At 45.9% G+C, this 135,383-nt stretch overlaps 18 protein-coding genes and 2 long non-coding RNA genes across 27 annotated transcripts in view; 10 read left to right on the top strand and 10 right to left on the bottom strand.

Moving 5' to 3' along the window:
- Positions 1-4,164: 4,164 nt before the first annotated feature.
- On the bottom strand, positions 4,165-8,912 carry LOC101763813 (2,3-bisphosphoglycerate-independent phosphoglycerate mutase). The gene is made up of 10 exons (XM_004970316.4): positions 8,762-8,912; positions 8,231-8,404; positions 7,554-7,681; positions 6,886-7,036; positions 6,578-6,781; positions 6,071-6,495; positions 5,181-5,373; positions 5,014-5,109; positions 4,719-4,874; positions 4,165-4,619 (listed from the first exon to the last, which is right to left on the bottom strand). Exons 2-10 carry the CDS (start codon positions 8,390-8,392, stop codon positions 4,455-4,457), a joined length of 1,680 nt encoding a protein of 559 aa, XP_004970373.1. The 5' UTR covers positions 8,393-8,404; positions 8,762-8,912; the 3' UTR covers positions 4,165-4,454.
- A 2,208-nt stretch (positions 8,913-11,120) lies between these two features.
- Positions 11,121-12,322, bottom strand: LOC101763405 (protein LURP-one-related 8). The gene has a single exon (XM_004970315.3). The coding sequence runs from the start codon at positions 12,119-12,121 to the stop codon at positions 11,531-11,533; it is 591 nt and encodes a 196-aa protein (XP_004970372.1). The 5' UTR covers positions 12,122-12,322; the 3' UTR covers positions 11,121-11,530.
- A 5,089-nt stretch (positions 12,323-17,411) lies between these two features.
- LOC101766822 (cation/H(+) antiporter 15) lies at positions 17,412-20,296 on the bottom strand. Its single transcript, XM_004972173.1, has 4 exons — positions 20,033-20,296; positions 18,948-19,946; positions 18,457-18,868; positions 17,412-18,364 (listed from the first exon to the last, which is right to left on the bottom strand). The coding sequence occupies exons 1-4, from the start codon at positions 20,294-20,296 to the stop codon at positions 17,412-17,414; spliced, it is 2,628 nt and encodes an 875-aa protein (XP_004972230.1).
- A 1,494-nt stretch (positions 20,297-21,790) lies between these two features.
- LOC101763002 (transmembrane protein 56-B) lies at positions 21,791-26,392 on the top strand. The gene is made up of 9 exons (XM_004970314.3): positions 21,791-21,995; positions 22,089-22,253; positions 23,614-23,702; positions 23,811-23,949; positions 24,160-24,234; positions 24,333-24,454; positions 24,537-24,612; positions 25,224-25,283; positions 25,996-26,392. Exons 2-9 carry the CDS (start codon positions 22,176-22,178, stop codon positions 26,149-26,151), a joined length of 795 nt encoding a protein of 264 aa, XP_004970371.1. The 5' UTR covers positions 21,791-21,995; positions 22,089-22,175; the 3' UTR covers positions 26,152-26,392.
- Positions 26,393-28,066: 1,674 nt separating this feature from the next.
- Positions 28,067-31,943, top strand: LOC101762594 (calcium uniporter protein 6, mitochondrial). Its single transcript, XM_004970313.3, has 2 exons — positions 28,067-29,315; positions 31,156-31,943. The coding sequence occupies exons 1-2, from the start codon at positions 28,881-28,883 to the stop codon at positions 31,633-31,635; spliced, it is 915 nt and encodes a 304-aa protein (XP_004970370.1). The 5' UTR covers positions 28,067-28,880; the 3' UTR covers positions 31,636-31,943.
- Positions 31,944-35,040: 3,097 nt separating this feature from the next.
- Positions 35,041-37,561, bottom strand: LOC101762191 (L-ascorbate oxidase homolog). Its single transcript, XM_004970312.3, has 3 exons — positions 37,102-37,561; positions 35,911-37,014; positions 35,041-35,832 (listed from the first exon to the last, which is right to left on the bottom strand). Exons 1-3 carry the CDS (start codon positions 37,365-37,367, stop codon positions 35,529-35,531), a joined length of 1,674 nt encoding a protein of 557 aa, XP_004970369.1. The 5' UTR covers positions 37,368-37,561; the 3' UTR covers positions 35,041-35,528.
- An 832-nt stretch (positions 37,562-38,393) lies between these two features.
- LOC101766404 (probable leucine-rich repeat receptor-like protein kinase At5g49770) lies at positions 38,394-45,375 on the bottom strand. The gene is made up of 17 exons (XM_022826735.1): positions 45,291-45,375; positions 44,722-44,845; positions 44,567-44,638; positions 43,900-43,974; positions 43,730-43,801; positions 43,445-43,606; positions 43,266-43,337; positions 43,111-43,182; positions 42,964-43,035; positions 42,792-42,860; positions 42,238-42,372; positions 41,673-42,151; positions 41,417-41,572; positions 39,610-39,749; positions 39,292-39,511; positions 38,966-39,198; positions 38,394-38,891 (listed from the first exon to the last, which is right to left on the bottom strand). The coding sequence occupies exons 1-17, from the start codon at positions 45,373-45,375 to the stop codon at positions 38,394-38,396; spliced, it is 2,736 nt and encodes a 911-aa protein (XP_022682470.1).
- Positions 45,376-46,741: 1,366 nt separating this feature from the next.
- Positions 46,742-52,762, bottom strand: LOC101761780 (probable leucine-rich repeat receptor-like protein kinase At5g49770). The gene is made up of 19 exons (XM_004970311.3): positions 52,084-52,762; positions 51,171-51,291; positions 51,030-51,101; positions 50,778-50,852; positions 50,589-50,660; positions 50,352-50,501; positions 50,186-50,260; positions 50,027-50,098; positions 49,876-49,947; positions 49,723-49,791; positions 49,578-49,652; positions 49,430-49,501; positions 49,196-49,327; positions 48,635-49,104; positions 48,395-48,553; positions 48,113-48,252; positions 47,808-48,027; positions 47,476-47,711; positions 46,742-47,384 (listed from the first exon to the last, which is right to left on the bottom strand). Exons 1-19 carry the CDS (start codon positions 52,157-52,159, stop codon positions 46,887-46,889), a joined length of 2,856 nt encoding a protein of 951 aa, XP_004970368.1. The 5' UTR covers positions 52,160-52,762; the 3' UTR covers positions 46,742-46,886.
- LOC101765997 lies at positions 52,690-53,777 on the top strand. The gene is made up of 3 exons (XR_001164036.2): positions 52,690-52,831; positions 52,986-53,068; positions 53,173-53,777. It is a non-coding gene; the product is annotated as an uncharacterized LOC101765997 (long non-coding RNA).
- A 1,813-nt stretch (positions 53,778-55,590) lies between these two features.
- On the top strand, positions 55,591-60,183 carry LOC111257382. Its single transcript, XR_002677784.1, has 2 exons — positions 55,591-59,803; positions 60,126-60,183. It is a non-coding gene; the product is annotated as an uncharacterized LOC111257382 (long non-coding RNA).
- Positions 60,184-66,863: 6,680 nt separating this feature from the next.
- On the top strand, positions 66,864-84,228 carry LOC101760577 (protein MOR1). Of its 2 annotated transcripts, none has more exons than XM_004970309.4 (53): positions 66,864-67,286; positions 67,441-67,546; positions 67,636-67,759; positions 68,488-68,567; positions 68,653-68,830; positions 68,914-68,978; positions 70,207-70,289; positions 70,390-70,475; positions 70,560-70,673; positions 70,916-71,035; positions 71,214-71,316; positions 71,557-71,693; positions 71,780-71,845; positions 71,944-72,058; positions 72,153-72,193; positions 72,428-72,499; positions 72,582-72,686; positions 73,278-73,383; positions 74,151-74,263; positions 74,342-74,429; positions 75,292-75,392; positions 75,609-75,716; positions 75,789-75,894; positions 75,969-76,048; positions 76,136-76,285; positions 76,386-76,461; positions 76,566-76,690; positions 76,776-77,036; positions 77,111-77,185; positions 77,274-77,355; positions 77,448-77,569; positions 78,026-78,118; positions 78,214-78,291; positions 79,295-79,390; positions 79,475-79,576; positions 79,680-79,781; positions 79,884-80,066; positions 80,145-80,256; positions 80,572-80,648; positions 80,756-80,835; positions 80,909-80,974; positions 81,059-81,185; positions 81,366-81,485; positions 81,583-81,660; positions 81,745-81,903; positions 81,978-82,136; positions 82,205-82,302; positions 82,380-82,536; positions 82,627-82,743; positions 82,840-82,935; positions 83,120-83,191; positions 83,279-83,516; positions 83,616-84,228. In XM_004970309.4, the coding sequence occupies exons 1-53, from the start codon at positions 67,124-67,126 to the stop codon at positions 83,858-83,860; spliced, it is 6,006 nt and encodes a 2,001-aa protein (XP_004970366.1). In that variant the 5' UTR covers positions 66,864-67,123; the 3' UTR covers positions 83,861-84,228. The 2 variants fall into 2 exon arrangements, with proteins under 2 accessions (XP_004970366.1, XP_004970367.1); XM_004970310.3 differs by having other exon boundaries at positions 67,124-67,286; positions 83,619-84,228.
- Positions 84,229-90,700: 6,472 nt separating this feature from the next.
- Positions 90,701-92,382, top strand: LOC101759759 (NAC domain-containing protein 68). The gene is made up of 3 exons (XM_004970305.2): positions 90,701-91,081; positions 91,285-91,568; positions 91,692-92,382. Exons 1-3 carry the CDS (start codon positions 90,880-90,882, stop codon positions 92,109-92,111), a joined length of 906 nt encoding a protein of 301 aa, XP_004970362.1. The 5' UTR covers positions 90,701-90,879; the 3' UTR covers positions 92,112-92,382.
- Positions 92,383-92,792: 410 nt separating this feature from the next.
- Positions 92,793-95,894, bottom strand: LOC101760173 (pentatricopeptide repeat-containing protein At5g15010, mitochondrial). The gene is made up of 2 exons (XM_004970306.4): positions 93,579-95,894; positions 92,793-93,200 (listed from the first exon to the last, which is right to left on the bottom strand). Exon 1 carries the CDS (start codon positions 95,854-95,856, stop codon positions 94,303-94,305), a length of 1,554 nt encoding a protein of 517 aa, XP_004970363.1. The 5' UTR covers positions 95,857-95,894; the 3' UTR covers positions 92,793-93,200; positions 93,579-94,302.
- Positions 95,895-95,984: 90 nt separating this feature from the next.
- Positions 95,985-99,483, top strand: LOC101765585 (pentatricopeptide repeat-containing protein At1g09220, mitochondrial). Of its 4 annotated transcripts, XM_022826851.1 has the most exons (5): positions 95,985-97,428; positions 97,749-97,945; positions 98,112-98,499; positions 98,648-98,736; positions 98,824-99,483. In XM_022826851.1, exons 1-2 carry the CDS (start codon positions 96,017-96,019, stop codon positions 97,762-97,764), a joined length of 1,428 nt encoding a protein of 475 aa, XP_022682586.1. In that variant the 5' UTR covers positions 95,985-96,016; the 3' UTR covers positions 97,765-97,945; positions 98,112-98,499; positions 98,648-98,736; positions 98,824-99,483. The 4 variants fall into 4 exon arrangements, with proteins under 4 accessions (XP_022682586.1, XP_022682585.1, XP_022682584.1 ...); XM_022826850.1 differs by having other exon boundaries at positions 98,648-99,483; XM_022826849.1 differs by having other exon boundaries at positions 98,112-98,736.
- A 226-nt stretch (positions 99,484-99,709) lies between these two features.
- LOC101759354 (60S ribosomal protein L24) lies at positions 99,710-102,093 on the bottom strand. Its single transcript, XM_004970304.4, has 6 exons — positions 101,968-102,093; positions 101,299-101,344; positions 101,036-101,111; positions 100,849-100,950; positions 100,303-100,451; positions 99,710-100,095 (listed from the first exon to the last, which is right to left on the bottom strand). The coding sequence occupies exons 2-6, from the start codon at positions 101,307-101,309 to the stop codon at positions 99,945-99,947; spliced, it is 489 nt and encodes a 162-aa protein (XP_004970361.1). The 5' UTR covers positions 101,310-101,344; positions 101,968-102,093; the 3' UTR covers positions 99,710-99,944.
- An 876-nt stretch (positions 102,094-102,969) lies between these two features.
- Positions 102,970-107,232, bottom strand: LOC101758955 (zinc finger protein VAR3, chloroplastic). Its single transcript, XM_004970303.2, has 5 exons — positions 106,700-107,232; positions 106,493-106,610; positions 105,814-106,064; positions 105,411-105,509; positions 102,970-105,326 (listed from the first exon to the last, which is right to left on the bottom strand). Exons 1-5 carry the CDS (start codon positions 107,086-107,088, stop codon positions 103,337-103,339), a joined length of 2,847 nt encoding a protein of 948 aa, XP_004970360.1. The 5' UTR covers positions 107,089-107,232; the 3' UTR covers positions 102,970-103,336.
- A 2,988-nt stretch (positions 107,233-110,220) lies between these two features.
- Positions 110,221-112,006, top strand: LOC101758274. 2 transcript variants are annotated; one of them, XM_004970302.3, is made up of 3 exons: positions 110,221-110,544; positions 110,661-110,722; positions 111,477-112,006. In XM_004970302.3, exons 1-3 carry the CDS (start codon positions 110,445-110,447, stop codon positions 111,588-111,590), a joined length of 276 nt encoding a protein of 91 aa, XP_004970359.1. In that variant the 5' UTR covers positions 110,221-110,444; the 3' UTR covers positions 111,591-112,006. The 2 variants fall into 2 exon arrangements, with proteins under 2 accessions (XP_004970359.1, XP_004970358.1); XM_004970301.3 differs by having other exon boundaries at positions 110,226-110,544; positions 111,474-112,006.
- A 6,672-nt stretch (positions 112,007-118,678) lies between these two features.
- LOC101757854 (uncharacterized protein At5g19025) lies at positions 118,679-119,772 on the top strand. Its single transcript, XM_004970300.3, has one exon. The coding sequence runs from the start codon at positions 118,884-118,886 to the stop codon at positions 119,541-119,543; it is 660 nt and encodes a 219-aa protein (XP_004970357.1). The 5' UTR covers positions 118,679-118,883; the 3' UTR covers positions 119,544-119,772.
- A 3,043-nt stretch (positions 119,773-122,815) lies between these two features.
- Positions 122,816-127,145, bottom strand: LOC101757458 (biotin synthase, mitochondrial). Its single transcript, XM_004970299.4, has 7 exons — positions 126,814-127,145; positions 126,292-126,503; positions 124,560-124,739; positions 124,259-124,365; positions 123,770-123,975; positions 123,490-123,629; positions 122,816-123,306 (listed from the first exon to the last, which is right to left on the bottom strand). Exons 2-7 carry the CDS (start codon positions 126,499-126,501, stop codon positions 122,998-123,000), a joined length of 1,152 nt encoding a protein of 383 aa, XP_004970356.1. The 5' UTR covers positions 126,502-126,503; positions 126,814-127,145; the 3' UTR covers positions 122,816-122,997.
- Positions 127,146-129,738: 2,593 nt separating this feature from the next.
- The window catches only part of LOC101755708 (transcription initiation factor TFIID subunit 4b), a 6,883-nt gene continuing 1,238 nt past the window's right edge, over positions 129,739-135,383 (top strand). The window contains exons 1-10 of one of the 3 annotated variants that reach the window (XM_012846432.2): positions 129,739-130,149; positions 130,471-130,973; positions 132,016-132,111; positions 132,264-132,941; positions 133,783-133,892; positions 133,992-134,082; positions 134,623-134,758; positions 134,849-134,904; positions 134,971-135,027; positions 135,111-135,254. In XM_012846432.2, the coding sequence (XP_012701886.1) occupies positions 130,497-130,973; positions 132,016-132,111; positions 132,264-132,941; positions 133,783-133,892; positions 133,992-134,082; positions 134,623-134,758; positions 134,849-134,904; positions 134,971-135,027; positions 135,111-135,254 (1,845 nt within the window). In that variant the 5' untranslated portion in view covers positions 129,739-130,149; positions 130,471-130,496. The other 2 variants (XM_004970296.3, XM_012846433.3) reach the window with 2 other exon arrangements.

The raw sequence follows: 135,383 nt of genomic DNA, 5'->3' as shown, positions 1-135,383 counted from the left end.
TATATAAAGAACATGATAATCTGAAACTTCCCAACTGAACATCATCGCTGACTGACCAAATTCGTTACTGAATCATAAACCATGAATGTGAGGCCTGTGTCTTTGAAGCAAGATCGCTACACATCATTGTTGGCTGAAACCAGTCAATCAACAGAGTCTAGCACAAGGGAAAAAATGCAATGAGTAATAACCTGGTGAGCAACAAAACATCATCAGAAAAGGAAGAAAAGGAAAAGGAGTGGATGAAACTCTTAGCAGAACAATATAAACTCTTAGCGGATGATACTCTTAGTCAGTGTACTTCCATCATGGTCGACATGTTCAGTACATAAGCATTTCCAAGTTCTGATTTTATCGGTCTAACTCGTATTTCACTCACATAAGGGGATTTTTTTACCAAGCAAAAGCAGCAAAAGACCATGAGCCTTATTATTACGACCAACAGATATAAGTTTGACTATCGACAAAATGGGGCATTTGAAAGGAAGACAGTATGGTTAAGACATTATTTCCCTCAGAATGAGCAATATGCATTAGTGAGCTCCCAACCAAACCATAACAAACTACAACTCTACTTGAGACTGACTAAAATTCAAAAAGTTTTATGCTTTTCTTCTATACTGTAAAGATCATCACAAAGAGTCCAGCTCTTGTTCACCAAAATTATACAGCTTTGAGTAGAAATTTTCATTTATATACACCACATCTGGTTGAGGATGAACCATACACAATATTTGATGGAGTGAAATGAAATTAAATTTTGCAAGGCTAGAGAAAACTTATTATCAGTTCAAGCTTTTTTTACCTCTTTCACATGCTACCTTTTTCATCTCCCACGTCCATCTGAATCATAAAAAAAAGCAAACAAAGGTACGTGTGAAATAGGTACGACTGTATCCAATGTAAAAATTTTAAGATAAATGTACAGATAAGAAATCAGGAAAAAAATAATATAACTTCAAGAAACCAGCAACTCACATGCAATCATCCTATCACAGCTAAAACAAGAGCTATCAGTACATCATTCCTACATATATAACCAGTTAACACTAAATTTGTTACCTCAGGAACCACCTATCCAGCAACAACTGTTTGTGACACATGAACTCACTACTGACAGCATCACACTGCATGTAAAAATAAAGATCTAGGAGGGAAACAGGAAAAAACATGGCAACTTAATTGGTAGAAAATACAGTCACAAACCAGATACGACAGCAGCCTGAAATCTAAATGTCAGATAGTATAGAATGCGTGTTAGAAACATCACCAGGCAACTTAATTGGCAGCACAGCATTGCCTTCTGTTCATTGACGGTCACTCTGGTGCCATAATTCTTGCAATTTCAGGAAATACCCTGCATTCAATAGAGTAAATTCAAAGAATTATGATGGACCAGGTGCACAGCCTCATAGTGGATGCTAATCCTGCATCCAGTAATCAAGCTCTCCGCTTTGCCTCATCTGAGCTGTGACCTGCAAGCAGCGACGGTACATTAAGTTAGTCATGAGCTCAGTTGCAAATGGTTCTTTGTCAGTGTTTGCAACCAAACAAAAGGGAAGGGGCCTGGGGATCACGTACGGGCCTTGGGGACGTCGAGGTGGCGGAGGCACATGCGGATTTGTTGGCCGGGCAACTCCAATAACAAATTAAGTGACAGATCAAACAAATACAACCTTGTATAGTAGATCAAAGAATCAAATTCATGAAGCTATATTCCAAAAGTTAGAACATGCTTACTTGACATGCTTCATAATGACTGTTCTAGTTCAGTGTTGCCACATATTTGCATTCAACCTGGCCATACCAATCATGCATGTACCTGGAATTGGTATAAAATGGAATATAAAAAGGAATTTTAAGATAGTTGCAATTCTGTGTTCCTTGAATCAGATTAGCACAACAGAAAAGCTTAATGCGCAGAAAACAACTATTTATGGACAACCAAGAAAATATTTCGTGTGCGCGGGAGAGGGATCTAAATGCCTTCTCCTCTTTTATTTTTTGTCTTTTGGAACTATACGGCCATGTAACCTGTACACACACATATATCCTCTCAAATTCATCAGTAGGGTCCTCCCCTGTTGCTTCAATAAAAAAAAAGACCTCAGACCCCTACAATTCAACCGGTTAGCGTAGACATCAAAATTCCATTTTGTCATTCTAGCAAATTTAATTAATTAAACCTCCTAAGCTTAATGTGCAGCAAACCATTGGCGAATTTTTGTTGCATAAGACAACTGAAGATTACTAAAGCATATATAAAATACAAGTTGCAAGCACCCCATCCATTTTGGAATACATCAGGTAGCATGCATTCATGGAAGAGAGAAAGAAAGCTCTCAAAAAATACCTAGCAATAATCCATTAATGCTTGTTGGAATAAAATAAAAATGAGAGAAATCTGGACCTGACTTGTCAATGTCAAAGACCACTACAAAGGCCATGTTCTACAGCACGTTATTATCAACAATGCATGCCAGATCTAGGAACAAAAGGCAGCTCACAAACAAGGCCATTAACTGGATGAATAAGAATTGACAGTGGATACTAAAGCTAGCAATTTCTGCCAGTACACTCGAATGATCAAATCTAGTGTAGAAATCACAGGGCAACACAGATCACAGGTTCACATGAGCATTTAATCAAATAGATGGTGATTAGAAAAGCAGCGTCAAGGTATGTTTGTGTGTGTGAGTAAGAGAGAGAGACAAAGAAACCTTGCGTTTGTGGCTCCTGCCTATGCAGGGATTGAAGGGAGCAAGATCCTCTCCATCCACGATTCCACCCTCATGGGTGCAGCTGGCAGCTAGGCACCCTCGCCTTACCGGATCAAGTCGCTGCCATTGCGTCCTCTGTGAAATCTATCAGAGGCGCACTAGGCAGGAAACGCTGGCCCTGATCCTTGGGCTCGAGCATGATACGTGTTAATAGATTGAATGATCAGAAGAGCCCTGACCGTAGCTTACATAAATAGGACCGGTGGTCAGGAGATATACGAGACTAACAAACTACAACAGCTTTATCCCTAGCGCAACATCTCCTGGCTCTATCCAAATCCAATTCAGTTACAACTCATGTTACAAACCATGTTTATATCTAACATCCTCCACGGGAACGTGCGCCGGAGCCACCAAAGCATCCGTCTCCTCTGCCCTGGGACGGGGCCGCCGCTGCCGCGTCAGTGCGTCCCAGGTCCTCCGCACGCCGTCGGGGTTACCCTTTGATGCGGACCCTCAACCGCCGGGGTGACCATCGGGCAGGCGAGATCGAGGCGGCGGCGGCGGAGGGGCGACATCGAGGCAGAGGTTGCAGTGGCGTTGGTGAGATGTGGTGCGGCCTGACGAGCCCCGAGTTGGGCGAGGGGAGCGAGGGCACGGCGGAGGGCAACGCGCCGCCGGCGGGATGGAAGGCGGGTCCGATTGAATCAGAGGTCGGTATGGAGCGAGGGCAAGCGGATTTGAGGAGACGGCGCGCGCGGTGGGATCGAGGATGTGGAGGAGTGGCAGGACATCGCATCCACTCGCAACCCGTCGTCCGCAGCCGCCTTCAGCCTTTGGCCGTCGCTCTCGGTCGCGGATGCGGTCTCCGGTGCGGTGAGTGTCCGTCGCAAACATGAGCTGCATGAGCAGTTTACCGGAGCTGTTGGCAGCAGCAGCGCATTCAGCGACACCAGCGCATCTTTTTAAATGACTGGGCCTGGACCTGATGACTTTATGGGCTGGATGTGCAGGCTAATAGAGACACCATCCATGATGTAACAACAGAGCTAGGCCCGGGCCGTGGTAGGCTGGAAAACTTGTAACGGCAACAGAGCTACTACAAACCCATGGTACCATAGAACTGCAACTTTTCGTCTAGTGTACGTGCCGAAATAGTTGTAGTTTGGTAGGTGTTGGGTCAAACTAGTTCTAGTCCTATCACCTATGGAACCTCTGCAAACGAAACACCATCCAAGAAGAGATCTAAACTGTCAGAACCATGGAATGGTCAAGGTTTCGTCTGAAGAAGTCTACAGTCGAGTGGTGTTCAAGGTTTCGTGCAAACTTTGGGAATTATCCTCATATCGTGACATTTTAGTTGCCATGAATCTTAGAATTGAAAACTGAAATCTGCTGGTGTAGAACAGGTGAGCTGTAGTACATTCCAGGCTCCAGGGCATCATTGCATGAGGCCGAAAGGAAAGTTAAGTAAAACGAGTCACGTCTCACAGACAGCGGGGCACAGTTTGCTGCCTCACATATATGATACATAGTAGAATAAAAATGGTTATCAAACTGCCAAAAAAGCCAGCTTAGGAGATAACAACTAGGTGCAAGTCAAAATGCGTTTCTCTCAATGTTTCTCGAGTTTGAGCAGCGTGCTTGCAAACATAAATTATTCAATGACATGGCCATCACCGATCCATTCTCAAAACTATAGCAACAAAATTGGACATTACGATTGACCAATATTTAGTTGTCAGCAACTTCAATGAGGGTTGTCTCGTAGTCAGCAGGGGCCTCAAAGCCATGGAGGTTCATCACAGTGGCGGCAACGTTAGCAAGCCCAGGGGTCTGGATGTCAGTCCGGAACTTCACTCCAGGGTGCAGACCAGGACCTCCAATGGCGACAGGGACCTGAAGTATAACAGAGGCATTAAAAATCCAGGCAATCAACATATAACTCAGGTGGGCAGGGAGACTATCAAAGGCCTACGGTCCTGGCATTGGACTTACCGGCTGAAGGGTGTGTGAGGTGAGAATTTGGATACCACCACTCTTGTCGAGCAGCGGCTTGCCAGCTTTGTTCCTTTTCACCATGTCCTCTGCATTTCCATGATCAGCAGTGACAAGGTAAATACCACCAACTTGCTCCACAGCATCCAAAATCATCTGTTAAAAAGAACAGTGGTTAAACTAGGCAAAGGCGAATAAAACGTGCAATATAAATAAGGTGAACTGTGCAATGCACGCACATGATAATGAGGACATAAAGACAGCATGTAAGTAAACATTAAATGATCGTTCTCACCTTAACAGCTTCATCAGCTGCCTTGCAAGCAACAACAGTGGCCTCAATATCACCAGTGTGACCCACCATGTCACCATTTGGCAGGTTGACACGTACCTGTAACAGCAATACACTAAGCAATGGGGAAATTGGAAGACTTGTCCATTACTAATTTCAGAATCATTTACCTGGTCAAACTTTCCACTAAGGAGAGCATCCCTGGCTTTCTCTGCGATTTCAAGCGCCTTCATCTTGGGTGCAACATTGAATGTAATACCGCTGTCACTAGGAATTTCTACATACTCTTCCTTAGTTTCATCAAAGTATCCTGAACGGTTACCGTTCCAGAAAAATGTGACATGACCGAACTTCACTGTCTCACTGTTACACACAAATCAATGTTACCAGATAAGCAAAAGAATATTAAAATGTACTCTTGTAAGATCGAGAGCAATATTAAACTCAAACCAAACCAAAAATAGCATTATGCAGCTCTAATACAGAAGATTAACAGTTTAGGAGGCCAAACTTAGCACAAGAACACCAAACTACGATCTTTGTATAAATAATTTGAATATCATCATCCTATAAATGTCAAACAAATAAGCAGCTATCTGCCCCAAGATAACAAAGACTGACTAACTTGCTTAAATGTCCGTTTAGCCTGTTAAAATGCCAGAGTGGCTAGCCATTCCTATTTAAACAGACATTTAGCCTGATAATTGGCTAGCGTTTAGGTGAACACTGCCTCTAAGGGACCACACACATAGTTTCTTGCATATCATGCCTCCATTTTAGACAAATTGTCATTCAATATTTTAAAGCTTGATCAGAGATTGAGCATGCAACTTTACAAGAAGAAACTCGAAAGGGCAGAAGATAGAGGGATAAAATGTAGTAGAAGGCAATGGGTTGCAATGAACCCTCATTATAAAATAGGTTGCAATGAATGCTGTCAAAAGCTATAAACAAGTATTTGTACAACAGAGATAACTCTGAAAAAAGAATGATTCAAAATCAAAGTTCACAAAAAGTAGTTTAATATCAAGAGAAAGATTGACAAACAGGTGGTACTTGCCTGCAAGCAAAGGTGCGGATGCCATTCTTCACCAAGTATTCACCAGATGTCCTCTCTATCTCTGGTGGAGAAACAAGGTAACGGTTTGGAAGCTTCAACTCACCATCATACTGAAGCATCCCAGCATACCGGATTTTTGGGACACGGACACGATCAAATTTGTCAAAATCTGCATACTCAAGTGCTTTTGCAAGCATAACCATGCGATCAGCACGGAAGTTGATAGTGACAACTGCATCACCATCCAATACAGGCCCAACAGCTTTGCCGCTGTCATCAACTATCACAAATGGGGGCAAATACTGATCATTAGCTTTAGGCTCTGCCCTCAGTGTTTTCACTGCTTCAAGTGCACTTTTGAATTTGTAGGGTGCTTCTCCAAGCACCTGGGCATCCCACCCACGTTTAACCACAGTCCAGTCATTCTGGAAAGTATTAAACAAAATAGAATTGTAAGCCAAAGTAGACAACAAACATTGATGGTTCAATAAGATGAAAAGTGTTTACCTCATAGCGGTCCATGGTAACATACATCCGTCCACCACCAGATGCAATCTGGGCATCGATACCCTTCCCTCGAAGCTGTGAAAGATCATTCTCTAGGGTCTCTACAAAACCAACACTGCTGCCATCCAAAACATCACGCCCATCGGTAAGAATGTGAACACGAATTCTTTTTGCTCCCCTCTCACTGGCACCTTTTAGAAGTAACTGAATAGAGCAAAAAAAAAAAAGAATAAATCTTGTGGCATAGATGGCACGCAAAGGCATTTCTGTAACTTAAACAACCATAAATCAAGGAAAGCTTAGCAAACCTGCAGTTGGTCAAGACGGGAGTGGACACCACCATCACTCAACAGCCCAATAAGGTGAAGGGTACCATTTTCAAAAGATTCTTTGATGTAGTTGAAACCATCTCCTTCATAAATTTTTCCAGAGGCAAGAGCTTTGTCTACAAGCTTAGCGCTATATAGACAAGAAAAAAAAGCAGCAGTTAGTTAGATCAGAGACTGTCAAGGACTTAATTGTTATATTTGACATGTATATAAAAGAAAAAAGATAGAACAATAAGCTCAATTTCTTGATTGCTTTGTATGAATACAAATGTAGAACAGAAGAGTACACAACACAAGCAAAAGAAAGCACAAACCAGCACATAAAAGAGATCTAGTTAGAAGTTGCTCAAAGCAAAAATAATAATAAAATTGTTGATATAGCAATGAAAGTCATAATCAATGAGTTACTGGCTCTATTCTGGTTAAGGTGTGGAAGATGGTAAACTCTGTCCTGTTCACACTCATGCTACACATATTTTGTATCTTATGGACATAAGATTATTTGCTGGCATTCGGCAATTATATCACTCGTTGAGACTTGGCCTGTAGCCAAAATGAAGTTTGTGATCATTCATGTACCATCGCTATATCCAAACAATGCATTAGTTACGACCATATTTCCAAAAATTAATAAGAAACTAACATACCCTTGGGCGAAAATGCGACCAGCTCCAAGAGCATTGTGGCCAACTTCACTGTTGCCCATGTCATCATCAGATGGGAGACCCACAGCGGTTCCATGAGCCTTCACTAGCCTCCACTTCTCTGGAGCACCCTGATATTATTGCACAAAAGGGTCATGAGCATTGTATACCAACAAATCAAATTATGCAGACAGCACAACGTTTCATCTAAGAGTTGTCTAAAGAAACAAGCAGGTTTCATGCAACACCAAGTCATTTTCTGTTGAAACAGAGGCAGTGATCAAACAAGCAATTGAACGGATACGTATTTGTAAAGCATCAGTAACCTTAGTGCATCACCATTTTCAGGTAGTTCTACTACATGAAACTCAGCATTAAGTATTGGATCCAGATGCATGGACCAAGTGGAAAAGGCATGTCAGCTATGAATCTTATCCGCACAATCGATCTGGATTCTGAATGGCCACTACACATCAATGTGACCTTATCACAGTGAAAAGTATAAAAAATCACATTTGATCCATTAAACTCAACTGAACCAATGCAAATTCTTAGAGCTAGGCTTGTAAGTACTAACGTGATCAATCCAACTGCCGACAACACAACAGCACAACCATGATATTGAAGATACAGTGCACACAATGAAGCAGCCGGAAAGGTGCAAAGAAAGGCATACATACATTCTTGAGCGAATCCATGACGGGCGTCTGAGCGACATGGATGCAATTGTACTGGTCGGCGTCGGCCTCGCCCCATCCATCCAGCACGACGACGGCTACAGGCTTCCCCTTGGGGAGCTTCGGGTGGTCCGGCAGCGTCCACGAAATTCCTGAGCTCGCCATCACCAACGAAACCTACCAAATCACACACCGCACCATACAGTCAGCAACAGGCTAGACGCGCAGCAAATCCGCAGCATAACCAGACAGATCTGCACCTGGTTTCAGAATCCGCCACACGGCGTCGCTACAACAAATCAGATCGGAACACGTAATCTAAATATCTAATTCATTTATTTGCATGGTAAATTGAGAGCAGGCGACCAGCGCGGTCGTTCACAATCGGGCTTAAGCAACCAGATCTCTCGTTCCAATTCCAAATAGAAAAAAGCGAAGCAAATCAGATGCAAAGGATTGGTCGATCTGACGAATAAACATCGAGAAATCGAAGGCACGTTAATGGGGAAGGGGGGAACCTGAGATTGTTCTCACCTTTTCGCTCCTGCTTTTGCCTTGCCTGACAAGAAGAACCCTTGGCGAGCAATGGGACGATGGAACTGAGGATGCGATGCCGCGGCGATATTAATAAGGAGAGACGACGGCGAAAGGGAGGGGGGGGGGGGGGGGCGAATAAAAAATGATAATTACAATATTTAATGATAAGTGCTTCGACCTAATTCGGCGATTTTAGAATTGGACGGCCGGATCGGCGCTCTGCGGGAATGCGTGGAGTCATCGGACGGCTGGTGTGCGTAATTAAAAGAGTGGGATTATTTATTTATATTCTACGTACAACTGGTACAGGGAAGGAAAAGATCAACTTTTCGTTCAAGTTAGAAAAATGGGCTCCGCCGGGTTTGTGGATCCAGACGGCGGAGATCCTCCAGTTTTCTATTCTGCCCCTGGTATTGGACGGTCACGATGGTGGGCGGCTATCGCTTGGCCCATGTGGGGCCCACTTTTTTTATCAGGGCTTGGGCAACGGAACAGTAGTGTCCACCTCATCCCAAAGACCCAAACGGCCGCGATTTTGTCCCCTCCCGGGGGCAGCGACTCCTTCAGTAGTGACCTTACAACGTGAGGTGAGAATCAGGGTGAGGCATCATTGGTGGGAAAATCCTGATTCGAGCTGCAGCTCGAATAGATGACTCAGGGTTGGAATTGGATATTCCCCGAAGGTGCTGTATCCATTTCGTGCTGCAACTCCCAAGAGGTGCTGTTTAGGCGTGAGTGTACGTTCAGTGACAGTAACCCAAGCATGTAGCAGAACACCCTGTGCGTGTTTTTTTAACTTAAACTTGAAAGCAGAACACCCTGTGAGCATTGGAATTCTCAGTCATCTGGTATCTGGATACAGCCGCACAGGATTCATCTTCCTCAAATGTGCCGTTTCATGCCGAAGGGCGAAGGCTGAACTGCCAATAGAGAGGTTTGAACGGCAAGCTACGGGAAGAAACGACATGTTCGCTTCAGTTTATTCAGCCGGCTTATCAGCCATCAAACAGTGTTTTTCTCTCACAACAAATTAGCCGTTTCAGCTTTTCAGCCGGCTTATAAGCTGAAGCGAACAGACCCAAAGTCTAGGACCGGTCGGCGGAACTTTGTTCCGGTGATCCGGTCGCTCTCGCTCGGCCGCCGACGGTCAATCTCGAGGGGCTGGTAGCAGAGGCGAACCGGATCCTGGTGACCCCAAGGGCCGCCGAAACAGCAACCGTCGATTGCCTGAGTAGCTGAGTGTTTGACGCACGCAGGACGACGGACACATGCAGACCACCATGTTCTTGGCGACTTTGGGACCGTGGACCCGTGGTCGTCGTTCTCGAAGCTTCAGGCAGGCGAGTGTTTCAGGTTTCAATTGAAAAAGAAAACCTCAAAGTCCAAAAAAATAAATAAATCATGATTTGGATGCGGGCCTTGCCCTGGCCTTTCCTTGCTGGGCCAGTTTTAGATTACTCGGGCTTCCCTGTGAAAACGAATGTGTTGGGCCTAATACGATGCTATGTTCTGGGCTTCTGGCATGCGGACCCAGGAATTCACTGGGCCTAAAGTTATTCAATTGGAATTTATTTACACTGTAAGCTTCGCACGCACCCATCATTATTTCTGGCCCAATACATTATAAATATGAACCAGCCTGCTCTCCCATGGTTCATGCTGTGTTTCAGTGTTGGCGTTCTGCGATTTCTGAAGTCCTCCAACAAAAGTCTGATACCATCAACTCTTAGGACTTATCTATTTGCAAAAAAAAAAATCCTAGGACTTAACCGAGTGATCAGAACATGACATACCATACCAGACCTAACCTCTCTAGATCTCTCTCTGCTATAACCTGCCAGTGGAACTGAACACTAGACAGTGGACACTGATGAAAGCAAGAACTCTGACAAGAGATACAAAAGAACACGGTCTCCATCTCTGCAGATTGCAGATACGGGGTGCGTATCTGTGTATATTTCGGCGTCCGTCGTCGTCCGGCACGCCTCGTCATCCTTGGCTGGACTGACTGGCCACCTGGTATCTGGAAAGCAGCGAGGCGCCAACCTGCCTGCCTTTTGCAGCTCTGAACTTCCGGAACCCCCAGGCCCCAGGTGTGTGCATCTCTCCGGTCTCCACGATGGCAGGGTCCCCGGGCGAGCAACGACGCGATTGTCCTCTCTCGCCAGCCCACATGCAAAAGCGAACAAAATTGTTGCCGCACAAGTGTGAGATTCTCCATGTCCGTATTTGCTTTGCCGCCGGAGCGGACGACGACGCAGGACGCTGTCAGGGTTGCTTTTGGCTTCGACAACCTGACGTGCCCAAAAATAGCTCTCGAGTGGATCAAGACGCAAGCGTCGAAGAAGATAGTAGAAGTGCACAAGGGACAAGATTTCACGTTCAGAAAATCGGATACATCAGCTCAAAAAAGGAAAATCGGATATGCAGCAGTGGAACCAGAAAAAGAAAAGTTTTCTAGTAGTCTTTTTTGCCCCCCTTTTCTCGGTATACATATTTACATCTCCATCCCTCTTTACAAGACTCACGGATTTTGGTTGGATCGGACAACCAAAGAGAATCGAGAGGGATTTCATGTGATGTGGAGTAAAAGAAAAATCTCAATCGGCCTGACCAGGGTGCTGTGGCAGGCAAGAACAGAGTTTGCTCTCATGCCCGGGATGCCAGGCAGATCAATCGAATTATCAGCATCTAACGATACTTCACAACCCCAAGATCAGGGGCAAAAATCTGTCTAGAGTACTGAACAAGCAAAACAGGAGGAATCTACGAGGACCAGCTCCTGAGGAGCGACGGCCTCCCAAACATCTGGTCGAGCGCCACCACCACGGCCATGGCGAGCGACACGTCGACGCCAGGCTGCACCACCAGCCGGAACACGTCCGTGCCGACGGCCTCCTTGGGCTGCACCTCGGCGACGGCCCGGCGCTCGCCGTCGTACACCACGCAGCGCCGCCGCCCGTAGGACCCCTCCACCTCGAAGGGCGCCCCGGCGGCGCACTGCGGCGCCACGCGCGCCATGGACTTGCCGCCGCCGCCGCGCTTGACGGCGTACACGGGCCGCCGCGCCTCCTCGCCCGCGAAGATGAGCCACTGCTCGCCAGACAGGCTGAGGCGCTTGCGGCGCACGGTGAAGGCCGGGCGGCCGGCGGGGTCCATGAGCACGACCTCGGCCTCGGCGTCGTCGTAGCTGTCGACGCGGTAGGCGAGGTCGCCCTTGGCGTCGAACACCGTGAACCCCCTGCAGTTGAACAGCAGCGACTTGCGCCACACCGTCAGCGACGTCGGCTCCTCCTCGCCCGCCGCCGCGGCTCTCTCGGCCGGCGACGGCAGCACGTTGGGGTGGACCTTCGCCATCGCGCGCGCGCTGGCTGGCTAGCTGTTTGTAGCTCGGCGATCGATCAACCTCCGGATCGGAGAGCAGATCAAGACACGGAAGCTAGGAAAGGATCGGAGCTGGAGTCTCTCAGGTGGTTGCTGAGTATCGGTCAGGCTTAGCTAGCTATAGGCAGCTAGGTCTTGGTGGCTCTGAGGCTGGTAGAGGGGTAGGACGGAGAGGCTGGTATATATACAGCGGCAAGCCAACAAGCAAAGGCATGTTCCCCCTGACGTGCGTGGGCCACGGTGACGACATGGGATGCCGGCGAAGAGCTCGGATCAGGCTCAACTCATAACGGCCTCCCCCGAATTATGGCCTCCCGCCGCTTTAGCCAAAGCAACACCGGGTGCGTGCATGATTCGCGTACCCTGCCGCGCGGATCCATAACAATCTTGGGTAGGGCACACGAGCAACTGTGCAGCTTAAAACGACGCGACATCCAAAAGAATTCTAAATTTCTGTGGACGCGAGATCGAGCGCAACGATTCGGAACAGTTCGAGATCGATCTATCCGATCGAACGGAATTCTGGCCAATCATCCGAAACGTTTCCTGCGTGCCAAATGTGCGGTAGATTACGTCGATCGATCGATCGACCAGGAGTTGTTTTTTTGGCTTGCAGTTTATCTTCGGCGGCGATAATGCACCTGCATGCGATTACGCAGCGAACGTGGACGCGGCACCGGCTCGATTTGGACGCTAATGATTCATTATGCTCGGGAGATTGCGGTTGCGCCATAGAAATTAAGAAATCGATTGGACTGGATAGCTCCGCGCTGGGGGGTCGGGGACACGCGGCGGCCGGCCAGGACTTGGGCGGGGCGGGTAGAAGTTGGCTAGTACGACTGCAGAGAGGGAGAGGCAGCGCGCGCGTAGCGCGTTTGGAGCGAGGCGGCTGGCTGATGGGGACGCTCCCCTTTTAGTTAAATTCTTCCTTGACCGCCTGATGAAATGGCTGATGGAGACGCGCAGGTGATAATGCAGCTAGCTCCGAGCCCAACGCAACCTACTAGCAGCTCGCGTGTGGTCGGCTGAATTCTATGGAAAATGATTTACTGTTTTAGGATTATTATTATTATTATTATTATTATTGTTGCAGTATAAGATTTGAACACATTGGTGTTGATTCCTACCGGGATCAGAGCGAGCGCGGTGAGTAAATGTGATAGCAAATCTGGATAACGATGCTACTACCATGCATCCAATGATATACTACCAAGTTGAGCGGGTGTTTTCTATATGTGGTATGGCTGTGGACGAGGATCGGAGTACCGAACATTAGTTTCGGCTGCATCCGGCCGGGACGTCGCTGACCATCTTAGCTTTGCTGCAGCCGGCCTACGTGGGAGCAGGTTTATTAAGTATTTAATTTTACACTATTCTTTACTTCATTATCCTGATTTTTTTTTGATTCGAGGGAAATTAAACTAAACAAAGTCTTCAGCTAGGTTTGGAGCCATCTGCACGTACGCTATTGGCTGGTTGCGTTCGTGATAAACTTAGTTAGGCTGCATTGTCTTCATACCAATTATGAGATACTCTTGTCATTAGGCTAGATGAAGGTGTAAACAATGCTAGGCTTACGTGATCGAAACATGTTCAGCGCAACTAAGCGACACGTGGAGGCGAGGGATTGGAGCAGAGGGGGCGGGGATGATGTTATTCGATTTACAAGCTGAAAGTAGAAAATGATTGTTTTCATCGGTCAACAAGACCACGTCCAGGGACAGGATTTCCGCAATTATATTGTTCTGCCAGTATTCTAGGATATCTTCCTCCACACCTGGCTCTGAAGCCTCAACATGTGGTTTACATACCGAGCGATGTCATTCTCATTACTCCCTGATACTGATAATTATTCCCTTTTACTCTGGTGCGAGCAATGAGATGATATAATTTCCCTGTGGTACGGAACTATGGATTGACCCACATGCTATAGCTTTTCTTATTGACTTGCTTCAATTCGTGCCCCTCCAAGCATGCAGTAGATTTAGTTAAATTTGTTTAATTTAAACCATGATTTTGACGTGTATGCAACAGATGGACTCAGAGTTCTTGTATGTACTGTTAGGAAACAGGGGTAAGCCCCCCGTGCTGATTTTATGTTTAAATAATTTTAAAGAAATTACGAAGGAAGAAAAGATTTCACAATAATCGTGCTAACACGTAGCGTCTAGTCATTGCAAGAGGAGGGGACTACCAAGTACCAAACTGTGCCATCATCAGTAGGTACACGACGTATACTGACGTGCCACCCACCCATCGAAAGGTGTAGCGATCCTCTGCTGGTAGCTAGGATGCTCGACGACGGAGATGAGCGACGGCGTTGGTATAGATCTCGGTTCGTGCCCACAGCTAGCTAGCACAATGATTTTGTCCACAATTCCAGGCCTAATCAATCGAATTATAAGGGCCATATGATGTAAGAGGTGTGTTGGAAGAATCTAATCAAATATTTCAACTTTAATTTCAAGATATCAAGGCTGGTGCAAGAGAGTTGAAAATAAAATTGTCTATTTGTTTTTTTTCGTGGCAGACAATTATTGACCTTACAAAAAAATTGTAGCTAACAAACTATCCGTGCTTTTTCACATAATATTTATTTTCCATCTCTGCAGTCTCACTTCCACATCAGCAGATCATATAAATGATATATGTTATGCAAAAGTTGTATATAAAGTGCACATATACGTCATTATACTAGCTGATTGTTTAGATAATTTAGTTGTTTGATCTATGCGAGTGATGTGCAAACCTAAGCCACTAAGGCTTTTTTCCCCCTACAATCGAGAATTTCACTTTGCTATACTTGTGAGCTGAGAGCTTGAAACATGCTATGGTTCTTGCAGAAGGAAGTTAAAGCTAAGCATATTGCAAGCCAATAGTATTATTCCTCATTTTGTCCTTAAAAAAACATGCATGCACCACCTTCTAGATTTTATATCCTTTATCATATCAATGCCACCACATGCCCTACCAAAGATCGTCCTGCTTTGAAACAGATGTTTGCTTAAGCTTAAGGAGACACACCCACCCACTAAACCTTGGCTCTTTAAGCACAGAGTCAATTCCTAAAATAGTACACGGCTACCATGGCGCACGCTACGTTACAAAAATCATCCCTTGCTGCCCACTACCGATGCATGTAGACCCTGTGCTCGAGTATCGGTAGCACACCAGTGTCGTCCCCTTTCAAGGCCTTTAACCTTTTTCGAAAGATGCCCATAGTTTTCAATCTCGCGCCTACGATGATCACTCTCGGTACGTCCATCATCCCCCGTTCCCCCATGTTGAGCTTTTGTTCAGGAGTCAGGACCAATGCAGGCGCCCTCCCCGCCAGGGCACGCAGGACCATAGCCATGTACCCGACACCATGATGACTCGAAGCTGCAAGCCCCCAAGGCGCCACGAGGTCGCTCTCGATCGTCCTCTCTCGCATAGGGTTGCCGAACCGTCGTCCGTGGCTTCGAAGCTGACATGGGGGGACACGGGGATTAATACGCACAGCTTAAAATCGCATCATCGCCACTAATCATGGTGTCCTCCTCCTGTCTGGCAGGCCGCCCCTCTCGCCAAAGGCCCTAATCAAGTGCCCACCAGTGGTGCTAGCTGCCTCCGATCCGCGCGGACAACCAGGCAGGTGGTGTCCCCAGCGGCTCGGCCTCCGCCCCGACACCGTCGCTCTCCGCGACCCAACCCAACCGAGCGCGGCGTGGAGTTGCATGGAGAGAGAGGACGGACGGACCACCCGCCGTTCGGCTGGGCGGTCGCACATTGCGCTGCTCCCCCTCGTTTTTGAAATGGCCGGGTGGGGACTGTAGCCTGCGTGCCGCAACGATCGCCATGTAGCCGCGGGGGGCTGGGGCGGCGGCTACAGTGTCCAGCTCGGGCCGATCGGTGATGGGGTGCTAGAGGGACACTGGAACAGTGGCACGCCCGTGATCGCAGGGCACTCGGCTTCGGCCGCGTAGCTGCCCTGCGCATCACACACAGCGCAGGCTGCTTGGTGGCTTGGTGCCTGGTGCAGTGGTGCTGGCCCCAGCTGGGTCAGCTCGGGGAGGAGAGGGACAAGCCATGTGGGAGCCGGGGCAATCATGCGACCGCCGGGGGCCAGGGGGTTGGCGATCCAAGAAAGATTGCGGTTAGTGACGCCGCAGAGATGGATAGGAGCGGAGCATCTCATGTTGGGATCAGTATTTTTCATTTCAGGACTGTGGTGGTAGCAGCTAGGGACGTGTAGCGCTTTTGTGAGATCTTTTGTTGTTAGTTTTATACGTACTGATGCTTTCGTTGGGACGTGCGGGCGTAATATCAGGGTTAAGCTTGAGGGGCTCGATAAAAGAAAAAAGTTATAAAGCTCTAGTGTTACCGAGGTGACTTTACTTGAGGGCCAGCGGTGGAGCCCGCCATGAACCCTAGACGATTCTTTTTCTTCCTCCCTCTTCCTCTTCCTCCTTCCTCCTCAAAAATAGAGGGTAGACTCAAGGGAGGCTTGAGCCTCCTGACCCACCGCTGGCTCTGCCACTGTTGATGGCTCGATGCCCTTTGAAATGGACAGATAAAAAGGTGACTTCCAGTATGGGCATGCTATTGGATCTTGCGGAGTTTGGTTCAACTACGAAATTAAAGGATTATAGAAAGCTCGTGACGCGCAGTGTGAGACTGTTTTACATCATAAACCATGCATAGCAGCAAACACAAATTAAGAATGCGTCATTCAATGTACTACAGAATTGCTGATAAAAAAAAACTGTGTGTTTGAGCATGACAGACAGACAGCAGTCTTGTGGAGGAACGTCAGGGACAAATTAAAGACGTTGTTGGGCTCCCAAGCTTCCAGCCTAACAAAATAGCCCAACGTATAATGGGCCAACAAGTGAGCAGGCCATCTCATCGGGCCGGCCCAAAATTTAAATTGCTCCATTTTCCCTCTCCAGTCTCCACAAATGCTGAAATGCTACATCTCTATCTCGATCTATTCGAGTAATTTCCTTTGCTACGTGAGGAATTCTATGACATCTTGAGTGGATCAATTCATGACCTTACGGTCGAACTTCTGTAGACAAAAGTTAGCAACGTATAACCCGAGTGATTCATGCGGTTCAGAGCTAGTTGATCACTGTCGGAACTGAGAGATACAACCCTCCTGAATAAAACGATCGAAAATACAGCAGTATACACTACACAAACAAATAAAACCTCCTGAATCAAAACGGTGAAGGACCTAGCTGCATGCCTTAAAAAAGCTAGGAACGTACAACAATCCTCCTCAGAAGCCTACGGTGCCAGCAGAGCCAGACCACCTACTATTTGCTGCCGACGCCGCGCTCGTACGGTACGCCGCGGACGCCGCCGCCGCCGGCCGCTGGTTGGCGTTGCTCAGGTACTGGCGCACCGGGTCGCTGCTCGCCGCCGGCGCGGGGACCGGGGCGGGCGCCCCGGCCACCACGTACTGCTGCACCACCAGCAACGACACCGCCATGGAGAAGTCGGACGAGACCAGCATGTCCCCGATGGGCCCCAGCTCCGGGTTCTCCATCCAGTCCTCGAGCGCCGCCGTCATCGGCGACCCGGCCTGGCCGGGGCGCCGGCCCACGATGTAGAGCTCGTGAAGGTTGTTGTCCATGCTCCGGATGGCGGCCACGGTCTCCTCGCTGTTGGCCACCATCTTGGTGGAGTAGGAGATGGCCTCGTTGCCGTGGTTGCGCGTCCGGAACTCGTTGAGGTAGTCCTCGTCCATTTCCAGCTCGCTCTTGCCCTCCGTGCTGATGGTGATGTGGCGCGAGTCCGCGTCGGCCGGCGACGGGCGGTAGGACGAGCCGGAGACGGAGGGCGTCCTGTAGTCGGGAGGGAGGAACCGCACGATGGTGAGGGTGACGCCTGGGTGCTCGACCATCCTCCACGCGTAGGCGAGCGCCTCGCGGTCGTCGGGCCCGCCGAAGAAGAAGAGCGCGACGTGGTGCTCGGTGGCCATCCGCGCCGCGGCGGCGCTGAGGCCGCGGTCGACAAGGATGGCGACGGAGCACGGGGAGGTGGAGAGGAGGCTTTCGTTGAAGCCGCGGACGTGCGCGTTGATCGGCTCCATGCCGCCGTCCACAGTCTGCTGCTTGTGGAACGGGACCACGATGAGCGACACGTGCTTGTCCTCGGCGAGCACGGCCACGTCCTCGTGCATCGTCTGGTACGGCGACACCGCCGCGAGCGTCTGGATGGACACACCTCCTGTGGCACACAAGCAAAATGCTCTGCGTCAGTATATAACCAAAATTTCCCTTTTTTGATGATCCTTGTGAAGAAAATTGTACTGCAGTGACCTGTGTGTCTCTCGTAGTTCTCGAAGGCGTTGAATATGTGCTCCGTCACGGGCGGCAGGGAGGAACCCGTGCCGCTCCGGCTCTGCTTGGACGCGGAGGCCGCCGCGGCGGCAAGCATGTTGGAGGCGCGGCCCGTGAGCTCCACGAGGTGGAGCGCGTAGATGAAGATCGGGGAGCGCTTGTTCGGGTTCGAGAGCTCCAGCAGAGAGAGCACGGACGGCACGTTGCGGGTGGTGTGCACGCAGGCCAGCATCCGGAGCTCGCTGTCGTGCCTGATGCGCTGAAGGTTCCGCCGCTTGTATCCGACGAGGCGCCTCGACGGCCGGTACACGCCCGTCACCACCGGCGTCACCAGCGTCGTCATCGCCACCGACACCAGCACCATCACTGCAAACGACTCGTCATCCAGCACCTACAACACAACATACTTGGCGCGTATCAGAATGAAATCACATTCGTTATGGTGGTACCCAATCAGTAACGTGTTGAACCTCTTTGTCTCTTCCAATGTTGAGCACGATCATCTCCACGAGCCCCCTGGTGTTCATGAGGAAGCCGAGGGCGATGCCCTCGCGGAACGGCATGGTGTAGAGCGCGGCGATGATGATGGTGCCCATGATCTTGGCGAAGCTGGCCATGACGAAGACGAGCACGAGCAGGCCGACGGTGATGGGGTCGCCTATCTTCCTGACGTTGGTGCGCAGGCCGCTGATGGCGAAGAAGAGCGGCAGGAGCAGGCCGGTGACGAAGTCCTCGATCTTCTCGATGAGCACCACGCCGAGCGGGCCGGTGGGGATGACCAGCCCGTAGACGAAGGCGCCGAAGACGGAGTGTATGCCGATGGCGTCGGTGCAGACGCCGGCGAGCATGACGCCGGTGAGGATGAGGGAGACCTGCATGTCGCTGACGGCCTCGCCCTCGGGTGTGCGGCGGATGAGCCACCACATGCCGGGGCGCACGGCGTAGAAGCAGAAGAGCACGAAGAGCACCCCGCAGAGGAGCACCCACAGGGAGGAGAGCGCGGCGCTGTTCACCTCCGAGATGGCGATGGCGAGCGCGAGCAGGATCCACGCGCACATGTCGTTGACGATGGCGGCGGACATGGCGATCCGGCCGAGCTCGGTGCCGAGCAGCTTGATCTCGGCGAGGATGCGGGCAAGCACGGGGAACGCCGTTACGGAGAGCGCGACGCCGAGGAAGAGCAGGAAGGAGGTCTGGTGCACGTTCCGGGACACCTGGTGCCGGAAGATGAAGGACGTGGCGATGCCCATGCAGAACGGCAGCGCCATCCCCGCGATGGCGACGAACAGCGCCTTCTTCCCGGAGCGCCGGATCACGTCAATGTCCATCTCCAGGCCGACCAGGAAGAGGAAGTAGAGCAGGCCCAGGTGCGCCACCGTCTCCAGCGTCAGCAGGCTGCGCTGCGGGAACACCATGGTCGCCCACGTCTCGATCTGCCCCATCACTGATGGGCCCAGAAGCACGCCGGCCTGCGCGCAACAGACATGAATCCATGCACCGGGGGTGTATTTTTACGTATACGAGAAGCGAGCAGAGATCGATGACGCGCGCGTACGAGGATCTCAGCGATGACGCGGGGCTGGCGGAAGGGCCTGAGGACGAGGACGAGGACGCGCGTGGTGACGACGATGATGGCCGTCTGGAGGATGAAGAGCGGGAGCGAGAACTCGAGTGGGTTGAACCCCTGCCAGATGCCGTTGGTGGTGATCATCATCGGCGAGTAGCACACCACGTTGCTCGACGCCTTCGGCTGCGTCACGTTGCGGATCTGCGCCGTGACGTTCGTCGGAAGACCGTCGGAGATCGGCATGGCGTCCATCTTGGCGCATGGCACGGCGAGCGCCGCCCTCTCTCGCGATCACCGGAACGCGGCCCTCCCTCCTCGCCGGCTCGCGTGCTCTCTGCTTCGCCACGCGAGTTGCGTTTCAGGGGGGCGGTGGCAGCGAGACAGGCGATGCTTGCTTGACCGCTCGAGGCGTGCGTGGACGCTACCGGACGGTGGGGGGAATGGGTCAAACGGCAGAAACAGATGGAGGACGGATCGCTCGCGACGCTGTATCGTCGTTTGATTGGCTGCCCGGGGACTTTGGAGAAGAGCGCCGAAGCGTGCGTGTCTGCTTGCGATTGGTCGGCACCCAAGTGAGCTGCATGGCAGGAAGCAGTGAAGCACCAGAGTTAGTGGGCCAGAGATGTAGTACACGGCCCGCTATCACCAGCAGAATCTGCGAGATGAGCACGGGACGCCTGGGCCACATCCAGGTTTCATTTCAGGAATCTGTCCTTTGTGGCCCAGCTTAGCAGAACTACAGGACTTCGTTCGTCTAGTCCGTAACGTAACCTGTGATCGCGAGATTCTGTTGACCTGTTCTTGTCGAGCCGCGCGGAGAGAAGACAAACAACGCGGTTGGGGTCGGAATGTGCAACGTCCCGCTCGCTCTTTAATTGGGCGACTTCAGATTTCCGTCGGCATCAGCGCAGGCGTGGCTTATTGATGAGGAGAGCGACCGGGAGGGGAAAGAGATCGGCGGGTATCATACAGCTGATGGCAGACGCAAACCTGGAGAACCATCCGCTCGTGACAGGAACTGAGAACCGCTGCTGCAGGACGTACAGGCTAATCACGATAGCATTTCTTGCTTTCGCGAGGAAGGAAAACTGATCGTAGAGTAGCGTGACAACCAACCCTCCTAGACTCCTAGGACGATACTACTGATACGCGGAAATTATTAGTGAGTGCTCCGTTCTCTCGGTAATCATCGAGATCACAAGGACGGAATGAATGAACGGGCGATAATTCACGGACCGGGACACCCGGGAATGGGCATCAAACTGGACCTCACGACGGGGAATGGGAAAGAACTTATTTCCAATCAGCTGATATGTTTCGCCATATATGCGCCTGCTCGGAACGATCGCATGAGACTGCCACACTGGCTGGCACGGTTTCGTGTCACATGCAGACATGCTTCATGCAGGCACGCATTCATCGCTCCTTGGTCCCCGACGCCTCATGTGTCCAGCCAGATCTCATGTGAGGCTGGCTGGAAAATCACGTAACGAACCGCCGCCTCGTGGTCAGGAAACTGATCGTACGGCACGGCGTGCACCGTTCCTCCGTGGACACAAGACACTACACCACCGATCCAGGAAGGCTTGGATCATGGAACCTTCTTGTTGTTGTTTTTTTTTGTTTGTTTTCCCATCGCACCCGTGCAACCAACCCAACCTGATCGGCTGGCGGTCGGTGTCCCGTCCACGCGATGACGTTATTTGCCTCGTCTCCTCGCGGTCGCGGAGTCGTGGTTCTCCCAGGTCCCAGCCAGCCGAGCTAGCCGAGCACCTCGCCCTCGTCCCCTCGTGCGGGGAACCCACCCCCGCTTTTAAAACCGGAGGCTCCCTCCACGCTCGAGCGAGGCCGAGCTGCAAAGAAAACCCCGAAGCAGAGAGAGGAGCGCATCGCACGGGCAAGCGGCGGCAACGAGTACGCGGCGAGTCCCGGCCCAATCTGTCCTATCCAGGTACCGATCCTCGAAGCTTATCAGCAGCTCTGCTTCCTGAGCCTCTGTCTAGCTTAGATAAGGAAGATTGAAAAGACGAGTCCGGGAGTGCAGGGTTCCTGGAGTGGGTTCGGTGCACAATCCAGGAGCTTGTTCTTCGCCTCCCCTGTTCTTTGGTGGATCGGAGCGGATAGAGGAGGGATGGACGCGAATTTCGGTCCACAGGAGCGGATTCTGTGGCCGGCGTCGGTTCTTGCCGGCATCGTCATGTGCGGCGCTGTAAGCTCTCCTCGCTTAGCCTTGGCCCCTTCCTCTTTCATAGTTTTTTTTCTCTCTTAGCTGAATTTCAAACTCGCAGCTCTTAAGGTTTGTTTACTCAGCCTCGTCAATTTGCGAGATTATTGGTTGTGCCTGCTGCTCTTGTGTTATCTGGGGTGCCCAAACCCATCTCTCTCTCTCTCTCTCTCTCTCTCTCTCTCTCTCTCTCTCTCTCTCTCTCTCTCTCTCTCTCTCTCTCTCTCTCTCTCTCTCTCTCTCTCTCTCTCTCTCTCTCGGTAGGTGAACAGAAAGATCAGCGGCATTCTCTTTTTTGGGTAAAAGGTCAATGCAGGTCGTATCAGCGCTGGTCAATGATGCATCTAGTGATCTAGGTGCCAGTCGCCTTCTTCTACAATGCCGGACGGGTAGCTGTAGGCGCAATACAAGTCTGTGGACAATATTACGTTGAATAGTTTTCTAGAAGAGTTATTTCGGCGTTTTACACAGGATGAGAAGCTTCGGTGAAAACTTTGTATTTATACTTTAGTGCACAATTGTGCTATTATATTGGATTCCTATTTACTTTTAAGTGAGCCGTTAGTATCAGTGTAAGTCTCGTTGGCAGCAGCTTTGATGTCGACCTTACTGTGTTTGGGTAGCATTGCAGTTTCCAGGTTCTTTTTCCTTTTGTTTGTCGTGTTCTATGTTGGCGCGCAGAAAAGTATTTCTTTTCTTTTTTTTAAAAAAAAGGAGGGTGTCAAGAAAAAAAACATTTTTGGTAACAAGTGTTATCAACTATCAATATTATACAAACTTGTAACAATTATATTTGCAAGGTAGTAAATTTCTTAAATAGACAAATACTTCAATGTGAGATTGCTTGTGGATGCGTAGCACATATCTCTCATGGTGTTTATTGATTTAGTTATTCAAAAGATAAGCAAATTCCTCTGAAAAAATAATAAAGTTTCATATGCTTTGTTGGGATTTACAAAATAAAAAAAAACTTGATAAAGTTCCAGGAGGCAACTAAACTCCCTGTAATCAGCAAAGCTTTGCATACCTAAGGTCATTGCATTTGCACTTCATTGTTAAAATTACGCGCTACTTTTTAAAAATTACTGGGTGGTACAATTTGACACCAAAGGGGTATGGAAAAATAAAATAAAATTGCCGCCGGTTACACGTACAAGGGAGTATGGCCTAGGTCACATCCCACATAACAATGTTGGTTATTTTTGCTCTTATTTTGTCAATACTATCTTTGAAGTGAAAACGCTGCTCTACTTCTGAGTACCCAGCTTAAACAAGAGTGCTGTTTGAAGCTATCGAATCAAATAGTTCTTGTAATACTTTATTACACTGACCATTGTCCTTATAGGTATATGAGATGACCCGCAAGGTTAGCTCTCGGTGCTTCAAAGGCTACAGTAGGTTAAGTCACATGCAAAAGGTTGAGTGGAACAATAGGTATGATATTCAGGGACACAACTTTTGTTCTTTTATCTATTACTATTATTATTATTGCTGTTGGCTTTAGTTTATTTGTTCTGATTACATGATACCACCTTTTGGTAGGGGTTTCTCTACGTTCCATGCATTGGTTGCTGCTGCCATTTCTTTTTACTTGGTCATGGTCTCTGATCTCTTTAATGAAGATGTCAATAATGGCATAATAATTGATAGAAAATCATGGTTATCTGATGCCATGTTTGGGGTAAGCTGTGCCTTCAACTTCATTTCCCTATGTCTGCAGACATTCGACTTGTTAAATTGTTACAAGAAATATCTTAAGAACTGTTTTATTTCTTTAGTATGCTCTGCTTCTTTCCTCCATGACCCACTGGCATACAGATGATAACTATTGTTGCGTGTAGCGTGCATATTTGTAGAACACATTGCATTGACCTCCTATATAACTCTACAGGTCTCAATTGGTTACTTTTTGACAGACTTGACGATGATCCTATGGTATTTTCCTTCTTTAGGTGGAAAGGAGTATGTAAGTATCACTCTGTAGCACACCTTCTGTCTTAATGGAATTACCCTGTTGTGATTTCCTCTAGGTCAGGAGTTATTTTTTCAACATTGATGTTTCAGCTCTTGCATCATGGACTTTCCATGTATGCAATTGGTCTTGCTTTGTTGAGTGGCAAAGCACACATGTACATACTCATGGTCCTCTTCACCGAAGTCACCACTCCATTTGTGAATCTCAGATGGTAATGTCCTTTATTATTAATCGTGCTCAGTAAGAACTGAGACTAGCATTCATTTTTTCTAAAATTGTAATGATCTGTGCAGGTATCTGGATGTTGCTGGCCAGAAGACTTGTAACCTTTACTTATACAACGGCGTGACTCTATTTGTTGGATGGCTGGTATGGCAGCTATGCTCATGATTCATCACCCATTTTGTACAATAGTTTTAGTTAAACCAGTTTTCTATACAGTCTAACAGTCATAGTGCCTATAACTCAGGAAGGTTTCTCTAAATGTTAGAGCATTGTATACTTACGTTCCCTGTCAGCTGTGGTTACTGTTTTTACTATTTCTGCTGTCTACACACACAACATAGCTCACGAAAATAGCCCTGTCAATTCCATGTTTTCCTTGGAGAGTTTTGATCGCGTTTGGTGAAAATAATTTTTTAATAACTTTGTGTTTTCCTTTCTCGTGGACAGAGGCATTTATATGCTTTTTATTATTACAAATCAAATGTAAATGTCAAATGTGTTCTGTAGGAGCAGCTGCAGCTTCCTTGCTATGCTTCTGAATTGTTTTGAAACTGTGATAGCTGGGGTACATCTATCATTGATGACTTGGATTTGAAACTATTAAGGGAAATGATCTAGGAATTTTTGTGATCCAATACAAAATTATATTTGGATGCCGACTCCCCCTTTCCAAACAAAGCCTAAACAATTTCTTTAAATGTTAGTTTTTGCTCCATTGAATATAAACTATTAATGCATCTTTTGTTGGCTTACAGGTTGCTCGGATAATATTATTCGTGTATCTGTTCACCCATATGTATTTGCACTACGATCAGGTATCTATGGCATTACCATTTTTTTTCTGAGGCACACTATACTTACAACTTACAAGTTAGCCAGGGCAGCATTTTAAAGCCATTTATCCATTGAATGTAAAATTTTAGACCTAGACTTGTGATATTAGTATTTCTTTATTAAATTTAAAGTTCGTTCCACAGTATGCTATAACAAAACAATCCGATGAATCTGCAAAATCTTCAACAAAAAAGGTGGAAAAGAAACACTGAAATACGAGGAACTGTAATTATGTAGGATTCCGATTCAGACGGTTTGACCTATGCCACTGAAAATGTTTGCAGTTATAAAACTGTCTGTACAGAACAGGTCATCAATGATGGCATGCCACAGAAGAAACGTGCAAACCTATTGTTGATATAATCTTCTATTGCTATGTAGAACTTTTGTTATCCAGTGACAGGAAGTTAGTTTGTTGTTACAATGGCGTTCGGTGCACTCATGACAAAAAAAGTGTGGATTTCCATTGTCCTCAGCCATTTTATTGGTGTTTTCTTAAACAGAAAAGGCAAAAATGTGTTATACTCTCTCCGTTCCAAATTGGATGTCGTCTTGGCTTGAATCTAGAAAAACCAAAATGACCCAATTTGAAATGGAGGAAGTATATTTAACATATAAAGTGCAAAAACGAAACTGTATATGAAAACTGACGCTCCTTTTCATCTTTGTGTGATGCTTCTGCCGTCCTGCCAGGCGAGATCCATCTTCACCTTAGGATTCTACAGCTTGGTGGCAGTGCCATCGACGGTATCAGTGATGAACGTGTTTTGGTTCTGGAAGATACTCAAGGGAATGGTGAAAACCATGTCCAGGAGGAGGAAGCACAGTGAAAACGGGAAAACAGATTAGAAGGAAGCATCTTCTAACTTTATTCGTATAAATTATCTCTCTCTCTCTAGATCTACAGTTAATTCTTCTCTGTACTTACACAAGGGTACTTGTGGTCACTATTATTTCACAGCTGTAATTATTTTGCGGTAAGTGATTAGCTTGTATTCAAAGTCTGCATCCTGCAACTCTGAATTCTTGCAACAATTCCATGCTCATCACCACATGGACTAGTGTATACGAAGTAGTATTATTTTGGCCACTCATTCCTTGGGGCTTGATTTCAATCTCCAGGGTGAAGATCTTGAGACTTTGGTCGGCACTGTTGACGAGCACGTGCAGTTTGTGGGAACGAACGTAAACAAATGGTCCATTAGTTTCTCTTTGGAATTAACAAATCTGACGTACTACTCATTCCATATTGCAGGTCGTTTTGATTTTTCTAAATTCATAGATATTATTATGCATCTAGACATACACTATATCTAGATGCATAATAATATTTATGTACTAAAAATTAAAACCCTCTACAATTTAGAATTGAGGGAGTAGGTCTCAGAAAAGGTAATTGCCAAACAAAGAATCCGAGAATCTCAGAAAAGGTGATTAGCAGCCGGTCCGTCGGTGACCCACTGCCCCCGCGCCCGCCGGTAGAAATGGCAGCGGGGCTGTGGTCCAGTGGGTTTCTAGTTCGAGCCCTGGCAACGAGGCAGGCGAGCAGCAGCAACCTTCCGCTTCGGGGTACTGCTCTGCTCAGCTGCCTGATCGCTTGGGCGCGTCGCATCAGGTTGCTCTGTTCGTGCTTGCGCGACAGGCGCCGCGTCCACGACGTGTCGACCACGGGGCGCGGTGGGCTCAAGCGCGTCCGGGTCGGCGTCTGTTGCCGCCCCACCGTGCCGTGTCCTCGTTCATTCTCGACACTGGAAGAATAAAATCAGAAGAACAAGAACAAGGTTCGTCCTTTTTGATTTTGGTTAACCTTTTTCCTCCTAGGTAAGGAAAGCCTCTGAACCTGGCCGACGGATCTCCCTTTCGTTTTCGTTTGTTTTGTCCTCCACCAGGAGCGTGTCTGCGTCTGCGTCCCCTGGGTTTTCTTCAGTGTGTACGCAAATTCCAGTTACTCTGCCGCGAACTCTGAAAAGGTACCACGCGGCACTGCCGCGCTTCTTCTGTAGAATCGGATGCTCGGGCTAGTTCCCCAGTTGATCTAGCAGGATGACATATTGTGCTGAGTACGGATTTTTTTTTAAAAAACTTCAAAATTATTTTAAATACTATTATTTTATAATATATCATCTCTTGCTGCAAAGTCAATATTGTACTAAGATCTGTGAAGTATTAAATGTGCAATAGAATTTGATTTATTATTAACCAAATTTTCACGTTTCGTCAAATTATATAAATCATATACCGAGATAAAAAAAAAGAAGAGGAGACAGGAGGCGTTTGACTTTTGAGGCCTTCCTAGTCTTGTAGACTTGATGGTAAAATAAAATGAGGGGCTTAGAAGAAATTTGCGTAAAATTCAATGGCAGATTATATAGTTTTCTTTCCATTTCAATATAAATCCGAATTTGTTGCTACAGCTACCTAAACCGTCTTGTTTATACACCAGCGCTTTCCATTATTTCTTAATAACAGGACTCCGTATCTGTTCGGGCATGAAGTGTCCATAAAAGGAGGTGACCGTTTTTGCTTATTTTCATTTTTTAACAATAGAACTATCTCTAAAATGAACTTGTACTTAGGTAAGTGAATATATTCTTTTTTAACAATGAATGTTCCATAAAATATTAACAACGTTTAAATTGGGTAAGTGAAAATATTCATTTTCAAAATAGGAAGTATCGAATAGGCAAGTGATCTTCTTTGCAACAAAAAAGAATTCTCCAAAAATTATATGGTAATGACTTTATACCAACCAGCTATAATTTTGCTCATCTCGACAGCCGCCTTCATCTGAGTTATCTCCACCAGCGCCCGTCGTCTTCAACCTTAGGAGCAGAGCTTTGGGAGAGGAGGGCGAGGGCAGCCATGACGGGAGGTGGGCAAAGCGGCTGGCGGTGGAGGGCGGTGGCCTTATGGATTTCCGCGACCCGTTGGAGGAGGTGAGTTGAGGGCGGCTAAAGCGAGCCGATGAGGGTGTCGACCGCCGGATAGTGGAGGACCTCTGGTGGGCGGGGTAGGTGGTGGGGTGAGAAATTGAATTGGTTGGTGGCGGTGGGAGGATGGCAGCTCGGTCGGCGGTGGAAGCACCCGGCGAGGGAGGTGCTCTAGCAGATCTCGCTTGAATGGCGAGGAAGAAGAACTGCCACGGGCAGCCGACAGGCAAGTGGTCTTTCGTCAAACGTGATGATGATAGGCCCAGGCAAGCAGCTTCCGAAAACCAACATGCTACATGCTCTTCCCTCTTTTGTGCACAGGGAAGGCGGAACCCACCCAGAAGCACAGTGCGCAGGCAGTACCTGCCATCAGCCAAGGCGGACGAAAAAGGAAAGAAGGGCCCTCCTCTCCAAAAATAAGCCCAACGCGAACGCGGCCTCCCCTTCCCGGCTTCCCCTGCCTCCGCTCCTCTCGCCGTCTTCGCCTCCGCTTCCCCCTTCACTTCTCCATACTTCGCGCTCCGCCTTCCTCCCGCTTTGACAACCTCCACCCCTCTTATCTCTCCCTCGCCTCCCTCCCACCCACCACACGCAGCATCTGAGAAAAGAGAGAGCGAGAGAGAGGCCGAGAGGCACCGACACGACCCGATGTCAATGTGGCGCGTGTCCCGCTCCCTCCTCCGCGCCGCCTCCGCCTCGGCGGCCGGGCGCGGGGCCGCTGCCGGCGCTCCCCGCCGGTGGGCCCCGCCGCCGCCGTGCGCGCTCGAGCGCTGCTGGCCCCGCCGCGGCTTCGCGTCACTCCCGGGGGCCGCGGCGGCGGCGGAGGAGGCGGCGCCGAGGAGGGACGGGGAGGAGGAGGTGACGGCGGCGGAGGCGCGGAGGCTGATGCGGCTGGCCAACGTCGAGGCGCTCAAGCGGCGGCTCGGGGACGGGGAGGTGATCCCGTACGCGGACCTGCTGCGCGCGTGCCAGGACGCCGGCGCGGCCAGGACGCGCGCCGAGGCCGCCGCGCTCGCGGGCGCGCTCGACGAGGCCGGCGTCGTGCTGCTCTTCCGCGACAGGGTCTACCTCCAGCCCGACAAGGTAAGCTCGCATTGCCGCAATCTCCTCCGGTCCTCCCCCTCCCTCCTCCTTTCATGACCCTCTATAATATTCTCGCTCGCGGCCTCGGTTCGCTGGGTTCGTGCCTTCGCGGCTCGGTTCCCCCGGCCGGCGGTTCCTCAAGGGTTCCCGCCGGCCGCCGTTCTACCCGTGCTCCTCGCCGCCGGTGATCGGTTTGTTTGTTCGGTCGCGGTTAACTTAGTCGTATGACCCACCGGCCAGTCCATGCCGACCTCGGGACCTATCCCGGAAGGCATTTTTATTTTTCGATGCAACCAAGGAGCGCATTGAAGAATTTGTTCGACCAATCGGAAATTTTGCCCGGCGAAGCATTCCGCCGAGCATGGTGCTCACGGAGTCAAGGCTCAGGGCGTGGGCGCGGTGAGCAGCTCAAGTACAGATCCGTGAATTCATAGGTAGATGGTGGCCTGTGGGGTTTGGTCAGCTTCCTCGAAGTACAAGCGATGGTTAATGTTTACATCACCTACAAATTGTACCGATGGTCCATAGATTCACTCGTTCAAATTGCGTCTGCCCTTCGACGTATACATCCATAGTGCGGTAACTTTTCAAACAAAAAAATAAAAGATTCATAGTGCAGTTTGTGCTGAACTTGCTGATCGGGACTGTTTAGACTAGAATTGAATTGGCCTTTGAGAATTGAAGATATACGCGGGCTCGTGGCCGTACTGTTTAGACTAGAAGCCATCCACTTGCATGTGGCACTTTCTAGGGTGAAAGGTGATCAGTATGCTTGTGGACGCGGCGGCCCCTAGGTGGTGGTGGGGACTGGTGGCTCACGTCGTGCCCCTCTCGGGTGCTCACACCGGCGGACCGGCCACACCAGTGCAAAAAGTCATCTGGTTTTCTTCCATAGGGAGGAATTCATCTGCTTGTAAAAGCATCGAATGGTGCCTCTACTTTTTCTACTTTTATTCGATCTGCTCCCTCATACAGGATGGGCCATATGCCCTGGAGAGGCTAGTATGTGAGTGTGTCCCTTTGCACTGCCTCTATCTTTGTTTCTGTTATCTCGTGTAGGATGGGCCGAGTGGCTTGTGGCACATGATGCACTGTCCATTGTCTAGACTGCTTGTTTTGTATATTAAGCTACCACCTACCAGTCTGCTGTGCATAAAGTTTGTTGTGTGATAGAAATTCAATAGTGGGGATCTCGGTGATGAAGGAAAGCTATTTGCTTGACAGTTGATTGCTTTCACAATGTTTTGTCCTATGTTTCTTTCTTGTTTAATGCTTAAAGTAATCTCAAGCCTCTTTGTGTCACGTGATGTGCAATTTGATGCCTTGGGGCAAGGTGAACTAAGGGGCAGATAAGCAAACTTTAACTATCATTCCTCATTCAGGTTGATGGTGCTGGATGTAAATTAGCAATTGTCTACTGAATATTTGGAACAAAAGCATGAAGTTTCACATAAAGGATCTTCTAGTATACTCTTAAATCATTTTTACTTTCCATTGCCTTGCACATTTTGTGTTTGAAATGTATACACGCTCTTGCATATTTCTTGCACATTATTTTGTTATTTTTAAGTTCATCCTTTTAGGATCAGACACATTGTAGGTTGATTTTGAGGATATTGCCAATCAATTTCTCATTGACAGTGATACATGGTGTAGCAAACTGAAACACAAATTAGGACTATGGCATATCCACATATGCTGAAATTCCTACCTTTAAATTTCTCAATTGATTCTTATCAATATAGGTTTGGATTGTTGTCTTGTGGTCTTACATAAGCAGTTACCTAACACTAGCAGATACTTACCATTAGCAGATGCTAATTCCTCTTGTTTTATACAGATTGTGGATCTTGTAAGGAAAGCTATGCCCCTTGCACTGACACCTGAGAATGATCCGGGGAAGGAAGAGCTCAAACAGCTCCAGGCTCAACTTGAAGACATCAACAAGCTCGCGCACAAGCAAGTCCGGCGCATCCTCTGGTCTGGCCTGGGTTTCCTGATCACCCAGGTCGGCCTCTTCTTCAGGCTCACGTTCTGGGAGTTCTCCTGGGACGTCATGGAGCCCATCACGTTCTTCACGACCACGACGGGCCTGGTTGTGGGGTATGCCTACTTCCTCATCACGTCAAGGGACCCGACGTACCGTGACTTCATGGAGAGGATGTTCGAGTCTCGGCAGAAGAAGCTGATCCAGAGGCAGAACTTCAACCTTGACAGGTACCTGGAACTCCAGAGGCGCTGCAAGGATCCCCTAGAGAAGGTGTGCGGCACGTCCAACCCTGACATGGCTCATCTCCATGAGCTATCCATCCACAAATGACAAAACAATTCACCATTGCTTCATTACTTCTTTCATTCTCTGGGAGCGATGATCGCTTCTAGCAAAAGTAACCGGTGTTTCTTGCACTTGTGAGATAGACCTACTTCCTCTGCCTGGGACCTTTTTCCACGGTCCCCTCCTATGCAGATGTGTAGGTCAGCTTAATCCCTTTTTAGCGATGCTGAAGCACAAGCACCTGATAGTTGAAAGGCAAGCTCATCTGTATGACCAGAAGCTTACCCGCTACCGACTCTGCTAATATACTGTCTCACTGTGACTTATTAGCTCTTACCTTTGGTGGTAAATCATCTCTGCTGAATGTGTACTGTGTGTACCGCCCGCTGGAAATTTACCGGGCCATCGCATCCGCTCTCCGCCTCTCCCAGTATTTGACGGTGCAGTTGGTTTGCCATAATAATGACGCTGGTTAGGGCCTTGTATTTGAAACACGTGCCTTTAGAAATGTACTTCGAAACGAGTCTGAGGGATGATCAAGCTACTAGTGCGTACAGATGCCGTGATGCTAGCTGTCCTCACATGGCCTGAAATTTTGGTGGTGGCATCTGACCGCGAGCCGCAATGTCCACGAGCCGCAAAAGGCCGCAACCAGGATTAGACCGTATGCACATAACATTCTTCCTCTCCCAATCAAAGCTGGTAAAGAGTAAATACCCCGGAGTTCACTGAACTCGGCTCCTGAAACCTGATCAACCAAGGCGGCTGGAGTCGGACTATCTGACAGAGGATCCGCTCCGGCATTCAGCTATTGGCTGGACAGGGACTCCAATTGCCGGGTCCATTGGTATCCTCATCGTGCCTGTAGTCAAAGATACTGATGCCGCCGCCGGTGACCAAGCCGAGCAGCGACCAGAGGGACGTTTGCGCGCGTCGGGAGCCGCGATTCCCTGCTCTGCGGTTTGAGACCTGTGTGAATACCGCCGGAGAACGGAGAGGCGCCGTTTACGACCAAAGGCCCCAACTCAGTCACCAAAGAATCTCCGGTTGGTTTGGGCCAACTGGAGACTGGAGCAGTGGACCACCGCCAATCCTATCTGGCCTTAGAAGAGGAGGCTGGCAGGGGCGGAGGCCTAGTGGAGGTGGCGGGTTGGCCGTGGCGGAGGCGAGGCGGCGCCCATCCAGTGGGCAGTGGCCCGTGGCGGGGGTGAGTAGCGCCGCCGGATTAGGAAGGGCGGGCCGGAGGGGGCAGCGGTGGTTGGTGGGCGGGCGGCGCTCGCTGTGGCGGCCGGGAAGCCTAGGGAAGAAGAAGGTGGCTATTCGGTGGAAGGGGCTGGCGGCGAGGGTGAGGAGGAGTGCCACCGGGCGGGTTGGAGGGGGCAGCGGTGGGTTGTGGCCGGGCGGCGGAGGAAGGGGCGGGCGGTGGAGTCTCGCGGGGAAGAAGAGGAAGCGGTGGGGAAGGAGGCGGCGGTTGTGGGCTTAATGGCCCTCTAATCCATCCTCCCTATCTGGCACACGAAAGCCAGATAGGAGCCTCCGTGGACCACTGGGGACGGATACGCTGATGGGCTGATGGCCTAACCAATTTTACCATGCAATGTTTTTTCCCCACCAAAATATAATCATTTTCTATTTAAAACGAGAGAAATACATGTCAATTAAAAACAAAAATACGGCCTAAAAAAACAAAACAAAAATACGCAATTGCTTATTTTAAGCCCCAACCGGTCTTACCAGATTTTGATCTCAACCAAATCAAAGACGTAACCAAAATTTTATTCACTTTAAGGCTAACAATACCTACCTGTATCTATGACATATTGACATTGCCATCCATGGGTTAATTTTGCATGGCAACATCCCGTTGTTCTTCGTTGTATACTCCCCTCAAATATATCCAACATTTTATATTTACTCTCTTCACTGTTGTTTTGGTTTTATTAGATTTATAGACTTTGTTATGCATTTAGATATACCACATATCTACATGTATAATAATATCTATACATCTAGAAAAGTCAAAACAACCTATAATTTGGAACGGATGGAGTATTATATATGATTAGCCGATAAGGACAGATTAGGAGGCTGAGCAAACTACGCTAAAACAAACTAAACCATAGCTCATATGACCATATATACGTACCAATATATATACAAGCTTATAGGGAAAAAATTACAAAGCATAAATCTGAGCGCTATGCTATGCGATGGCCACACCAATAAGACGCGCTGCTCAGCTGCTCCTACAACGAAGGTTAGCCGCCTAGAAACCTACTGCCACGCGATGGCGCCACTGACTACGCTGTTTGTGCAAACATTACTGTGGGCTTGGGAATTGAACAAAGAGATGTGGGCCTCGTGGGCTGTATATATGACCAAAATACTATTTCGTTTCTCCATCTTGAAGTCAGAACACCCCAACTTGAGCCTGGTTACTCTCTACTCTGCCCTCTGCAAAGCTTCTTCTTCAACCTCTACCGAGCTCTCCTCGTGACCTCTGCACAGCCCCCCTTGGATCTGCCACTGGTAATGATGAATTCAATAGTTCATGCATAGATCCGATGCGTTTGGAGAAAAATAGTTTAAAACCTGTTAAACTGGCAAGTGGGCAGTTCCCGTCCTACCGTTTTGGAACGCAAGCTGACATTATTATTCGTAGTATGTCGTTGTAATACTTTATCTATCTAACGCCCAGCTGGTTTTGTTAAAAAAAAAGGGAAAAAAATAATCAAGTTTCAGATGGGGAACGCAAACTTGCCGAATCTTTGGCAGTAGTCAGAAGTCCCGCTCAGTGTGTCTAAAATCAACATATCTTTCGATTCTACCTTAGGCAAGGAACTGAAAGATGAAAGATGGTAGATGGCGTGTGGAGCAACGTCGACTACAAGGTGCATCTCATTTTTAGGTGATTGAAGTATAGTGAGTGTGACATTCTAGCCTGCTTCCTATGCTCAACCTCTTAAATCCAAAGCCTGAAGACCAGAAACCTAATAAGCTTGTCAGGGGGCACATGGAGTGACATCAACCATAAGGTGTATCATTTTAGGGTGATTATATTGAAGTACACTGGGTGGGTGTGACATTCTAGCCTGTTGCCCAGGCCATTGACATCTCTTTACGCTGTAAAACCTCTTAAATACAATTTTGAAGCCCTTAGCTTGCCGAAATTGCTAGGGAGCGGTATAGATTGAAAGGTTCAGACGATCAAAGTACAGTGAGCATGGTATTCTAAACAATATAGGTAAAGTGCTAAAACTATCACAAAAACTACATGTTTTTACTGCATTACCGCTATAGCTAGCGTGCTAATGAATAAAAAGACTAGAAATGCATGAACTCATATGGTAAAACTACATTCTTTTTAGGAAAACACAAAACTAGTAGAGATTTAACGTCATCGCAATATCTCATGAATGCTCCTCTTGTTATCAGCCGGAAGTCATACTGTGATTACAATCTATTGAATAGCATTGATCCATATATATCAACTTACAAAGTTAAGTTTGGAAACGAAAGAGAAACACATCAAAAAAATTGAATCAGGCGACATATGCATGTACATATACATGATAAAGAATAGTTTTGCGTGAGGGACTTATTAATTGGACAGACTCATATATATCATCATCATATACTTAAACAGCTTTACTCCCTACAATGTTTCGAGAGGGCTTCTCGAGCTGGTATTGCATGCATCCGCAGCTGGCCAACAATCTTTAATTTCTCCTCGCCACTTTCCATCCGGGCCCCTGATGATCTCAGTAGTGCCCACATGAAGTCTTGAGCCCCTTCGGTTATTCCTCGGAAGCGAAAATGAACCGGACGAGAAGAACAAACGTGCAGTGGTGGACAAAAAGGGAAACGGGAAATGCCTCTTTTCCGGCCTCTTGCTGATCCTTTTGTGTACCGTACGTGGCGGGGGCCATCGTGATGATCTATGCGGGGAGATAGGACGGCGGCATGGGCAGGCCGACGACCTTGCCGCAGCGGAGGCTCGTCTCCGGCATGTTGTACTCGTCCCTGAGCGACCGCGCCGGCGAGGTGACGCTCACGTACAGCTGCTCCCCGAGGTAGTGCCTCTCCCAGAGGTTGGACCGGATGTTCCACATGCCCGCGTTGTCGAACGTCAACATCACCGCCGTCCACGACCTCGGGTACACCTGGATCGTGTGCCGGCTCACCGTGTCCAGCAGGTTGTACGTCTTCCGGGACGCCGGCGACCATGTGCCCGGTCCCATGCTGCACGCGGTGTTGATGAGATGGGAGCCTTACTACTTACCCGCCGGCCAAGATATATATAAAGATATATGTACTTACCCGGCGGCGAAGAAGGCGTAGCCGTTGATGTGGAAGGTGTCGATGCTCTTCTCGGGGTTCTCGAAGACCACCTCGATGAAGGTGCGGAACTCGGCGCTGATGACGTTGGGTGCCATCTTGATGGGGGTGCCCGCGGCGGGCGGCACGTCGCCCATGATGTTGTACTGGAACACCCCGTCGGTGGCGTTGAAGTACTCGGCGAGCTTGAGGGGGGTCTCGGTGTCGACGTGCGAGACGCCGTTGAGCGCGTACCGCTCCTTGCCGTCGACCTTGCCCTTGCTGGTGGCGAGCTTGATGGTGCGGGTGATGTTGATCTGGCCGTAGTGGTACGACCCCTGAGGGTTGGGCCGCGCCGCGCTCGCCGTCAGGTTCCAGCGGAAGGACCTCCACTGGTTGATGGACCACGCCCACCCGCTGGGGGCCTCCGGCAGCTGCGACGGCGGCGGGGTGTTGGAGCCCTTGTAGCGGATCACGGCGGTGATGGTGCTCACCTCCTTGATGAACCGGGTGGACGCAACCAGGAGGTAGTCGCCGGGAGCCTGGTCGGCGGTGACGAGGAAGGACAGGCACTGGCCGATGTGGAGGTCGAGGGAGTCGTAGGTGTTCTGCACGGTGTGGGAGCCCTCCATCTCGACGAGCTTGAGGATGTGCTTCTGGATGCGCACGTTGAAGGAGGCCTTGATGCCGAGGTTGCAGACGCGGAAGCGGTAGGTCTTGCCGGCCTCCATGTTGTACATGGGCGGGTTGGACGCGTCCTTCTCGTTCTTGCCGTTGATGACCAGGCCCGCGGGGCGGCCGATCCCCTTGCCGGAGTCGAGGTTCTTGGCCAGGACGGTGTGGTCCTTGGTGTACCAGTCGCTGACGAGGACCGGGAAGTCGTCGGCCGGGGTGTCGAAGGGGACGGGAATCAGGTCACGGCTGTGCACGGTGATGAGCCCGTACCCGCCCGCCGCGCGCTGCATGCCGATGCTAGGGAAGTAGTAGAAGCTGCCGATCTGGTCCTTGGGCTGCCAGTGGTACGTGAAGTTGGTGTTGGGCTGGATCGGGCACATGGTGCCCGGCAAACCGTCCTGCCACGAGTTCTTCCTCTGCTGGATCCCGTGCCTGCAGCAAATCCACCGATCCGGCCATGAATGAACAATAATGAAACAAGACGAGATCAATCGATCGATTGAGACACTGCACGCGTACCAGTGGAACAGGAGCGGCTGGTCGAGCATGTTGAAGACATTTACGATGATGTTGTTGTTGGAGGTGCAGTTGATGGTAGGCCCCGGGAACATGTCGTTGATGAGGATCACCTTCTGCGGCGTCCCCATGATGTTCCTGGTCCCGTACGTCACCTTCCACTCGAAGAAGTGGTAGGGGTCCTCCGCGCGCGCCCCGGCGACGAGCGCCACCAGCACGAGCAGCGCGGCGGCGGAGGCGCCGCGCATCGTCATCGCCGGCCACACCATCCCTCGCCGGGATCGATGAGTGCTGCCGCGGGAGGTCAGGTGGTGGTGTGCTGTCGATCCGGCCGGTGGCGGGGGCGGGCAGAGCGAGTGGGTACAGGGAGCCGGGAGGCGACGGCTTATATGGGTCCGCCGGCCATTGGAAGGAGCGGTGCGCGCGCTGTCTGTGGCGCGGTGGTTTGCCCGCAACGGCAAAGGCCCCGCCCGTCTTCCCCGCGCGTCCGCTCGCTCCGCCACCGCCGATCTGGCTGCCTCCCCACCGGACGTTCTTTCTCTTCTTGACCCGTTCTTGCATGATGACGACACGGTGTGCGGTTCGCTGGTTTGGTCTGGCCGCCGTCTTGTGGACATCACGTGGGCCGTAGGCCGTCTACTCAGCCCGGTCATTTGCTTTGCTGGGTCGTCCAGCACACAAACAGTTTCGTTCGGCCCGAGCAAGAGAGAGAATGCACACGGACCAGCTATTAGAAGCAGCCCGGCCCAGAGAACACGCACGGCCGCTCTCTCTGACTCTTGAGGGAGGGAAAGACGGAGGCGGGCGGAAGGGGAAGCGGACGGAGGCGAAGGAGAAGGCGGCAACACCGTAGGCGAAGGCGGGCGGGATAAGACTTGGGAGGGAGAGGCGAGGCTGCAGAAGCGCGAGCGAGCGCGCGGCTCTCTCCGCCACCGCCGGCCACGTCTCCGGCGCATCCATTGGAGGTTTGCTTGCATTTCCTCTCCCTCTCCGTCCTCGCCCATATTAGCCAACGGTTTCGAATTCGAGCGAACCCCACAGGTCGTACTGGTAATTGCTACTAGCAGTTTCAGAGGCTTCGGCCGATGCGTTTGCTGATGCTTTGTTAATGCGCAAGAGGTGATTTCACTTTCCACCCTGGGTTCACCAGATGCTAATCTAGTTATGGTTCTGAAAATTTCTGCGTAATAGCAGCTCGCAATCCTTAGGAAAATCGTGTACAATCCTTAGTAAAGTAGAGTGTGAATGACACGACAAAATGATCAGGGAAAAGGCAGCAAATCGAGCAGTCTCCTCTACGGTTCGCTATGTTTAAGCTCAGGGTGGGGTGGTTCTCCAGCTATGCTGCCGCTGCTGTTGGAGCGGGCCGTGACTACCGGTCCGCTGTACAGGTGCGAGTCCGAGGCAGTCCCCGCGCGCTCAAACTCCACGGCGGATGAGCTGCCCGAGCTCAGCCCCTCGCCGTGCAGCATCGCCTCGATCTCCTTCACAACTGAGTTCATGGTGGGCCGCCTCGAGGCCGACTCGTCCACACACTCCATTGCCAGCTGCACGAACCTCCTGAACCCCGTAGTATGTGCGGCGTCATGGATGGCTGGGTCCACAATGCCTTGCAGGCCATAGTAGTCTTGGTCGTTGGGGTCCATGGCCATCCTGAATTCTCGGACAATGTACCTGCCCTTTGATATGGGCAGCCTGCCACTCAGTATCTCTAGCATGACAACGCCAAAGCTGTACACGTCGCTCTTCTCCGAGAGCTGCTGTGTCATGTAGTACTCTGGGTCCAAATAGCCCTATATGCAAACGACCATCAACGACAGGATTAACTAATTGAATTACGCAAAGCATTATTAAGCAGATAACCTACCAGTGTTCCTTTGACTTGGGTGGAAACGTGGCCCTTCTCAGTGTCTGAGACTAGCTTTGACAGACCAAAATCAGCAACCTTTGCTTTAAAGTTGTCATCCAAAAGGATATTTGTGGACTTGACATCTCTGTGGATAATAGGTGGATTGGCAAGCTCATGAAGATATGCTAGTCCTCTGGCTGATCCTAGAGCAATCCTGAGCCTTTTCTTCCAATCCAGGTAAATTCCTCTTGCTGCATAACAAGTATATTTCTTATACTAAAACATGGAAGGGAAAGGAAATAACATAACACTTCTAGATTTGCAACTAGATTCTGTGTACATACCTTGTAAGTTCTGTCTTAATGTCCCATTAGAAACATATTCATATACCAGCATCTGCTCCCCTTGTTCATAGCAAAATCCTATCAGACTTACCAGGTTCTTGTGATGGACTCTGGATAGCAGCTCTATCTCATTTTTGAACTCAAACGAACCTTGCTTTGATCCATACTCTGCTCGTTTTATTGCCACACCTGTTCCATCTGCTAGTATTCCCTTGTAAACCTTTCACATGCAGAGGTGAATCACTATTATAGCTATCTGTGCAGAAGCCCTTAAAGGAATGCTGATAGGTGATACTTTCCATACGTATAGCTGTTTACCTTTCCATAACCTCCTGATCCGATTTCATTATTTTCTTCAAAATTGTTGGTGCAAGTCTTTAGTTCATCAAAAGAAAAAAACCTTGCTCCTTTCAGCTGTGGAGCACCTCCGCTGTCTTTTTGAGCAATTCCCCATGAAGCTAAAATTTGAATATGCATGAGGTAAATAATCAGCAAAGTTATATCTAGCTATAGTTCCATTTTAGGGGCAATACAGTAGGAGAAACCCCTAGTGTGGTAAATACATTAATAAAAGTATTGAGTAAAATATATAGGCGGTCCCTGAACTTGTCATGGGGTGTCATATAAGTCCCTAAACTCTCAAAATGTGTTTTCAGGTCCATAAACTTGTCTCAAGACGCCATCCGAGTCCCTAAACTCTCAAAACACATTGTCAAGGCCCCTAACTTGTCTCAGTGTGTCATTCGAGTCCTTAAACTCTCAAACTGCATTTTAAGATTCCCCAATCAAGTGCCAAGCAACACATTCGTGATCACTAGCATAAGGTGGTTTTGAAGACAACGAGCAAGAAGGAAGCATTGCCATCAGTGATAAGTGACAAGTTTTAAGATTTGAAAATGTATTTTGAGAGTTTAAGGATCCGGATGAAACCCGAGGACAAGTTTGGGGGCCTAAATATGCACTTTGATAGTTTAGGGACTCAGATGACACCTTGAGATAAGTTTGGGGATCTGGAAATGCATTTTGAGAGTTTAGTGACCCGGATGACACCACAAGACAAGTTCAGGGACCGCCCGTGTATTTTACTCAAAGTAAAATAATAAAAAGATTGTACAAGAAGCAAGTGTCGAGACCAAGGAAACAAAAACTGTAAGCTATGGTACATTTTATCTAGGTTATTACTGCTTGCACGTGTTTGATCACTATATTTTTGTAGTTAGACAAATTTTCTATAACAGTTTGTAAGCTTTGAAAGGTTGGGTACGTAACAATAGGAATGGAAAATGAGGGGGATTGGTTTGACATCTTGACCTAATTAGTACACATAACCTTAAAAAAAACTTGACCTGCGGGTAAGACAGCCCCCAGGCATTTTTGCTAAGAAGAGAAGACCTTCTCATGCAAGTCGAGAAAACCTCCGAACCTCTACCCCACCCTTACACAGCGGCACCGGTGCCCGTGTGAGACAACCAACGACCTGGGCTGGGCCTTAGACCTGTGCTTTGGTGTGGGACAGATGAGGGGATTTTTTAACCCCATCCTAAAATTTGCTCCCACGGGGAGTCAAATCCAGGAGTGCAGAGCCACCTAACCAACTCAGCTAGAGGCACGTTCGCTAGTACACATAACCTCTGTCAATTCTGTAGTATATTTCTACCATATCTCTAGATTAGCCTATTAGGCTATCATATAGTTAACTATCTTGAATCCTGATTAATTACAGCTAGATAATATACACAAGTTTTATATGAAGTAAAGTTGTATTTGTTGTACAATTCTAGCAGCAATAAGCTGCACTTGTAATAGATCTGGAAGTCTGCAATAGCTGTAGCAAATTATTGGCACTGTATACTGTTACAGTCAGTTTTTATCAAATATATTGCATGTAAATTCCCTTTTTTCTCTTGATCAATAAGAGAACTGTAGTTTTTCCCCTTATTTATTAGTTGTATACTTTTACTGGGGTGCCTTTCTCACTAGTTTCTATAGATTTATCGATTAAATAAAGCATTTTAAAAAGGCACGACCGTGAACACACCCCAATAATGTCATGTTTTTCTTCTTAAAAAGTACCCGGCAGCTTTTAGGGCTGTATAGTTGTCAATGATATTCTTTGGAACCTCACCGAAAGGATTTGTTCGTCCTGATAATTCCTTTGTCCTTCTCTTTTGTAATAAAGAAAATATTGCCCAAGAAGTTAGGGCAGTCAGAACAAGACCACATGCTACTGCAATTCCAGCAACAGCGCCTGTACTTATTTGTGATTTTCCACTGTCAGCTGCTCCTGAGACAAGATAGCCCAAAGTATTTCATACATAACTATACTTACATAAACTCATAAAGACATAGTTTTACATGATTATATTTGATTATTTGAATACCTGCAAAGTGGACATATGGATCTGCGACGAAGTAATAAGGTCCAAAACCTTGTGGTGGCTTGTAAGTTTGATTGCTAAGATCAAAGCCTATCCTTGTTACTTCTGATAGGTTGAAGGATGTTCCGGTCGATGGAAACATTCTCACTTTAACTTGGAGGTAATCATCACTAGTGAATAGGACATCAGAAAGGAAAACTGAACCAGGGCGCAGTCCCAGCTCTGTCCAGAGGCTAGTCTCCAGTTGCTGAAAGTGCTCATTGTTTGTCAAGTCTGCAAACAACGGTGACCTGAAGAGAATCGCACCCATGTAGGGGTAGGCACAGCCACAATTCGCAGGGTCTAGGCTTTGATCACTGGAACATGAAGTTGAGCCGCATTTGGTTACACTAGTGACATATGGTATTATGCTATCTTGCTGAATGCTGCAAAAGTGGCTACCGGAGAATTCGGCATCCAAGCACACAGGATTCCCCACAAGTCTGTCGATAGAGGAAGAGGCAATTCTAGTGAGTAAATGGAAAAGAGAAGCAACACTTCTTTGGTTTTGGAGCATGCAAGTACTCACACTAGTGTTCTGTTGTAGCTTTGTGTTATATTGGCTGCAACTATACGATTGTTTTGGAGATTGACTCTCTGCAGTTGTTGGCTGATGTTACCAGTCATGCCAAGTGTCCCGTTGAAGTCATTATTGCTTAGTATACTGTCTGATCAGTGGTAAAAGCAAGGAAACATGAGAAAGTAATATACTTATTAAGATTCATCTTGTTATATGTTGCCAGAAAATTACACTTGCTGCAGTTCGGGCAAGGTAAAGATCCTGTTGGGAACCTGGCCATACAATCTTCCAGAAGCCATCACTCTGCATATGAGGGTTTTAAGGTAACATGGCCACTGAAGGAGAAAATATAGTGCTGACATACACGAGATGATCAAACAGTGCATGTCTTAAACTCACACTGAAGTAAGTGTTGTCAGTGTCGGCAACCAGGCTGGTAGGACAGACGGATCAAATTGATTGTTGCTTAAATCGCTGGGCGTGAAAAGAAGCATTCATCAGGACTTGTCAGTGTTTTATATCAGAATACAGTGTAGAGAAAGAAAGCAAGAGCAAGAACTTACATGGCACTAAGTTTTGTCAGGGTACTGAGATCTGGAATTGCTCCACGCAGCTGGTTGTCTGCAAAATTCCTGCACAAGATAGTTATTTAAATCAAATGCTCTAGAATCTGATCACTCTGGTAAATGTCTTACTCATTTGACCGTGAGAGTTCAAAAATCACACAGCACTTACAGTCCATTTAGGTTGACAAGGTTGCTGATGTTGGTCGGAACTGCTCCTGTGAATCTGTTCTTATCTAATCGGCTGATGAAGATGCAAAGGAAACAACATTATTGCTGAGAACATAGTTGGAAAGAAGAGAAATGCCAAGATACTTACAGAATCTGGAGGCTGGTGATGCTACCAAGTTCAGCAGGAATAGAACCAAACAATTGATTGTTGTCAAATAATCTGATGAAAGTAAACAAAGTGGTCAGTACAATACTATACCATGTCTATAGAGCTGCTATCAGTAGGAATCAGCATCATCTTACATGTGTTCGAGTTCCATGCTAGGGCTGAAGAGGCCGTTGAGAGTACCAGTTAATTGGTTTTTATTGAAATGGCTGTGAATTGATTGGAACAGAGTATCAGTGTGGTAGGAAAGCGAGTAAAAGCGCGCATACTGATAATCCATTCTTGGTTTTTGGGAACAAATGTTATAGGAGCTTACAAATGTTTGGTGTGCGTAAGTAGGTCAAGTCCTGGAGAAGTGGTTGATGAAATTGGAATGGGACCAGAAAGCTGATTTTCTGCCAAATCTAGCCAGAAGAGGTTGGTGAGTAGGCCAATTGAAGCAGGAATTCTGCCTGTAAAGTTGTTTGAATTCAGGGCCCTGCAGAGTGTATTTCATCGATAGTTCATTTCACCAGTATAGCCCAGGAAGCAGCAGAGCGACGGCAAGAATATGGAGTTGTGAATTGTGATTAAGATTTCCTATCAATTTTAAAGCTCTTACAGGAATGAGAGCTGCACCAAGTTTCCTAATTCTTGGGGAATGCCTCCTGTGAAGCTGCAGCCAACCAAGATTCTGAATATCACAATGCATTGGGTCAGCTTCATGGATTCGTGGAGTGTTATATGACTGATTATGAAATATAAGAATTTGCCCTTAGGGTAAGGGTGTACAGTGTCGTAAGCTGCTTGAGGTTGCCAATCGAAGTGGGCAGTGGACCACTAAGACCACTGTTGGAGGAGAGGTCCCTGCATGCACCATAACATATGAGTGAAAATGTGAAATACAATTTCTTGTGGATGTAAATTAGCAAGTGCCTTTTTCTATGCTACACGTCGCTTGACACCTGGAGGTGTTCACACTATAAACTGAAATATTTTTATTTGTAACTATTTAGTGCACACATGTAATCCGTGTTACTGTTGAATTAGGAAAGTTGCCATAAACTCTAGACGTATGCATAGGGTGGAAGTATGGCAGGAATCAGTTTCTTGAATGTCTTTAATATGCATTGAATACTAGGCTTGGCTGGAATAGACTAACTTCCAGTTTCAAGTCCAATGTCAGCCACCCAATATTTGCCACCCAGGCTTCTCATATCGGGAAGCCAAAATCTTTCTGTATATAGCTTAAGCTTGCTGTAATGCTTTCTAGTATAGATACATATAATTACTTCCCAATACACGAAAACAAAGTAATCATGAGCTGATGATGTGTTTTTCTCAGGTAATCAAATTCTGAGCAGAATCCTCTTATATGTCTTATCAATTGAAACCAGAAAATATGGTCTTACTAATGATAGTCTATAAAACTTCAAATACTTGTGCGGAAATGACTCACAGGTAAACAAGCTCACTGAGCTGGCCTATACTGTTGCTTAATGTGCCTTGAAGGTTGATGCTTGATAGCCTCCTGGAAACATGGATTTCGATTTCGTTTTCGATTAGATTAAGTGTGAAAGTTAAACTAGTAAAACATTATTAGTTGGTACTCACATTGATGTGACTCGCCCATTATTGCACGTAATCCCATCCCATTGTGCACCACAGGGATCATTTGATGCTTTCCAACTTGATGGGAAGTTTTGCCACCCTCTCATTAGAGACTGAAGCGCAGCCACTGACAATTTGTATCCGTGTTATTATTAATCAAGAAGTTATATTGCACTGAATTGAGTTATGTGCTCATTTGCATGGTTCCATGCTGCCATCACTTTCTCTTATTGTTAGCTGCCTTTGGTTTACTTCTTACATAAGATAAAATTGGAAAGGTCACAAACTTGAGAAATAAAGAAGAGAGTCATTTGATATGGTGCTTATGTTAGCAATATTTCACTGGATATATACTTTAAAGATAAAGGCATGCTAAAACATGAAACTTTTTCTTTGGGGAGAATAATATTGTTTCTTGAACACTAAGTGTGGCATATAAAAGGTTTTTCATTGAACGCATTTGTGTGTCTTGTCACCTTCAAGATACTTAAGCTATAACTTTGCAAGTAATCTAGTCTAAGAACTAGGAAGTAAGAAGAGGGAGTTTCAGAAACCAGGTTCACTATAATTACCATCTTGAGGATCTGTATCACAAAATCCTGCACGAAGACTGGCCGAAAACATGACCAGCAGCAGAGGAATGGACAGTGCCTTCATTCTGAGAGCTAAAAGCACAAGAACTGCAGGGTACCACACAGCTGCTGTGAATACTTCTTCTCAAGAAGCCAAAGGGTGGAGCTTTCTAGGGTGAACAACTGAACACCAAAGCCTTGCTGTTTTAATGAATGTTCCCTTGAGTAGGAACAGGTCAGCACAATCTGCCCTTGCTTGCATATTCCTCATGAAACTTGCACCAGCTGCAAATTTGTTGTCAAACTGGAGAGTAAGCCAAGGATATGGAAAAGCATGTAAAACAACAGAGTTGCATAAGGATTACTGACTCTTCCATGGATCCCTAAATGGCCTGTTGTCTGAGAACTAAGATATAAGTTTGTGTTGGTCTTAGGTGGCTTGGTGCAAGTCACAATGCTGTCCAAAGAACATGTTTCTTTAAACTTTTGAATTTGGATGTGCTTGTGACAACTGGTGTCAGGTTGTAACTTAATGTGGCTGGGATAAAGTATTGTTTTTATCATTTCATGGTAATTTTTCATGTCAAGTAGTTGATGTTCTTTTCATTGATCCAGTGTATGATGGGGAGGACTGAAATAACAATGTCAATGCTTTGGAAGATCTGATAATGACATAGTTACTTCCATTGTTTGTGCAAGGTACTCCTTGTTTTACCCACGTCTTACTTCAAATTTATTTAGTAATTTTTTTTGTATCATTAGCTTTTGAGCATGCATACCTTTGAGTTAATTATCTAATGCCCCCAACTGGTGGCAGATGGGACTCAATTAAATGCAGTGGACACTATTCGTAACACTTGTCCCTGCTATTTCCAAACCAGAAGTGCAGCAAACATGCATTACAGCATAGACAAAGTAATGACTGTGAGTTATCTTCATTACTGGTACTATAATCAAAAGAAATTCATTTATGCATACATGGGTAATGCCTCTCCTCGACCATTTCATTGTCAACAAAAAGGCAATTCTCAGTTATAATATTTTCCCTCATTAGCCCTTTGATGTATTCAGATATTGCCTGCCATTGACTAGAACTTCATGGCCTCTCTCCGGTAGTATCTTGGACTTCTAGTTATTATTCCTTGATCCAATCGGCAGATCAGAGGTCGTTAAATTGTTCAAGAAGTGTAGCTTGTTTGTAACCTTGCGAATTGATACTGTCTAGTGCAGGATTGTTTACATAACTAATGGATTTACATCTGATAACTATATGAATCGCGATATACACTGGGAGAAACAATTCAGCTTACATGAGAATGTTTATATTGGCATGTAGAAAAGAGATATTTGTTTTGCAACATGCTATTATTTTATTTAGTTCTAGTTGCCGATGTAAAGGAGTACAAGGGTATGAATGATATTATAAACAGATCATTCACTACTGTTTCATCTTAAGCAAATCATTTGCCACAGTATTTCTATAATATTCATGCATTGATTTATCAACAGACAGGGAAGGTGAATATTGTATGATACATCACTTATGTCCATTTCACTTGGACTATGCGCCAAAAACAATTGAGTAGAGACTGATATCTACTTTGGTTCAACAGCTGAGAACGAATATACACTGTTGTAATCAAAGGTGTTGCTACTACTTTCATCATTCATAGGCAAATGTTCTGCATAAGGATCTTGCCCCTTTGCATTTCCAAATTGTTCAGGTGATAGAGATGCTGAGATTAACAATTGTGCCCCCTCATTCTGTATGATGATCTCAAGTTCCTTCACAACATCATTCATTGTTGGGCGGTCCACAGCAGATTCTTCTACACATTCCATAGCCAACTGCACGAATCTCCTGAAGCCAATTAATTTAGCTGAATCCCGGATTTTTGGATCGATTAGGCCCTTCAAGCCATAGTATTCTTGATCATACTGATCTATTGCCGTCCTGATCTCACGGACAATGTACCTGCCTTTCTCTATGGGCTGCCTGGCAGTCATTAGTTCTAGCAGAACAACTCCAAAGCTGTATACGTCACTCTTCTCAGAGAGCTGTTGTGTCATGTAATATTCAGGATCCAAATAGCCCTACCAATAATGCAAAAGAGGAATCAGCAAAAGTTTTCTTTCTCCAAAAAGAAATCGTGCCCATAGAATATCCAAAATACATATTACATACCAGTGTTCCCTTTACTTGCGTAGAAACGTGACCCTTTTGTGTGTCAGATACTAGCTTTGAAAGACCAAAATCAGCAACCTTTGCATTGAGACTTTCATCCAAAAGTATATTGGTTGATTTGATATCTCTGTGTATGATTGGTGGATCAGCAAGTTCGTGGAGATATGCTAGACCTTTTGCTGAGCCAATGGCAATTCTGAGGCGCTTCTTCCAATCCAAGTTTACTCCTCCTTTACCTGCGGTCAAGTCATGGTTATATCCTATGTTATTGCGAAGGCACATGCTGTTAGGTAAAATGTGGTGTTACTTATAGTGAGTAATGTAGATGATACCCATCAGGTTCTCCCTTAATGTCCCATAAGGAATATATTCGTAAACCAACATCTGTTCCCCTTGTTCGTAGCAGAAACCCACTAAGGTCACTAGGTTCTTGTGATGAACCCTGGACAGCAGCTCTATCTCATTCTTGAACTCAGCTGCACCTTGCATGGATCCTTGCTGTGCTCGTTTTATTGCAGCTATTTGCCCATTTGCGAGTGTCCCTTTGTACACCTTTTAACAGAGTAAATAGGGCATTAGATGCTTTCACAAACACTTGTTTCTGCTTGTGAGCAGGTCAGCATGGCAATTTAATTACCTTCCCATATCCTCCAGATCCTATCTCATTGATTTCTGAGAAATTATTGGTGCATTTTTTCAGTTCCTCAAATGAAAAGTATCTTGCACCCTTCAGTTGCGGTGCATCTCCATTGTCTGTACCACCAGCTCCCCATGATGCTGTGGCACCAAATCAACAACAAGAACAAATTATATTTCTAATCTTTGGTGTGCATTGAATTAACTTAGCAGCTAGCTCAAAATGGATATATGTGATGCATCTTCCATGAGATTGAAATTTAATTGTGAAATAACACATTACCAAAAGGATTTGTAGTTCGCTCTACTGCCTCCTTGGCTATCCTTTTCTGTCGTAGAGCATATATTGCTACCAGAATTAGGCCAACAATAAGGACACAGCCCGCAATTGCGATTCCAATTATTGCACCTTTGCCCATTGAGGATTTTTTATTGATGGGACCTGAAATGGATAATTAGCAATTCAAGATACATCAGACAAAGGGTGAACTGTACAAACCTCTGTAGCATACTATTTACATACCTGGAAAGTATGTGCTTGCTATGAAGCTGTATGGTCCAAACGCAGTTGGGGCTTTAAAAGTTTGGTTGACCAGAGCAGTACTGATTCTTATAACATCTGAGCGATTGAAGCTCGTTCCACTGACTGGAAAAACCTTCACTGTGAATGTTAGAGGTGCTCCTGGACTGAATTCTACATTGGAAAGGGCAACTGATCCTGGTGCCAGGCTAAGGTTCTGCACGAGTGTTGACTCCAGAATTTTGAACAATGCGGGGCTTGTGACATCAGAGAAGGCAGGTGCTCGGAAGATCATCAGACCCTGAAAGGGATTGGTGCACACACAGTTCTGTGAAGTGACTGGACTTGCTGACTGATCAGTGGGGCATGGAATGGCAGCACATGGGCCAAGGTTAGTGGCGTATGGCACTTGTTGTTTTTCCTTGAGTGTGCAGAAACTAATGTTATCGAAGCATACAGGATTCCCTATTAATCTGGACAGGAACAAAAAATGAGATAGTTAGCAATGCATGCCACTCAGAATGCAAGCATGTAATTATTTCTGCTTGAGAGGACAATGCTTACATAAGGCTGTTGCTGTAGCTTGTTACATCTGCTTCTATGATATGATTAATTGTCAAGTTAACAACCCGCAACTGTGAGCTGATATTACCTGTCATATTAAGTTTCCCACTGAATGCATTCCTAGCTAGTGATCTGCATTACAAGTTATGACATAACAAGATGCACAAAAAATTACTCAGCTGAAACTTTCTATGGATATTCAAGAAATTTGTGGCACAAGCATTGATGAATTACACTTGTTGCAGGTTGGGTAAACTGAACAGAGCACTAGGGATTGTTCCAGTAAGATCATCATTTTCCATAAATCTGCATATCCAACGATAAACTTTATCTGTATTGTAGCATTAAATTTAATATTCACTTTGTTAATCCTAAAACTCACATGCTATTCAGGGATATCAACGTTGAAAACCATCCAGGTGCTGGTGAGCTTGGGAAGTTATTGTTGCTTAGGTCTCTGCTTGGAGAAAGAAAAAATTAACAGCAGAAAAGAATTATTAACTTGAATGTTGATATATTTTTCTTACACATAATCTAACTGAGTTAAACTGGTGAGATCTGGCACTGCCCCGTTTAGTAGGTTGTTCGCTAAGCTCCTGCACGAACGAAAGGGATATTTGCAATGTCATTTTCAAGTACCATGAAATATCTCTGATGTTCATTAAAATTTAGTTACTTACAGTTCCATCAGGTTACTTAGGTTGCCAATACTATCGGGAACTGGACCGCTGAACTGGTTATGATCTAGTCGGCTGGCATGCAATAAAAATTGTAAAAATGTTTAAAAAGACGTGTAAGACTGGTGCCAAATATGATTGATTTGGTCCTTACATTATTTGAAGTGATGTGACTTGTCCAAGGGATGTTGGGATTGGTCCAGTAAAGTTGTTATTGTCAAATATCCTGGAATTGATTACAGAAAGTGGGTGACTTACTGAGGTGAAATTAAAGAACAGAAAGTAGCTATTGCAAACGCAGAACACAGCTTACGCATGTATAAGGTTCATCCTGCCATTGAAAAGGCTTTCGCTCATTGGGCCTGTCAACTGGTTCTCACTGAAGTGGCTGTTCATTGCATGGATATAACCATAAGGAATTAGCAAATTTGTTTTTTATTCTTTTTATGCTCGAGTTGGTACAATATTTCAGAACTTACAAATGCCTAGCTTTGACGAGTTGATTCAACCCTGGAGAAACTGGTATTTGTCCTGACAGCTGATTCGCAGACATGTCCAACCAGATAAGATTTGAAAGAAGGCCAAGTGTTGGTGGAATTCCACCAGTGAAATCATTTGAGTTTAGTGCCCTGCGCAAGGAAATAATTAATTGAGTTCACCTGATGAACAGAATATTGTCCATTAGATATCTTCTCCAAATCTGAGTGATTTCTTACAGGAATGTGAGCTGTGATAAGTTGCCTATCTCTCTTGGGATATTTCCACTGAAGCTGCATCCAAGCAAAATCCTGAGAAAACCAAGATATGTCAGCCTCCCCCTCTCTTTTCTTTTTTTTGGTGATCTTTGCAGATCCCTCAGAAAACAAATGCAGTGTTTATCATTATCACGAAATGTCATTTCTTACAGAGTTGTGAGCTGCTTCAGATTTCCAATTTTTGGAGTAAGTGGACCTCCAAGATTTAGGTTGTTAGACAGATCCCTGCATGTAATGTCAGTAGCTTAACATTTGTTCTCTGTTCTTGATCTCTAAGGTAAACTGGTGGGCAGCATCTAACTGACTGTAGTTCTATGTGTTCTAATGGTATTTTCTTGGGAAAATACTAAATTGTTATTGTTGCTAAGTTGAGTTATTTTCATAGTAGGACATAGGACTCACAGATATGTCAAAGCAGATAGTTGGCCTATGGCGTTGCTTAGTGTACCTTGCAGATTCATGCTTGGTAATCTCCTGCAAATACCAGGTTTCAGCACAGTATTTGATTATTTGCTAACAAAAGAAGGTTAATTGAGCACTCACACTTCTGTCACCCTTCCATTAGAACAGAAAATTCCATCCCAGGAGCTGCAGGGATCAGTTGAACCTGTCCAGCTTTTTGGTCCATTCTGCCAGTTATTCATCAAAGCCTGAAGCGCAGCAACTGCAAAATTCATTTAGCTAACATTATTCGAGCATTTTTTTCATTAACAACTCTAGTAGTTGGTTCTTTTACCCCTTCTTAATTTAATGACGGGCAGTCCTGCTGGTTCAGGGGGGAAAAACTCTATTATTAGATCTCAGTATCTCTCTTCTATCTTAGTTCTTAGGGACATAAAGTCAATGAATCTTCTCATCGTTTAGATATTATGAACTCATTCATACCAGAGGTATATAATATATATGCAAATATCATTTCAGAACATTCAAAGAAAGTTCGGTCTAAGAAAGGATTGTACCAGCCAAAAAGAAACAGAGGAAGAAACAGTGATCAGTGTTCAGTTTCACCTTTTTTATCCTGAGGATGAGGACATACTTCATTTAGTATCATGGCATGCTAATTTTTTTCACTGACCTCGTGTGGATATTTTTACATTGCAGTTTTGTACTTCCTTGACTAAAGAACTGTCTCAAAAACATTAACTCAAAAGCAATACACTGACTTGTATTGAACAATCTACTTGTTTTTGTTGAATAGAAACCATTCTAAAAATAAGATTAACAAATTTGGAAATAAACAGAACTTTGATGTAAGTGAATGCAGTTTATATGATTTTTTTTCTGGTAGAAACTAGATATCCATTGTAATTGAAACGTTCTCACCTTATACTCCTGGTAGAACTAATCTAGCTCAACCTTTTTTCAGGTCAACAGGCACTCTGTGAATAATTGTATCCTAAAAAGAAGGCAGCATGCTTCCTATATCCTGATGCAATGCAAAAATATCAAGGCTTACCATCTTGGGAGTTTGTCTGGCTGAAGCTTGGCTGGAGCCCTACCAGGAGAAATAACAGAAGCAGCAGCCGCTGCATCGCCACTGTGCCGCACCCTCCAGGCTAGGCCTCCACACAAATCAAAGTTGCACCAGATCACAGCTAACTCTGATGGCTGTCCTTGGAGAAGTCTATGCACAAGCTAGCTAATGGACGAGCCAGCAGCTACCAAATGGCGCCGCACTCCTTGCTGAGGTTGGAACCAGGCAAAGAAAATAACCTTTCAAGGAAAACAATCTTACATAACCAGATTCAGAAGAATCTCTCATCAATTATCGCCTAAGCTGCGTACCCAGTCCAAGCAACGGATATGCTCATAAGAACACACACATGCAAGGTTATTGGAGGCCTTAAACAAGTCTGCAAGAGAGCTCGGTTGAACTGATCAAAACATGAAATGTTTGATGAAATGTTCCCCGTTAGTAGTGGGGCAGTTGCTTCTGGCGGCTGGGGCCTCATCCGGGTAATAGCTTAAAAATTGCTCCATTCTGAGCTTTGATCCGGTCATTTTTGTTAATTAACAAAGTTAATACGGCCAAGAGTTGGACTTTTGTGCCATGGCCCACAGTTCAGAAACATGTTATGCTGTTCAACTGCTGTATTTTTTAACCCCTAGTGTATGGAGCTGAGAACCGGATTTTTCTGTCCAGTTCTTTGTCACCTGCTGCCAGCCCTGCTGATGTGGAAATGGCATCATGACAAGGATATTATGTAAGTATGCTTTGAGTTCCCTTGAATGCACCTGTTGTTTGATCATGAATCGGTTTTTCATCCTTGAGAAATCTGTTTTCTTTCCCCCGGAATACAGAGAAACTCTGATAAGTGATCTTTCAGTTAAATTTGAACATTGGATCTTATTACGCAGGTTTCTCACGGAACACCAGAATCTGCAGATGATTCTACTACTCTCCTTGGAATCATTAGAAGGTCAGCAGGACAGATGGTTCGGTATGACCTGGCTGTAGCATAAATTATTCAACACTCTTTAATCAAATGTATTCGGCTGGGTCTGAGTGTCTGACTGTTGTTTTTTGTTTTCATCTTGATGGTAGGCGCCGAGGTGGAAGCAGGCTATGTTATATGTTCCTGATTGAGAATGGATCAGGAAGGCCAAGTTTTGGATGCACCTGCTCAACTGCTTCCTGTTGTTGGGATTGCTGGATAAATTATGGTGCATGACTGCCAGAAAATGCAGCCGAGGCAGCAGGAAGGACGGCTTGCACACAGAAGGTTCCTTCAAAGGTGGAGCCAAAATGTGGCCGGCAGCCTGATGCTTGCACTGGCCGATCAAAGATTTCTAGATAGAAACGGTCCGTATTTTTCGTCCGTTGTTTCAGTGGTTGAACGGAGCCTGCCAGTACTTTTTCGTGGATGATGCAATGTGGTTCTCGGGACTCTGGGGAGGATAGTGATTTGGTGAACGGTCAAGGGAAAAGACATGGTTCGTTTACCTGTTCCGAATTCAACTATTCAATTCAATGGTGTTTAGAACAAGTTAACTTTGATAGCTCTACCCGGTATCTGCAATACCCAGGTACCTGTAGGCTAGCACATGAATTGTGTGCGACGAGAATTATGGCCAAGTCCATTTCATTTCTAAACCAAGTTTAATTCGGTGGACAAAGCTTTGTCAGGCCAAAAATGCTGATCGTGCACGACAAATAGCAACACGTCAGGCTACACGTCAAACTGAAATGTTTTCCTTGTACAATATGCTAGTTGTGATACTGAAATCCCCCCAACTCGCCTATTTCCTAACGAGCTCATATATATTCATTGTCTGCGACCACAATGCACAGCGACAACCGACGACCCTGCAGAGGTGGAAGCGAGTCTGATCAGTGATCACCATGCAACCGTGCAAGTGGAGAGTTCACAAAAGAAATTTCGACGGGAAAAAAAGGTGCAACTAGTATGATGATGATTAGTGTTTTGACTTTTGAGAGCGTCCGATCCATTCGAAAACAACACAACACTTAACACTCGCAGACACTTTAACACTTAACGTGACACAACAGAACACAGGGATCCCTCAGGCCAAACGCCAACAACAACACGCCTGGAAATCGATCGATGGCTGCTGCAGATTCTGGAGGCAAGCGGCGGAGAGAATTGGAGCACGGCGCGGCGGCAGTCGGCGAACGCGCGCCGAGGCGGAGTCAGAGCTGGGCGCACACGCACTGACGCACGCATGAACGGGCGACGCCATCGTGTAGACCGGAGCCTGTCAAAATGGCACGAGGTCGCCGCGGGGAGGGAGCAAATGACGCGAGCCCCAGGCGTTTTCTATCCTGGATGCAGCTCGCTATGCCAGGCCATGTTGCTAGTTAACTATACATTAAAAAAAATGGAGCAAGTGGATGTACTCCAAAAGAAAAACTAGGTCACTATCGGGCGCGCTCTCGCTGTGAATTTGACTATCCAGTGGTCTTTGGAGATACGATAGTATACAAGCAAAAGAAAAATGCACCCAAATTCATTTTGCAAAATACTTGTAACTACTGTGCCATTTCTATTTTTCTAAGGGAGGTACACATAGTCTTTTTTTTTGAGGGGGAAACAAATGTATAATACTAGCACTCAAAGTCAGACTACATGGTGCCGGAACATACCAGGTTCTGGCAAACATGCCGGAACGAGGCCCGTCTCTGGAGCGAGCGTTTCCGACTGGACGAGCGAGCAATCCCCGATGCATGGTGCCTGATTTTTGGTTCAATGTAATCTGAAACAGAATGGAATCCCCCCATCCTCTGCAATCCATGATCCCCCCCCCCCCCCACACACACACACACACACACCCTGTTTTTTGTAATGCTAATTATCACAGTGTAAAGACTTTGGCCTTTGACCCCTCAAAAAAAAAAAGTCAGACTACATGGGCTTTGTGTGACAAGGCCCATGGACGAGGACAGGAGAAGGAATGTCTGGTAATTGGAAAAAGTCCTCCTGACGTCCCTCATGTATTGCGGAAGTCCGACTTTCATCCCTCGTCTGCAAAACCGAGTATCTGGCATCCCTCTTTGATATAGTGTAATGTTCGGATGATAATTAGAAGGGCTAAATATGAGCTAATTATAAAACTAATTGCAGGATATTGTGCTAATTCAGGAGATGAATCTATTAAGTCTAATTAATCCATCATTAGCAAATGGTTACTGTAGCACCATATTGTCAAATCATAAACTAATTAGGCTTAATAGATTTGTCTCGTGAATTAGACTCCATCTATACAATTAGTTTTTTAATTAACTGATGTTTAATACTTCTAATTAGCATCTAAATATCCGATGTGACATGTGCTAAATTTTTAGCACGAGATATCCAAATGGGACCTTAATCCGGTTGAGTTAGGACCCGAGGCTGTTTTGAGGGTGGTTTCGCTTACGTGGCGACACACAAGCACAGTCGACGTGGACTTAACCTGGTCCACGTAACGCAAGCACCGGAATCCTCTTTTCTTCCTCCCTCCCTCCGCTATTTCCTCCTCCGAGCCGAGCTACTCCGCCAGCCAAAGCCGTCATCCACTGGCCGTCCCCTTCAAATCCCCCACACCTGAACCTTCCTCACCTCGCGCTCAAACTCCACGACCCGCTGTTGACCCAGCCAATCTACTCCTTGGCGGCAATCGCCGGATTCCCAACCGCAGTGCACCACCGAGCCGCCATGACCACCATCCCTTCGCCGGCGCAGTACGCCCAGCACCGGCCATCTTCCTTCAATCGCCCGAGCCAACACCTAGATAACCTCCCTAGATACCTCCTCGACCTGTCCCCGCCGCTCGCCATCGTGTCCGCGGCCGGGAATGGACGATTCCCCGCCCGCCATTGCCGCGCCAAGACCGACCTCCACCCGCACGCCGACGACCACCCTCCGGTCACCATCTTCGCCGGCTAACTGCTCAAACCGAGCCGCGGTGAGACCATGTCCCACATGATCGCGCCCTTTCCCCGGTTTAGCTAAGTTGCCGCGCTCGATTTCAAGCTCGCCGCCGGAGCGCCGCCGCCGCTAGTCGCGGTTGGTGCTAGGGTTTGGGTTTCGGGGAGATAGGAGAGGGAGGATGTGCGCTAGGGTGTGGTGAACGTTCTGGGGTAGTCAAAGTGGTGGAAGAAGAAGCCCCCGCGCCGGCGTTGCCGCGCCGGCGTTGCCGCGCCACCGCCGCTCACCGGCCGCACGCCGGAGGTAGAAGAAGGCGAGGAACCTATCTGCGAGGAGAAAAGAAGTTTAGGGGGTTATGGGTAAATGTTTATCCACGTGGACCAGGTTAAATCCACGTCGACTGTGCTTATGTGTCGCCACGTAAGCGTAAACGATCCTCAAAACAGCCTCGGGTCCTAACTCAACCGGATTAGGACAGATGAGGGATGCCAGATATCCGGTTTTACGGATGAGGGACGAAAGCCAGACTTCGGCGAGACGTCGAAAGGACTTTTTCCATTCGGAAAGGGGTGGTAAAATGCAGCAACGTTCTTCCTTCCGTTTCTTCGGCGTCCGGAGATGGAGGCCTAGTAGAGAAACTGGAGCGATGGAGCTTGATTTTGGGTTAGTGGATGAACAAGAAGGGCGACTATTGTGCCGATCTCGCGAGCTATCCCCACGGCCATGACCTCAGCGTTGCCTTCGTCCGCCAGGTACGCCGACGCTTGAAAGCAGCGATTGTTATTCTTATACAAAGCAGAAATGCTAGGGTTTCAAGATTTACAGGAGTAGCAATGTTACTAGTTCCGAATTACTACTACTATCAGAAAACAAAGTAGCACCCACGATTGAATCCAAATGACATGTTAAAACAGGGAGTGCATGAGAAGAACTACGAAGATCATAAAACCCTGGGAGGACCTGGTGCTTGTGCTGTTCTGTGAAGTCACAGGATTTGCTGACTGGTTGTGGGGGCATGAAACGGCACCACATGGGTCTAGGTCACCTTGCTGCTGTTTCTTGAGCTTGCAGATACTAGTGTCATGTAAGCATATAGGATTGCCTGTTAACCTGGACAAAAAAACGAGATGAGTAACAATGCATGCAACTTAGCTGTACAAGTGTGCAATATTTTTTTAGAGAGAGAAGGATGTTTACATGAAGCTGATGTTGTATCCTGGGTCTACGTTAGCATCAGTGATTTGATTGTTAGTCAAATTAACCACACGCAGTAGTGAACTGATGTTACTTCTCATACTTACTGTCCCATTGAGTGCATTATTAGCTAGTGAGCTGCATTACAAGTCACAATAAAAAGACATAATTTATTCCGGTATAGATATGTTATTCAGAAATCTGTGGCACGGGACATGAAGAATTACACTTGCTGCAGCTGCGGTAAACTGAACAGAGCAGTAGGGATTGTCCCGGTCAGACCATCATTATCCATAAATCTGTATATCATTCAAAGCATAAACATCACTTATAATGTACTGTGGGTTACTGAATCCATTTCATATTCACTTCAATAATCCTTGGAAAACTCACGGGGTATTCAGGGATGTCAGTGTTGAGAACCATCCTGGTGCTGGTGACCTTGCGAAGTTATTGTTGCTTAGGTCCCTGCTGAGTCAAAGAAATAGAAGTCCTCAACATTAGAAAGAATCATCAACCTGAACCTTTGATATATTTGTCTTACAAATAATTTAGCTGAGTTGCATTAATGAGATCTGGCACCATCCCACTCTGTAGGTTGCTTGCTAAGTTCCTGCAACAACCAACAGATATTTGCAATTTAATTTGAAGCACCATGATATGCTCATTTTGTTGTTATTAGTTACTTACAGTTCCATCAGGTTACGTAGGTTGCCGATACTTTTAGGAACCGAGCCACTAAACTGGTTCTCATCTAGCAGGTGGCATGCAAAAAGAAATTCAAAACTGTTTATAGGGTTTTTAAGACTGATGCCAAATTATTTTGACTGGTACTTACATCATTTGAAGTGTTTGGACAAACCCAAGAGATTCCAGGATTGTCCCAGTAAATTTGTTCTTCTGAAAATACCTGATAATGAAACAGAAAGCAGTGAGATGGTACATATGATAGAGTAAATTACCTAACATGAATGAAGAACACAGCTTGCACATGTATAAGGGTCATGTTGGCATTGAAAAGGCTTTCGCTTATCGGACCTGTCAACTGGTTATCAGCAAAGTGGCTGTCGATTGGATAGATGGAACAAACATATGGTAATCAGCAAATTTGAACATCAATTTTTCGTTATTTATTTATATCCTAGAGGTGGTACAACATTTGAGAACTTACAAATGCTTTGTGCCAACAAGTTGATCCAACCCTGAAGTTGAACTTGTTGAAACTGGGATTTGTCCTGACAGCTGATTTGCTGTCAAATTCAATAAGAAAAGATTTGAGAGATGGCCAGGTGTTGCTGGAATTCCACCAGTGAAATTATTTGAGTTTAGGGCCCTGCATGAAAACAATTAGTTAATTGAATTTGCATTATGTACAGAACCGTGTCCATTGAGGATCTCCATCCAAGCTGGAGGGAATTCTTACAGGAAGGTGAGCTGGGTTAAATTTCCTATCTCTTTTGGAATATTGCCATTGAAGCTGCATCCTTGCAAATTCCTTAGAAAACCAAGATACATCAGCTTCTCCACTTTGTTTTCTTTGGTGCTCTTCAGGCCCCTAAAAGATAATTTAGTGCTTTATATAGTGGAATGCCATTTCTTACAGAGTTGTGAGCTGCTTCAAATTTCCTATGTTTGGAGTGAGTGGGCCACCGAGATTTGGGTTGTTAGGCAGATCCCTGCATGCATATTATCTCAGTAGCCTAAACATATGTTTCTCCGTTCATGATCTCTAGATGAACTCGTCGGTTGTAGCATCTCATTAGTGTATCTCATAGTTACCCAGGTACTGAAGATTTATTGTTGGCTACATTAAGTTCCTCTCAAACTAAGCAATGAAGTACTCACAGATATGTCAAAGCAGTGAGTTGGTCGATGGTGCTGCTTAATGTACCTTGCAGATTCATGCTTGGTAATTTTCTACAAGGACCAAGTTTCAGTTTGCGGATACTGTTGTGTAATTCTTCGATAGAAAGGTTAATCAAGCACTCACACTTCTGTCACCCTCCCATTAGAACAGGAAACTCCATCCCACGAGGTACAGGGATCAGTTTGTCCTGTCCAGCTTTGCGGTACATTCTGCCAATTCTTCGTCAATGCCTGAAGCGCTGCAACTGTAGAATTCATAAAGCAACATTAACTCAATTACTTTTGCATCAACAGATACATCCATCTTGGATCGAAGTATCAATGAATCTTATTGATATGAGAAGTATGTGCAAATGTCATATTGCAGAATTCAAAGAAACAAGGGTTGCTTCGTTTTCCACTCAGTTGTACCAGCAAGAAATAAGCAGTACTGATATGGCTCAACTCCTTTTTTCAGAGCAACATCCACTCAATGAGTAAATAAATAACCCCAAATAGGGAGGCAGCATTCGTCCTGTAACCCGTTGAAATCCAGAAGGCTTACCATCTTGAGAGTTTGTTTGGCTGGAGCTTGGCCGGAGGCCTACCAAGAGCAGGGACAGAAGTAGGACGCGCTGCATTGCCAGTTGCCACTGTGTTGTGCACTTCTGGTCCTGACCTCCAAGGTGATGTGAGGCCAGCACAGTTGAACTGGTGACTGATCAGAAGATGAAATCGTTTGAGACAACGTTCCTGCATTCCTCTTTGGTACTCCATCCGTTCCAATTATATGTCATTTTAGTTTTTTTAGGTTTATAGATATTATTATATATCTAGATATAGTGCATAATAATATCTATGAATCTAGAAAAGTCAAAACGACTTACAATCTGGAACGAAGGGAGCGGTACTTAAGTATTGCTCCTTTTGAGCTCCAATCAGTCATTGTTTTGTTTTTTTCCTTTTTGAAGAAAATCGATTCAGTCATCATCATTCCTTAAACTAATTTAGTTGGGCCACAGGTTAGATTTGCGTGTGTTGGCACCACTTGCTTTACTTGATACTTGTCAGTTTGGTTCAACTTGTTCAGCTAAGGGCCATAGGAGCTGTGAAAAGTATTCAGGCAGAGTCAAGGCTGCCAACCCTGCTGATACGTAAATGGCATCATGAGTTCATGGCAACGATTAATAGGTATGTTACATATGCTTCGAGTTGAGATGAAAAAGCGCATATTGTTACTTGATACATTCTGAATTAGGCTGCATTTGGTTCCCTGCACCGATGCATCCTGGATGGCTTTGTGGGGTCCACCCATCCCACCATTTGCTTGCCAGTTCGCTCAGATCGAACGATCTCGTTCAGGACCGAACCGTCCAGACGCATCGAATATTCTCCATAGATATTGTATCCCTCCATGCGGAAAAAACACCGAACGGCGCCGTCCAGGACGAGCGCCTCGCTTGCATCTCGCTCGCCTCCCACCCCTTCCCCTCTCCGGCGACACGACCTTCCCTCCCGCAAGAGCCACACGGACGGACTGCTGCTGTGCTGGTCGTTCTCTCCTAGCGGCTCCTTCATGAACTCCCCAGATAATTGACCCCTCCCCATCCTTCCTATCTCTGATACCTAATTGGATTGAATCATCGGCTACGAAGGGGTCTTATCTCCTGGATTTCTTATCTATTTGGGCAGTCGAGATACGATTCGGTCTTGGTGATTTTTTTTATTGCAAAATGCAATGCTGTCCTCCGATACAATCTTCACGTAATAGCATGTGTGTTGCTTCATGGGATTATATTCTATTATCTGAATTAAACCTTATTTAATGTTTGCATTCCCCTGGGTAATGTAGATGGAGGACAGGGAGCTTATAGACGGAAAAAAACTTGTAAGCTCCCTGTACGGTGGTTTTGTTTGTGTCAGTCCAGACTGAGAAAAGAAAAGACAACGTATTTCCTATGCTCCAATGGAGGATAGAGATAAGAAAATGATTGACTACCTAAACAGAAATTATAAGGATGACACAACCTGCACCAAAATGATAAGACTTAAGAGAGGTCCTTTCTTTAAGTTGTTACTGCTCTTTTGATGTATGATAACAATGTGTGGTAGCTATTATAAAGTAGTTCCATATGCATGCAACACTATGGATAATGTCTGATTGTAATATGGACCTCTTAATATAATATATATTACTGGTGTTAATTTTATTCGACATTTATTACATACGTGTTTAGCAAATTATTGTAACAAAAAAAAGTACATAAGTGGGACAAATCAAAAAAAAATTTGGAGGGATCGTATAGGTAACCAAACAAAGTGTACCAACTCGCACCATCCCATTCAGCTAACCAAACAAAAATAATGTATCATGCCATGTACAACCAACCAAACACCATCCAGGATTATCCCATCCATCCTCTATCCATCCAGGATGACCTATCCCATTCAACCTCATCTAACCAACCAAACCTCGTCTAACCAACCAAACGCTACCTTATTTGGCAGGTTTCCTCAAGGACTCAATAAGATCTGAAATTGTGACCATGAATTCGCAGAGGATTCCCTTGTTTTCCTTGGAATCTTTATAAAATTAGCATCGCAAGGCTCATTGTGACCTGTAAAAAAATACTCTCTCCGTTCCAAATTATAAGTCGTTTTAGCATTCTATATTTATAGATTTTACTATGTATCTACTGTCTAGACATACCTATATATTTAGGTGCATAGCAAAAACTATAAATTTAAAAATACTAAAATGACTTACAATTTGGGACGGAGGGTGTACAATTCGATCAATGTTTTTTTAAGTCTTAACTAAGCTTGTTCGGCAGCGGATGGAGACTACTGCAGTGCTACTTATCCACCAAATGGGAAATTTTAATTGGTCAGGAAGGCGAAGCTTTGGACGCACCTGGCCAATTTCTGTCCCTTGTTGCCATTGCCGAAAGCTTCACAAGGCTTGTGAATTTCGGCCCGACGCGTACCAGAAAAATGCAGCCGATACAAGCCTTTTGCATAGAGCCAAAGTTGCCGGCTGGCCGGCAGCCGGCGTCCTGAGCTCCAGCCGCCGGCCGGAAGACACGCACGCCCAGGGGCGCAAGCGACACTGTATCAGGCCTTGCTCGGCCATTCCCATTTGGTCCAGCCCATGTGAAAATGAAGCAACTTGATCCCAGCGAGAAGTAAGCCCAGGCCCAGAACACGAGGAGAGGCGAGCCTTTGCACTTTTAGCCCTCCTCTCTTCTTGTCACAACTTGTGTAGTGAAGAAAACCTGGGAGAGATGCCAAAAGGTAGAATCCTTGCAGCTCATGAAGAAGGCATACGTCATACGTGAACACGGCAGCTAGTAGAGGCTATCGCGTATCGTATCACCATCGTTGGAATGGAGCACCGTCGCGACAGCGCGTTTCACGGGGGACCGTGGGCTCGGACGATCGATAAAGCCGGCCCGGCCATAAATGCAGTTGCGCCGCGTCTTGCCTCCTGCAACAGTACTGGCTCTGGCTTGCCGTGCGTGGGGACGAACTCGTAGTACGATCCGTATCGTACGGCTTTGATTGAAGGCTTGAAGATGAATGTGCGTGTGGTGCCCGAGCAGCCACGTGTTTTCTTCGATGGATTTTCTCTACCAGCTGCAACATGCTGCTGTTGCAGGGATCGATCGTACCCCTTCCATGTCAAATTGCAATGTCATTTTAATTTTTTAGTTTATAAATATTATTATGCATATATCTAGGTGCATAATAATATCTATAAATTTAGAAAAATTAAGATGACCTCCAATTTGGAACGAAGGGAGTATATATTACTAAGAAATGGATAATTCCGGCAGAGGGTTATGTTACTCCTAACCACCTCATCGATCACCATAAACCATCTGCGTATGTTTCTTTCGCTGTCTGCCCTCCCCGTACGTGCTCCGATTGATCCGAGTCCGACGACGCACCGGCCAATCATTGGCACGAGCTAGCATGTTGACGACCCGCGACCCGTTTGTCCCCTTCCTCCCCCTTCTCGTCCCTGGGAAACGAGACGACGCCGCTCAACTATTCTATTCGTAGCAGCATGTTCCCGTTGCTCTGCCCTGGACGAGGGCATCTGCGTATGGTCGTCAGTCGTCACCATTTCTTCGTGTACGAACGCCTAGCCTATTCAGCGGCCGAGTCACTCAGCTCCAGCCTTGCCTTCCTGCTACTCATTCAGTAGCGAGCGCAGGGATAAAGCAAGCAGCCGCCTGGATTCCTGGCTACTGCTTGAAGCGAAGTCAAGCGGCTTTACGGGCAGCCACGGTGGGAGCAAGTTATCATGCCGCCCACCCCCACTGGCCGAGCCGGCCAGCCGGGCGCCTGCTCCCGGCCGGGTGATCACGGATCGGCCGCAGAGCTGGCGAGGAAAATGGAAGGCGCTGCACATCTTGCAGCCACATGTCGTCCCGGCCGCTGCGTGCAGCGCACCGGAAATAGTAACGGGCCACAGCTCGTTCCTTGGGGCTCCTTTTTTCACTTTTTATTAAAGTCGTGACAGCTTTGCTCGGCGTGACGAGGGACCAGCACGTACAAGCAACAAAAAATCTCCGTCGATCTTTAAAAAAAAAGAGTCTTCGTCGCAGGGGAAAGAAAAACACAAACGATCGACCAATGTCCTCTTGTAATCTCACGGATCTCGCAAGTCAAGAAGATCGACAATCTCTTCCGCGACCATAAATGGGCGATCATGTCCATCCAAAAGGGAGCGGCCGGCCGGGCAGCGCAAAGCGCGAGAACACTAACGCCGGCAACGTGAGATGTTACTGCCCCTTTTCGCTTTCCTTCCGACGGCCGGGTGCCGAGATCGGAGCCGCGATGCGGTCTGATCTCTGGTGCTGCTGGTGCCGTATAATTTTCGGCGGAACCGGAGAGGCCAACAGCGATACGCGAACCGACGACTCCGGCGGGAGGACGCATGCGAATGGAATGGTTGGATGTGGACTGACGGATCCGCGGAAGGCGGACACCAAAAGCTCAGAGCGTCACTGTCTAGCCCATGGTTCGGAATTCAGAAACTTTTTCTTTTTTTTTGAAACGACATGGTTCGGAATTCAGAAACTTTTTCTTTTTTTTTGAAACTAACCATGGTTCAGAAGCTGCCTGGAATGGAAGACGAACACGTTGAAGGCTCGTGTGTAGTTAAAAATGCAGTCCCGTGTTCTATTCGTGAACAGTGAAGCATATACGGTGCGCTTGCTGTACCGACGAGGAAGGCGTAACTGCAGCTTGGAAGGAGTTGGCAGACCGATCGGGGCAAAAGCAAAGATAAGCGGAAAAGGGCTTTTGCATGTGGTGACGGTTGGTGAGTGGTGACCATGAGGAGAGGTGTGGAGGAGGAGCGCAAGGACTCGTTACCTCATCCAGCAATACGGGTTGTCTTTTCCTTTAAGTTAACTGACGACGTGGGTGGCCTATGATCCGGCCTTCTTCGTGATGCAATGCAATCGGCAGGACCACTAGGGTAAAGTCGCAACGGAACGCACAGCTCATGAGAGGGACGGTAATTTGGGAATCAAGCTACCTGAGAACCGGAACGATGCTCACGAGCACGCGCACACCTTTGGCGGTGTTTGGTTCCTTCCCTTAGCCCCTGTCATATCGAATATTTAGATACTAATTAGAAGTATTAAATATAGACTATTTACAAAACCCATTACATAGATGGAGGCTAAACGGCGAGACGAATCTATTAAGTCTAATTAGTCCATGATTTGATAATGTGCTGCTACAGTAACCATTTGCTAATTATAGATTAATTAGGCTTAATAGATTCATCTTGCCGTTTAGCCTCCATCTGTGCAATTAGTTTTATAATTAACTCATATTTAGTCCTCCTAATTAATCTCCGAATATTTGATATGACACGGACTAAACTTTAGCTCGAGAAACCAAACGCTCCCTTTATATAAGCATGAAGATGAGTACTTCGCTAGTTTTAGGCCCCACTTACCAAAACTCCAACTCTGAGATCCACCTCGGGCTTGAAGTTTACACTGTAAAAATAAATCGGTTCAAGTATTTGTATTTTTTTTTGTCTTGTTTGAAAACCAAATGATTCGCCTAAACATTCGCCCTGTTCGCTTCAGCTTATTCAGCCGGCTTATCAGCCACCGAACAGTATTTTCCTCTCACAACAAATCAGCCGTTTCAGCTTTTCAGCCGGCTTATAAGCTGAAGCGAACAGGCCCATATTGGTGTATCTAGTTGGTGTATGGCAACATTGTAGTGAATAGTGCTGATGCGACATATCTAATGTAGGATAGGGTAGAATATGATGTTTAAGGATATAGCACTGGAGAGGCATTGAAATAAATAGGAGGGAAAGAAAAAAAAATAGAACAAAGAAAAACAGGAACATGATCAATAAGATTTAAGTAGAATCTCTCCCCGACTTCTAAAAAAATACGAGAGCAGGTAGGATTGGAGGAACAATGTCGGGGCGATTGTGTGCCAAGCAAGATAGCCGATGTGGCAGATGGAAAGGCATGTGATCACCAAAATGATTTTATGAGAGCAAAAGGTTCAATAAAAATTTGGACAATAGAAAAATCTTGCTGTTATGGAAGGAACAGATGAATCCGAGGGCTATCAAGGTGCACTTGTGTACTCATAAAACATTTATCTCATATTATTCTCCTGTTTTTCACTACCATGAATCAATACGAGAGCTGCATATCTAAGATGAAAAGGATATTTTAAATACAAGTAAAAGCAATACGCGCAACAGCACAAAAGCACATAGCCACATACGACTCGAACGACTATAGACCAAAGATACACGCATGAAAAGAAACCAAACACTAACATAAAGAAAGAGGGCAAGCGACATCATTTATAGGCCACGAGAGATGTTTTTGCCTATTGCTCCATCTCATCCATTTCCCAGACTTGTACTCGTTATTTCCTTCTTAGAATTGGTTTCCTTCAATTACTACATATTTTTTAGCAACATTTTAAACCATTATTCCTAGCTCAAGTGCTCAACAACCTTTGACGCTAACTTGGCACATCATGTTCAATATGGCCATAATCTCACAACAGTGATCATAATAAAGCAAAACGATGCCTTAGATTTCGAGGTAGCGTGAATTGGGACTAATAGATGCCGTAAGTCGAAAATGTGACTATGCCGTAGAATACAATGTCATCTAACAATACACACAAATAAATAATATCACACTAGCATTTTCTAAAAACTCAATTGACATATTATTTTTAGATTGACGAAATCACCACATACACCTAGTTGTTGACACGCGCATTGGCTACCACTTACTACAAACTCCTCGTTGTTTATGTCAACTTCCACTAAAAAGAATAGCATCGCTAATTGCCTAATTCTCAAAATAAATCCACCACAAACAACCTAATCAATCGAGCTATTTGTGTATGGTATATTTTTTTATACATCGCTGGATGGTGCTCAAGGACAGAAAAGGCCAACATCTTGCTTCATCATCCTTGATGGACACACTTAATATCGTCCGTACACGTGGCCTCGGAGTCCATCCCCGTCTTCCCCGGAAATTCAAAATCTTTCAAAACCCCCGACCGGACCGACACCGTCCCACTCCCTCCCGTTGCGAACGGGTGCTCACCCCCAAACCATCCAATAACACATCCAGCGGCGCGTGGACCCCGCATCCTGACCCACCTGAAAGTGACCGTATGGTTAACTCATCCCCGTACGCCTAGCCCCCGACCCCGACGGGGAACCTACCGGCTCCGCGCCCGTGCGAGCCCGAGCGAACAAAGGTGAGGCCCCGCTCCTGACCTGACGCGACTCCGAACTCCCTCCATTTTCCGTTACCATTTCCCCAACCCGAAAAATAATTTTTGCCTTTTTATCTCCCCTCATCTTTCTCTCTCTCCCTCTCTCCCTCCTCCCCCAGCACCCCCTCCGATCCAAACTCCCGGCGAACGCCGCCATCCGAATTCGAAACCCTAGGCGGCCGCATCGGCCTCAGAGTGGCGGCCGCTTTAGAGCGCGCGGGGCTGTAGTGCCTCTCGTTCGGCGGAGCCGGCCCGCGGCGGCAACGGCGGCGGCGGTGGCCGGCCATGTCGACGGAGGACGAGAAGCTCCTCAAGGAGGCGAAGAAGCTGCCGTGGGACGAGCGGCTGCAGCATAAGAACTGGAAGGTGAGGAATGACGCGAACATCGATCTCGCCGCCCTCTGCGACTCGATCACCGACCCCAAGGACGCCCGCCTCCGCGAGTTCGGTGAGATACACTCCTCGCGCCTTCCGATCCGCCCCATTTCTCGCTCGGATCTGCTCTACGCGCGATTCGTGCGTTCCCTTTGGAGATTTGAAAGCATTCTTTTTCGGTGCTAGATCTGATGTGCAGTGCTTTTCTGTTCTGCTGTGGTGGTTAGGGCCATTGTTTAAGAAGACGGTTGCTGATTCCAATGCGCCGGTGCAGGAGAAGGCGCTGGACGCCCTTCTCGCATTCCAGCGAGCTGCTGATGCCGACGCTTCAAGGTGTGTGCGCCCTTAGGTGCTAAGTCATTCTCAGTTATACTTCTGATTATTTGTCATCTGCAACGATTTATGGAGTTGTTTCATTCCAGATATGCCAAGGAGGTTTGTGATGCGATCGTGGCCAAGTGCCTCACTGGCCGACCGAAGACTGTAGAAAAGGCTCAAGCTGCATTCCTCCTATGGGTGGAACTGGAGGCAGCAGAGGTCTTCCTTGTAAGTTGTTCATCAACCCCCTGATAGTTATTGTTGTGACTTGTGAGAGCCATCAATGAAATGTATGTGCAGCAATGCATTCACTACATAATGCTGTTGTTTGTTCACTTGGTTTTCACAACATATCTCAGACCTTGTATGTATTGTTCAATATAGTTGCAGATATTATTGTCAGTTTGGCAATGTCTGATGCACTATCAATATTGTTACAAATGCTAAGCTGATGTAAGATTGTGTGCCATGTTCCTCTCACCAGATAGTTTTCGTTTTCGCTTAGCAAATAGTTTGTCAAATTGGCAATTGGCTTCAGGCACCCTTGCATGAATAAATGTGGGAAGCATGAAACAGCGATTTCCCTCCTTTGCAATTCTAGTTTCATTGTGGTCATAGGCATCCTGCAAAAGCATGCAGCAGTTTTATCTCTATCATTAAAAACAGTTTAGCTGCTACATGAGTGTTCTTCCAGAGCTAGCGTCTGGGTAACATGTGTCCATTTGATTGGATAAATCGGTTTCATTAATTTTTGGTTCCTTATTTTTGTCCGCACCATCTGTAATGAAGCTCTGCCCCCACAAGGCTTATGAAATTATAGCTGTTCCTATTTGTTTGATTTATTTGCTCTCCCAAACCATCTAAAGTGCTAATCTGTTTTAGTCACATGTTCCCTCTTGTAACTATGTATGGCATGATAACATGCTCAAGCAAACTTCATATGGTTGTGCTATCAGGAATCCATGGAGAAGGCTGTGAAGAACAAAGTGGCTAAAGCAGTTGTACCTGCTATTGATGTGATGTTTCAAGCACTCAGGTAAGTCCCTAGCTGCTCCTCTGGCTCCCTGTGCCCTGTGTTGACAAGTTTTTATCAATACTTACAAACATCCTTCGTCTACCAGTGAATTTGGAACTAAGGTAGTTCCACCCAAAAAGATTCTGAAGATGCTTCCTGAGCTGTTTGATCATCCAGACCAGAATGTCCGGGCTTCTTCTAAGGGTTTGACACTAGAACTTTGTCGGTGGATTGGCAAAGAGCCTGTAAAGTCTATTTTATTTGAGAAGATGAGAGATACTATGGTGCGTTATTCTTGAAAGTGTAACATGCATAGTCATTATGTTCCATTACTCAATAATATGACCAAGCTTCTTTGTGTTTGCAGAAAAAGGAGTTGGAAGCAGAATTGGCAAACGTCTCCGGACTTGCTAAGCCAACTCGAAAAATAAGGTGTTTCTATTTTTCCCTTTTAATAATAATTATGCCATTCTCTTTGTTGTATTTAATAAATCAGATGAAAAATACTTCTGGTCTTTTTTTTTCTCGAACACGCAGGAGAGCTGCATATCATTATATTAAGAAGAAGAAAGGGTTTGGAAACCCATACAACACCACACACTCACTGCTCGCCTTTTATACAACAAAAACTTGACCTCGACCATATGAGAAAAAAACACAGAAACCTAACCTAGTCTGCACTTGGCACTAGAGTGAGCAGCTTGGAAATTCCTCGAGCCCCAGCCAAACTCCAAAGGTGTAACTCTTAGCAGAACCTCATTCAGATTAGGGGTAGTCCCATCAAACACGTATCAATTGCGGTGTTTTCATACTGACCAGCCCCCAAAATGATGATAGAATTGAGGCCTTTTCTAACCTGACCATCCACACTATTATTTGAGTTTAGGGTTACTTCTGGTCTAATCTACGCAACCATTTGAAATGCCAGATAAATAGTTATTCGTAGTGCTATTTATACTTGAATATCATTGCTTGTTTTCTGAGTTGGTAGATAGGCTGCAGCTTGTGTGTTAATCTGTTTTGTTATGTATGTGGTGGCAATTACACCTCATTTATGATATCACATTATTTCACTGCCATCTTTGTATTTTAACTCAAAAACTAAAATCTTAAGGAAGTAAGCCCTTGATGTGGAATTTTCAGTTCATTGATTTAGCCATTACATGTTCTCTCCCATATATGTGATTTAGAGTGAGCTATCGCAGGATTGTGTAATGGGAAAATTTTGAAGAACACGCACACCTTGTTTTGCTTCTTTTTTCTTTTTCTTTCTTTTTTGGAGTAGTTGAAGCACATGTTAGTTTTGGAGCGATAACAAATATTTTAATTGCATTTGCTTCTCTTGTATGTAATATGTAATATATGCAGTGTTTCAAAGGTGTCGCCTAGGCATCTGGGAGGACCCAGCTCGCCTTGGGGAACCGGTCCGCCATGTTGCCTAGGCGATAAGGCGTGGACAGGTTTCTAAGGTCGGCTTGTCGCCTTTAAAACACTGAATATATGGGTCATAAGGACTATGTTGATTGTACTGTTGAACTGCTGTAGATCTTTTGGAAATCACCTTTTCAATATTCACAATGTTAATCCTGCATACTATGAATATAATGTTTCTTTTTTTTTCATGATGATTTGAAAATGTTGATTTGACATGGTGTTCTAGATCTGAACAAGAAAAGGAGCTCGAGGAGGAGGCTGTGGTGGAGACAACCGGGGCTAACACTTCTGAAGAGGCTGCAGCAGATGGTGCGTTCTTCTAAGGATCATTTACGTGTTAGTTTCCTATATGTTGTTGATAGTTTGTTTAAATTTAAGCTGTGAATACTTACACAATTCTATATTTCAGCCCCTGTGGAGATCGATGAATACGACCTTGTTGATCCTGTAGATATTTTAACCCCACTAGAAAAATCTGGATTCTGGGATGGTGTGGTATGCGATCTGTTTTCAATACACTATCTATTGTTCATGCCATCGTATGATATTTGTTATATTGGTTTTCATGTTTGTTGCCAGAAAGCGACTAAATGGTCAGAGAGAAGGGATGCTGTGGCGGAGTTAACTAAGCTTGCTTCGGCCAAAAAAATTGCTCCTGGCGATTTTCATGAAATCTGCCGGACACTGAAGAAGGTTAAATCTCTGATTTTTTTTCGCCTGCATTGTGTGATCTTCTAATCCCTTATCATATCTTAATTATCCAAATGTTCAGCTACCATCTTTGAATGTTTGTATTGTTTTCCTTTTGAAGTCTTATAATTAATTTGCGGGATCATATTCATACTGAAACTAGCACTTTGATCTAGTGTTAAGTGTTGTTGTGTCCAATAGTTGCTTACTGCATTCTTACCTATGGTGTCTTTTTGGCACTGCAGCTCATCACAGATGTTAATTTGGCTGTCTCGGTGGAAGCTACTCAGGCAATAGGGAATTTAGCTAAAGGTTTAAGAGCCCATTTTTCTGGAAATGCACGGATGCTTCTTCCAGTTTTGCTTGTAAGATGAATAATATTCCTTTTTCCTTGAATAACTGTACATTGCCACTACATCTTTTTGTTGTTTTGATATTTTATGTGTTTCTTAATATTAAGCATATTAGTTTTTATACTGTGTGAACTTGGGTGCCCATTGAAGCTTACATAATCTGCTTTGTCCTGATGGTACTGTTAAACAGGAAAAGTTGAAAGAAAAAAAGCCGACGATGACGGAAGCACTATCTCAAACACTTCAAGCGATGCACACGTCTGGCTGTTTTACACTTATTGACGTGATTGAAGGTTTGTAATTTTCTGGCAGAATCTATATCTCCCACGTCTGTGTGTAATATTATTTTCATTGTTATTGTGGTTATTTTAGCCTTATAGTGGTGATATTTCTATTTACTCAAAAGTAATATTACTGGTAAGCTAGTGAAACTAGGGCAAAAAGTTATATAAAATTCCTTTTAAATCCCAAGACCTACTTTTCAGCTTGGATCAAAGCCTCAATAAGAAAAATGCTTTCTTTGGATGATGCAGATGTTCGGGTGGCTGTAAAAAATAAGGTCCCTCTTGTTCGTTCCTTAACACTGACCTGGGTTGCATTTTGCATTGAAACAAGCAATAAAGCAAATGTACTAAAGTTGCACAAGGAATATGTTCCTATCTGCATGGAGGTGAATAACCACTTTATACTGCCAGTGGTATTTCTTCTTATTTGCTATTGTGTATTTACTCTGATCTGCATTTCATCAATATTTAGTGCTTGAATGATGGTACACCAGAAGTACGAGACGCTTCATTTTCTGTTTTGACTGCCATTGCCAAGGTTTCTTTTTCAGTGCTTGCCTTTCTCTTTATTTAATTACATATATCAAGGTGTAGCTCTAAAATCTTGACGGTGTGCTACTTTTACTGTCTGTATAGATGGTTGGTATGAAACCCTTGGAACGATCGCTGGAGAAATTAGACGATGTGAGGAAAAAGAAACTGTCAGATATGATTGGTTCTGCCAGTGAGACTGTTTTGAGTTCAGGGACAGGTTAGATTTTCTTTTGGGTTTGTAGTTTTACTTGTTTTAATGGATTGAATGTCTCTGTTTTGGCTTAATTTCTGTACAAACTTCATTTTTCCAGCGCCTATCCCAACTTCAGGAGCTGCCACATCTGCTCGCGGGGTATGTTTGTTGATCTTGTAATTCCAATATTTACACTAAGAAGATGTTACAGCCTGTCAACATTCCTCTCCCAGTGCCTGTATAAAGTTTGTGTAGGAATTCTTAAAAATGCTTTCAACATTCCTCTCCCAGTGCCTAGCTGTTATCAACCTCATGTATCAGAACAATGTTTATTCATGATCGTTTCTGTTGATCAAATGTCTGACAACTGAAGCACGGTTATTCTGTTTATAGGCTGCAGATAGCTTGTCCATGAAGAGATCTGCTGCAAGCATGCTTAGTGGAAAGAAGCCCGTGCAGGCAGCGGTTAGTTTTGTTGGATGTATATTCTATTCTTTGAATTTGTGGACCATTTTCTTATGTGGGGGATTGTTTTCCTTGTTTTCAGGTTGCTGCTAAGAAATCTGGACCATCAAAATCCACTGCATCAAAAAAGACAGATGGTGGATCACAGTCAAAGACATCTGCTGCTCCTGAGATTGAAGATGTGGAGGTGATTTGTTTGCCAGAATCCAACCATTTCCGTGTTATGATATGCCTTTCATGATGTGCATAATTATGCCTTTACTGAAAGAAATCCCGATTGTTAGTTTAGAACTAGGACTTTGTCATTTCTTTTTTTCTTCGTGGAAATTTTTCGCAGTCCTTACCTTCGATTTGAAATGCATGTTATTTCAGACTTTAGAGTTCGGCACTGCTAGAGGAATAGACAAAATGACCATCTTACCCTCAATTAATACTCTATTGTTTGCATGCATGGGGGAAAAAGGTTAATTTATGATGCACAAAAGGAAGGGTAAGACTAGAAAAAATAGGCTGAAGTTTCCTAAAAGTTGTAGAACAAGTATTTTGAAGATTGTAAAAGTGGCTTTCCAAAACAAAGATTTTGAACTGGAGGGAGTAGTTTATTTTGTCCCAAATATAAGAAAACAATGGATTTATGAGTTTGGTTCTCTCTTTACGTCCTCCAGATATTTAAAGGTCTATTGGTGTTGTGCCCCTCCTCCCTCAAACAATGGATGAAACTCATAGCTGTAGATAGTATACACGACTCATATATCGTATTTATTGTTTTATTTTGCAGCCGGCAGAGATGAGTTTGGAGGAAATAGAAGAGAGGTTAGGATCCGTTGTGAAAGCTGAGACAATTTCCCAATTGAAGAGCACTGTCTGGAAAGAGCGGCTTGAAGGTTACTGTTAAACTTGTGTAGCCTATCCTATAGTTTTGTTTATTTTGTTTCATTTGGAAGGATTAACCTAGAGTCATCTCTCTCTCTCTCTCTCTCTCTCTCTCTTATCTCATATCCCTTTTTCTGCGCCCCTGTTGGTTTTCATCTCTAGCCCAATTATTATTGTTCTTTTACACCCATCTGTTTGTTTGTTTGCTCATCTTAAACGAGGATATCTTGTTTGAGCAAGGATTCTAGTGTGCATGTGTGCAGATTGTTTACTTAGTATCCTAGTAAAGCAATATGCGCATGCGATTGTTTTCTTAGTATCCTAGTAAGTGCAGTAGTGTTCTTTTCCTTCGTTTGCTCATCATCTTAGTAGAATGGCAAGTCCTCATGCTAGTTTGAGACAAGAAAAAAAACAAAGAAATCTTGTTGTAACACTGTTGATTTGGCTGCCACCTCTGTTTCATTCCTTTCTTTCTAGAAATAAAAGTTGCTTCTATTTTCTGTTCTGAAGCTTTAATGCTTCTAACATTTGCAGCGAGACTAACATTTAGTGCATGCATTTATTTTCCTTGTAACTCTGTTCTGTATCTGGTAACTATTTTATCAGCTTAATAGGATACATGATTCTCCTGCTGGTGTTGAAAAGAAAAATCGAGAAATTTTGTTGTTATACATTTTGATTCGGCTGCCTTTTCAGTTTCATTCCTTCATTTCTTGGAATAAAGTTGCTTCAATTTTCTGTTTAATCTTCTTACATCTATGGTTGCTATGTGTGGCAGCTATTGGCATGCTCAAGCAGGAGGTGGAAAGTCTTACAGAACTTGATAAGTCTGCTGAACTTCTGATTCGTTTGTTGTGCGCTGTGCCTGGATGGAGTGAAAAGAATGTTCAGGTACTTACTGCTTGCTGACTATTTTTTTCGTTTCCCTTCTTTATGGAAGTAATTTAATGTAAGATTTAAATGAAACAGGTACAACAACAAGTTATAGAGGTCATCGCCCATATTTCCTCGACTGTAAACAAATTTCCAAAGCGCTGTGTGGTTCTATGCCTTCTTGGTACGAGCTCCTCTTCTTCTCCAGTACTTTAGCTATGTATCTTGCACCTAAAGATGAGATTGGCTTTGGCTTTGTCAGAGCATGAACCCACCTAAGCTTAATTGTTAACACCTTAAAACCAGAAGTTTGTGAGCTTGTTGCCGCTGTGAATCATGATGTAACCAGGAATAGTATAGCACACATAACATGAGTCCCAGATCGCTGGTTGAACCTAAGTTTATTTCCTGCCCTAGTTTGGCTGGTGGGATCATAAACAAAGTCAATGAAGTATTAACTAACATTATTGTCACGCCTTACGATTGCATAGATTTTATTGAGGTAAGTCGCCAACCACAGAATATCTATTTAAAAAAAATCAAAGTTTTTAATTTGAAGTTAAGTACCCACCAGATGTTGAAAAAGTTAAAGTATCTGATGGAATTTAATTTCAGTACATCTTGATTTCTACACCATTAATTATGAAAAACGATGGGGCTTCTTTCATGAAATTCTATTTATGGATTTTACTATAATATACTTGCCTGTTGCCAATTCCTATTAGAGGGATGCATACTATTTTCTGTTGTGGTTCATTCAAAGCTGATATAACGTGTAGCTTCTCTTAATCTTGCTTCTGTGCAGCCTTTTGTTTTTTTTTTGTTAGTGTTCACGTATAACTTGGGGGTTCTTGTGTTGTCTGCACTGCATATAAGATGCACTACCTTTGATTCCATATAACCTTTGTTGTTAAATATCTATCGATCATATTTTGCTGTTTTTTTTCAATTTATTTGAAATATTTCACTTTTATTTCTTGGTCATGTGTTATAGAATGTTGATTTTAGTAAAATTGTTAACTTCCTGAATTGCTATTTTCTCTCAGGCATAAGTGAAAGGGTTGCTGATATAAAAACACGGGCCCATGCAATGAAATGTCTCACTGCCTTTTGTGAGGCTGTAGGTCCAGGATTTGTGTTTGAGAGGGTAAGAGCTAATATTACACTATGCTTATTTTTTTGCTCAAAAGGTCCTATACATTTTTGGATTAATCTAATTTGCTAAGGTTATCACTGACCTTCAATATATTCAATGCATAGAATGTCTTTCCGATTTTGTTCTGTGAGTTGATTGAATGCACAGAAACCCCAACTTGGATGATGTTTGGCAACCACTAAAATTATGTGTATTATATTTTTGTAGCTATACAAAATAACAAAGGAGCACAAGAATCCCAAGGTTCTTAGTGAGGGTATTCTTTGGATGGTCTCTGCTGTAGAAGATTTTGGGATCTCTAATTTGAAGCTAAAGGTGCACATCCTCTATATGTCTATACTTGCAGGTTTACCACACTCTTGTTCTTAGTGGTCTTTGTTGTTCCAGGACATGATTGATTTTTGCAAAGACATCGGTCTTCAATCAAGTGCTGCTGCAACAAGAAATGCTACTATAAAACTAATTGGGATGCTACATAAGTTTGTGGGACCAGGTCATCTTATAGTTCTCGAATTTCATCATGTTAGTAGTCGCAAGGTCATGTTTTTGAAATAAACCTTCCTGCAGACATCAAGGGCTTTTTAAGTGATGTTAAACCTGCACTTCTAAGTGCCCTGGATGCTGAATATGAAAAAAATCCTTTTGAGGTATGCTGTGTTTCAGTTACTGTTTGGAGAAGCGTCATATTTTTTTTACTTATATTTTCACTGACACCAATTTGGCTCAATTCATAGGGTGCCGCTGCTCCTCCGAAGAGAACAGTAAGAGTTTTGGACACTGCATCTTCTACATCTGCTGGCCCGTCTGATGGGCTGCCACGGGAAGACATTAGTGCTAAGATAACGCCTACTTTACTAAAAAATTTGGGCAGTCCTGACTGGAAGGTATTGGGCACTTAACTTGTTTCTCATTAATTTATTTTATTTCTGTATGTTGTCTAGTATTTTATTGTGATATTTATATTATGCTGATGCGAATTGACAGGTACGACTAGAGTCCATTGATTCAGTCAACAAAATTGTGGAGGAGGCCCATAAACGCATCCAGCCTACAGGAACAGGTTCACCGTTTTTATCTATCTCAAACAGCCATTAAATTTGTATCTATTAAGAGTTATATTCACCTAATTTGTACTAAATTGTCTTGGCCATCTTATCACTGCAGTTGACCTGTTCACTGCACTTAGAGGCCGTCTTTATGACAGCAACAAAAATTTAGTAATGGCAACCTTGTCCACTATTGGTGGTCTTGCATCTGCTATGGGCCCTTCTGTTGAAAAATCAAGCAAGGTTTGGAACTAACTCTCTTTTTATCTCTGTACTTCTGTATGCATATTTTGGCTGCTACAATAACGGAGAACTGTTTGTTATGAAGGGTATTTTGGCGGATGTGCTGAAATGCCTTGGTGACAACAAGAAGCACATGCGAGAATGCACATTGACTGCTCTAGATTCATGGGTTGCTGCTGCCCAACTCGACAAGATGGTTCCATATATTATAGTGACTTTGGGTGATCAGAAAACAGGTTCAGAAGGGCGAAAAGACCTTTTTGATTGGTTGTCTAAGCATGTTTCAAAAATGGGTGATCCATCTGAGGCTTTGCCTTTGTTGAAGCCTTCGGCATCTTCTTTGATGGTACCAGTCGAAACTGATCTTTTGATTCTATGTTTAATGGAAACATATAATGGCTAACCCTTCTTTTTGAAAAGGATAAATCTTCTGAAGTCCGTAAAGCTGCTGAATCCTTTATGAATGAAATTCTTAAAATCTGTGGCCAAGAAGTGGTATGGTTCATCTACCTGTTCCTTTTAATCCATCTTTCCATCTAATGCTGGAGCTTTCTACTTCAACTGAATTTATTGTCTTGTTTAGGTTGGAAGGAACCTAAAAGATTTGCCATCACCTACTTTGGCCATTGTAGCAGAGAGGTTGAAACTGACTACTGTACATGAAGGTAGTGTCTTGCAGATCATGTTTTGCAATGTAGTTGTTTTTCTGTTGTCGTTGAATTTTTTGTTCTGACTTGTCATTGCTGCATTACACCAGGATTTTCTGAATCTGTCAAGATGGTGACAACAAGCATGAGCTTGCCATCAAAAGCTGGTTTGAAGAGCAGTAAACATGGTCCAAATGATCGTGGTTCTAATGTGGGCAAACCTGTGTCTCAAGTATGTGTTTTATCTCACTGTCATTGTGGGAAGGGTGCAACTTCAATTAAAATGTGTCAGTTTTTGAAATGGTGAAAATTCATTCAAAAGCGCACTTTGAAGTTTTTTTTAAAAAAAATTAAACTTGGGACATCCATAGTTCATCTTATGGTATATCTTGTCACTATAGTTAAGGTTTAAAGTCATTCCAACTTAACTCAAAAATGTATACACCAGATACTATGTTCTCTAGCATATTCACTTGAAATGTGTCGTTTTCATGAATTAAACTGGAATGAGATTGAACCTCAACTTCTGCGACAAGATATGTCATAAGATGGATGTGTGAAGTTTCATTTTTTTTTCCCGAAGCTTGAATGAATGATTTTGGATCTCTTTTCGCCGATACCAAAAAGTAGGCCATTCCACCTGATATGCACCTGGAACTGTTTTCTAACTATCTTGCTCCACTATCAGAGAGGACTTCCAGCAAGGGCATCTGTTACTATGGTTTCTTCTCAAGATCATCTACAATCCCAGGCATTATTTAACATAAGGGATTCAAACAAGGTTAGTGATCATAGGGCCCCATAACATCTGAGTTGTTGGTTAAAAAAATACATCCCTGGGTTGTGTGCTGATCTCACACAAATGTACTTGTTCAGGAAGAGCGGGAGAGACGTGTTTTGGTAAGGAAATTCAAGTTTGAAGAACCGCGCCGAGAGCAGATTGATGAATTAAAGGTTTGTGTTGTGTACAAGGGAACCGGTTTAAGATTGTTATATTTGCATCCTGTTATATTTCTATATATGTTCCAGTAGAGTGCTTTTCTGCTGGCATTTTCCTTGTGACCTTTGTTGCATAACCTAGTAAAAACCTTTACATTTAGCAAAATGCTCTTAATGAAGACAATGGGGACTAGCTGGTACAGTAAATGTTACACTCTCATGCTTGGATACCAAATCCTATGGTAGCAATTGTACACAACTTGATCAAATCCACGGTAGTAGATGCTGTGCAGTTATGTAGCAGAAGCGGAACTCTTTAACTTTTTGATCAGTATAACAGATTCATACGGAACAAAGCCCTATAGCATTGATATTTGGTATTGCACAATGGTGTTGCAAAGGCTGACTCCATTGCATGAAAAGGAAATCCTGTGCCTAACTGGTTACCAACCATCAGTACCCTGAAAGTTTTTTTTTTGAAATGTATTGAATTCAAATTTGTAGTTCTAAAAAAGGATCTTGATTTTAATTAATTGATATGATATACAGTTTATATGGACTTGATATCTAAACAGGATGAAATTATGTGAGTGTTTTAAATCTCAGATTTGTCTGGGTCCCAAGAGAACATCCGATCTCTAGTGAAGTTAAGTGGGTGATAATGACTGAGAAATGATGGAAACACAGTTGCTTATTTTTTTTTCCAATTATATTAATCTGAGAAACATCCTGTGTTCTCAATTTGTGTTAGTTGGTGGTTGTGAATCTGTACTGTCTAGAAATATGCACATATGCTAATATTAGTTTTTTTTGAAAAAATTAATTTTTGTGGATGCACATTTTTTACATATTGGAATTTAGCGTTTCATTTTGTTTGGTATGTTTAAAATGAAGTGCTCATTTGCTTGTTAGTTTGATTTTACACATCTGCACTGTTTTTCCCCCTCCTTTTGCCCTATGTGCTAATGGCTATTGCTGCGTGAACATAACAGCTGATTTTCTTGGATTGTATGCGCAGATTGATTTGTTTAAACATTTCCGAGAAGATGTAAGCTTGCGACTGTGGAACTCAGACTTTAAGAGGCAAATAGATGGTATCGAATTGCTACAAAAGGTTAGAAATTGATATTAATGAGTGATTTAATATAGATTCTTGCTGTAGTTTTTCTTTTTTTATGATACTGTTGCAATTGTGCAGGCACTTCCTTCAAGTGGGAAAGAAGTAATTGAGCTTCTTGACATACTATTAAGGTGGTTTGTCTTACGCTTTTGTGAATCTAACACAACATGTTTGCTGAAGGTAAATGCATAGCACCCTTGTTAAGAACTATACTGGCCTTGTCTCCTTTTTTGCTGCACTTTAACCTAATCGGTTTCTATACTGTGTACTACATTACCTGTAGGTCCTTGACTTTCTTCCAGAGCTGTTTGATCTTCTAAAAGACCAATCTTACATGTTAACAGAAGCTGAAGCTGCAATTTTTCTTCCTTGCCTTATGGAGAAGGTACCATAGATACTTAAGCTGTACAAAAACTGCTTAGTATAAAATATCATATTATATGTTATCACAGTTCGCTTTCATGACCAAATTATTGTTGTATTGCAGTCTGGTCATAACATTGAAAAAGTTAGGGAAAAAATGGGGGAGCTGATAAAGCAAATGGTCAACATTTATTCTCTTCCCAAACTACTTCCCTATGTTTTGGAGGGACTGCGATCCAAGAATAACCGGACTAGGATAGAATGTGTTGATATCATTGGATACTTCATGGACCATCATGGGACTGAGGTCTGAATCACTACCTGTCATGTGTGCTGGTTAAATGGTATTGCGTTACTTATAGCAGATACTTGTTCTGTCGTGCAGGTTGGTGGGTTGATGAAAAACTTGCCATCTGTTGCAGCACTGACAGCAGAGCGTGATGGTGAGATCAGGAAAGCTGCTCTTAATACACTTGCAACTGCCTACAAAAACCTCGGTATGCACCCACTTTTTTAGTAGCTTTAACTGTATATCTATAACCTCCTTTTGCAGCATACCCAATCATACCCTTAAGCTGGTTTGCAAAATTGCAGCTTCATGGTCCCTTTTTAGTAATCCAAGATAAAATATTTGCATGCTTTCCAAACCTATACTCCTGGGAAATTTATTTTATTCGTTTGATATGTGTTCTTGTGTATTCGCACAGCGATAAATCAGTGTGTATACTGTATTTAGCAGGATTTATGTCTCTTTTGCAATATTTATACAACTTTGCAAGAGCCTTAAAGTTTTACTATGTTTGACCAAACAGGGGATGATGTATGGCGCTATGTTGGAAAACTCTCAGATGCCCAAAGGAGCATGCTTGATGATAGGTTCAAATGGAAGGTTTGTTTCTGTCACCCAACATACAGATTCTGCTATTTTTAGCACACTTGCAACAACCACTTGATACGACTAAGGTGTTTACCATATCCTATCTGATGGTATGTCAGGCTAGGGAAATGGAAAAAAGGAGAGAAGGAAGGCCTGGTGATGCTCGAGCAGCTTTGAGACGTTCAGTTAGAGAGAATGGGTTTGTCCTTGTTTCTGAATGGCTGATATTATTTTCACTTTTAATTATTCATACTTTCATTTTATGGATGTAGGTCTGACGTAGCAGAACAAAGTGGAGAAGTAGTTTCCCGTTCAGTAGCAGGGTCAATGATCTCAAGGTGCTCCAGGTGTCTTATTGTGCTCTTCATACTTATTTATATACCATCACATAACACAGCTTGTCTATGCTCGTCTGTCAATAGGGACAACTTTGGATATGCTGATGCTCATATGAATAGGCATATGGTTCCTAGGCAGATGCCAGCTGCAACTGGTCCTGCTGACTGGCGTGAAGCTCTTGAGATTGTTGCACTGGGTTTGCCTGAGCAGGTCGTGCTTTTCCTCACTTCCCAAAGCCCACCCACCTTTTCCCATCATGCTGGGGCCGTGTTGATCCGTTTTTACATGATGTGTAGTGGTTTCAAGCTATTAAAACCTAGTGTCATTGCATTTTGACATTCACTTATTAAACACAAACATTGGCCTGATATATGCCTTTGTTTTCTGCAGTCTGTTGAAGGCATGAAAGTCATATGCCATGAGCTAACCCAGGCGGCTGACCCTGAAAGCTCAGTGCTTGAAGATCTCATTAAGGAAGCTGACAGATTAGTTTCATGCTTGGCCGTTATGGTTAGTCTTTGCTGTGCATTCATGTTACATTTTCTCTCTCTTAATTTTCAGAGTACGTCACTCTCCTAACTTTTAATTTCATCATGAATTCTTGCAGGTTCCAAAGACCTTCAATTTTAGCCTGTCTGGTGCATCTTCAAGATCTTGCAAATATGTTTTAAATACACTCATGCAGGTTCGTTGACATGTTTTACGTTTGGCCCTTTGCTTTTCTCTTATGTTGAATTCTGTTTATCTAAAATCTTGATTATTTTGGCAGACGTTTCAAATCAAACGTCTTGCTCATGCTGTGAAGGAGGGTACCCTGGACAACCTTATTACGGAGTTACTTCTTTGGCTTTTGGATGAAAGAGTTCCTCTTATGGATGATGGCAGTCAATTACTCAAAGCACTAAATGTTTTAATGCTTAAGATCCTGGTACGTAACATTTCTTTTTCATGCTTTCCTTCGCTCATCATATTTGCTTTCTTCAATGGTTCTGTTTTCAACAGGATAATGCTGAGCGAACATCCTCTTTTGTTGTGCTAATTACTTTATTGAGGCCTTTGGACCCTTCAAGATGGCCATCACCTACACCAACAGAGTCTCTTGCTGTAAAGAATCAGAAGTTTTCAGACTTAGTTGTCAAATGTTTAATTAAGTTGACAAAGGTACGTGATTATTTGGTTGCACTAATATCTACAGATTATTACTTCTGACACTCTGCATTTCATCTCAGGTTCTTCAGAGTACAATCTATGAAGTTGACCTTGATCGAATTCTTCAGAGCATTCATATCTATTTACAAGAACTAGGAATGGAAGAAATACGTAAAAGGTCTGTGCCTTTCTCTTGGATAGCTCTTTAATTATTTCTTTGGATTTTTTTACATAGATATTTTGTATAATCTGTAGGGCTGGTGCTGATGATAAGCCATTAAGAATGGTGAAAACTGTCTTGCATGAACTTGTCAAGCTTCGAGGGACGGCAATTAAAGGTCACCTTTCAATGGTTCCTATAGATGCTGAACCTCAGCCAATAATTCTAGCATACATTGATCTTAATCTTCAGGTAGAACATCTGAACCCACTGTTACACTAGAGCTTCATTCAGCGTTTTTTTCTCACTGTTACCCTAAGCAAATTGTTTGGTCAATCCTAGACCCTTGCAGCAGCTAGAATGTTGACACCATCGGGACCTATGGGTCAAACTCACTGGGGTGATGCTGCATCGAACAGTCCAAACCCATCTACTCACTCAGCTGATGCGCAATTGAAGGTGCAACCATCTTTTTTTAGCCGCACATTTTTGTGAAGCAAGTAATTAATGTGGTGATTTTACATTCTATTTTATCTTCCTGGTCTGTATGAACAGCAAGAGCTTGCAGCTGTCTTCAAGAAAATTGGTGATAAGCAGACATGTACAATTGGTCTGTATGAACTCTATCGAATAACCCAGCTGTATCCAAAGGTATTGCTAATCCATTACAACCCAAGAAGGTTCAACATTAGGACTGTTTATTCCAAGTGAATGTTTTAAACTAGTTTAGTTTACATTGGTTTTTGGATCATTTACAGTGCATATTTTAGTTGGAAGTTTGTAATATATTGAGCTTTCTATTCTGTTTGTTTCTGATCGACCATCACTTTCTCAGGTTGACATATTCTCTCAGCTTCAGAATGCAAGTGAAGCATTTAGAACCTATATCAGAGATGGGCTAGCTCAGGTTTGAACCTCCGTCATGGATCAGTTCGAGCTTGTTTTGACAAATATTGTTTAGGTACAATTGAATTTACATTGTTCGCGAATGCAGGTGGAGAAAAATGCGGCAGCTGGAAGAACACCCTCTAGTCTTCCATTATCCACGCCTCCTCCAATAGCAGCAATACCTTCTCCAAAATTTGCACCTTCTCCTGTTCATACAAAATCGATTAGTGGCAAAACAGAGTCTAACGAAGATGATGCCAGCGCTGAGGCACAACAGGCCTTCAGAGGAGACGATTCTAGATTACATTCTATGGACCAACAAACCGATAGATACCAGACTTCAGGTTCCCATCCTATACTGCCTTAATTCATCTGCATACATAATTGTATATGCTATCAATATCTACGTCATCTGATTGTTGGAATTATTATTTCTTTACCAGCAGGGACATTGGATGCTCTTCGGGAAAGGATGAAAAGCATTCAAGCCGCAGCTGTAGGTCATTTCGATGGATCCCAGGCTCGGCCACTGGCAAGTATGAACGGAAGTAATATGCTCCATGCTGGGACACAATTGGATGGTGAACCCCAACAACAAAGTAATATTCCGCCCATGGATGAACGAGCTCTATCTGGGTTGCAAGCACGAATGGAGAGGCTAAAGAGTGGATCTATGGAACCACTATAGATACGATAACAGCACTCGGAGAAATACCAACCATTGTAATTCATTGTAAATTTGAGGCATAGTGATGCTGTTGTTTGTAGATAGGTATGTCGGATGAACTACACGGCGCGGGGGCGACATTTCGTAACCCCCGTGCTGGGTCAATCCATTCTTGCAGAGCCTTTGGGTGCAGTTTAGGTGAGAGCTAGCTAGATGTTTTCCTTGTAGAAGCTAGTCCATGAAGGGCTATGCTATTTAGTATTAACACATTTTGCCGTACTGTGGTGATTTTTCCTGTGGTGTACAGCAATAGAATTGTGCATTTTGAATTAACTGCAAAATGTACTTGTGAAATGGACGGTTTTATGCATGCATAATAGTTTGGTTTCGTTGATGGTGTGGAAAATTATGTTACTGACGTTTTGTCATTGATCTTTTTCGATCAGTGCCAATGACTAAATTGAGTTGCTTTATTATTCTGAGATTTTGAAGTCGACGTTTTTCCCAGGGATTCCAACAAATGAAGAAACTTGTAGGAAGGCTTTCATCAAATAGACTGGGAAAGAGCAATAAATGAGTCTTTTCCACAAATCCTCTACGTACGCTCTTCATTTCGCAGGTTGTCCTGTGCCAGCGCGGCAGCTGATTAACATGGCCTGATGAATGCCACCGCTGTGCACACAGCACAGCACAGCACGCTAGGAGCAGCTTGATTTCAGTCTAACCGATTAATAGGCTTTCTCTGAAAGTCTCAAAGATGACAGAAGCCGAAATGCGTGGAAAAAACTTCCCACGAAGTCGCATCATGTTTGTTTCGATCGAAAAAGTTTTTAGTCACGACACAAGCATTTGGCAATGTTTCTCATGCTTCGGTTACATTAAATGCGTGACATAACTGGAATCATTCATTTTGGATGCTTGTATTTTCCCTCCTAATCCACATGATGCACATTTTTTTCTTTTCGGCCGATCGGCCGGCCAGAGAGGATGTTCTTTGCCGTCCTTTCGTTGAGGCCCAAGTTCATTTTTGCACTACCGTCCTGCTCTGATAGCCCTTTATTTAAATCTGTTTGCAGATGAAAAGACCACCCTATCCATTACTAGTATCTCCTTCCAAATCGAATCTACTCTCTCTGTTTTTTTTTTGTTTTTTTGGATTGGAGGTACCAAATTTGGACGGATTTCATCCCCTTCGTTTCTCTGCACCCTCTGATGCACAATGCCAACAACCGTTGATTACCAATCAAGATCACAACAGCTCGGTTAGCAAGTTGCAATCAATGGCCTACGTTAATCGTCATGCTGAGGGTTCGACTCTAGGGAAAAAGGTAGAGAAGCAAAGCCTCTTTTTGAGGGAAAAGAATAGAAAAAAAACATTCATCATATCATAATTGTGCAGTGGATACCCGTTTGGAATCTTCTTGGGCGCCCTAGCCCTTAACCGCAAGAGGCATGTGGTTCGACTATTCAACTGCTGCAGGGCAGCCCTTGTGCGCAACGTGCTAAACGTCTCTGAATTCTGAAACACACCGGGATCCAGTGCGTGATGCATGACCCTTTCCTTGCAGCGGGCGTGCGTGCTCCACCAACCGGCCGGGTGCGATTCACCATGCCATGCGTCTTGCCACTTGGTGGGCTGTCCGCAGGCCCGCAGGGCAATGCATCAAATCAGTCGGCGGCGCTGCTCCGAGGCAAGCAACGGAATGGAATTGGATGAGCTCGTGGCCTCATGCGCCGACGACTACGGGAAAATGTCCATGGCGGTGTAGCTCACAACAGTTAGGTCGTTGTGACCGATATCGATAACCCGGCTAGCTAGAGTTGCCGGTATTTTCGTTCTATTTGGATCAGCAATGATATGCTTTGTCGAAATGTTACGCTTTTTTTTTTAGCTTTTTCAAGTATTAGCAGTAAGATATACTAAGATCTATTGTGTGATACATTGAGTTGTAATTTTAGAGTTTTGCTCCGGTGGTCCTTTCCATGAAAACTGCACGAATTTTAAAGCAAAGAGGTAATTGATTAACTTTTATTATTAATATTTTATTCTGGGTCTCGTATGGGCCCGGCCCTGTCCCATCCCATACGGAACCTGGCCCTTACCAATGAGAGGGACTGGACGTCGTCGTTCCCTGATCCGTTTCTCTCGGTTCTCATGCAAACAGTGTGCCGGCTTATTTCGTCGCAAGACTGAAGCTCGCGTCGGCGGTGGCGCATGGACATCCACGTAGCATCCCCTTTCATCCTCTCCATTCCATTTTACCTTGGCGCAACCTCCTGACCTCTGGATGGTAATCGCCGTGACCCCGTGCTCCAGGATGCCAGCCCAGTCCACGCACTAGCTTCCCAGGATGGCAACACTGCGGCGACTACGATAAGGAGGAAGATGAAGCGGACACGACAAATATGTTCTCTAATTGCCTATTTTTGTCAAATGGATTTGCATGGGGCTATCTAAATCTCATTTTCCTTCTCGGCAATCAGCTATAAGCTAATATACTTTTCCTTAAATGTACTGATGTAACTCTTTTTTCCTGGGATCCATCTTCTTTGTTCAAATGATCGGCATATGTGTGTTTTTCTGTTTACCGGAACTAAATATATAATTCCATTAGATGCGCGTACAGTTTCAGAAATTAGCTATATCAAATGCATTGCCAGAGGTTGCTCAAATCAAATATCCAGGGCATTTCTCAACGAGAAATGTTATTACTGATCACAATGTGTCTTGCTCTGCAACATACAATTTGATGCGTTGTGTGCAGAAAATAAGCTAACTTTTCTCTGCACAAAATCTGATTCCGGGAATGTACTTCTCACATATTACATTATTTTTTGTTTATGTTTCCTATCAAATTTAGAATACACTTTTGTCTTCGTGCTAGTGAAATGAGAACACTACGTATTGATCGGAGCAGCAAAACCGGCTATGCCGCTAGTATTGGTTTGAACGGCTAGTTTCTTCTTTACAGGTTACAGGAAGGAACCTTAGGTCCCGTTTGGGACCGCGGTGTGGTGGCGGCCGCGGCGACCGCGGGAATAATCCTGCCGAACGCCGCACGATTACCGCAGGGCCGTCCGCCGCCAGTGACAAAATGGCACGGGTTTTGAACGGGGCCGCGTACCATGAGATGCGGCCGCGGAGCCGCGGTACGTGACCGCCGCCGCGCGCCCGCTCCCCGCCATCCCAAACAGGGCCTTAGTGTACTGGAAGAGATCTCTTTAAGCGAAGTGCATATGTCCAGTTTAAGAATTTAAACGTGGTTCACATAAACAATAAAAAAACTCCACATCAGTAAGCAATGCAGGTTGTAGGCTGTAGTTTGTTGGCCTTGTTCTTTGCGATGTACTCTTCCAGGCCACGGAGCTCTACCTCCATTCGGTCTCGTAGGAATGCACCTTGATTGCTGATGATGAAACCGGATTGGGGAAGAGGCGGGGTGTGGCAGCGCTGGTCCTGATCCAGGGTGCGTGCTGCGTGCGAACCAGCGGATCAGGGTGGAGACCAAACCGCGATGCACAGGGACCGGGGACGGCATAGAGAGCCACCGCCGAGCGTCACCACCTATGATGGCACTGCGCCACCCGCTGTTCGTCCATTCGGCAATCGGCACGAGCGAATGGTAGGATAAGATCCAAACTAACCTGGATCGGGCATGGACCGGGTCCAATAGGACAGCAGTAGGGCTGGATCCAACGATGATCCATAACAAAATTAATTAAACGAATTATCTCTTTACTTTTAGATCCGTGCAGTTTTTATGGGATGGACCATTGGAGCAAAACTCGTAATTTTAATACTAATAGAATTCTGACCATTTAGTTCGGGACGAGGCTTATCCGTTCGGAGGTATGCGGTGGCAATTTTGCCGTAATTACAACTAAGGTGGGGGCAGTTTCGTACCGAAAGGTGGGGGTGAGAGGTCGAGCCGTGGGAAGTTAGTTTTTTCAACTCCGCGCCTCTAGTATAAACCCCAGACCGACTTCTTTAAGCTTAGCATGAGAAACTATTTTTTTGGCCCGTTTGGTACAGCTTCACCTGAAGCTGTAGAAGAAGCTGCAGTAAAAGTCCTGATATCAAATCTTTTCGCTCCCTTCAGGATGACCTCAAGCCATGTCCATTCACGCACCTCATGCATGCGCCGCAGAACAGTCTAGGGCGGTAGTGCCACCGCCCAATGGCGCAGTCCTCGTTTGATAAACATCTGACTCAGACCAAGACCACAATGGCGCCGGCGCCGCAGCCAGCCAGCCAGCCACAGATCCAGCGTCACGGGACAGATCGAGCTTCGCCGGCCGGTCGACACATCAGCGGCGCACACGTGAAGATATGACTCGGCGGGGCGCACGTACGCGCGGCTGGCCAGCAGCGAGACGCCGATCGAGATGGGGTAGGTGAATAGATGGCGATGATGATCGACGTGCAGGCCAGCTGCCGCCAGGATTTGGTCCAGTCAAGGACACGATGCATGCGCTGCCCGTACGGCCGCGCGCGGCGACGGCGTGACGGGCGCCTTCGCGCTCAAGGAACACCACGGTTGGCAGGTTCGAATTGCGTCGGCGCTGGCGTCACTCGCCCGGGCGCGGTGGATATCTCTTCTCCACTCCCTGGATATGCCTACGGGCTACGGGTTACGGCCTACCTCTCTGACCTTCGTCACGTTCCTCGGCGGATTCTGTCGCCGTCGAACATTGCGCTGTGACCTCGTGAGAACCTGGAACTTGGAAAGCGATCTTTGTTCGGTCCAGCTTTTGTTTGGTTCGAGTGACAGGGATCGATTCTGAGCACACCACGCCACAGCAACAATGGGATCATTCTGGAGTAAGTTGTGCAGCGGCCCACGGCCACCACACGCCCAATGCTCTAAGTTTCGTAATAATATTCATGTACGTACGTTCACCTTACGCACAAATCTAGAAATCTAACATCGATTAAAAAAATATTCTACACATGCGATTTTATGTATGTAATACTTTTAAAAAAAAGACTCCTCTTGAAACCACATAAACGGCCAAATTTGCACGGTTTTGATAGTTGGATGGTCCTCCCTGTCCGGTTTTGTAGTTGTGGGTTGAAAATCAAACTTCTACTAGTTGAAAATCAAAGTTCTACGGGTGAAAATTGGACTTTTTCAAAAAAAAAAGGGCCTACAGTAACTACATTTTTTTAAAAGGAACAATAACTACATTTGAAGAGACACTTTGTATTTATAACTTTATAAAAAGTAGTAGCAAAATAAAAAAGAAAATTCCTTACATACCTTATACATACGGAGGGAGTACACTGTAGTCAAATCTAGGTTAATTACCGGATGACAACAAAGTAATACTAATATCCCTAATAAACGATCTCGCCAAGCCGACATCACAGCACACACAAAACTGTTAATTCTTCACACGGAGTACATTCTAATCAAGAAAAGTGTAAGTGATCATCCAGCTGTGGGGCACCTCAAATTGTTAATTAAGGAAAAACTACCGGCAAACACAACCCTCTTCTTTTTTTCCTAAAAGAAGCAGACAAGCATGGTGGAAAGATCCCTGTCAAGCCCCATTTTTCCTACGTGAAGTCCGTCCTTTTCCCCGGGACTACGCTCCAATTTCACAGCATAGTCCACCGCCGGAGGAACGCAACGCATCCGCCGTCGACGACGAGCGCGCGGGGGTGCGGGCGGGGTGGGCCTACCAACCCCCGCCGGATGGGCTCGCCACCGTTGCGGCCCGGGCGAGGAGGTTCAACGCACCTGGATAGGATAGGATAGCCGGGCAGGCCGGCAGCGGCGGGCTGATGCTGATCCATTGGGCACGTGCTGAATCTGAATGGCGGCAACTTCCTTTTGCAGAAAAAGAGGAGATGTACCTACCTTCTTCTTTTTTTTTTTTTTGAAGAAACGAGATGAACCTACCTTGTACTGTCTACTGGCTGTCTGGCGGCCTGTCTGCAATTAAACTAAGTGGACGCATGGGGACGACGACTCGTATGAACGTCCAGGGTTGGATTGCAAATTATGCAGATGCTTTGTGAATTTTTAATATTCCAAGCATATCCTGCGTTGTCGACAGGCAGAGAGGCGCCTGTATCTGAAATGGTCTGTGGATGGAAACAGTTCATCGACAGAGCATCATCGATCCTAATCGCATTGATATCATAACGGAAACCAAAAAAAAAAAACACGGCTTACATCACCCGCATTTAAATTTTAGGCACCTGTCCACCGGGAGAATGGATGGAGCATCGTCACGCTTGGACTGGGTATTCGTAATCCCTTGGCCAGAATTTCAAGAGCTTGTCACGGCTGTGGCATCACCCGTGATCTGAATTTGTCAATGCAGATCAAATTACTTTCTTTTTCTTCCACGGACCCGATGCAGAAACCCCAACGCCCACTGCCCGACCGAATCCTCCTCAAAACTACCGAGAAATTCCCCACACGTGTCGCTCCGTCGCAGAACAACAACAGCAACGGCACGATCCCCACGTGGCGCAGACCGTCGATGGAGACGGCTCCGGCGACAGGAGGCGCCGCAGCCACCTCCAGATGCACACCGTGCAAAAGGAGTCAGAGACATGGGGGGGTTGTCACGGCGACCCCGGCGTCCCATTCGCCGAGATCGGCAGATTATTTTCCGCGCGGAAAATCTCCCGACCCGCCCCGCTAATCTTTTGACCCTGGCTTGCCGTTGGCGCCGTCGCCGGCCAGTCGGCCACCAACGCCGAACAGGGTCAGAGCCTTTTCCACGCGGGGAACCTTCGCGGCAGCCTCGGGCATCCTCATCCCAAGCCCACGAGGCTGGGGCAAGAGGGGAAGGGGGGCGCGAGCTGGGCCGCAGTGCGCAGCCCATATAAACGCGCAACCGCCTTGGTCGCCAAGGAAGCAGCTCACGGGGCAACGAGGATTTATCTACCGGCTGCCAGCCAGCCGCCTTTCGAAACGAGGACGCGGTCTCTCTTCTGGAACCTGGTTCGAGAGCGCGCATCCAGCCAGAGCCAGCCAGCCAGCCGTTTGGGGTTGATTGCTTGGGGTTCGAGGAGGAGGAGGATGGCAATGATGGTGGCGGCGGAGGGGAGCGGGCGCAGGGACGCCGAGGCGGAGCTCAACCTGCCGCCGGGGTTCCGGTTCCACCCCACCGACGAGGAGCTCGTCATGCACTACCTCTGCCGGAGGGTCGCGCGGCAGCAGCTGCCCGTGCCCATCATCGCCGAGGTCGACCTCTACAAGTTCGATCCGTGGGATCTGCCTGGTGCGTGCCGCCCCTCTTCCTCTGCATCTTCCCTTGCTCTGCTTTCCTCTGTTTTTTTTTTCATTCGTTTTATCATGGATGGCTTCAAGGAAAAACTCTTCATCCTCTTAACTGTTTATGGATTCGTTCATTCATCCAAATCTTCCGAGAATCGAACCCAATGAATGGCGTTTCTGACCTCGGTGTGTCTTCTGTTCCTTCAGAGAAGGCGCTGTTCGGCCGCAAAGAGTGGTACTTCTTCACGCCGCGAGACCGCAAGTACCCGAACGGCTCGCGCCCCAACCGCGCCGCCGGGAGGGGGTACTGGAAGGCCACCGGCGCCGACAAGCCGATCACGCCCAAGGGCAGCGGCAGGGCGGCGGGCATCAAGAAGGCGCTCGTCTTCTACTCCGGCAAGGCGCCGAGGGGCGTCAAGACCGACTGGATCATGCACGAGTACCGCCTCGCCGACGCTGACCGCGCCCCGGGCAAGAAGGGGTCACAGAAGGTGCGCGGCCATGGGCCATCCCATTCCTTTACTCCGGTTGCATTCCATGGCGCTGCTCACGCCGCCGCGCATTCCCCGTTGGTACTGAATTGCTGACGTTTTTAGCTTCTTGCGTGCTTGCAGTTGGACGAGTGGGTGCTGTGCCGGCTGTACAACAAGAAGAAGAACTGGGAGAAGGTGAAGGTGGAGGAGCCGGAGGCGGCGCCGCATCACCACCACGCCGACTCCATGTCCGACAGCTTCCAGACGCACGACTCGGACATCGACAACGCCGCCGGCATGCAGAACAGCTTCGGGAGCATGCCGCAGGGGGTGCAGGCCATGAAGAACGGCATCGGCGCCGTGACGGTGAAGGAGGACAACGACTGGTTCACCGGCCTGAATCTGGATGATCTGCAGGCGCCTTACAACATGGTGCAGCTGGTGAATCCTAACCCGGTCCACCAGACGATGAATCTGGCAGCTGGTCAAGGCCATGGCTACTTCCAGTCGATGAGCTCGCCGTCGATGAAGATGTGGCAGACAATCTTGCCACCATTCTGAGAAGGGGAAAGACATGCTCTTGTAAATAAGGGGGGCAATAGGAGTGGCTAGACAGGACTAGAAAACAAGATTTAAAATTTGGAGGGTATGATTCTGCAAAACTGTTGCTGTAGGCCTGTAATGTTTATTCATTTGTTAGATCTATCTATGCATTTGGTAACCTGCAAAAAAACACCTACCGCCCTTTGCACTTCTCGAGAAAACTATGAAGTTACTCGTATTGTCATATGTTCAGTCTGAACTGAAATTTATCTTGGATGATTCTACAGAACATTTGGTCTTTATCTGATCTTCGTACAGCTATTTCAAGTTACTATGAAGTACACGAGTAAGATGAGACAGATGCACCATTCTAGTGTTTACTCTATCCTGAGACCATCCTATAATTTTGCAATGAGGGGACCTTGTTCCTTATCTTTCTAGTAGCTTTTGCATATGAGAGATGAAGGATATTGAACAACCAAATGTATTTCTGAAACCGGGATGGCCCATCCACTGTTCCATTCCTCCAACCAAACACAAATAATACTAGTGTTGTGACACTTGCAGCTAGATTAGACAGATACCATGAAAATGACATTGAACACAAACATGGACATAGGCGATAAGCCTGTTGAGTCGCACACAGGAAGTGATATCGTTTTCATCAAGAAAAATGCGTCATCTACCATTTACATAGTATAGTTTAAAGCAACTTGCATCTGGTTGCAAGATTACGCCAAATTCTGGAGTACATATCAGAAGTGTTCAGGCGTGCGAGAAGATATACACGTTAAAGAGACAGTTGCGATGGGCATTGGTATATCTCTAGGAATATGATAGAAAGGTCTTCAGACCGTACAAGGATAAGCTCTTTGACTTGGACCATGCTATCAGGAGTAGTATGATCTAAGCCGCCAGCTCCTAGGCATTATTTTAAGCCACAAGGTAGCAATCTAAAGGGTATCTGATAGATTAGATGTATTCAGATATCAAATGCTAGATGAGCCCTACCGTCAGAACGCATCCATACATAATCGCCATTGATTAATAGCAGGCTGGCGGCAACCACTCCCAGCTTCAAATCCAATGTGATCTTGTCGTCAGATTCTTCATGCGCACATGCAAAGAAGTAATGCCATCAGAAAGGTTGCAATGACTACAGCAGCTGCAATAGACCCGAGACAAAAGAAAAAAAAAATATATATATATATATAGACACACACACACACACACACACACATATATATAGTGGTGCATAATGTATCATCCAGAAGAACGAGATGACACAAAACTATGTATATGCAACGAGATGGATTTTAACTAAAGCACTTATATGATAAGCCAGTGGGCAGTGGGCTCTATATACTATGAAACTGCTGAAACTAAAACATCACAGTATGGAACATAAGAATAAGTTTTGAGTTTACACTTTCCAGCCATACGGAATGAGAGGAATGAACATGGTGGAAACTTGAAACTGCTTACCATTCAAGCCACAGGTAGGCTTCACAAGCAGTCCAGTAGAACAGCAGCTGGTTAGACACAGGCACACAGATATTAACCCCTTCTGCTTGTAAACAGAGACTCAAGATCAGTTGCCCTGGCAATGTTCTCAGTCAGCCCGTCAGCCCAATTCTGGTGGCAGCTCGGCCCACCCACTGCTGGTCTGCTGTCCTCCATGGAAGCTACCCGCCTAACGGATCTTTAGATGGTATCTGCAGCTTTGCTTGAAGCAACAATGTCAAAAATCTTCAGATCTTATTCACGAAAAAAAAAATCTTCAGATCAGAAAGCTATGTCAATCTGCTCTTTGCCTTTTCCATCTCATTTCCACTGATTTCATTTTCAAAATCACCTATTCACCTGCAATGCCCCTTCGATGTTAATGGAAGCATTCAGGTGGGCATGTGGCTCAGGAGAAGTTTTGTACACATATAATTGAGCATCTGGTCAGTACAGGATAAAAACATGATGCATAGAAATGCAAGTCTCATGCATCCACAAGAACATGGTTTTCCATTGTAATTCCAGTTTTTAACTTATCATTCAAGTGACAAATAACAAAGAAAAACATACAACAGTCCTAGTTTTCCATGCAGCCAAGTGTCTCCTCAAACTTATAGCAGTTCTTCAGGAATAACAATAGTTACCCTCCTATCCTGTTTCATTTCTTTTTATGGATCGCCTTTCAGAGCTAAGCTTAACCTTGTCACTTTCTGGGAAGTCTGAGAGACACCGAACCACCCTTAGAGCGAACCAATGCTGATGCCTTGGCAAGCTCTCTGCCTGCAAGCCAAGCCTGTATCATTTCTTCAGTCTTCTGCTCTGGTGCAAAACCCTTAGCTTTCATCTCTTCGTAATACTTTGCCGCCTCTTCTAGTCTTCCATTTAGGAATAATCCATGTATCAACACAATGTAGGCACTCCGATCAGGGCTCAGCCCATTTGCAGGCATTGCACTCCATAGCTTCTCCACACTCTCATGCTGCCTCCATCGGCAGAATTTCCTGATCAACATAATGTAAGTGTCCATCTCTGGCTCACAGCGTAACTCTTTCATCTTATCTAATAGATCAAACACCTCAATGGGGTCCCTGGCCACATTAAGCAACGCATGAAAGGTCCTCACTGAAGGAGACAACCCCCTTCGTAACATAGCATCAAACAATTCCATTGCCTCCTGAACCCGACGAGCCTTGCAAAGAGGCCCAATAAGAGAGTTAAAAGTGGCTGTGTCCGGGGCAACCTTCTTCTCCTCCATGGTCCGGACAAGCATCTTTGCCTCGTCCACACAACGTCCCTTTGCTAGCGCAAACACAACTGCATTGTATACTTTCCGATCTGGTGCGATGCCAGCCTCCTTCATACGGTTAAAGAGCTTCATAACAGAATCCAAACTCCCAGTCTTTGAGAAGCATGAGATCATGCTCCCATACGACACAACATCTCTGTCAATGCCCAAATTCTGCATGGCGCTCCAAAACCTCTTTGCCTCCCGAACACTGCAAACAATGTTGCACCAACCATTGAGCACAATGTTGAAGCTCCTGGTCTCGAAGGGGAACTCCTTCTGGCTGGACATGAGCAGGTGCTCCGCATCCTGCATGTTCTTGTACCGGCAAAGCGCACTCAGGAGGCCATGGAATTCGGCGACGCCAGGATGGAATCCAAAGCTCGGCAGCGCGCGGAACGAGGCGACGGCGCCGGCAACGTCATGCGCGGCGCAGTGGCGCCTGATGAGGAGGAGCACCGCGGCCGGGGAGACCGTCGACGCGCGGCGCATTTCGTCGAGCAGGGCGCGCGCGTCGTCGAAGCGGCGGTGCTTGGCGAGGATGGCGAGCATGGAGTGGGACGCGCGCCGCCCCGGCGCGTACCCGGGCTGCGCCGCTGCCCACCGGAACGTGGCGTGCGCGGCGGCGCAGCTGTTGCGGAGGCGCGCCAGCGCGGCCACCACGAGCGGCTCGGACGCCTCGGCGCCGCACCGGTCGAGGGCCCGCGCGGCGTCCGCCGCATTGGAGGCCTTGGCCTCGGCTGCCACGACGACGGCGTCCACCCCTCGGGCGACGTCGGGTGGGAGCTGCTGCTGGTGGTGGTCCGGGAAGGAGAAGGGGTCATCCTCGCCGCCGCTACCGCCGTCTGCGACGAGGTCTCCGGAAGAACTGGCAAGGCGCGAGGCACCGATGAGGACAGGGCTTAACGGCTTGGGCAATCCGGTGGAGGCGGCGGAGAGTGGGAACGCTCTCGCGAGGACCCTGCGCAACATCGAGGAGGAGCCAGCCGCCGCCCGCCGGTTAATGAGTTGCGCCGTGTCAGGCTACTGCTATGGCAATTGTTATGAAGGAGAACGTCCCTTGTTGGAGAAGCCCCAAACTAACTTCCGCTAGGGCTCGGGAAGAAGCCTAGAGGACTGCTGCCTCCATGACATGGTTCTCTCCGTCCCACCTCTTGGGGCAACGATGGCCAACGTTCCGTCCCGGCGCCACCCTCACCTGCACAGACTAATCGCCCTCCTCTTCAGGCACCAAGACGAGAGGCGCCAGCTCTTCCAAGTCCACGCCCAGCTCGTTGCCCACCAGGTGTTCGACCAAAGTCCCGCACCGTGGCGCCCCCTCCTCAAGGCCTACTCCCACGGCCCTTTTCCCCAGGAGGCCCTGCACCTCTTCAGGCACGCCCGTATACACCTGGCTGACGACACATTTGCCTATGCATTCGCGCTCAAGGCTTGCGCAGGTGTAGGGTGGCCACGAGCCGGCGCCCAGCTCCACGGGCTTGTGATCAGGAAGGGGTTTGAGTTCCATGTCTATGTGCATACTTCCCTTGTCAATGCATATGTTGCATGTGGGGGTTTGGTGGAAGCGCGGAGGGCGTTCAATGAAATGCCCACAAAGAATGCAGTCACTTGGAACGTGATGATCACTGGATTTGCTGGGTGGGGTGAGGTTGAGTATGCAAGGACTCTGTTTGAGCATATGCCCTGCAGGAATGTTGTCTCGTGGACTGGACTGATTGATGGATATACACGTGCTCGTCTTTATGTGGAGGCTGTTGCTCTCTTCTGCCACATGATGGCAGCAGGCATTAGCCCGAGTGAGATAACTGTTTTAGCAGTTATTCCTGCAATATCTAATCTTGGAGGGATCCTTATGGGTGAGATGCTGCATTGCTATTGTGAGAAGAAGGGTCTCGTGTCAGATGTCCGGATTGGGAATTCACTCATAGACCTGTATGCTAAGATTGGCTCTGTGCAAAACTCATTAAAGGTGTTCAATGAAATGCTGGATAGAAGAAACTTGGTGTCATGGACATCGGTAATTTCATGTTTTGCAATGCATGGGCTGTCAATTGAGGCAGTTGAGCTGTTTGCAGAGATGAGAAGAGCAGGGATTAGACCCAACAGAGTCACTTTCTTGAGTGTCATCAATGCTTGCAGCCATGGGGGGTTGGTGGAGCAAGGATTAGCATTTTTCAAAAGCATGGTTTATGAGTACAATATAAATCCAGAGGTCAAGCATTTTGGGTGCATGATAGACATGCTAGGTAGGGCTGGACGGTTGAGTGAGACTGAGCAAATAATAGAGGGGTTGCCTGTGGAGGTTAATGTAGTGGTGTGGAGGACACTGTTGGGTTGTTGCAGTAAGTATGGAGAAGTTGAGATGGGGCAGAGGGCGGTAAAGAAGATACTGAGCTTAGAAAGAGAATCCGGTGGTGATTTTGCGGTGTTGTCTAATATGCTTAATGAGATTGGTTGGTTTAGTGATGCTGAACAAGCACGAAAGCTAGTTGATGAGAGGAAAGCTGTTAAGGTTCCCGGGCTTGCTTTGGTTGGTGAAATTAGGTAAATCTTGGAAAGGAGCTCTCTCAAATTTTGTTGCAGCTTTACCACTTTAACTGTCTCCCTGTAGTATGCCAACTTTCATTAGATCTACTGACCTAATGTGGGTTATTGCACTCTGTTAGCGTTTTTATCTTCCACGCAAAGACACATTTTTTTCTTGGCTGCTAAATTTATTGTTACAAATTATATGACCACAATCCCACATTTGACCTCAGTCCTCTCCTTGTGCCTTTCTCACCTTCTTTTCTTTTTTGTGTCCTGATACAAAGCCTTAAAGGCATGCTGTATTTGTATTTGTTCACTAGTCTGATTCCTTGCAGGACACAGGTGAACTGAATGACATGTCCAGTACTCCAGTTCTTTCTCCTCTTTAACTGGCTCGTATTGAAATGATAGAAACAGTAAAGAAGCTTCATCATCATCTCATTGTTTCTGGCCTGCACAGCTGTCAATATGCAATGTTCAAGGTTATCACCAAAAGATGCCATCGTTTTCTACAAGAAAGCTCAGGAAGAAGGTATGAAGCCAGACAGCCGGAATTTCCTTTCGTATTGAAGGCTTGTGCAAAAACTTGTGCTCACAAGTCACAAGGAAGGCAAACGGCACAACCATGTTCTAAAACTTGGATATCTTCTGGGCATTTTTGTTTCCAATTTGCTGATTCATGTATATGTTGTTTGCAGTGATATGGTTTGTGTAAGATCGTCTTTGATGAGATGCTAGTTAAGGATGTCGTGTCCTGGAATATCTTGATCAGTGGATACAGCAAGCACAATAGACTAAAAGAGGTTCTGGAATATCCAAGTTAATGCAGGATGAAGAAGTGCAAGCTGATAAGGTTTCAATGGTCAAGGTGATTTCAGCTTGCACTCTTCTAGGAGACTGGAGCGGTGGATTGCATGGTTAGGTACATAGAGCGTTATTTTATTGAGGTGGGTGTGTACTTGGGAAACACTTTGATCGATTACTATGGTAAAAGTGGGCAGGTGCAATCAGCTGAGAAGGTGTTCTTTCACATGAAGGATAAGAACACCATGATACTAAAAGCAATGATCACCACATATGCAAAAGGTGGGAATTTGGTCTCAGCGAAGAAAATATTCGTTGAAAATATATAATCAAATTCCTGACAGAGATTTGATGTCATGGAGTTCTATGATATGCGCATACTAGCAGCCTCTCAGGCTAGTCACTTCTCTGATGCTTTGGATCTCTTCAGGCAGATGCAGAGAGCGAAGATGAAACCAGATGCTGTTGTGATTGCCAATGTACTCTCCGCTTGCACACGCTTGGGTGCACTTGTTCTGGGTGAGTGGATTCATGACTATGTGAGGAGAAACAATATCAAAGCTGACATCATTATGCAGAACTCTCTGATTGATGTATAACGTGCAGGAGGCATTACAAGTATTCGGAGAAAATAAAGAAAAGGACATCCTGTCGTGGAACTCAATCATACTAGGCCTAGCAAACAATGGGTTTGAAGATGATGCACTGAACATTTTTCACGGTATGCTTGCTCAAGGTCTCACACCAAATGAGGTTACATTCCTTGGTGTGCTGATCACCTATGCTAACAGGCAACTAGTTCGGGATGGTCTTAACCACTTTGAAAGCACGAAATCGGTTCACAATTTGGAACCACAGGTGAAGCATTGCAGGTGCATCATCAATCTCCTCGGCCATGCTGGTCAGCTGGAGGAAGCACTGAGAGTCATCATTAAGAGACCCATTGCCCTTGGCTCTGTGGTTTCGAAAATACTGCTGGGAGCGTGCAAGACACATGGTGTCATGGTGATGTAGCTATTGGTGAGGTGGTCACCAAGAAGCTCAGATGGATGGAGGGAAGCCATTAACGCCAAGAGATGGGTGGCTGATACTGCTGTGACGAAATCACCGGCTTACAGTGTTATTGACCCAGCTAGCTCGAGGAATAGCTAGGTTGCATATTATTGTCGTGTCTGTAAATTTATGAGGGCAGTATTGCCCGTGTTGCAGCGCTGTTTAACTCAGTAGTCAGTTCATGTTACATGATCAGTTCATTACATTTGAATACATAGCATGTCCCCCAAGTCATCAAATTCGTCGACTAAGTTAATAACCTAGTTTTCTTTCCCCAAAATCGTTTGCTGCATACCATCAGGCAGTGCTTACATCTGTTTCAACAAAAACGTAGGCCAATTCGTGTGTAATGTTCCGGTTAACGAGCAAACTAGAATAATAGTGAAATGACTGCCTTCAGCACGAAAACAATCCGATCGGTTGGAAGCTGGAACACATAGATCATGCAAAATCATTCGCTTATCACATGTTGGCAATCGATGACAAAACTTGCTGAACAATAATTAACAAAGATAAGTGCTAATGTAAATCAACTCCCGAAACAATCCAAAACATTCAGGACACGCCAATCTCATTGGAAAGGTGACAACAACTGAAACGAGACTAACTTGACCAAGGTCTAAAGATAGTATCGGAGGGTAGGCTAGTTGACAGTACTAGTATGTCTATGATATTCAGCGCTTCCCACCGCCACCGCCGATCTTCGGGCCTTTAGGACCCTTCTGTGCAGCACCACCCTTGGATTGTGTCTTCTGAGATTTCGCCACCTCAGCCTTCTTGGCCTTCTTCTCATCCTTGGTCTTCTTAATGCGCTCCTTGATCTCACTGTAAATTTACGCATCAAATAAATACTGAGCAGGACCATGGAAAAATACAAGTTACAGTAAGCAAAATAGTTTTCGTGCACAAGGACTAAAACAATGTGGCAGAAGGAGGATAAATAACAGCAGTATCAGCTTTACTAGTTCAAAATTCATATACCAGAATATAATAAATTTAAGGAATAGCTCTGCGGAAAGATGGAAAACATACCGCAGAGCAGCCTCTCTAGCAGCATCACGAACTTCAGGCTTCTCACTTCTCTTCTTTTGGATAACTTCCAAAGTGGCACCAACAATTGAGCGTGAGTATGGCTTCTTGGTGGTGCGGCGCCTCTTCTTGACAGCTTCAGCGTGAATGTCCTGTAGTTACACATTTAATAACAGCATCATAAGGAATAAAACAACATGGCAGAAACCAATAGCATTTGTAGTCACCAATTGCTGCTAACTCAGCATTGTCGCACAGCCATCAAATAAAATTGACAACACCTCATTTTGGCAATCAAATGCATGTGGTGATCAACTGAAAACTCCAACAAGGGAAAATGCCAAATGACAAATGCCAGAGGTATTTCAAAATGCTGATTGCATTGCTTATGAAGCTTGTTACTGCTTCACACATCGAAGAACAAAAATCACCACAAAACCATAATCTTAATGATATTTTAGCAGTATAAAACTAGTTGGATCCATTGAATGCATATTACACGAATGGATCACAGCATGTACATAGGAGTATACAACTAAAATAAAATACCTTCTTGTGCTGCTTCCTGTACATAGCTGTCCAGGTAAGCTTTGCAGGCTTCAGACGGTTGTGGAAGTAGCGCTTGCATTTTGAGTTAGCGAAAAGGAAAACCTGCCAAAGGAAAAATAAAATAAATCTGTTAGATACACTTCCAACTGTTGGTAGTAAAGATCCCCCATTATCAGAAATAGCATACCTGGGAATCAGCACGAATGAACCTAATACCCTTCCCTGGATATATCTTCTGGCCACTAAAACGGCAAAGTTCAGTCCTGCAAACAAAGAAAAGGATTCTTGAGATCACTGTGGTCAAAATATAATAATGCTAAATTTGTTCCTAGTAATTAACAAAAACATAGGCTACTGTGCAATTTGTGTCGTCCAGAGATCATATAGTATTTAATTAGCAACAACGATGAAAAATACATTGCAACAATTTAATAAAAAGAATTAACTTACTTAAGAACCATCTTGTCGGTCTTAGGGAACTTTCACAAGCTCCTGCCTGGATGTCATAAGCAACAAACATGAGAATCACGACCTATGTTTAAAGAACAGAGCCAAAAAAAAAAGCAACTAAGACAGTACAGCAACTCTCCATGAACTGAAACAGTGAAAAGTTGCAAAATTCAGGATATCGACAGGTAATTATTGGGCGACTACTGGCAGTAAAAATACGAGTTAAAATATTTACTGCAAAGCGGGTTCCCTTGTCATTCTAGCACACAAAAAAAAGGCTATTATGCCATCCAAATAGATATAGCGCCTCAGTACATGTGCTCTGATTCAAATGAAACTAGTAAAATCAACAAGTTGTGACGACTATCTACACAAGAACACTAACCACCACAAGCCCATACACTAGGTGATTGTTGGTTAACTACTGACAGCAGAAACACAAAGCAGCAACTGTTGCAAACTGCGCATACATGCCTCTCTTGCATGATGATCATTAGGCCAGGAGCGAACCCAGCATAGGGCATGTACACCCGATAACTTTTGCAAACAAAACCGAAGCTATTAGGTAATAAATTGTAACTGGGCGGGATTCGGATGCAAATAGCTTATATTTGGGTTTGAGGTGCTCCGTTTCGCACAGCAGGAAGGGAAGAGAAGGGGAGGGCATACCTGGTGGGTGCTCGTCGCCGGCAAAGGGCCCTGTGGCAAATGGAGCAGCGCGCGGCGGCTGCTGGGGAACCGGGAGGGGAAAATAGAAGGGGTGCTAGGGTTGGGGCAACCCTTTATATGGCGGAGGCGTGGGATGGTGAGGGGGTGCGGGGCCTTAACGGGCTGTACACGCCGGGCAACCACAACTTCGCGGGGCATGCCCCTCTCGCCGGCCCGTTAGGCCCGACCTGTTCGGCCATGGACTTGGACCGTTTTGATGGACGATGGCAGCGAGTTGTTGACTCTCTCTCTTTTGTCGTTTTTTTTTCTTTCCTTTACACACTGCTACCTTTTTAATAATTATAGCTAGATAAAAAAAAGTTCATATCTGAAATTTAAACAAATGAATATATTCTGAATTTTTTTTTGATATTTTAATGAGATTTTTTACTTCAATATCCTTTACTTTTTTTTAATTGTGTTTCCTAATTTCCTCAAAAGGAATTTAAAAAATAGAAACAAATTATTTTTCCCCTTTCAATGGAAACATTAAGCACAAGTATATGTTCAGATTCAGAAGGCCATACATATCCTATACATATACGGTTTTATAAACGTACCTACATGGCTACATAAAAGATAAAACACACCATATCAATTATTGTGCTCTCCTCCAACAATTATCGTATTAGGTTGACCTTTTCGAGTTAGCAATTGACCCAAATGTTACGCACATAGCCATGGCATGACACTTTAGCGAATTATAAGCCAAGCGAACAATATTTTCAAAATATTCTCATCCCATTTCCATATTCGATATACATATTTGCATCGGAAGCTAACTAAACAGTGGAATCTAACATGATAATCAGACCAAAAAAATTGTAATTGAGCTAAAATTATAGAATTCCGTTAACAATGTACATAAACCAAATCGTCGTCCACTTTATTTCCCACGTCTTGAAGGTGAAGCCAAATACTATAACTAAGACTCATACCCAAATAAGCCACGAGCCATTTTCAGAAAGGGTAGGCATACTCTGCTTCATCCAAACCAGGAGGTAGAACACACTATAGTATCCGAATTTAACAAACAAATTCAATGAAAGAATACAAGAATATAACATGTGTACCTCAAACAAGCCAAAACTTCGATAAGTGTCATCCACGGGTTCAGTGTTGAAGGTATTAGTACAACACACATTCGTATAGGGTACACGTAACAAGCAAAATCCAGCAAACCCCTTGCCATTGCGGACAAAATTTTTACCTTACAGAAAACTTTCCTGAGCTTTTTTCATGGTTTCTATTTCTGATCACTGGTTTATTGTCACAATTTGGTGTCAAAGAATACACTGGTGTTATGCACCCAGTCATGATGCTTGAGTTTTCAGCTGGCATCTTTCTCCGGTTCAGAACTGACAATTGGCAGGTTCCTTCTGTATTGCGGAGATGTTAACCTCCTCTCCAATGGAGTCTTCCTCTTGCTCACCACGAATCTGTTCACCCCCTTCCTCATCGGCATTATCTCAGGGAAGTCCTCGTCTGGAATGTTGGCAAGCTCGGAGATGTCCTTTATCTGGGCTGCTCTCCTGAACCATCTCTCTGCCTTGGCTTCCTCAGACATGTCCAGAGGATCAGGATCCTTCACAGCAGATCCTTCTAAGCTTTTTCCAGTGTAATCTCTATTTGAGCTTCCTCCATAACCTGAGTTGTGAATTGTCTGATTAGGGTTCATGGAATCGCTGATGCTGGCAGCATTGCTATTGTCAGCAAATGAGTCACGCTGGTTATTGCTGTTACTACTGCTCCACGCACTGTGGCTGCTGTTGCTCCATGTTGCATTGTTGTTATAACTGTGACTGCTTCTCCAAGTATTGTTGTTATAGCTGCCATTGCCGTTCCAAGTACTGCTGCTGTTGCTATACGAAGTATTACCACTCCAAGCATTATTGTTGTTATAATGGTTGTTGCCGCTCCAAGCACTATCGTTGTTATAATTGCTGTTGCCAGTCCAAGCAGTGTTGCTGTTATTGTTCTCACTGCTCCAAGAATTGCTGTTGCTGTTATAACCTGAATTATAAGGTTGTTGTGCAGAGCTAGCTCCATTGTAAGTAGAGTCACCTCTGCTCTCCTTAAAGTTCCCATGGGAGTAGCCTGTGTTCCAAGTACCAGTATTTGCAGTATCACTAGGCCAAGATTGTGCCCCATGAGATTGTGAGTGATGCTGATAGTTGTTGCTTTGACCATAACCACCAGAACTTGAGTTTTGCTGAGAGTTATTTCTGTTCCAGTTCTCATTATCCACGTTGCCTTTGGGCTGACTACCCACCACTTGTGAAGTATTCGAGCTGTTTCCGTACTTTCCTGATGAAGCATTTGTTTCCAAGCGCTTTTCAGATGTTGGAGAACCTTCTGACACTATTCCTGTCGCTGCAGTATTCTCCACCGGCTTATCTTTCTTGGCAAAGTAATCAGGAGGAAATGGGACAAATGGGACAAAATCAGAATTGTCAGCATGCTCAAGTAAACTGCGCCTTTTGAACTGTGGTGATGTCAGCGAGCGGTCTTTCTTCTTACTAACTACAAACCGGTTTTCACCTTTCCTCATTGGCATAATCTCGGGTAAGTATTCATCAGAAGTCACACTTGGGACGTCATTTACGTCAAGTTCTCCAACTTTCTTGGACCATTTCTCAGCAGTATCTGATGATTCCATGCCATCTTGCCTCTCAGCTAAGGGCACTGTGCTATTTTCCATGGAACTGTCAACTTCTGCATTTATTTGGCCATCCAGATTTCCCTGTCCATTATTACTCTGTGGTTGAGCAAACATATCTGCAGGTAGGGGCACAAATGGAACAGGATCAATACTGCTAAGGTGGTCTGTTGATTTTTTCAGAGCATCTCCAGTTCCAGGTTGATTGTTTGAGGCTGCAGTAGGTTTTGAACGCCCAAGTATCCTGTCCAAAGTTTGACTGATCTTTGAGTCATCAGATGATGCAGCTTGAGGGCTATTGTTGCTGTACTGTGCATTTGCTAGCCTTCTTTCAAGTGGTGTTTTACGGGTGCTAACCACAAATTTATTCACCCCCTTGCGCATAGGCATAATCTCAGGAAAGTCCTCATCTTCTGCTAGACTACTTAGATCAGCAGAATCGTCGAGTTGAGAAACTTTGCTCAACCATCTTTCTGCCTTTTCATCATTTTCGGCAAGTTTTCTATCAATTTCAGATTTACCACCATTCGTTGCATTAAGAAGCTGTGCCACACCACCTAAACCAGAACCAGCAAATGAAGGGGTTGGTGGGATTGTTGCTGGTCTTTTGCACTCACATTTTAAGCACGACATATTCCTTCCATAATTGTAGAAATCACACCTTAGCAAAAGAACAAAATAAAGTCAGCTGTGTCAAAAGTTATATAAACTCCGAAAACTTAGCAATTAGCAAGTCAGATCTTACTGCGGGCATTCCCACTCTCCACCAGTCAGCAACTTCTTTGGCCGTTGCTCATTGCACTCAAGGCACCTAACATTTCTTGCAAAGTTCATGAAGCTACATCTGAAAGTTGCAAAGCATATTCACTTAAAGTTGAGTAGAAGGAAAAAAACATATTAGAGAAAAACAGGTTGAATGTTACAAGCTAGTGCAAGAGTAGTGACAGGTTGTACAAAAAGAAAGTGATCGTATAGGTGCAGAGTTGTGCAGCCTACTTTGCAACAATAGAACGAAACATCTAAGTACGCACTTATATACACCATATCTAGTAATAACAAATGATTAATGCGAAGGTTCACACAATGCAAGGCACAGAGCGAAGCACAACTGGAAAATATAAAGAAATAGAATGATAGAATTGGCACACCTTGTACAGATCCAGTCGCCTCGCTTCATTTCGATATTTTGCCCTGGAGGTCTGGAAAATCGTTCAGGTTGACTCAAGGAACTTGGTTTGGGAGTTGATTCCACAGTAAAACTTACTAACTCTGCCATGATATTTCTCACAGCTGAATCAATAAGTTCCTTGGCTTCTGAGAAGCTGTCGGAAGAACTGTATGTGTAACTTAACAGATATCGAATAATATCAACAGTTTCAGCTCTCTCTGAAACAATGACCTGGCAAAAATTTCACATGTTTAGTGTGTTGACCAGTAAGTACTTTCCATTCTCTCTGAACAAATTAAATTGTACGTCATAGTATGAAAATTCAACTTTATTAAAGTTGGATTTGAGGTAAATATAGCATTTCAATTGCAGACAACTGTCATACGAACTAGAAGGTGCAAGAAAAATTGTGGCAAAAATACGGAACTTTCTATTTGGATTTTTTTTTCACGGACTGGCCATGAATCGGTTATGCATCTCAGTGTCTCAATGAAAACATAGTGGTAGCACAGAAACCATACATCTACTCAGACAGTAACTAGAGCTCAGTAAGATCTTATTCCAGCAGACTGATGAACAATAGATGATTGAACTAAGATTTACTGCACCCAACCAATAATGAAGCAATGAGACCAACCAAGGAAATGGCAATTACTCACATCGGTTTCTTCCCCCGCGAGGTACCGCCGCAGCCGCTGTGCTGAAGACTCCCCATCCTTGAACAGAACAGGCGCGGCGTTGGCCACCAGGACCTCCACATCCTTCCTTGGAAGCGACCTGGACACACACCGGAATCAGTCAGCAACTATAAGACCCTCAGCCCCGCCAAAGCCCAATCAGCTAGCCGGCCAAGCCAATCGCTTCACCTGAGGAGGTCAGGCCGGTCACGCGCGAAGGCGAGGCAGGTGGAGACAGCGGCTTCTGCACTGTCCGACAGGTCGCATCCGGAAGCGAGGGCGAGCTCGTCGCCGAGGCTGGGGACGCGGGAGGCGTACCCGGCGGCGGCGAGGCGGTCGACGAGGCGGGACCACTCGGGGAAAGGAGCTCGGGGCGGGGGCGGAAAGGAGGACGAAGCGGCGGCCGCGGACGAGGTACAGAGGGTGCGTAGCGGGGAGCGTGAGGAGAGCAGGAGCAGGCGGCGTGAGGCCACGCACGGCGGGGTGAGGAAGAGCGCGGCGGCGGCGGTCGCGGGCCGCAGGCGGAGCGGGGAGGAGGTGAGGAGGAGGGACGAGAGGAGCTTGGAGGCGCCGCCCATGGCGCCGGAGCGGGAGAGGGAGAGGGAGGGTTTTGCACCTCCGCTCCCGGCTTCGGTATGGGGCGCAGCGGGCGGCCGGGTTTAGCCGGACGGCGATGGCGCGGCGGACGGAGGTTGGAGAGATTTTTTTTTTTTTTTGAGGAGCGGTTGGAGAGATAATATCTGGCTGTGATCGGACGGCTAGTATTCTGTGCCGGTAACGGGATGGCCGAGCTGGGCCTTTCGGCCTGTTGGCTGCGGCCCATGCTAGGCCCCCAGTTGTATTGTTCTTTTACAGGCTTACAGCCCATCTAGTTGTACATTGTGTGTGAACCAGGCCGGTCCTCCTTTTGTTGGAAATGGAATAATGCTTAATGGGCCAAGGTACAAACGCTCAAAAAGGGTGCCTATCGAAACACACTGACCCCCAGAATTCCCATCAAACTCATCTAAAAAGACCCTATAAAAAGGCGCCTATGGGTGCTACAACGATTAGCACATGGGTGCGGTACCGTAGGTTAACAGGATCTTTCAGCGGCGCAAGGGGCGGCCATGGCGCCATGCCCCTTGTGGAAATGAAACGAGGTCAGCGATATCGTGTGCCAAAAGGCCAAAAGGGTCGCGCCCCCGTGCCATTTTCAGACGATCCTTTTCCCCCCCGGAGGCCAATCGGCAACTGCCCGCCAGGATCCGGGATGACCGAGCGTCCACCACACCACCACGACCAAAGAGGCAGAGAGAACGTGCGGTCCGCGGTGTCGGCCGGCCGGCGGGCTCGTCGGCCACCGCGAGCCGTGCTGCCCGTACGCACGTCAGCCTGGATCTCACGGATTTCGGCGGATGTCAGGTCGCCGAGTTCGGGATCGTGTTCGTACGCAATCGTTTTGACGGAGATCTCCTCGTCGAGCGGCACAAAATTAAAGGCTGTCACCGTTAAACGTGTTAGCTTCGGCTGATGGTCACACACGCACACACTAGCTCAATGTGCGAGGAAAAGCATATTCCATCCCGACGGCGATGCTGGAGAGCTAGCTAGGTTAGGTACGTGCACTGCAGTGTGAAAAAGGAGGGCGCGGAACGTGGGATTCCTGAGTGGACTACACGATCTTTCCGTACGTACGTGTTCTCACTCTCATTTCTTCCATGCACGATCGGCCCCCCCTTTTTGCCGTGATCCAGCGGGGAACGTAACGTAACCCTCCCGCGTTGCAATCCGAATCGGAGCAACATCGTCATCCGGTGCGAGCGAGTGGGCATGCGCCTAGATAGAATACCTAACCGAGCCAACTGCTGCGTCACAGTTGGTTCGCAATGCACGAGCACGACGACGCCATCCTATTCCTATCGTATCCAATTGTTCACTTGCAAAAAGACAGCGCATTCTTCTTCTTCTTTTCTGCGAGTGCATGCAAGAGACAACGCATTCGACAGTCGACACAGACACACAGACCCAGGCCAGCAGAGTACCTCTCGGAGCACCGGATATACAGGAGCACAGATCCACATCCACCATCGCCGAGCACTACTGCATGTGAGCCTGAAGCTCGTGGACGCCCCTCATTGCGGCGTTGACCGGCGGCGAAAGATCCGGCGGGGGTGCGGGTGGTAGGTGCGCGCGCACGAACAGGGCCAAGTGCTCCAACGGTTGAGTGGAGTAGTGGACACATGGTAAGTGGACACATGGTAAGGGGTGTTTTGCTAAAATTTAGCACCTGTCATATCGTATGTTTGATAGTAATTAGGTATTAAATATAGTCTAATTATAAAATTAACTGCACAAATGGAGTCTAATTCGCGAAATGAATCTATTAAGCCTAATTAGTTCATGATTTGACAATGTGGTGCTGCGTAACCATTTGCTAATGATGGATTAATTAGCCTTAATAGATTCATCTCGCGAATTAGACTCCATCTGTGTAATTAGTTTTGTAATTAGCTTATATTTAGGCCCTATTTGGCATGGCTCCAACTCCGGGTGGAGCTGCTCCACTCCAGAACTCCACATGGAGCCAGCTCCGCTCCAAAACTCCAGAACTAAGGTGTTTGGCTAGATAGGTGCTCTCAGCTCCAAAAAAGATCGATTTCAGTGTGGATTGCCATTGTTGCCCCCCAATTAAGGCCCCACTTGTCATCCTCTCTATCCTATCTTCTTCTTCCCCTGGATAGTTTTTGCAGTCGGGGCAAGACAGGCGGCGGGGCTGGGCGGCGACGGGCGACGGGGTGGGCGGCGACGGGGGTGGCGCTGGGCCGCGACGGGGATGGGGCTTGGGTAGCGGGCGGCGACGGGCAGCGGGGTCGGGTGGCGACGGGGGCGACCGCCGGCGGGGCTTGGGCGGCCGGCAGGGCTCGGCGATGACGGGCCGCAGGGCTGGGACGGCGACGGGCGGAGCTCGGCGAGTGGGACGGGGCGGCGACGGGCGGGGTTGGTGTCGGTAGCGGGGGGATCTGCGGTCGGCGGTGTGGGGTGCGGCCGGCGGCGGGGCTACGGTGGCCGGCGGTGGCCAAGACCCGAACGGCACCCTGCTGTCGTGAGAGAACGGAGGGAGGCGCGGGACGGGGAACAGGTAGAATAGAACGAAACGTTTTTTTCCATAACCAGTGGTATTGGTGGGTAATTATCCACCAACTCCACGAGGAGGTTCAAAAGAGAGGTTTCTGGAGCAGCAGAAAAGGTGCTCCAAAACTCCACCTCCATTTGCACTACAGCTCCATGGAGTTGGCAACTCCATGGAGTTTTGGAGTTGGGGTATTTGACTGAATTTTTTGATGGAGTTGTTGGAGTTTAGGTGTGGAGCCGTGCCAAATACGACCTTAGTCCTACTAATTAGCATCGGAGCATCGAATAAAACCATGCTCAAGTTTAGCTTCTCATATCCAACACCTTCTGCGCCCATGTCCACACACCTTGCCTGCGCGTGCGACACCTCGCACCTCACGGCACGGGTCAGTGTCAGAGCTGCAAGAAGAGGTAGAGGACCAAGGTGGATGTCAGAGAAAAATCAATAGAGCAAAAAGTTGATGCCCCGGATAAAAAAACACCCATCATCGGTCTCTGTCCTGACTCCTCGTCACTCTGAATAAAGCAAAACGAGGTGTGGCAAGTTGACTTCCAGGGACGCACGAATGAACGACAGCGCGAGCGAGCGAGCTGTGTCCAGTGTCCGGTCTCCTGTGTATAAAATCCCCCACCACCTCTGGCCATTGGCCATCCATCCGACCATCCCCCAGGCCTCCACTGCACGCCTATCAGATTGGCGCGAGACCACCACTGCCAAAGAGTGGGAGAGTCACTCAACTCAACAGAGCACCGAGCCGCAGCCTCTTCTCTTTGCTCTGTACTGTGGTTTTGTGGTGGTGGTGGTGGTGGTGAACTGGTGATGGCGATGGAGTACACCTCTAAGAAGAAGGCTTTGCTCGTCCTCTTCATGTTCTCTTGCCTTCTTGTTCCCATGGCTTCCTCCGCGGCGCCTCTGTCCAGTAAGCAGCTACATACCAATCCTTGCTACTTCAGCCCTTGCTCCTCGTCTTCTTCATTGGCTCTCTGTTGCATGCTTCCTTCCTTATCGACGGCTCTTCTTGTTCTGCTTTTGCAGGAAGCCTGTCCCTGACGAACAACCGGGTCCCGGAGCCTGCCGTTGTGGAGGTCCCTCTTCAGGTCTGTCTCGCTCTCCACCGTTCGACATCTGCTGCCTGATAGTTCTCGTTCGTCGCATGCATATCCGACATAGCACTGCACAGTTCATGCATGCTCTTCATAGTTCATGCTTGTCTCTCCCTGCTCTGAAGCAACAAGAAATGCTTGCTTGTTCGTGGTGACCTCTCGAGATCAAATCTGCCGCATCCAATGTGCCATGGCACGTGCGCACCCGTGCCGGCACTCACACGAAACTGACCCTTTAGCTATGCGCGCTAACACTCTTAACAGGCTCAGTGCTCTCCTGTACCGGAGTCGGCCAACGGCACAAACTACCCACAGATTCACAAGCTTCTAGCGCCTAGGCAGCTTTACCTTTTTGCAACACACGTGAGCCGTTGCTCCGGCCGGCCTTTGGATGCTCGGTGGAGCAGATATAGCAGATGATGAGCAGAAGCGTTGGTTGCTGGGGCACTCCACTCACATCAGTACATCACATGCGCGCTAATAGCTAGGCCGGCCGGCCGGCCATAGTGCAGTTCACATGCATGGCCACTCGCACACAGTTGCATCTGCGTGGCCCACTCACGACGCCTTTCCCCGAAAAGATAAAAGTTCAGTCGATTCAAATCGTTTGTGCAATCGTGCAACGAGCACAATGATCTGCAAGCTGCCAGATGCTCGATTCCATACGCGTAAACTTCTGTTAGTATAATTTCTGGCGCACTAGCAAGCAACTTCCTAAGCATTGTAAATGGGTCCGTGTGTACAGCAGGGTGAAGAGCGAAACCTCGGCGAGGTGGCGGCGAGGATGGACATCGAAGTCAACGACTACCCTGGGTCCGGCGCCAACAACCGCCACGAACCCAGGAGCCCCGGGAGAGCTTGAAGCCTCTGCGCACGTCTCGGGGAAGAAGAAGGAGAAGAAGGAGAAGGAGGAGGAGGAGGAGGAGAAGAAGAGCACGGGATCTTGAGAGTTTCGATCGGTAGGAGTACTCCTAGCTATAACTATATGCTGTAGAGGTTAACGAGTCTTGTCGTCCGTCTCGTCGGTAGCGATCGATCGAGCCTGAGCTAGCGTGTTAGGGCCGGGTCGTCGCCACCCACTGTCAGGTCGATCAAGTAGTGGCTAGAACCGGTGTAGCTGGCTGCACCTCTCGATCGACGGGAGAGAAAGAAGTTTTCAAGTCTTTCTACGCGCGTGTGTGTATGTCTTCATGTAAGCTCAAGTATGTCAGTGTCGTTTGTGACTCTGTTTGGCATTGTACATGTTTGTTTTAGCGCGCTACTCGATGTCAACGTACATACAGCACGTCTACTGGCTACTGAGGTTGGCTTTTAGTCCAGCAGCGATCTCTGATCTGTGCACTATAGCACTGTCGTCATCTGCGTGTGACTGTTGCATGACTGCAGAAGTTGACGACCTCGCCATCTGCTACAGTGCGTTTTTGGCCGTGTTATCATTGACGCTGAAGAAAACTCATCCGCCCCCTCTGGGGCCACCAACATCACTGTACAATGGCAGAACGCCATTTTCAATTTTTGACCTCACGAGCGAAGGATGGTGCTTAGTGGTCGAGAAGCGAGAAACTCCGACGGAGTCTCCATCCTATCATACTTGCTAAACTTCCAATCATACTTAACTTAGCAAGTCACCTTACTATAGTGCAGTAATTGTCTGAATGGAAAGTGAAAAATGAAAAGGCTGCTGTAGTACAAAATAGAGAGGCTGTTGGAGTGGATGACGAGTGCGGATTTTTAAAGAGAAAACTAGCTATTAGGATTTGGAGAGCGGAAAATTGTTAGTCTGTTGGAATAAGCAACTCAATCTAGAGATGAATCTTTTTACTAACCTAGATAGAGAGTTAAATAGAGAGCCAAAAATAGGTAGTCTGTTGGAGATATTCTTACTCAGCAAAATCTGCTGTCATCAAACTTGGTTTGGCCATACGTCAGGGCCTCGGTTTTGCATGAATGAAACGCTCTAGTTCACAGGCCAGGATTATAACTTCCATCCATGCCTGAGATGAACAGGAGCCGACGCTCAAATGAACTAAAAAGCTGCTAAAACCAAATTCTTTTGGTTACATTGGTTCCCAAGAACCGGAGGAGCTGGAGGCTTGGAGCCCTACCAAATGATGTCTAAATCAATGGGACACTACTACAGTTTGCTCATTATCAAGTGCTAGAAATGGACGCACGGACCACGGATCACGGGCTGGAGCGAGTAGTTGCCGACCACAAACGAAGTATGCAAAACATATTCCCTCTTGGGGCGACGAGAAGCGGTCGACGGAAATGTCAGCAAGATCCGTTGAGTTCCTTCGATTGGCGCAGGAGAAATCACATGATCGGTCGGGTGGGTCGGGGTATACCTTTTATACCACTACTGTGCAACTCTTGTCGTCTCTTTAACTATTCGTGCTTTGACTTTTGTAGCCCCGCTGCCTCCAAGAATAGAGTTTTCAGCAATAGATGCAATTGAAGATTAGCAGTAGATCATCAGCATCGTTAATCGCCCTGCTCCTCCGTAACAATCTAGGGCCTGTTCGCTTCAGCTTATAAGCCGGCTGAAAAGCTGAAACGGCTGATTTGTTGTGAGAGGAAAACACTGTTTGGTGGCTGATAAGCCGACTAAATAAGCTGAAGCGAACAGGCCGCTAGTCGCTTCTATGAGGAAATGTAGAGCGATTTGCGTAACTTCTACTGCTAATCTTCCAGCTGGGACTGACGAGACAGGCTATCAGAGGCTCAGAGCACAGCACCCTTTTTGTTGGTTGCTGCCTTTCCGCCAGCCAGGAGCAGATAAAAACATTTGCCGTTTGGCGGCTAACGCTGGCTTTGGTTGAGCTCTCGTTATCTTGCCATCACAAGCATCGTGTACGGACCGGGGCAAATTAAAGGAAAAAATCTGTCGCGATTAAACTCGCTTTCGCTCCTGTAGTTGCACCAAAACCGTGGTCCGCCGCGCTCCACTTCCCGGGGCTCGAAAAGGTTAGGAAAAGAAAAGAAAAGAAACACTAGATCGCTACACAATTAATGAACTTGCCCTAGAAATGATTAGATGCATAGTTGGGTGCGATTGTGGACGCTTGCGACAGCTTTCTCTTCCTTGCCACGTGGAATCGGGTTACAGCAACAGCACATACCATTCTCGTCGTTTGATGTGTGTGTTGTACACGTACACTGCTGCTATTATTCATCTTGCCAAGTTAAGTTTCAGTCATTTTCAGGTGGTCTATTTAGAACTGCTGAAACCGGATCTCGGCCAAACAAAGCCCTTCACTCGGCCAAACGGGTCGACCAAGGACCCTCTTCTGCTTGCAACGCGCTGATTCAATCGCCTCGTCGCGTGACATCTTGATCGCCAACGCACGACGTCACAGTTGAGCAATGCGGGAGAGATTGTGGCGATGATGATTCGGTGTCTAAAGTTTCACTGTTCGCGAGTTGCAGGGCCGGGTCCACCCGGCCCAGTGTGTGTTCCTGATGCATGAAAAAACAAGCCGACGAGTCCTTGTCTATTTGGGCCCGGCAAACCAGCTACGGGATGCAAAACTTACTTATCTCATTACTTGTCAGTTCAGGCCTGACATTTTTTTTTTCCGTTTGCTGATTTTTACGTCATTGGAGGTGTGAATTATACTTTTTTTAGCAAAGCAGAATGCTAATATGCATACCTAGCCGACTGTGTGGATTTGAACTTTGAGCAAACTAATTCGCAAACTTTGAGCAAACTAATCTCACTCGGTTCCATGGAAGGGGATTTTGTATGCAGCAAGCCCAAAACTGTCCCTATTCGGCCCAGCACAAATCATGCAGCCCAGTTCACATCTGGGTTAGCCCAGTTGACAAGGAAACTACTGCAAAATCACCTCTTTCTTCTCAGGAAATGTAACTGCACTTTTCAAACCCCGTCAAGTGGACGTCTTTATCCCCACCATCTTACGCCGAGACTTCAGGGCAACTGGCTGCACTGGCCGACCTCAACTCAGGGCCCGTTTGGATGAACAGAGATTTTGAGAATCCAAAATTCAAAATCTGATCAGCTTCCAAACAGGATAGATTTTGCCTCGAATTTTATGAAGCTAGATTATGGATTCTCAGAATCCCGGAATCCGGAGCGGACTAGCTTCCACTCAAAATCCAGATTCTTTGCATCCAAACGAGGCCTCAGTCAAAATTTCCCACCCATTGACTGCTACGCTCGGCACTAGGCAGTGCCCGGTCCTTTTCTACCCCCATTTCTCCTCTGACTGACCGTGCCGGCACGTTCCGGCTGGCCACGACGAACTGGTCCTGGCGACGGGCCTGACCAAATCTCCCTGCGCACAGCACCAGAACAAGAAAGGGGGGAAAAAAGAAATCCTTAGCAGCCAACAGTCACAGACTGCTGAAGAACCACGTGAAGGTGAAGGCTCCCGCGGCTGGCGTGCCCGGAACGGGGTCTCACGTCACAGGTGTCAAAGCCAGCAAAGTGAAGCAAGAAACTTAATTCCCTGGACCTGCCATCATCAACACCTTGAACCCCCATTTGTTTGTCCACCCATGTGAGCTCACATGCCCAGGACACATAGTCATGGAAACGGAAGCCCACGGTACTGAAACCCTCGCAGCTGATCACGGATCGGATCAAAGAGGAATTTCCCCGGTTTGATTCGCCACGGAGTAGGCGCGTAGCCGTCCGCCATCCATCACAATCGGTGGTGTGTTTGGAAGTCAAGATCGGCCGCGCAGGGACGGAGGGCTCTGACGGCTACGTCGTAGTGCCTCCTCCAGCGGTGGAATTGGAGGGAAAATTAAAGGGGATTAGAAAAATATTTATCGGTTCAAGAATTTTGACAAGTTATCCTAATTTTTGTTGTCCGTACAAGCATACAATAGGTAGAGTAAGAACGAGGTTTTAGCCTAATTTTATAAAAAAATCTATGATATTATGAGATAAGAAATAAAATTAAAAATAATTTATGGGATATACCGATACGGAAACGAGACTTGCTTACATTAATTTGAGTTGGAGGAGGAATATCAGAAGCAAGCATGAGGGTCAGCCGTGATGTTGCCCTCCATTGCAGCCACGCCGCCATGGCCACCGGCTTGCCCGTCGTCGATGGCGCACTGGTAGTACAAGATTCCGACAGTTCGCAGACTACAGGCGGCGGGCGACGGGGCCTCGGGCGCGGTTTTGGCGATGTCGGAACGTAGCGATATTGGAATGAAAGGTCACGTGATTAGGTACGTGAACATGCGCCCGATCACCTGTGTGCATGCGTGCGTTGTTGGACACTGGGTAACAGTAGAATGCTAATTGGGCTTGGCCCTTGACGTTTTAGCCTGCTAAGTGCTGATATGGTCCATAAGCTGACAATTGATAAGGGTACTAGAAATCTTTTTTCTTTGTTAGGGAAGGTCATGGTCCTGCCGCCCCATGTCGTACATCTATCTATGGGCCCACTAGAAGGTTTGAACAGTCCTAAATATGAGGTTGGATACTGAGACGAATCTGACGTGGAGATTATGACGCCGGACGACGTAGTCTTCGTAGAAAGATAGGAACTAGTCGAGGATTAGAAAAAGTACTTGTAATAATATGAGTAGAACTCCTCTAGCCGAATCCGACTAATATTTTTGTAAACTAACTCACTTGTAACCCTACCCTCGGCAATGTAAGGTGAGGTAATAACCCTCTCCAAAGCAATTCAATCCAACCAGCACACAAGACGTAGGGTATTACGCTATTCAGCGGTCCGAACCTGTCTAAATCGTGTATCTGTATTTACCTTCAAGTTCCTGATCTCGACAAGCGCCACTAATCAAAACACTACCTCGAGCACTCCCTCGATAGGTTGCTGGGCTTAAATAACGACAGCCCCTCTCAGTTCCGCCACTGGCCTCCTCGATCTTCTGTGTTGTTTCGTCTGCTTGGTAGACATGGTAGCCCGTGTGTTTTCTCTGGTTGGAGCATTGTGGCGGTTGGAACATGTAGTCGGTGGCGAGGGAGACGGGCCGGAGCAGTTGTGATCTTACACTGACGTGAACGTGTTTGTGTGGTCTGTAACAATGAAGTAGTTAGCGGTCTTATCTTTTTTACACCCATTGTTCAGCAGCAGAGATAAATAAAAATGTTCACGCGAACAATTGGAGAACAATTAGAATATGTGCTTCCCCGGTCGCTTTCTTTCTTCGTTCGTCTTTCGCCTGGTTCATGCCTTCAAGATACCTTTGCAATGCGTCACTGTAACGTGTCAACCAAAGTTTACTTTTGTGATAGACAAGTTTTCTTGATCTTCTCCTCTTTTTTTTTTTTCCTTTCTTTTTGTCACTCTCAGACTCTCAGTCTGAGGCGATAGCCCATGTAGGTTCCTTCAACTCTCCCTAACAAGCTTGACGGCTGGTTATTGCTAATCTATTCACCCTTTCCGACTCATTCCTCAGGAGGAGTACGTCGGTTTCATTATTACCAAGTCCATCACAGAAGTACACAGAACCCTACTCGGAAGAATATACAAACGGTAGGTTCCAAGTTCAGAGACCACGTCTCCCAAAGCTCCAACTCCATCTGGATCCTCCACACATGATTGCACCACGCACGCACGCCCCGTGTGATCAGCGAAGATCCGAGATGTGGCACAGGATCGTTGTTTGCCCATGGATTATTCGATCATGACATCCCCAAGTGACAATCAAAGGGATCACAGCTTTTTTTTTTGATGAAAACAATCATTTTTAATGGGACCCAAACGCCAAATTGTACTATTTTTCAGCGGTTTTTCGTTTGTCTTGAGCGTACGAGCACGGTCGAGGATGGGGACACAATACTTAATTCAGTCGGTCACTGAATCAAAGGCAGGCGTTTTGGATCCCATGTGAAACCGCGGAATTTTTTTTCTCCGGTCATGAGGTCGTGCGTGCCTCCGCTAATCAATTTGCTTGACCGTGCCGGATCACGCGTCCGTTGATTTTCACCGGCATCAAGAGCTACCTTATCCTCCCGCAATGCGCAGCACCATGACGCTGTCATTTGACCAAGCGTGGAAGAAAACCCAGCTGAATTCTTTCCCGTTTCAGCGGAGAGATAGGAAAGGTGCGTTTGGTGTCTTCCATTTCCTCATTTTCGACCACAGCTGCACATGATCGTGGAGTGTCAACAAAGATAATGCCTCAAACTAGCATCTGCATTTGCATCGACGTCGTCTAGCCGGCAAATCGCTTGTCAGATGGGGTGGGACTACGGGAGACGACTCCCTCAAACCAGGATGCGCCAAAGCGACCCGGAAAGGATTCATCGAAAGATGCAAAAGGAAGATACCACAGCAGGACGACACCACACCGGAGGGAGAAAAAAGAAGGAAGGGTCGAGCTCGAGCCGAAAGTCGCTGAGCCATTCTTCGTGGCTCAAATTCCTCCTGCCAGTGACGTGCGCTACGAGCCTACGATACGACTCCTTTTTCTGTAACCGGTGGCGCAGGACAAGGAAAAAAGAAAAACCCGGTGCTGTGCTGGGGCGGAGTACGAGTACGAACGGAGCCGAACGATAGCGGCAGCCGCCAGCGGCACCACCCCACGGGAGCCGTGACGCGTCCGGTCGCTTGACGTGCGGCGGCGGCGTTGACATCTCCACAGCGGGGTCACCCATCCCATCCTTGCGGCTACGCGTCGCGTCAGCTGTGGGTGCCGCCGTCCGCCCTGTGCTATCGTCGGCGGCTGCCTTCCTTCCAGTCGCCGCTGTCTCTCCACCCCCACACGTCAGTCGGACGTGACCTCCTCACCCACCGCCGCCCCACTGCTCCCTGCCCGTCCGCGGGGACGCGCTCCCTTCCCTCCACGGCCTAGACGACGTCACGTCACGGGTGCCCTGCGGCCTGCGGGGCGGCCGTGCCGCCCCCCGCGCAGTACGCGACGTACGCCACGGAACGAGGCACCGACCCAGCCAAACACCCTCCCCGCACGCGGTGCCCGCCGAGTCCCCGTCCCATTCCTTCCCCCCACCCAACCCAACCCCACCGATCCGATCGGCAAATCCCCCTTCCAGAGTTGCCCACAGATCCCGGCGCCCCCACCACACAGCGCTCGCGCTCGCGCTTCCTTCCCCTTCCCCCCTTCCGAACCCGCACCAGAAATTGGTGGCGAATTGCCTGCCCGTCGGCCCGGCTGCGGAGGCGGAGCAGCTCCCGACGCCGCGATGGCGGAGTGCCGCAGCCTCATCGAGTTCCTCCGCGCGTTCGAGCACCACCGCAAGGCGGCGGACGGCTCGGCCTCGGCCTCCGCGTGCTCCCGATCCAGGCGGGCTTCCTCGGCCCGCGCCGCCGCCGCCGGCGCCTTCTGCGACAGCACCCCGATGGCCGTGGTCGACGCGGTCATGCTCCTGGCCGTCGTCGCCGCGCTCGGCTTCCTCGTGGCCCCGTACCTCAAGCTGCTGCTCGCCGAGGCGGGCGCGCTGCTCCACCCCGCCGCGTCCTGTCTCTCGGCCGCCGCCTTCTTCGGGGCCGCGCTCGCCGTGGCGGCCGCCGCCGTCGCCTGGGAGCTGCTGGGCCACCACGCGCGCAAGTGCGGCAAGCCCAGGTGCAGGGGCCTCAAGAAGGCCGTCGAGTTCGACATCCAGCTCGAGACGGAGGAGTGCGTGCGCGGCCGCCCCGGCCCCGCGGCGCGATCGGCGCTGCTCGCGGCGGCCGGGGCGCGCCCCGTCGAGCTCGGGGACGAGCAGCGGGAGCTGGAGGCCGAGCTCCGCAAGATGGCGCCGCCCAACGGCCGCACCGTGCTCATCTTCCGCGCGCCCTGCGGATGCCCCAAGGGCCGGATGGAGGTCTGGGGCGCCAAGAAGGTCCGCCGGATCAAGAAGTGAAAGGGGGATAAGGGGAGAGGGATCGGATGGTCGTATTAGTCCATGCTGTTCCTTCCTGATATGTAGCTAGAAAAATATATAATTTCAGTAATAAGCATAGGGAGAGCAAATAAATGGATGATACAACAGTTATATCACAGATAGACTATAGACATCACATACACCTTGTATTATGAACCAGTGGGGATTTCAGACAGAAATATATGCCGTTTACTTGTTCATTCTCTTATCTTTCATGGGACTCTGGATTAATGCATCCATAGCGGTTACTCTTTTGGTGGATCTTAGCCTATAAAATTGTTGGACAGTAAGTTCCTTTGATTCTTCTCTGTTTAGTTCCTAATTATTCGTCTCATTTCAAATGTTTCTTGCTGTTGATTCAGTGTCTTCTTGAGGTGAAGGTTTAGCTCCTTGATCGCTGTTTGACTACCACTCTTTCCTCGGTGTTGAGGTGAAGTATTATAGTTGAGATTGCAAAATTCTTTCAGCTTCTTTACATTCCTACTGTGAGTGCAGTAGAGTATGTGTTATCCCAGGGCTCTTAAATTGGCAATCCAATATGCTTCATGAAGTTTCAATATAAATTCTATGAAATGAGGCTGTCAACTGGTTCATACTGTTTTAGTGGAAACTGAATGATCATTTTCCGAACTGAAATTAATACTAAATGTCTAGTACCACAAAAGAAACATTTACATATGTCAGATTCATTGCTCACAAGCTGAACAATTTTCCATGAATTCATGTAGTATATATCTAGAGGGTTTACATGAGTAGAATATGTTTTTACTTCAAGAGTTCTGGCAAACTTTCATTTATCCATTCACGCCTCAATAGCTGGCAGTTTCAAATGTATACATGTGCCGCTGTTGGTTTCCTTTTATTACACAATAGATTTATTCACTTTATATAGATTATGATTAGGACTACCAAACTTTAGAAATCTGTGTTCAAGTGATCCCCTTTATATCTCCTGTGACATCCTTTGTACCATATCGATCAGTTATGACGGTCCGATCTTCATGACTAGGTTGTACTGGTCATATTTCATATTTTGTCCCGTACCAGCTTAAGGAAAGCCTCATTCTTTTTGTTATTTCTCTCCTTTTGTCTTGTTAGTTGAAAACTGTTCATCCTTTGTTTCTCTGTGAGTAATTCTGTATCATAGTGTGCCTCCTTTTATTGCTTAATGCCAAATTACAATCTAGCAGCACCTTTTTCTTGGGGTATATTTACCAATCATAAGTTCCCATAGTTTTGCTGCGATGTTCTGGGTGTTTTTGTTGAGAGCACCTATCTTTTGAGTTCTGAATGCTCATTCATGTGCTTTTTTTTTAATTTTTTTCTAGAATACACAGGAGAGCTGCGTATCATTCAATTAAGAGGAAAAGGAATAGTATTTGCTTACAACGCGGGCCATAACCGGGCTCACGCACGTGGGTTTTAAAAGTATACGATTACATTAGGAAACCTCCACTTCCAATATTTGTCAGGCGGTCTAACCGTTCTAAATCATTTCCTAGAATCTAGACGCCATCTGCGGCTGAGCCGAAGGTCCAGCCAGCCGTCGCCAAGCATCTGGCGCCTGCAGCCAGCCAATTTGCTGCTTCTTCGTGTATGGCAATGAGCAGTTCCTGTGGTGATTTCTCCCGGGCTGTGTCAAAGGTCCTGCTGTTTCGCTCTTTCCATACCGCCCATGAGCACAGCATAACGGTGGAATCAAGTCCCTTGACCCTTTGTCGTGGCAGCCTGCTCCGTTTCTGTGACCACCATTCAAGCAAGGATGTATGACCTGTCGGCTGTATTACTGGAAGGTTGAGTTGCAGGTCTAACCGAGCCCAAGTCTGTTGGGTATAGCTGCACTGCACAAATAGATGAGTGGTAGATTCAGACATCTGGCCACACAAGGCACACCCATCTGAGTTTTGCAGACCATGCCGCTTGCGCCGTTCTGCCGTCCAGAGCCGATCCCGAACTGCCAACCAGGTAAAAAACTTGACCTTTAAGGGAGCCCAGGTCCCCCATATGAACTTGTATTCTGGCCAATTTTTTATTAATTTGTTCTTCAACTGTATATTCCTCGATTGATCCATTAGCTATCGTGTCATGGATATTACTTCCCCAGCCTAAAAGATACTTCTAGTGTAGTTGATTCAGTTTCATAGACTGAGCAGCAGACCTTTGCAAAAGGCTTCGCTTTTTGTGGACTATACTTGTAATTGTTCATTTCCCTAGTTGCTGTTTCCCAACCTATTATTATACTCTGAGTCGTGTCAGTATCATTAACTTGGCTACTTACCTGTCATCTTTAACCGTGCTTTCACTCCCAGTGTTAATCACTGTCTTCAGTCTGACGAACAAACTGCTAGAGCACGGCACTTGCTGAGTTTCAGTACTTGTACTCCACGTTTGCTGTATGCGCTCTTTCACATTGTTGTGCTTCTTCACGAGGTGAAAGGTTAAAGGGATGGTGGTTTAATCTTTCTTCCACATGTCGATAAGAGGTAGAGAAGTTGAGCAGAAGGGTGAAAGGTAAAGGGGAAGGCAGTTTAATCCTTCTTCCACCTTTCGATCAGTTTTTAATTCATTTAATTGGGTTGCAACTGACGGAATTTACAGTACCAATTTAGGTTACTCGAAAGAAGAAGGAAAAAAACAATTAAAAGGGGTAAAATCACAAAAGTTGAAATGAGGGTAAATTATAAGCTGCACTTCAAAACATGGGTAATAAACTAAAAACGCAATTGGCCTACTTGTAAATGTTCGTTCTTTGGTTGTTTCCCAATTCCGTTTAGTTGCTGTTTCCCGATTCCTTCAGTTGCTGTTTCCCGATTCCTTCAGTTGCTGTTTCCCAACCTCATTTATACACTTCGAGCCATCAGTTCATAAACAGGGCTACTAGCTGTCATCTTTAGCTGGCTGCCTGGCTTTCACTCCCGAGATATTCACGAATCACTGCCTTCACTCTTGGACAAACTGCCAGTGCACGACGCATCCCGGGTTTCAGTTCCAGTATGTTTTCCCCAGTTCTAAAGTTTTCTGGACTACCGATCTGGAGTCCCGGGTTTCAATAGTATGGACCACAGCATGCCATGCGCAGCACGGCTCCAACGTACATGATTTTGAGTTTTTGACAATCGACACCACACACCAGAGTCAGCCTGTGGTCATGCTATAGTACAAGCACGAACACAATCCTGGCGATGCAAGAAACCAGTCCCAGATGCCGTCAGATGGCTGATGCTCAATGGTGCTGCATCGAGAGAGATCAGTTATTGAAGCTACTAACTGAAATACATCACATATTGGCATCCCCTATTTTATTTTTGAATTCTGATCAGTCTCAACTCTCAAGCGTCTAGACAATGTAGTGGTTTCTACAATATAATGCTCTAGCTACAACAGCAGTGCTAGTTTTGCACTAACTGAGATACATAAAATCTGTAATGATGTTTTACATAGAAGCGGCTTGCTCGGGCCTCTCAGTGTCGGAATCAGGAGCCGCCGCCTCTTCGTCGCTGAAGCTTGGAGCCTTGGGAATCAGGCCGAGGATTTTGAACATCGCCTTGTCCGCATCAAAGTCGTTGTTTGCGGTTGTGAGGAGCTTCTCGCCGGCGAAGATGGAGTTGGCCCCAGCAAGGAAGCAGAGCGCTTGCTCTGGCATGGAGAACCTTACGCGGCCTGCTGAGAGCCTCACCATTGCCTTTGGCATCACGATCCGAGCAGTGGCGACCATGCGGATCATTTCCCAGATCTCTACAGGCTGATGTAGAACGTCGGTTAGCACCAAAAAATTTCAGCGTGTATAATCTTAAACCTGGCTATACTGCACACTGCAGTTGACATTGTGCTGTAGTTATAGAGCTACATGCATTTTTCTTCCCGAAACATAGGCTCATACACCTGCTACAAGCATATAAAATAAAAAATGAACGGTCCAGAATACCTTCTGATCCTCAAGAGGCGTGCCTTTTACAGCAACCAATGCATTAATAGGAACGCTCTCTGGGTGTGTAGGCAAGGTGGCCAGTGTGTGCAACAACCCTACACGGTCCTCCTCTGCTTCGCCAAGACCAATTATTCCACCTGAAATGGGGCCCCAAATTTTAAGTGGAAGACATATATATCCCAGGTTTCTGTAAGCTAGAAGAGGAACACTTATTTTTCAGGACAGCGCTCACATGACGAAAGCTAGAAACACCTCACCAGTGACTTCAGATAATCACCTGAGCAGATGCTTATTCCAGCTTCGCGGACATGCTGAAGAGTCTGCAGCCTATCATCATACGATCTTGTGGTAATAATGTTGGGATAGTACTCTCTTGATGTGTCTAGGTTATGATTATATGCTGTAAGTCCAGCCTTCTTGAGCTCTTCAGCTTGCTGTTTCTCTATCATGCCTAGTGTGCAACAGACTTCCATGCCCATACCCCTGCAAAGTTAATTATCCAATGCATGCTAAAATGTTAAAATAAATAACAATAATAATGCACAGAAGATTCATTGTTCATCATGTTCTGTGCATTAAGGCCTCAAGTCAATGACCTGCACATCGGAAGTTAATAGACAGTGCTAATTTGTTCCAAACAAGTCACAAACTAGGCGAATAAAGGCATATTAACAGAACATCAACCTAGAAGAGAACTTGTGCGCGGTTATGCAGAACTTGCACCATATACCAGTTTATGGTAATAATAAAAGATTACAGTGAATACCTTATTTCCTTGACATATCCAAGAATCTGGTTGAAATTTGTTTTCCTGCCAATAGTTTCTCTCCATGCAGCTCCCATGCAAAAGCGGGTGCTCCCAGCCTCTTTTGCCTGTGCAATAATAGGTTGGAAGAAGGAACAATATAAGAGTGGCGGACAGTGAAACAATTATTACCCAACACAAAAGTATGAGTCATATACTAAAGTCTACAGTCAAGAGGAAAATACAAGGTCATATTGCCACGCTGCAGGAACAACCAAAGTGAACTTGTTCACCTCCCTGACAATTATTACTCTAACAGTACCTTTTTTGCTGCTTCTAAGACATCATCTTTGTTCATCAATTTTTGGGCCTTCAATCCAGTATTGTATCTTGATGACTGAGGACAGTAAGAACAATCTTCGCTGCACCCACCAGTCTTTATTGAAAGAAGCGTGCACTGCTGCACTTCTCTGAATTTGTGAACATTTCTGTGGACCTGAGCCTGAAAACATAAAGTAATTGTTCAATAATGAGAAGAACAACATGGTGACATGGTGACATGAAAGCTAAATGCTCCATTACAGGTAAACCGATACAGTAAAAATATGGTGTTCATCAGCAGAATAATAAATCATTTGAATTGTTTCATTTTCTTATATATCTATTCTTTTTACAGACTAGCAATCTATGGAATAACTTCTTACAATCCATGGTGGATCCAGACATCCAGGAAGGTCATCGTTCTACACCAAATGAATATGTTACTGTGACCAAACATATTGAATTGGGCATTGGGCACGCAAAATTTGTTTATTATCAGACTATCATGCAATAATTGCCAAACTATGGATCACCATGCCTGAAGCCTGATCCTTATTCCATGTTTTATAACAAGAACTAGCCTTTCTTACAGGTAGCATCAAACTTTAGAAATTTGTAGCAGTATAAACTACAAACTTCTATATACATTTCCCACCATATAAAACCTACTAAAAGTGAAATTTTGCATTACCTGCAATCCCAACTATCAAAGAACACCTTAAAAAAATGCTTGATATGAATTTCCACACTATACCTTTTAAATGCCCTTGAGGGCAGTACCTTCCTACCAACACTACAGATGCTATAAATATCTCACAGTTTCTGTAGACTTGCTAACTGACACCAATTCGATATAAACGTAATAATTTCTTTATAAGATGATACTGCAGTACGCACCATCTGATATCTTTTCTTGCAGGGGCAATAAACTCAAAACTTTTACATGATGAAAAGACATCATCAATTTAAGGAAACTCTAAATAACCAACAGGCTCCAAAATGCAACCATCATAATATGCTACGACTTATACTACTTTGTATCAGTGGTAGCATTTCAGTGTTTATAGATTGTGAGTGAAAAATTCCAGATGCTAAGGAAAAAATAAACCCAATAATGTTGACATTACTGTCAATAAATCAGGTCTTTCCGCTGCTAAGAGGCAAGCCTAAAGTGACACCATACAAAGAAATTGGGTGTCATATCAATATTATTAATCTAATAAATCCATCGAATGAAGGCTGAACATGCATGTGAATGCTGAAAAACATCCACCAGCACAGCTAGCGTATAAGTATAATCTTCAGATATATCTGATAAAGCAAATAGAAATATCCACTGTCCTCAACGCAAAGCCCCACATAGCTGAAATGTCAATCGCTATCGCTAATTGCCACGAGAACATGAAATCCTCCCCGGATGAAACCTTTTGGCATTACCCCCGAGCTGTAACTATGTAGCAATCTCCACTAGGCAACAACAAAAATGACATTTAGCGAGCATCTGAGAGAAGGCAGGCTTCACCTCTGATGCTCCAAATTCAACCTTTACAGCCCAAAGATCCTAAACGTACAACCTTAGCAGCAAATCTACGGCCTTCAGCGCTTATATAAGCTTGAAAGGTAGAATCTTTCGCTAAATTTCTGGCATCACCATTAATCAGCAGTTCAGCACCAAACACGAACACAACCAGAGAGCATTAACGCGAGTGTCCAGCCCAGGCAGGGGTACGAACCCCGTGGAAGAGGAGGTCGAGGAGCGGGGAGTCGTAGACGGCCTGGATCTCGGGTCGGCTCCAGTCGTTCCGCGGCCCGTCCCGTATCGACCGCTCCGCCTCCGCCGCGGCCGCCGACGACGATGCCGCAGTCGGGGCCGAGGAGAACCCGGCGGCAAGCGGCGGGCGGAGGCTGGAGCGTAGGCTGCGCGCCAGCAGTATCATGGTCATGCCTGATTCAAGAACATAGCAACATGTTGCTCAACACACATACACATCCTGAAAAGCTTACAAAAACGGAAGAAAGATGCTCTGCTAAGCCTAAGAATGTTTACAGAAGTTACACATTCTTCCATATTTTGTTGTTTAGAACTTTAGATACTCAAATATCACCCTATCCCACTTTTCTTTTTCTCTAGACTCAACAATCGTGGCCATCATTGAAAGCAAATGAGTGCATGACTGCATGAAGGGAGGGAGCTAGCAATTTAGCAAATAATCAGTGTTAAAAAAAACTAACAAACCGAGACGGGGTTTTGTCACCTTGCGCACTGGAGATATCAACTTGAGGCGTGGTGGGTGCTCTTCGGCTCGGCCGGTGAGCGGGACGACAAGGGGCAGAGCTACCATGCTGCTTTCCACTTCCACCCCATGCGGTAGTCGGTCGTCTCGTTAGCGTGGATGGAGCAGGACCCCGAATGGAGGAGGGGCGTGGCCGCGTGGCCGGCCCGGAGTGGACGAGGGCTGAGGGCGCGCCGCCGCTTGAGTCCGAGCAGCGGTGAGGTCGGGACGAAGAGACGGGCAGGAAAGGGATATACGAGCAGCGGCGATATGGCCGAGGAGGTTGTTGCAGCTTTGAACCGAGCGTCGTTGGCCGCCAACTTCCTACCGCCTACGGAATTGCAAGTCCAGGACTGATTTACGGGATTCTATAATTTTTCAACTCGTCTAAGTTGTGGCGAACTTAATCACGTAATGATAACATTTAAATCGTAACCATCCGTATAAAAAAAGGTCAAGCACGCCTAAACTACTGTTAAAAACCAAATCGCACGAGGAAATTCTGATAATTTCACGGAGAAAGTCCAAATTACTGCACGATCTATGAGCAAAGTTTGAATAACCCCTAAAATTTGCTTTTGTTTACTTAACCCCTTTATTTTCAGTATTCACCTTTGACCCTCACCCTAATCTGGTTTTGCTGACTAGATGGCCGTTTTGCTGAGTAATCACGCCACACAGGATGTTCTACGTGGCAACAAGATTGCAGGCCCACAACTACTCCACAGAATCTCCTTTGAGTCGCTGCCGATGCGCCATCGACTGCTGCAGCTTCTTCCTCGCCGTCCACCACACACCTCCGACTGCCGCGGCTCGCTCGTCTGTGCTCCGCCGCTGTTATGTTGGGCTGTTGTGGCATCCGATAGGTCGCTGTGTATAGGAGCCTGGCCAATGGGAGGCTAACCTGGTGGTGCTAGCACTGGCGTTTGATTCGAGGTGATGCATCTGTTGTGCCTTCACAACCCAAGCCAAGACAATCTGCATGAATCAAAGCTCCCAACATATGATTTAGTTGTTTATCCACTTTTCTAATGTGAAAAGTTGGATGTAACTAGATGGTCAAAAGTTTGGTATGTCAGTTCAGATACGTGTCATTTTGCCATATATTAGTGACCTATGTCGATCAGTTATGACAGATCTGCTATGAGTCTGAAATATATGTTCAATTTTCAATGATCTGTATGTACCACTGCATCTCTTATACCTATGATATGCATTCATTACGCCACACATATCAGTCACCTGCAAGCATGAAAAATAATCGTAACTATTGATCAATTCACTATTTCTCATAGTTGTGCTGAGATTTGAAATACACAACATATGGTGGAAAACACTCTGAACTTAGGGACCTCTCTCAATGACAGCAAATCATTCTTCTCACTTCACATAATTATATTGATCAAAGTCTCAAATTGATAAAATTTTCACTTTACAATCTCACTTTTCTTCAAATAACATTTTCAAATGGACATTCAGTCGTGATATGATATTCCACAAGCTGCTGCTATCTAAATGTCAGGGGTGGCCGGCCTTCTTCGTGCACCAATGCTAGCACCACTAGGTCAACCTCCCAGTAATGATGCACCCCTGAAGCACGAAGCTTGCTGCCAGCTGAATCCATGGTCCGGCTCCTCAGCGGCGGCGGCGACGACCTGTCGGATGCCATGGGCGAGTCGATGGGGGCAAGCCGACATCTGGCAGCGGTGGTGGACGCCCAACAGCCCAACACGACAACGGTGGGGGATAGCGACGAGTGAGCTACAGCACTCGGTGGTGGTGGACGGCGAGGAAGAAGCTGTAGCAATCGACAGCGCATCGATAGCGACTCGGAGTGGATTCTGTGGAGCCGTTGTGGGTCTGCAGTCTTGTTGCCATGTAGGACATCCCGTGTGGCAGCAAAACAGCCATCTAGTTAGCAAAACCAGATTAGGGTGGGGTCAAAGGTGAATAGTGATCTGGTTGAGGAAAATAAAGGGTTAAGTAAACAAAAGAAAAGTTTAGAGGTTATCCAAACTTTGCTAGCAGACAACGGTAGTAATTTCTTGGTAAAATTTAGGGGTGCATGCTAAAGTTTAGCACATGTCACATCGGATGTTTGGATGCTAATTAGGAGTATTAAGGGGGTGTTTGGATACGAGGTGCTAAACTTTAACAGTGTCACATCGGATGTTCGGATACTAATTAGGAGGACTAAACATGAGCTAATTATAAAACTAATTGCAGACCCCTGTGCTAATTCGCGAGACGAATCTATTAAGCTTAATTAATCCATCATTAGCAAATGGTTACTGTAGCACCACATTGTCAAATCATGAACTAATTAGGCTTAATAGATTCGTCTCGCGAATTATACTCCATCTATGCAATTAGTTTTATAATTAGACTATGTTTAATACTCCTAATTAGCATCCAAACATCCGATGTGACAAGTGTTAAACTTTAACAGGGTGTTCCCAAACACCCCCTAAACATAGGCTAATTACAAAACTAATTGCACAGATGGAGTCTAATTTGCGAGACAAATTTATTAAGCCTAATTAGTTGACATTGTAGTGCTACAGTAACCATTTGCTAATGATGGATTAATTAGGCTTAATAAATTCGTCTCGCGAAATAGCATAGGGGTTCTGCAATTAGTTTTATAATTAGCTCATATTTAGTCTTCTAATTAGTATCGAACATCCGATGTGACACTACTAAGGTTTAACATCTGGTATCAAACGCTCCTTAGTGTCCAACCACAGTCCACAGCTCCCAGTCTGTCACGCAGGACCAGCGCTCGCCGACGCCCCGCGCGGCTGCGCACGCCGTCCCCGCCGCCCAGCGCAGCGCGCCCCTGTGCAAGCCAAGATTTTTTTTAAAGAAAAAAACTCGGGGCCCGTTTGGAAGCCCGAAACCCACGGGGCACGGGCCGGGAGCGGTTTCCCATAGACTCGCTTACGACGCCGCCTTGACCTCAGCTTGCGAGTTGCGACGCGACACGCCGCGTCGCCGCCGTCTCCGCCATCGCCTCCCTCCCCCCACAGTACAGCGGCACCCCCTCCCCAAGGACGGAACCAGCCGGCGCCACCCAACACCCCCCAGTCCGCCGTCCCACTCCGCCCCGGTACCCCGTCGGCGAGGCCCCAGCTCGTCGGATTCGCCTCATCTCGCCGGAGCCGCCCCCGTCTCGCTGGCGTAGCGCCTCGCTCTACGCCATCTCGAGGGGGTCCTCACACCGCCGGAGCCCCCGCACCGTGGAATCTGCTCCCCTCGCCGCCGGACCGCACGTCCTCGCTGGTCGGCTGGCGCTCTCCGCGCCGCCGGATCTTTGAGGTGTGGGTTTACTGCTACCTTTTGCGATGGCCGCTTCTACTGCTAGTAAAGTTGTTCAGTGTACTGCTACTGCTGTTGATTGGAGTTTGGCTGAGCCCATTGAGCTGCTAATGTTAGTTGCTCCTTGTAGTTAGTTGGTGAGCTACTAGATAATTTCTATCCTTGTTTCTGCATGGGGATTTTTTTAGCAAAAGCAACACCAGAATTTTTGTTTTATTTGTAGCTTCATGTTTATAAAAATTTGTGCAACTGATAGCTTTTCACTAATGTGTTGTTACCACCTGTTTTCGGTGATAATAAAATTCTGCGATTCTACACCAGTTACTTTGGGCCAGGATAGCATTGCCATGTCAGAAGCTACAGATGGTCAGCTGCAAGCAACAGAGCAGGAAGTAAGCGTCCATGCAAGTCAGCAAGCAGGGCAACAGAATGTGAATTCAACAGATCAATTCTCCAAACCAGAACCGGTAACTGAAGGTTCAAAAAATGAACAACCTGTCGAAGTAGAGCAACAGAATCCACAGCTACACCAATCACAGCCAGAAAGCCGACTGCAACAGGCTGAAACAAATAGCTTCCAGTTAGCTGAGAAAGAAGCAGGGTATTTTGGTCAGCAGAGTGTTGCAGGTTCCAAAGTTGATGTAGCTCAGCCCTCAGTGGTTCAGCAGAATGCAAAGCAAATTGTCAGTCAGCAAGCACCATCTGGTGCCCAGGATACAAGGAAAGGGCCATCTATACCATTTAATATGTTAATTCCGATACTGCAAGCACATCTTGACAGAGACAAAGATATGCAGCTTCAAACTGTATGGGCAAAACTTAGGGTGCGTTTTTATCCCTACCCCTCTGTTATTAGTTGCCATGGTCCATGGTGACACCTATTTTTATCCTGCTGTTGCTAAATCGTGTCATCTTAGAATAAATGTAGTCAAGCAATATTAGTTTTGGCAATTGATATGGAAAATAATATGTACATAATGTTATATATAAGGTGGTCCAAGTAGTATACTTGAGAGCATGTCAATGTTTTATTCTTCATATTACCGACATCATTCCACATATTTCTGAAGTATGCCCTCGTTGCTAAGCTAGTGTAGAAAGAAAGACATAATGGATACTATTGCTTCATCATTACGAAAGGAAAGTGCTGACAAGCACATTAATTCAAGTACTGCATTTCCTTAGCTACATGTGTCACCAAAACAAGGTGAATACATGATGAGGAAAAGCAAATGCCTTTTCCTCCTGTCGGATTTAGTGACCGGCAGTCCACCTAGGGGGTGCCCAGGTGGTAGATTTGTAGGCGGGGGAGATTGCAAGACCAAGAACTCGAATGGTAACATAGGGGCGCTAGGTTTAGACATGTTCAGGCCTCCGTAGGGTAATACCCTACGTCCTGTGTTCTGGTGGATTGTATTGCCGGTATGGTATGCGGAGAGTTGAAATGCCCTCGGGAGGCATCCTTGGCCGTCTTATATAGGCTGACGACCTAGGGTTACAATCGGATAGGATCTAATCCTAGTCGGTTGTTACATGGAAAGCAATCTGAGTCGGTTTACGACAAGTATCCCGTGATATCCGGGCAGAATCCGTTCGCCCGGCCTTCGGACTTGTGCTCCACGTATCTTTATGCCTTGGCCCGCACGGCATGGTCGGGCGGGCCCACTTGTTAGGGCCGACCAGTATCCTGGTCGGTGGGGACCCGTGGGTATCCTTATCCCTCACCTCCTTTCCTCTAGTCTGTTCTGATGTGGAGGTAGCAGATAAAACAACAGTGACAAAGGCTCAAAGAACACACTTAGCACCAAGTGTTTGCACCAGTACTGCTAAATGAACTAACACAGCTGTATTGTTCTATGTTTGTAGCGTAATGAAGTCCACAAAGATGATTTCTTAAGAGTCATCAGGAATATTGTTGGGGATCAAATGCTCAAGCAGGCAGCCCATAAAGTTTTTCTACAGGTGAATGAATTGCATTGACTTAATTACTTCCTTTTGTTTCCTTGACAAATGACTACTCATCAAGTTGGTAGCTGCTATAAATCAGAATGTTTGATTCAATTCTATGATGAATATTTCATGTGTTATTTGTTTTATTTGAACATTTTCAACAGATGCAAGCCCAGGCACAAAGAAATAACCAGGCAAATCCAAGTCAGCATTCTTTATTCTCTCAAGCGTCGACACAGCAGATGCCTTCCAGTGGTTCAGCACAGTTACATGATCAGAAAGTCCGTCCACCTGGACCATCCAACCAGGGTCAGAAAAACCAGGTGTCGTCTTCACCTCAGGCTTTCGCACCACCATCAGGAACTCATCCGCAAACTAGCGTACAGTATCTTCCTCATGATAACCCCAACCAAAATCCTGACACAAAGGGAACAAATGCTATACCAAATCAACCACCTAGAATGAACTCAGCAATTTCATTGCAAACAAAGAACAAACAGCATCAACCCACACAATTCCAGCAGGCCTCACAGCAAATATATGGAGCAAGTAATCCCGGTGCCCAGGTTTACCCTCAGTCAATCACTGGTTCTCTTAGACCACCAAATCCAGTTCCGGAAACACAGCCATCCATGCATGCTCATGGAATGCCTCCTGCAAAAGTTGCCCCTCCTCCTACTCATCCAATGATGCAGCACAATGCAGTTGCATGGCAAATGCATCAAAACAAGGAATTGAAAACCAATACTCCCCCTCCAAACGCTAATGCGAAGCAAAATTCTGAGTCTGCTGGCAAAGCCCGCACGGTTGGCGCAGGAAATTCTTCAGCTAAAGGAAAGCAGGTGAATTCACCTCATCATCATTTAACATCTTTTTGACATGGCACGAGCTAATTACATCTAGATGCCAATATGGTTCAGTTACTTTAAATATGAACTTTGAATAATGTGAGACATCAAGTAATTATCATTTATGCAATTTGTATTATATACTCCATATTTTTCTCTCACTAGAATTTCCATTTAGTGACACAATATGCAGAAATAGTGACTCAAAATGTATGTTTGCTAGATCACTGGTTATTATTCGAATATAAGTTTGTGCATTGTCTCACCTAGGATACCCAGCACTTTGATTTATTAGCATATTTGGCATAATCAAGTTTTGAAATATTTAAATTTAGGATATAGGACCCATTGTAGTGTCCTGGAGTCAAGCTTTGTTACTATTCTTAATTCAGACAAATACCAACCCCAGACCACCATTATTTGGTCATTTGCCAACATTTATTTTTGCAGTAGCTACAAATGAGAGGCTTAGTAATAGCAAATGAACCCCTGCAGAATCATTCGATATGTAGTCATATCATATATATAATATTCCAGTATTTAGTTCTGTTGTCAGCCAAACTCCCTGCTATGAGTTCCATTTGCCTCATTACAGCCTTCATCCAGATGGAGTAAGTCCAAATGCATTTTTATTTTTGAACATTTAATAAGTTAGAAAGAGTGTCGGACATGAAATGCTAGTAGGACTATTTCCCCACTGTGTGACCACCTTTGTTTCCTTTTTTATGTAGAACTACATATTTTTGCATGTCTTTCATACTTCATGACAACTATGCAATTGTTTGATGCCTGTTTGCACACATTTTGTTTATTGATCATCTTTCTGTCTTGTCAGGCACCCCCTAACTCATCTACACCGAATGCTAGTGGAGGTGCAAAGAGTAACAAGAAATCGGGTGGGCAGAAGAAATCATCGGAAGCAGCAGGCTCTACGCAGCCTTCAAGGTTTTTTTTTCTATAAAAAATATTAACTGAAGTCTAAATGTACTATACTGCACTATTTACATTTTGTGGATAGGTCTAAGCATAATTCTCTTTTGTCAGCAGTAAAAAGCAGAAGACATCCGGAGCCTTCCAGGAACAAAGCATTGATCAACTTAATGATGTCACTGCTGTTAGTGGTGTTAATATTAGGGTATGCCCATCTCTGGTTAATGTTAATATTAGGATACGTTTCCATGCAGAAATAACATTCTTCCTGGTATACATTGACCTCTATTTGTAAAAATTTGTGGTTGCACTCTTCACATCTGCTACATAACCATGATGTAGCAAATGATGTTAGATTTACTTGCTAAATTATATATTAGTTTCTTTCATGCTGTAGAGTACCAAAAGGACAAGCACTACATCATCTTTAGTCTTTACCATAGGGATGAATTAGGTATTAAATTTCCCATGAGTGTATTTTTACATTTTATAGCATCAGTGTACTCAACTTGGGATTGCTTATGCTATGTCAGTTGGACCACAAGAATGTTCCAAAATAATCTTTTAAAATTCTTGCATACGAGACATCTTATGTCTTGTCTATCTTCAAAATGTTACAACCCACACACCATCTCCTGCATTCTCTGAGCTTTCAGCTCAGTACATCTTGTGTGCTGTTTGCGTCAAATTTGTGCACCCTTTTAATCTGCTGTTTGCATTTTGCTGATTCCTTCTTTCTTGACAGGAGGAGGAAGAACAGCTACTCTCTGCCCCAAAGGAAGAGAGCCTTGCCTCACAAGAAGCACGAAGAATTGCACAGGAAGAAGAAGAAAAACTTTTCCTACGGAAGGGCCCACTCCTGAAGAAACTTACAGAAATCGGTTAGTTTCTTTGAACTTCTTGTCAAAACTCTGAAACCATCCTATATAAATTTTAATGGCAACATTAACAGATAACATGTTTTTTGACAGCTCGGAAATGCAATCTGAAGAATGTTAATCTTGACGTTGAACATTGTTTATCAATGGTGAGTTACAGTTACGAATTTCATGAAGAATTTTGCAATACCTATATAATTTCGACTCTTCCGTAGTGTGTGGAGGAGCGACTGCGAAGATTCATAAGTACTCTCATACGAGTCTCAAAACAGGTTTGTTTTGTTTTTTGTTCCAAAGCACCCGATAATGGCATAGTTTGCTACATTGTGATACTAACAGTTCTTATTTCTGTTAGAGAATCGACACTGAAAAGACTGGGCATCGACTAGTTATTACTTCAGATGTTGGCCGTCAAATTTTGCAAATGAACCAGAAAGCTAAGGAAGAGTGGGATAAAAAACAAGCAGAAGAAGCTGACAAGAACAAGAAGCAGAATGAGGTATTTCATAAACCCCATTTGATTTTGAGTAGTGTAAATTTGCTTAGAACTTAAATATCATAGTAGTTGATTAGTTTACAAGTCTTAAACGCGTAACTATACACTGTTGGAAACTTGGAATTACACGCA

Source organism: Setaria italica, chromosome V, assembly GCF_000263155.2.
Source record: "Setaria italica strain Yugu1 chromosome V, Setaria_italica_v2.0, whole genome shotgun sequence".
NCBI classification, from domain to species: Eukaryota; Viridiplantae; Streptophyta; class Magnoliopsida; order Poales; family Poaceae; genus Setaria; species Setaria italica.
The sequence above is the reverse complement of the archived record's forward strand: the minus strand, read 5'-3'. Positions and strand labels throughout refer to the sequence as shown.

What these genes read in the sequence shown, in the direction of transcription:
- LOC101763813 (XM_004970316.4), bottom strand. Translation starts at nt 8,392, where the DNA reads ATGGCGAGCTCAGGAATTTCGTGGACGCTGCCGGACCACCCGAAGCTC. An exon ending in TTACCATGGACCGCTATGAG is followed by an intron (nt 6,496 to 6,577) that starts GTAAACACTTTT and finishes AATACTTTCCAG; the next exon opens with AATGACTGGACTGTGGTTAA. An exon ending in CAGCTGATGAAGCTGTTAAG is followed by an intron (nt 4,875 to 5,013) that starts GTGAGAACGATC and finishes TCTTTTTAACAG; the next exon opens with ATGATTTTGGATGCTGTGGA.
- LOC101763405 (XM_004970315.3), bottom strand. Translation starts at nt 12,121, where the DNA reads ATGGCGAAGGTCCACCCCAACGTGCTGCCGTCGCCGGCCGAGAGAGCC.
- LOC101766822 (XM_004972173.1), bottom strand. Translation starts at nt 20,296, where the DNA reads ATGGACGCCATGCCGATCTCCGACGGTCTTCCGACGAACGTCACGGCG. An exon ending in GCGTCATCGCTGAGATCCTC is followed by an intron (nt 19,947 to 20,032) that starts GTACGCGCGCGT and finishes TGTTGCGCGCAG; the next exon opens with GCCGGCGTGCTTCTGGGCCC. An exon ending in ACATTGGAAGAGACAAAGAG is followed by an intron (nt 18,869 to 18,947) that starts GTTCAACACGTT and finishes GTTGTGTTGTAG; the next exon opens with GTGCTGGATGACGAGTCGTT.
- LOC101763002 (XM_004970314.3), top strand. Translation starts at nt 22,176, where the DNA reads ATGGACGCGAATTTCGGTCCACAGGAGCGGATTCTGTGGCCGGCGTCG. An exon ending in GCATCGTCATGTGCGGCGCT is followed by an intron (nt 22,254 to 23,613) that starts GTAAGCTCTCCT and finishes TTGTCCTTATAG; the next exon opens with GTATATGAGATGACCCGCAA. An exon ending in TGTATTTGCACTACGATCAG is followed by an intron (nt 25,284 to 25,995) that starts GTATCTATGGCA and finishes CCGTCCTGCCAG; the next exon opens with GCGAGATCCATCTTCACCTT.
- LOC101762594 (XM_004970313.3), top strand. Translation starts at nt 28,881, where the DNA reads ATGTCAATGTGGCGCGTGTCCCGCTCCCTCCTCCGCGCCGCCTCCGCC. An exon ending in TCTACCTCCAGCCCGACAAG is followed by an intron (nt 29,316 to 31,155) that starts GTAAGCTCGCAT and finishes TGTTTTATACAG; the next exon opens with ATTGTGGATCTTGTAAGGAA.
- LOC101762191 (XM_004970312.3), bottom strand. Translation starts at nt 37,367, where the DNA reads ATGGTGTGGCCGGCGATGACGATGCGCGGCGCCTCCGCCGCCGCGCTG. An exon ending in CAGCCGCTCCTGTTCCACTG is followed by an intron (nt 37,015 to 37,101) that starts GTACGCGTGCAG and finishes GATTTGCTGCAG; the next exon opens with GCACGGGATCCAGCAGAGGA. An exon ending in TACGCCTTCTTCGCCGCCGG is followed by an intron (nt 35,833 to 35,910) that starts GTAAGTACATAT and finishes CACCGCGTGCAG; the next exon opens with CATGGGACCGGGCACATGGT.
- LOC101766404 (XM_022826735.1), bottom strand. Translation starts at nt 45,375, where the DNA reads ATGAAGGCACTGTCCATTCCTCTGCTGCTGGTCATGTTTTCGGCCAGT. An exon ending in CTGACAAAACTTAGTGCCAT is followed by an intron (nt 42,373 to 42,791) that starts GTAAGTTCTTGC and finishes CTGATCAGACAG; the next exon opens with TATACTAAGCAATAATGACT. An exon ending in TCCATATGTCCACTTTGCAG is followed by an intron (nt 41,573 to 41,672) that starts GTATTCAAATAA and finishes TTGTCTCAGGAG; the next exon opens with CAGCTGACAGTGGAAAATCA.
- LOC101761780 (XM_004970311.3), bottom strand. Translation starts at nt 52,159, where the DNA reads ATGCAGCGGCTGCTGCTTCTGTTATTTCTCCTGGTAGGGCTCCAGCCA. An exon ending in AATGGAAGGGTGACAGAAGT is followed by an intron (nt 51,102 to 51,170) that starts GTGAGTGCTCAA and finishes TGGTATTTGCAG; the next exon opens with GAGATTACCAAGCATGAATC. An exon ending in CTGAAGCAGCTCACAACTCT is followed by an intron (nt 50,661 to 50,777) that starts GTAAGAAATGAC and finishes TGGTTTTCTCAG; the next exon opens with GATTTTGCTTGGATGCAGCT.
- LOC101760577 (XM_004970309.4), top strand. Translation starts at nt 67,124, where the DNA reads ATGTCGACGGAGGACGAGAAGCTCCTCAAGGAGGCGAAGAAGCTGCCG. An exon ending in CTGAGATTGAAGATGTGGAG is followed by an intron (nt 72,687 to 73,277) that starts GTGATTTGTTTG and finishes TTTATTTTGCAG; the next exon opens with CCGGCAGAGATGAGTTTGGA. An exon ending in ACATTGATCTTAATCTTCAG is followed by an intron (nt 82,537 to 82,626) that starts GTAGAACATCTG and finishes GGTCAATCCTAG; the next exon opens with ACCCTTGCAGCAGCTAGAAT.
- LOC101759759 (XM_004970305.2), top strand. Translation starts at nt 90,880, where the DNA reads ATGGCAATGATGGTGGCGGCGGAGGGGAGCGGGCGCAGGGACGCCGAG. An exon ending in CGATCCGTGGGATCTGCCTG is followed by an intron (nt 91,082 to 91,284) that starts GTGCGTGCCGCC and finishes CTGTTCCTTCAG; the next exon opens with AGAAGGCGCTGTTCGGCCGC. An exon ending in GCAAGAAGGGGTCACAGAAG is followed by an intron (nt 91,569 to 91,691) that starts GTGCGCGGCCAT and finishes GCGTGCTTGCAG; the next exon opens with TTGGACGAGTGGGTGCTGTG.
- LOC101760173 (XM_004970306.4), bottom strand. Translation starts at nt 95,856, where the DNA reads ATGTTGCGCAGGGTCCTCGCGAGAGCGTTCCCACTCTCCGCCGCCTCC.
- LOC101765585 (XM_022826851.1), top strand. Translation starts at nt 96,017, where the DNA reads ATGGTTCTCTCCGTCCCACCTCTTGGGGCAACGATGGCCAACGTTCCG.
- LOC101759354 (XM_004970304.4), bottom strand. An exon ending in TCATTCGTGCTGATTCCCAG is followed by an intron (nt 100,951 to 101,035) that starts GTATGCTATTTC and finishes TTCCTTTGGCAG; the next exon opens with GTTTTCCTTTTCGCTAACTC. An exon ending in GCTAGAGAGGCTGCTCTGCG is followed by an intron (nt 100,096 to 100,302) that starts GTATGTTTTCCA and finishes GTAAATTTACAG; the next exon opens with TGAGATCAAGGAGCGCATTA.
- LOC101758955 (XM_004970303.2), bottom strand. Translation starts at nt 107,088, where the DNA reads ATGGGCGGCGCCTCCAAGCTCCTCTCGTCCCTCCTCCTCACCTCCTCC. An exon ending in GACCGGCCTGACCTCCTCAG is followed by an intron (nt 106,611 to 106,699) that starts GTGAAGCGATTG and finishes GTGTGTGTCCAG; the next exon opens with GTCGCTTCCAAGGAAGGATG. An exon ending in GGCGACTGGATCTGTACAAG is followed by an intron (nt 105,510 to 105,813) that starts GTGTGCCAATTC and finishes TGCAACTTTCAG; the next exon opens with ATGTAGCTTCATGAACTTTG.
- LOC101758274 (XM_004970301.3), top strand. Translation starts at nt 110,445, where the DNA reads ATGGCGATGGAGTACACCTCTAAGAAGAAGGCTTTGCTCGTCCTCTTC. An exon ending in CTCCGCGGCGCCTCTGTCCA is followed by an intron (nt 110,545 to 110,660) that starts GTAAGCAGCTAC and finishes CTGCTTTTGCAG; the next exon opens with GAAGCCTGTCCCTGACGAAC. An exon ending in TTGTGGAGGTCCCTCTTCAG is followed by an intron (nt 110,723 to 111,473) that starts GTCTGTCTCGCT and finishes CCGTGTGTACAG; the next exon opens with CAGGGTGAAGAGCGAAACCT.
- LOC101757854 (XM_004970300.3), top strand. Translation starts at nt 118,884, where the DNA reads ATGGCGGAGTGCCGCAGCCTCATCGAGTTCCTCCGCGCGTTCGAGCAC.
- LOC101757458 (XM_004970299.4), bottom strand. Translation starts at nt 126,501, where the DNA reads ATGACCATGATACTGCTGGCGCGCAGCCTACGCTCCAGCCTCCGCCCG. An exon ending in TCGACCTCCTCTTCCACGGG is followed by an intron (nt 124,740 to 126,291) that starts GTTCGTACCCCT and finishes TTATGTTTTCAG; the next exon opens with GCTCAGGTCCACAGAAATGT. An exon ending in TCTTAGAAGCAGCAAAAAAG is followed by an intron (nt 124,366 to 124,559) that starts GTACTGTTAGAG and finishes ATTATTGCACAG; the next exon opens with GCAAAAGAGGCTGGGAGCAC.